Raw genomic sequence first — 144,179 nt, forward strand, 5'->3', positions numbered from 1 at the left:
ACGAACATTGCACAAAAACTCCGGGCACTCCTATAATTAAACATAGCCTATATAATTAAAACCCCTCAATTAATTAATATTACAATGTAAGGGTAAAACTTAATTCCAGTGAGAGTGAAAGTTTGGGATCACCTGACAGTTGTCTTGCAATGGCTATTTTAACAGAGATAAAAACAGTTACATTCAGACGCCAAATTAATTGTTTATTTGTAATAGTTTTGGCCTTAAAAGAAAAATATTTTATGATTAAATCTCCATTAAGTCGATTTCCCCACAGTTTTGCATGCCATGAGATATAACCTTTCGATTTTGAATTTGTTTTTCAGCCCAGATAAGTGTAAGTGACTGTAGATCAATAGCTTTGCTCAAGCAACACACCTGTTAAACATATATTTGTTTCTACTTTCTATAACCTAAAAGCTGTACTCAAACCATTCAAAAATATAGAGTAGTCCACTCAGCCATGACTGTACCAATGAATCTTTTGTGGCAGGTGATTCCAAAATTGATGTCATGAAATATGACATGGTGTATGAGTCCTGTATGATAATGTGATAAAGTAAGAAGATTAGTAGACCAAATTAGTAGACCTTTTAAATCCTTCAAGGCAGTGAAATACTTCTGCCTACTGCCTAATAAAAACTTTGTGGACTTTAGATTGAGACCATTCTGGCCAGATTTTAGGAAAACAGATTAATGCTGAACATATAGGGAATTCTGCAAAACCATTTAAAACAACACTAAACACTAATGTACTTCTTAAAGGTTACCTTGGTGTCCAGTGTGTGTTTGGTTGTCTCTACTAAGTTGAAATATCTAATTAAAATGTAAATAAGTAAACTTAAAGAATCATCTTTGTATTTACACTATACATTTAAACAGACCTTCAGTGCAAATGTCCATTTGTCTCCCTGCAATCACACTGATCAGTTGTCCCTAACAAACCTGGCAGCTGACAGGGTTTGACTCGCCTTATAAGGTCAAACTCCAGCACTCACAACTCCCAAAATACCACCAATAAACAATGAGAGCTTGGGGTTAATTCCTTTTTTTGGGGGGCTTCACATGTTAGCTGCTGGGTAAATGCATAGGCTACTTAGAGATACCACACAACTATAACATCATCCTATTTGAATGGTGAATGGACCAATGATACTCTGATACAAATAATATTACAATTAAAGCTAAATGTGTAATCCTTGAAAAGTAATTCTAACATTTAAATTACTACAGGTCTTCTTCACAACTGAAGAACAGTATTCCTGAGGGACTTTTGATATTACTGGGGGACGTTTTTTGTAAACATTAAAGCACTGATAACTATAAAAATGTTTAAATTGTGTGTAGTCTGGAATGTAAAATATTAATTGATCAGAGCCATCATGAGGCATAAAAAAACACAAGCAGCCATTTATTTAAATAAATACACATTTTCAAAGTTCTTTGATAAAGTGACTGTAATAGTCTGTAACTCTCAAACCTTTTCAGTTACCCTCAAACTTATTTTGCTGTCATTTTCTCACCCAGTCAGTTTCAGCCTATTCATTTGAAAACCACTCTAAGTTTGGTTAAAAATATTTAGAAATGTCTTCTGCTAATGTGTTGCAACCGTATGAAATAGGTTGTTACGTTATATTAGCAGTGGAAACTGATCAGGATGTCTATGTGGTGACCAAATGCTTTTCCTGTGTATGATAAAGAAAGGTTGATAACATCGGCTCTACTAAAAGACAGTACAGAGCACAATCCTCCTCCACCATCCAACATACTAAATGCAAATGCAATGCTGTTTCAGAACGGTAGCTGACTAAAACAGTCCCAAGTGCTGAACTTTCCCACTAGCACCTGAGTGCAAGATAATGTTTACATATTCATTTGTTGTGTACATCCCACATTCAGACCACCCCCAAAATACACCCCACTGTGTCTACTGTCACAGACAACTTCATTAGAATTTTTTCTCTGGCAAATTTTGCCTTCGTTGTTAACTCTTCTTCCTCTGGAGAATTACTGTGGCGGAGAAATTAGAGAGATGTCCTCTAACCAAACTATTGCTTTCTAAAGTCACCATGTTTCATTGAACCCTAGGAGTGGTGCTAAATATCTGTAAAAGTGTGAAATTTTGTTTACACTAGCAGTAGGCTACATGCAGGGTTTAAAGTGGGCCCTGGGCTCATGGTGTGAATACTTGCGTGAGCCAGATTTAAATGACAGGACAGCCAGTCAGTGTAGAGTTTGTCACTCTTTGATGAGCTTTACTGAATATTTTGTAAGTAGAACTAAATCATATGTTGACCTTTCCTCACAACACATCTTCCAATTTAACTGAAACATAGGCTACTAGCTACAAACAGATGCACCTGCTGTCTCCCTAGAGTTTTGTAAAGGTATTTATGTGCGTATACAACAGGCCTGATGGAGCAGTGGAGCCCTCTCTAGTTTAAAACTGAGGCCTGAGGAGTTTTTTTTCCTGAGGAATCAAAACAAGAGTGTGTGTGAGGGCACCCATGCTTGTCTTTACAGAGGCAAGCAACACTAGAGAGACTGGCATTGTGGGTAGTGTAGTTCCTCATTGGTGTATTCCGTAACTAAATCGATTGCATCTAATTTCTCAAAAAACTACACGCCCCATCCGCGCCAACCTCGAGGTCCCGGATGTCTATCGCACCGGAAGAGAAGAACGTCCTTTTCCCAGCCATCTTGTGGCTTCATCTAGCGAAGTGTTCGCACCAAGCCTCGTAGAATCGGAGGAAATCCTGCTGAAGGGGCGCCATCATGCCCGGACAAATGCAAGAAGGTTTTGGCTGTGCCATAACCAATCGGTTCGACCAGTTATTTGACGATGAGTCGGATCCATTTGAGCTGCTTAAGCAAGCTGAAGTAAAGAAGAAGGAGGCTCCTGTTCCTGGTGCCGCCAAGACTGCAGCTCAGGCTGCCAAGCAGCCGAAAAAGGAGTCCCAAAAAGACAGAAAGGTCCCACTTACTGATAAGAAGGAGGAGACCCAGGCCCCCGTCTCACTTAAGAAAGATGGTAAGATTTATTTCTGTGTTTTGTCATCCTTAGCCAAGCTGCAAGTAAAAGATTTTAGGCTAACAGGCTAAGTTGCTTGCTTACTAGCTAGCAGTGGTTCCCAAGCCCCCGTGACATGAGGTCCGCATGGCTGCTTTTGTGCCCGTGTTGGCTGTCAGTTGCTGGAACGGTAGCATTTATAAAAACGTGTAAAGCAACGGAATGTGTGGGGCTTTACCGATTCGGTGATAAACGGTTTGCAGGCCAACTTGTTTTGGCTTGTCCCCCACCCCCATCGGCCTTGTTGAACAGCCAGAACCCGAAAGCCTGGCTAACTAGAGAAAGTGGCCTTGAGGTGTTTAAATGTTACTCCTGTAAAGTCGTGACCTTCAGTAATCACATTTATCGCTAATTTTACCCTGAATTGGTCGAAGTAGATATTTTCTACTGGCTTTTCAAAATGTGTTTAAATAGACCCCGAGTGGTTAAGAACTATTTTCCACATTGAAATACAACTTGTCAAAGTGAAGTAAATGCATCAACTTTCTCGCGGTGGATTTGCAGGTGGATTTTTCAGACATTAGGAGCAGCACTGCTATCATGGTGATGAACCTCGTGGTTGTAGTGTGGGGCTGTTAAAGCATAGCCTCCAAACTGCCACTTCCCATTGGCGCACATACATGCTCGTTGCATGTGATCGACCTACCTCTAATAATTTAATTTACTATTTCTGCTATGCCAGATAGTATGATCTATATGTAGATTGTCATAATTTTGAATTTAACGTGTAGCCTGTAAACATTTGTTCAAAGTGTACATTTTGGTGCTGGAACGTGTTCATACTAATTTTATTAAGTTAGAAGCATCCAGTCACCTACGCACAGGCAGTTAGTTGGCCATTATTATCATGTAAGTCTGCCAAGCGGGCTGAAATCCGTTTGCTTGAGAGAAGATGAGACAGGTGCGCCAACGATGATGCACCCAGCTGCTGCTGTGTAGTGGAGGGTGTCTATTTTGGTAGCTGGTGATTTAGGCAATGGGTGGGACTTATTGTGTCACACTGGGCCAGCAACAGTCAACCACGTGCTATGGGGGCCTAAATACTATGTAGGTGGTAATTCCAACTACAGTAACCGAATGATTTAACTGATAAGCACACTTTTCAATCAGACTAGTAAATAATAGGGGATTATTCTCTTGATCCTTTTTATAATCTAAGATTACTCACCTTTTGTGGGTTCTGTTTTTTTGTGTACTCTATAGTTTGAACTGTTACCCTTTTAATAATTGGATTACATTGCAGATAAAAGGATGTTGCACAGTAATTAATAAATGGAACCTACTAGCTGCTGCTTTTATTCTGCACATTAATTGCGATTATTTGCTCCATTTAAACAGAACAATCACTTCCTCTTCTTTCTTTTGTCTGGGGCTCCGCAGTCGGTCCTGATCTATGGTCCTCTAATCCTCCTGTTGTGGTCAATCCTAGGTGCCGGCATGAGGAGAATGGGCCGCAAGCCCGAGGGCGAAGGCTTCAGACCCCAGGCCGGCCAGGGAGAAGGGCGCCCCACCACAGACAGGCGGCCTGTGGACAGGCGGCCCCCACGCCGCTTCGACAGGCCTGCTGGTGATGCTGGCGAGAAGCCCGAGGGAGGTGAATTCTCAGTTGAGAAGTGAGTTCATATTCTAATCAGCAGACATTTTAATTGAACAGCAACCATTTTTAAAGAGTGAATCCACTACTATTGTACCTTTTTGTTTTCTAGCTCCACATGAGGCAAAAGCAACATTCACTAGGGGGTGGGGTAGGGTCAGCAACTGTTAAAGGCGTTGCTTACAGTGATAAGGCTTAGTATGTTGGTTTTGCTCAAATTGCTATAGGCGCATGTGGCTCCTTATCAGTTTACTTGTGTAAAATTGATAAAAACAAAAAAAACTTAAGTAAAATGTCAATGTAGATCAGTCCATCAAGGCCATAAGTTGAAAGCCATAATATTTTTTTCTGTAGACTCATCTTAACTATCTGTTGAATTCACAAATGTACTGATTTCCTGTTAACTACTGTCAATTTCTTTGATAATCTTGCTGTCCACTTTGTTACTATAAGAGAGAATAGCCTGTAGATAACCTGCTTTAGATCTAAGCTTCTGATGGGGAGAGACACCGTGCTTTAATGGGGATTTGACCATGTTGTCTGTCCCTTTTCATTAGATCCATTGGTGATAGGCCGATGAGAGGACGTGGTGGTGCCAGAGGCGGCCGCGGCGGTGGCAGAGGCCGTGGTGTTGGTCGCAACGATGGCTTCGACTCCAGAGGAAAGCGTGAATTTGATAGACACAGTGGCAGTGACCGATCGTAAGTACTTTTTAGTTCTTATAAAGCCCTTAAAGGTGCCCTGCCACACATAACCGTTTTTACTTGTATTTTTTGAAATATGTTAGGTCCATATGTTTGTGTTATGTTGTGAAAATGAACTGCCACCTCCTGTCAGCTCTATCCACTGAAAAAGAAAAAACTGGAGAAATCAGGCCAATTAGAAAAGCTGGTCGATCTGACGTGGTGTTGCCTGAACTCATTACTATTCATGAGCTCGCCCAGTTACGCTGGGTAAAGGATGCTGATAGCCAGGCTCTCATTGGCTAGCTGTTAGCCAATCAAAGTTATGCAGCTTAGTTTGTTGAATATTAACTGGCACAAATCGAGACTTCCTGCACGCTTTCTATACCACGCTAGAATGGCTTCAAACAAGGTAACAAGACCACAAAAAAAAAAGTTGGGGTCTATGGTAGAACTTTAGACATTACCACAAAGTAATGAAATACGTGTGGCAGGGCACCTTTTTAAATAAATAAAATATTCTTTATTTACACCAGGTCTGTTAAAGATGTGGTGTGTTTTGATGCAGTGCATGTGTCATGATCCTGGCTAAAGCTAATGTTCTTTCAGTAGTATGAAGGGTGAGGAGAAGCGTGGTGGAAGTGGATCTCACAACTGGGGCACTGTTAAGGATGACATAATTTATTTTATTTATCATTGTATCCTGGTTCAGAATTGTGTCAAATTATGAAGTTTGTTAGTTACCTTTTGCCAAAATTAAGAATGACTGACTGACTGACTGACTGGTAACACTTTACTTGAAGGTATCTGCATAAGAGTGACCTGACACATCATGAACTCTAACCCTAACATGTCATGACAAAAACTGAATGACACTTAATGACAGAAGCGTTATGTCATAAACATTTGACTTGTTTATGTTTGACACGTTCATGACAGTGTCATGTCACTCTTATGTAGATACCTTCAAGTAAAGTGTAACCGAATGACTTAACTCTGTATATCCTGAGTATAAATTAAAAGACGGGTAACATTTTGTCCACTGGCAACTTAAGTAAATTATTTTCATTAGAAAAATAAGGAGTATTTCAAACATTTCTGTATGACACTGTACAAACACTGAACAAACTCTTTCCCAAAAGGCAACAGGTCACAGTAGGCTATCAAATTTGAAAAGCATCTCTCATGCCATGAAATAAAAAATAAAGACAATAATAAAGAACATTTGTGGATTAGGAGGAATGTTTGATTTAGTTCCACCGTGGCTATATGCCAATGTGAATGTCAATTTCTTCAGTTATTGTATTATCTCGTTCTGCATTTGCGCCTAAAGCCTGCTTGACAGCAGCGCAGATAACGTGACCTCCGGTTTATTTTTTTTCTCGTCCAGGTGGTGTTTCCATTCACATACCCTACAACGGTGGAGCAATGTTGACACTTCTTATACACAACTCTCTCTCTGTTGCTGTTGTAACTGACCAGGAACCCGCAAGCGGGTCTTCCAGCTCTGTTTCATTTGCGCTCGCCATAGTGTGATGCACTTGCACGCCAATTAGCTTGTGCTAACTTCAGCACATGTTGCTAACCGTTTCCGGGTGGAAACCTTGTGAGCTTTGTTTGTCATGTTATGATATAATGCGAAGTTGGTAGGGGTGGGCATCTCTCCCTTTTTATACAACGATCTGATACTTGTATGGATACATGGGCTACCATACGGTTCAGGGACGATACAGTTTATTATGGAACAATTAAGTGCGACTCGATGAAATATTCAATCTGATATACAGTTGATATGCTTTGAATGTTATCTCAAGTTCTATAAAATAAGCAATGCCTACTTTAAAATATATATTTTGTAGAAGGGACCAGGTAATAAAGCTAGGACATGATAATAGTAGAACTTCAACTTAATAAGCTAGCCACTTATAACCAAATGACAAACACATCAGCTCTATATTAAATGAAACGGCCTCGTTGCTGCTGTAATCTCCGAGACAGTAACCTAAACATTGGTCCACGTTACAGTTAAGTACGTTTCTGAGCACAATTTAATACTGGTGCGAGCGTTTGCATGTAGCTAATGGACTTTTTATATATATATATATATATATATATATATATAACATACATACATACATACACACACACACACACACACACACACACACGTTAATAAACACGCATGGATGGATGACTCACAGACCGTAGCTAGTACAATTTTCAATATCTACGATGTATTCCGTTTACTCAAAAAAAACACACAACCTACAGTCAGCACGTTTTTTCTGCAAACCCAAACAAAGGCACTGATTGGCTGATCCCTGCCACCCCGAACACGAATGACCAAGTCCGTAATTGCACAAATGGTGAGGCTTTTGTCTCCCTTGCACACACAGCGAGCAGCTTTGTTGAATTGACAGCAAAGTTTCAGTCAACTAACTTTAGAATCGGGCCATCGGCCGAACCTGGGTCCGTTTAGACCGATCCAGGGGTCCGTGTATCGATGTAGTCATATCTGTGATAATACCACTGTATACCAATTTGTATCATTGAATCTTTACACCCCTAGAGGTTGGATAAGCACAATGGACGAGTATTTCTCAATTCCCTGGTTCTCAATACCAAGTCTTTATGAGATTTTTTTCTTTTTATAGCGAGCTTGACCAATCGAACGTCACTGAAGAGAACCCTGAAGGAGAGGAGCATCCACCTGCTGACTCTGAGAACAAGTAAGTTTTTGTGCTAATATGTCCTAACTAATATGAATACAGTGTGAAGAAATGTTGGTTTTGCAGTAATTAATAAATCATTCCAAACTTATTAGTTTGGACTGCATAGTCGCTGCTGTTCAAAGCAAGAACACCAGCCACCAGCCCCAAATGTATTTTAAACATTAACGCTGTGACACTGTGGGTCTGTGTGTGTGTTGAAGGGAGAATGAGGTTGAAGAAGTAAAGGAAGAAGGTCCCAAGGAGATGACTCTGGATGAATGGAAGGCCATGCAGGACAAGGAGCGGGCCAAGGTGGAGTTCAACATCCGTAAGGCCAATGAGGGAGCTGATTGGAACAAAGGATTTGTGCTGCACAAGTCCAAGGCAGAAGTGAGTCAAAACCATAGCTCTGCTCATTCTGAATACATCCATACTTCACATTCATTTTTGGTGATGAGTTTGCTAGACTATGATTGACTTGACTTTGTAGACCTTATTAATATTTTGCAAGTTGTTGGGGTCATCCCAAAAAGATTTTCTTTCTTCAAAGCAATGTAATAAGATTAATGCACAAATACTACACCCTGCCACTATTAAGCAAAACTCGTCACTGTTAAGTTGTCAGTGAGTAAATTGCAAGGCTGTCTGTCTACGCAGATCAGGCAAACAAGTGTTGCATCAGTTTCCTGTGAATGACTGCGGGGTGGTCAGGCTCAACTCAAACATCACTGAAATTAGCTGCTAAATAAAAGCGCAAAAGACCCTTAATGGCTGCATGTCACATGCTCCTCTCCAACCACAGGACTAGGTGGACATTGGAGCTGCCAGACGTCAGTGGAAATTCAGTTGACTTTTGTTTGTTACAGTATACTTAAGAGAGATGCCATGCAGAAAATGTATTAAGCATTAAACCAAAAATGCAATGTAAAGTGAAAGTAACATTAGTAGTCACTGACTCACATAGTTTAGCTTGTATCGTTGTGTGCGGTAAACACTTTCTTTCAATTCATTTGTAGAACAGTTCAGATTGAAACTATAAAATGGGCAAATGCTTACTGCTCTTACTCAGGCCACGCACAAACCAATGGCATTTACATATCCAGAATGCACATGGAGTCAGTATGGTTAGAAGATGGAGATTTTTGCTGGCAGGAAATGTAGGTCTTAATAGGACATTGTTTTGTTTTTTTTGTAACCATGTGTCTCTGTACAAACATGATTTTGCTCATTATGTTGTGTTAATGTTTGTCTTGCATTTCTCCAACTCAGGATAAGAAAGAGGAGTTGATTGATCCTGAGATTGAGGAGTCAAAGGTAAAAGCTTTGTTGTTGCACAATGTGCTCAAAATAAACCAAACTTCAAAAATCATACTTGGTTTTTTACTCTTTTTTTTTTTTTTTTCTAATTCAGATCGAGGATGAGCATCACTTCCGGAAGCCAGCCAATGACATTACGTCCCAACTGGAGATCAATTTCGGAGACCTGGGCCGTCCAGGTCGTGGACGCGGGGGACCACGTGGTGGCCGGGGCGGTCGTGGCCGCGGCAGCGGCAGCGCACCCAGCGCTGTCCCTGGCGAAGTCACTAGGCCAGTCCGCGGAGGAAGGACTGACAAGGTAGATAATCTTATGGTGTCATGTCATTAGCACATCTGCGCTTTATCTGCATTGCTTTTTGTCTGTGAAATACTGTATCGCACTCTTAAGGGGTAAAGTGTACCTGTAAGAACGACTTGCCAATGGAATTTGATTTCTTGAGTTTTATTTTTTTTAAAGCCAAAGGCACATCTCAAATGTTGAATTCTCTAACTCTTACTCAATGTTGACTTTTCCTCAGTCATCTGCGTCTGTGCCCAACGTGGATGACCCAGAGGCCTTCCCAGCCCTGGCTTAAGCCCAGGCTGCTGTCTCTCAGGCCTACAGGAGCCCCCTGAGCACCTCCACTACGAGGCTTGCATGTTCCTGGATCCTTCAGCAAAGTCAAATGATGGAGAAGACTGTCATTAACTATGACACTCAAAGTGAGGACTGAGTTTTACCCAATAAAAACAAAACGAAGATGGAAAAAAACAGAAATTAACAAAAAAAGAAAAGAAAAAAAAAAAGAAAAGGACTTCTTGCTACTCTGGAGCAACTTATTGGTAGAGGTTTTGTACTTGGAAACAAAGTAGCAGGGATGTTTTCATACAGTATTTTTTTCAGAGGTTATGCATTGTCCATTGATACATTTTTGTAATTGCTGCTTGGAAATATGCATTTCAAAATGTAAGCATAAGAAGGGTGTCTTTAGCTTGGTGTGAGCCATTGCTTGCTCACTTTAAGATAGCCACTGTTGAGCTCCAACCCAGGCTCATAAGCTCTGCCGCATCAGGTATTTCTGATGAGGTTACAGCATTGCTCATTAAGATTTATGGATTATTATTTTCTTTAGCACTGGTATATTGTTTTATATTTTATACAGGAGGTCTATTCTTCTATGATCTTTGGCCTGTAAATCTTAACTATTTTCATAAATTCTTTCAGAGACTATTTCACATGGTGCAAATAGGACATGCTTTGACCTTGGCTCAAGCGTTTCCTACATTTGAATACATTGATGGAACGGCGCCTAAATCTGTATTAAGGTTGTTTTTTTACTAAAATGTTCTTCTGAAGAAAGAACATTGGTGATTACTCTCCTAAATTTTCATTTATCCTGAGATTTGTCAAGTGGATTAATTTAAAGCAGAAAGTTATTCCATTTGTTCTGTATTTGGGGTGCTATTCACAGTCTAATATCTCGTCCACGCTGCCCATTTCATCTTTGATTACCAGCCATGTGCAAGTCAATTAATGCCTTTGTTTTTACTTTCAAGAGTGATACAGAGAGGAAGTGTCTTTACACAGCTGAGATATGGCTGTAGTCTTCTGGAAGCCCTCAGACCGTCTCCCGACTGTTTACACACTCCACTCGAGCATCCTTCCAAGATGTAAACTCAGCCCAGCTTCAGTTTGTTTTTGCAGTCTGTTCTGTGCTGATATTTTCCTCCCACTGTTGACTTGCGCTGTAGCTTCCACAGTGGTACCACTGCATAATTGCTCTGAAAGAAATACAGTCGTTCATTGTGTGGATCAACCAAAGTGCTCTACAAATGTGTGAATTCTAGCCCTGCTATTAGAGACCTCTGTCGGTAAATAAAGATGGTCGATAAATCTTTTGCATTGTCACTTTTTTATTGTGCCTCCACACAGGTGAAATGAATTTACAAGTGTACAGTTTCTGCTTTATTTGCTTCTACTTAGAACCACCTTTTTATATACATACATAATCCCTGGTACAAGTTACTGTTGTGCAGTTTAAGGTAAGCGTCCACACCAAAGCCTTTCCTGGGAAAACTTGCATGAAAACTTGTGTCTAATGGTCGCCTCCCACCGTAGGGTTTTGATGAACTTTGCAGAAATGCGTGAAAGCTCAACACTAAGTTCTGGTATCCAGAGCCTTGTGTGCTGCCAAGGCCAACACTGATAAATAGTGATACATCACCCTATCAATATACCCTGATTCAGACCAGTGCGCCATACAAGGGGAATAACGACATTAAATAAATAAATTAAAAAAAACCATGAACTGCATGCATACGCTTAACTGGGTACACCTGGCGTTGGACCCCCTTTTGCCTTCAGAAATGCCTTAATTCTATGTGGCATAGATTTAGCATGGTGCTGGAAACATTTCTCATTTTTTTTTTATGGTCCGCATAGATGGGATTGCATCACACAGTTGTTACAGATGTGGCGGCTGCACATCCATGATGCCAATCTCCCGTCGTCCGCATGCCAAAGGTGCTCTATTGGATTGAGATCTGGTTGAGACTGTGGAGGCCATTTAAATACGGTGAACTCAGGTGTTCGAGAAACCAGTTTGAGATGATTGGGCTTGGTGACATGGTGTGTTATCCTGCTGGAAGCGGAGATGGGCAGTATTTTAATTAAATGTATTTAAAATACGTATTTAATTACTTTTGAGTAATTGGTGTATTGCTGGACAGAAAAAATAAGATGGTTTAAACTGTAGAATGAAGTGGATCCTGTGGCATGTCCTGTCAGGTTCAGCAACACGCTCCTTGTGAGCTAACCCTTGACTGCAGTGATGGTGAGGGTTGGGGCTATTTTGTGCTGTATTATACTCTGCTCTAATGATACTGTTTTGTGTCTTTTGCACTCATTCAATTGGTTGCTTGTCAACGTGGGGATCTTAGAAATGTATTTACTGCACTACTTACTGCATATTTAGGTAACACTTTATAATAACCACCATAGATGGTAAATTGATAGTTAAGTAATCTTTAGTTAATTGTCATTGAACTGTTAGCAAACCATCATTTTACTGTTAACAATCAATGAAATTATAATACTGTTTACTAATTATTAGTGCTGTAAATTAACAGTTTATTGTTACACACATATCCCTCATATACTATATTAGGTATCGGGTAATGATAATTTTATTTTATTTTTTTTAAATAGAATTTAATGAAGGGCAAAAAATGTATCACTGCTTTACCAAGCACTTACTAACCAGTAACTAACTATAAAAAAACATCAGTCGCAACTTTACAAAAGCCATTCAGATAGTGTTTATAGATGGTTTACAAAGTATTTATTAATCCAAATGGCTTTAAATATCTTGGGATTCATATGACGCGCTCCTTTTCTTCTTTGTTTGAAGCCAATTATAAAGCTCAGTTCAAAGAAACAAAGGTTGAGTTAGACAGGTGGCGTAGTTTTCCCCTTACTTTAGCTGGAAGAATAAATTCAGTGAAAATGACAATCCTTCCCAGGTTTCTTTATTTGTTTCAGTCCCTACCGGTTTTCTTGCCCAAATCCTTTTTCTGTTCAATTAAACAAACTATATCCTCTTTCATTTGGGAAAATAAGACCCCCAGAGTTAACAAACATATTCTTCAGAGGTCCCGTGATGTAGGTGGTTTAGGCCTCCCAAGTTTCACCCATTACTACTGGGCGTCAAATATACAGAAAATATTATTTTGGCTTCATTGCCCAGAAACAAATTGGTGTTTAATTGAAGCACAAACATGTCACTCCTCCTCTCTCCCTGCTTTAGTGTATTCTTCCCTACCTTTGAAAGCTTCTCGATTCACATCTAACCCTGTAGTACTTTCTACTCTTAAGATCTTTAACCAATTTTGCTGTCACTATAAATTTACATCAGCATCAGTTTTGGGTCCTATTTACAAAAATCATTTATTCCCTCCTACTACAACAGACCCATCATTTAGACAATGGGTAACTTCCGGGTTATTATGCATCAAAGATTTATATACTGAAGGTATATTTAACAGTTTCGAGAACCTCTGCAGACCTCCCACAAAGCCATTTTTTTAGATACTTTCAGATTCGTAATTTTGTTAAGAACAAGTTTCCACCCTTCCCTGATTTTCCCCCTACCTCGCCCTTAGACAGTCTTACTCTCAACTTTAATAATAAGGGATTGATTTCCAGATTGTATTCCCAGCTCGTGTCTTTGAAAGGGTATGATCTGGATAAAATTAAATCCAAATGGGAAGATGAACTGGGCATAAAGTTGTCTGAGGCTTTCTGGAGGGAGGCGCTCAAAAGAGTCCACTCATCGTCATCCTCTGTTAGGTTAGGGCTCATACAATTTAAAGTGCTTCACAGGGTTCACTTGAACAAGGAATGGTTAGCGAGAATATATCCCGGGTTAGACGCAACCTGTGATAGGTGCTCTTTCTCCCAGCCAGTCTAACACACACATTTTGGTCTTGCTCCTCTCTAAATAATTTCTGGGAATTGATTTTTAAAACTATTAGTGAGGCCCTTGGGGTGGCACTGCGGCCTTGTTCTTCAGTAGCTATTTTTGGATCTCCCAGTGACTCTATAACAATTACCTTAACTGCAACCCAGAGGGACATCTTTGCTTATACCTCCTTATTGGCCCGCAGAAGAATTTTGTTAAGTTGGAAATCCCCTACCCCACCATCTGCAACAGTTTGGTTAGAGGATGTGATGTTCTTTTTAAAATTAGAAAAGATAAAATTTTCACTTAAGGGATCTGTGGACAGATTTTATTTGAAACGGGAACCTATTTTGTCATATTTTAAAAATTTGAAAGAATTACCCAGCTAACCTATTTTTCATGCATCTCTTTCTTTATAGCTTTCTGTAACACTGTATTTTGTTGTTTTGACCCTTGTGTATTTTGTCTCATAGAATGGAAAAATTATTACTATTTTTAACAATGATACTTTTGTCACCAGTACTTTTGTTTTGATTAGTATACATGGGTACATGCCTTGAAATGGTATAGTGACATAATGGTTATATTCTGTCTTTGTAACCAGATGCATTGTTATTCTGTTGTATTTAAGCTGCCCAGGGAAAAGATGTTTTGGGGGTGAGGGGGGGTCATTATAGTTAAAAACACAAAAAATAAAAAAAGTAACTTTCATGGTTTCAATGTATAATGCTTTACTCCTCAATAAAAAAAAGAAGTATTTATTAATTACTTAAAGTATAATAGTCATCTGTTGAAACTTTATAATAACCATCCAGACGCTGTTTATAGACGGTTTACAAACCATCTAGTAACACTTAACTGTTAGGAATATCTGCTCCATCTATCTATGTAATGTTTATAGATGGTTTAAAAATGGTTTCTTAAAGGTTTACAAACAATTTTTAATCATTACCCGATACCTAATATAGTATTTGAGGGATATAATGTGTGTAACAATAAACTGTTAATTTACAGCACTACTAATTAGTAAACATTAATTATAATTTCATTGTTTGTTAACAGTAAAATGACTGTTTGCTAACAGTTCAATGACAATTAACGAAAGATTACTTAACTATCAATTTACCATCTATTAATGATGGTTATTATAAAGTGTTACCCCCTCAGTTGCATTTCAATTGGATGTACACACAGTCCGTCAGTGGTGTCGCTTTGACCGACGGAAACCACCCAGCATGCACCTCTGAATTTGCAGCCTGTGGTCATAAAAGGATGGACACAGTCAGCAACAATACTCTGGCGTTTAAACAATGCTCAATTGGTACTAAGGGGCCCAAAGTGTGCCAAGAAAATATCCCCCACGCCATTACACCACCACCAGCCTTATCCCATTAAACAAGTCAAGATGGATCCATGCTTTCATGTCGTTTATGCCAAATTCTGACATTACCATCTGAATGGTGCAGCAGAAATCATAAGACTCATAAGACCAGGCAACATTTTTCCTATCTCCTATTGTCCAATTTTGGAGAGCTGTGGTCACTGTCACCCCACTTTCCTGTTCTCAGCTGACCGGAGTGACACCCTGTGTGGTCTTCTGTGTGTGTGTGTGTGGGGGAGGGGGGGGGGTTGTACCTAATAAAGTGGCCAGTGAGTGCAGAGGAGGAAATCACTTGTTTATTTGCATTGACATTAAAATTACAAAATCAGACTCCCATCAAGGGAGTGCAAGTAAATGATTCAAAAGTTTCAAGTTAAACTGATAGAATAACAGAGAAAGAGATGAAACAGTCTGTTGATGAAACTGTAAACACTATACATACAAACAAATTCTGAAACATCAGCTTTTCACCATGCTAGCAGCCTGGCTCTAGGGATGGCCACCTTTTTTTTTTTACAGTCTATTATGGCGACGTCGGTCGGGTTCACTGCATTGAACAAACTGAACTATCGCAACTACAACAACTATAACAACAACAACTGTCACTAACTGCCATGACATTTTTACAGACATTCATGGTCCCAAGTGGAGGCATCTCACTTTGGCGATTCCCTGATTTTTCCCTTCTTGCACCACCCAGCAGGTTATTATTTTTGGCTTTTAGTGAAATGTCTTGTAAACTATTGGATTAATTACCATGAAATTTGGTGCACACATTCAAGTTCACGAGTAGGATGACTCGTAATAACTTTGGTGATCATCTAGAGACACCATCAGGTCCAATTTTAAATTTGTCCAATACTTTGCTTTTATGACCAAATAGCTACAAAACTAATGACATTCAGCCTCACTGTACTTTGTGTTGAGAGCTAATTAGCAACATGCTAAACCAAGATGATAAGCCTAACATCAAACCTGCTAAACATCAGCATGTTAGCATTGTGAGCATGTAAGCATGCTGACGTTAGCATTTAGCTCAAATCAGTTTGTGCCCTTACAGCCTCACAGAGCTGCTAGCATGGCTGTAAAGTCTTCATTTCCAAATATTACAAAATGTAGATGCAGTTTTACAATTGATTGATCATGATTCAATCAATCTTCAGAAAAATAATAAGGAATCATCTGTCATCATGCAGCAATATTACCTGCCCGCGCCACCAACAAATGTGAGAGACAATTTTCTTTACAATATTACTATCTCTGTTTTAGATGAGCTAAGATTGAGGTAGGGTAGATGTATTTAAACTGTGATAGAGTATGTATTTGTCCTTTTACATGCAGGACAGGAGACATTTGGACATGTCACACTAGGAAAAGTACAGGTGCAACTAAAATAAATTATGGCTAAATCTGTTTAGCTGCTTCAAAACAAAAAGATTTCTCATGGGGGGGCAACAGGAACTACGCACTTTAGCTTTAATGTTATTAGTAACACCTGCGCTTTTCCTACTATGACAAGTCAAAATGTCTTCTGTGAAAAAAGGGCCTTATCAGTGCTGTCAGTGTATGGATGTCTTATTTAAATACTTTAAAGGTCCCATAGCATGAACATTTTTTTTTTCAAGAGGGTTTTTTAACATTAATATGCATTCCCCCAGTCTGCCTATAGTCCCCCAGTGGCTAAAAATGGCGATAGGTATAAACCGCTCTGCCTTTGAGAAAATGAAAGCTCAGATGGGCTGATCTGGAATCTTGCTCCTTATGAGGTCATAAGGGGAAAGGTTACCTCCCCTTTCTCTGCTTTGCCCGTCCAGAGAATTTGGCCCACCCATGAGAGGGAGACATCATGGCTTTCAAACGAGCAAAGTGGCAGTTGGTCATGGCCACACCCCCACCCTCCACCTTGCCCCCCCCCCCTCCTCCTCAATAGCATTTAATACTACAGACACAGAAATGGCACATACTAAGGAAAGCTCATTGTGCGACTGGCTCTAGTGGCTGTAATTCTGCACCAAGGCTGAATTTCGGGAAAGAGACTTCAGATACAGTATTAGGGGACCACTAAGGTCTATATAAAAGAGTCTTCAGATACAGTTTCAGGGGACCACTAAGGTCTATATGAAAGCATCCAAAGAGCACCATGTCATGGGACCTTTAAGTCAGGCAGGGAGAAATTACAATATTTGAAGGACATAGGCCATGGTGTTAGTGTGCCCAATGCTGCTCTGAAGAGAAAACAATGGTAATGCATTAATTGAAAACAGAAGTACTTTTTCAGTCAAACATTATTCCTGCACAACAGCTCTGGAAGACTTCAGCAAGAGACTTTTTTGTTACAGTTCAGATTTCAATGAGCAAGGAGGTAGTTCATGCAGAAAGGTGCGTGATGCAAAAAGAAAACAAAAGAGGAATCCAGTCACCACGTCCAGTCATTGTGTTTGTGTCTTTCGTTTAGGTGGTGAAACCCCACCTAGCCGTCCTCTTCCTCAAAAAATCGTTTTCACTCAGACCTCACCTCACCAGAGTTCTGGTTTCAGGTTAACACTAACTGTTCTGAAAGATGTCACTGCAGTCAATTTTGACCGCATTCAGAGTCAACTTCCCTCCGAACTCCAGTGGCTCTATGAAGACGTTGTGACTGGGGAAGAAATCCAGCATTTCTACAAACTCTTCCTCCTCCTCTTCCTCCTCCTCCTGGTATTCCTCGTCCATATTTTCCGGCCCGTGTGACGAGATGTAGCCGAAAGTTGTGTTGGTGTCCAGAGATGTCTGCGTGTGATCGGAGCTTTCTGAGTCGTGGGAGAAGCTCTTGATGTAGGTGGTCAGAGGGTAGGCCAGTGTGGCCGGCTCCAACTCGGGGCTGCGACTGGTTTGAGGAGAGAGTGTAAGTGTGATGGTGTCACTGCTCTGCTTGGGCAGCTCCTCCACATCCACCAGGATGGGCTCTTCTTCCTCCTCGGTTACACTGGAGTTACTCTGCGGCAGCTGGAGGTTCATCTTGCCCTGTTTTGAAGGGACATACAGGCTTAAACTATGAACAGTGAGTTGCAATTTACAACAGTTTGTATTTTATCCACTTTTACATGATTACCTTCTCCTGGGTACACTGTTGTGCCCACTTGCTGTTTGCAGGATCTGGCACATCATCGAGCATGACGCACTGGAAATACACCCATAGCCTGAGGGGGAATGTGAAAAAACAATACGGCATGGAAAGTTTAATGGCCCTATAATATATTTTTATTGCTGCACCATTTCTTTGGCAACAATTGTGTGGTTTCTGCAGAACTGTAGATTAACAAAAAAAGAAAGGCGTGAGCTTGTTAGTTGCTTTCACGTATACATCCATATAGAGCTGCTGTTGCTCACATACCTCTGCTTTAATGCTGAACTCTGGGACACACACACCAGAAACAACACGATGGGGGCGGCGACTGCACACACTAGTAGGGGGGATAGTTGGGTCTCTGCAACAGTGACAGTGAAACAGGAAGATGTAAGACTGCAGCATATATATTTAGCTAGGTAGTAAAAAGGAAAAAAAACGTAGGCGATTGTCTATCGAAAGACATTTTTTTAAGTTGTTTGACAAAAAGTCCATTTGCTTAGAAAAAACAATTACCGGTAGATGTGATCGAAAGGTGCTGAAAAAGGTAGTAAGGGGACCATGAGTTGTCAAATCATATTTCTGGCCGAGAAAAACTTTGACTCCTTTGAAGAAAAGAAAAGTCTTTTCTGTTAAATTTTACTATTTTATTGAAAATCACTTGACAGGTTGTTTGATTCACTCCACATCAAAACTATCAGTGTATAACATTCTTTAAAGGATGGATTCAAACCAAAGTAAGGTCCCTAAAAGATCACTTCTTAATGTGTTTTCAGTGTGAGTGATGGGGAACAAAACACCCAGTCCTCGTTTTGTGCATCAAAAAATGCATCAAAAGTTGAGTTAATATAAGGTTTCAGCAGTCTGAGTTAGCCTCTTGATAAGGCTTCCAAATCTTCCAAAGTTTGTTTCTTTCTTATGAAATGTGTGTATCTGTCCCTTCCTTGCAGCTCAGCAAGGAAACAATGAGATCATTTGTACTAAAAAGATAGTAACTTTGGAGGACATCTACTTGATTTGATTAATACAGACTGGTGGAGCCTCATTTTAACTTAATATAAACTGAATTGAATACAATTTCACACAGACTGAGTATTTAGTTTTAAGACAGACTTGGAAAAAATGTGAACCTACCTATCCATTAAGCTACAGTATGTCTTTGGACAAGGCTGGTCTTTATATCATTAAATACAGTTACTCATTTTTATTGTAAGAAATTCTGCGTTTTTCTGAGTCTTAAATGGAAAAAAAGATTTCAGTGCCAATCGCTGGTCTGAAACACATGTAATCAGCAGAACTAGTTTCATCCAATGTTAAATAAAAAGTTTGACGTTTTGGGAAATACACTTATTTGTTATTGAAAGTTATATAAAAAAGAAAGAATACATTTTGGCAACAGCCAGCAGCCAGTTAGCTTAGCTTTGCATCAAGACTGGAAACGGGGAATCCGCTAGCCTGGTTCTGGCCAACACAATCTTCCTACTACCAAATCTATAGCTCACGTACTAACACTTTATATGTTGTTTGTTTAATCTTTAGAAAACCACAGTTTAAAAGCCACAACTTTACAACTTATGGCTTTATGTGCATATTTCTTGGCCAGGAGCAGACGAGGCAACCAGCGGAGACTCCAGGTCATTTCATATTTGCTGTTCAGACATAAGAGTGGTATTGATCTTCTCGTGTAACTCTTGGGAAGAAAGCAAATGAACCAAAATGTCAAACTATGGCTTTAAAGAAACTTGGAAAGCTGCTTACGCTGGATGAAGACCTTGACCTTTTGACATGCTGGGCCTTCTCCTTTAGCCGTTGAAGCAGTCATCCACAGGCTGTAGGAAGCTGGAGACAGGTCTTTGATGGTGTGCATTCTCTCTGATGCTGGTATAGGGTCTGCAATACAAATTCATATACATACAGCAGAGGAAAGTTACTCATGTGACTGTCTGCATCCAAAGAGTACATGTTGTATGAGACGAATCAGTAAAGATAAATGCTTCTTACGAGCCTTCTGCTGTCCGCTTTCGTTCTCTAAATAGATGGTGTACTTGGTTACACAACCCCCACGCTGACCCCTGGGAATCTCTGTCCAGGTCACTTGTACTTTGTTTCCCTCAACAACCGGCTCTTGGACTGACGGACCGTCTTCTGGGGCTGCAGGCAACAAGCAGAGCCCAAAAATATTACTCAACAGGAGGGATGATAAAGGAATATTTGAAACACTTTAATACTCCTGCTACTAACCGAATATTCTGCCAGTTATGTTTGAGTTTAATAAACTACTATAAATTAACATTATCGAATTAACTGATCTTACCTGATTCCAAAGTGGAGACACCTGTAAATCTGGTCCTACTCACTGAGCTCTCATTGTTTAAAACATATACTGCTCCCTCGTAGCACTCAAATGGCTTAATATCTGCATAAAGAAAGATAGCGGTATAGTAATATTAAAGAAACTAGAAGGAAAAAAAAACAGTACGAAAGACGAAAAGGCGAATATTTACTGTAACTCTACATGTCCCACCTGTAACAACAGCATGGTTGTTTTTCCGGCCCAGTCTGACCCATCTGAGCTCCTCCAACTTATGGCCCTCTGGGTACCACTCCAGCACATATGCTGAATGTAGCGGTGCAGTGTCATGCTTTCTCCAGGAGATGGTGACACTGTGGTTGTCTGCAGTTACTTGCATGTCCTGAGGGGGCTCGAACTGCATGCTCTTCGCTGCAAGAGATCATTATATAGACACCAATTTCACCCTTAGTATTACAAATGTGTCTGAGATTCTCCTGTAACCTCTTAACATGACTGCTCACCCACAAAAAGAGGCACATTCTGCCTTTACGAAGCTGCAGACCTAATTAGACAAGCATTCACTCACACAAAGTTGACTTATTTTTTACCTTTTGTGTGATGGGTTTTAATTCTGGCAGGAGGGGACAGCCCTTTGGAGTTGCGAGCCCACACTGTGACTTCACAGTCGGTACAGAACGGGACTGGATAATCCCTGGCATCGGCACTAATTGGCTCTGGGTTGACGAAGACCAAGCCAGAGTTTTGGCTGTAAACGCTGACATTATACTCTATGATTTTCCCTCTAGCGGTGGCATTGTTCAGCTCCTGCAGTCAGAGAAATGTTTGAAAAGTGAATTATTGAGTTTGTCACCACATATTTGCTTTGGTTCAATAAAAAGAAACATCGTGAGCATTTACATGAGCCTTGGATTTGGCCGTCTTTACAGGATGCTCACAATCAACACACTGAGACAGCATGTAAGACACATCATTTCTGCTCAGCTCCCCTTTTCTTGTAAACTGAAACTTTGGTGTCTGGCATCAAGTTTCACTTATCTCTCACGTCTTTATGTGGCATTAAATGAGTGTGTGTGTGTGTGTGTGTGTGTGTGTGTGTGTGTGTGTGTGTGTGTGTGTGTGTGTGTGTATGTGTGTGTGGTAGATGGTGGGGATGTGCAAGTGTGTGAGGGTGTCACAGCTCAGAAGTGGTCAAGGGTTGACCTTTAGTTTGTGCAGAAAGTAATAGTGAAGCAGGAAGATCACAAAGTGTTACTATGGCGACAACACCACACAGACACAGAGTGAGAGAGGGGAGAGGGAACACATGAAACTGTACAGCAGAGCAGCGTTTTGTGTAATTGTCCTTCACAATAATTCAGAATAAACAATTGAAAAGCTTTTAAAAAAAAACGTACCTTCCAGTAAACTCTCTGTGATTTAGAGTCAGAGGCGAGCTCGGCGTACCACACATCCAACTCTTTGGCAGGCGCTGAAACAATAACACAATCTGTCACTGGACAATAATACTGAGATATTAAGAAGGTTGATATTTGACTTTAGAGACTAGAATTTAATTTTTGTGAAAGTGAAAGACATGTTTATAGAATTGACATTTCTTAAAAGTTATTCCTAATTGACAGACTTTGAAATCCTTTGAAAAACATCCATGACATTGAAAATGTCAATGTCTTTGTTGTCAAAGTTACTTTTAAGTCACTTGGTTCAAACACTTGCGTGTGAAGAACACTTCACCTGTTGGTGAGTTCAGGGGCTGTTGGAAAAGTGAGACTTTAGTGTTAGCTACCCAGCTGCAATGCAAGAAACTACAAATGTGCCCATGTATAATTATTTTTTGTCTTTTGGATGTGACCCAGAAATACCGGATATTAATGTTTTTTTTAATGTCATGTTCTGTTTGTGCAGTCAGAGAGCCCAACTGTAAATCCTGCTTAGATGTAATGGATGTTCATATGCTCTATATCTGTGATTGGTGTTGACTGTGCATTTTACTCAGCACTATCCCTCAAATTAATCAGTATTAGTTTGTTATTATTGGGTTTTATAACATGTTTTTTAAAGAGACGTGTTTAACGGGAGCCGAAAGGTAGTTTTCCCGTTTTCAATAACTTTTTGTTTCCGAAATTTGTGTTTAATAAGGATTTCAATTAAAAAAAAAATATCAAGTAAACAATTAATGGATTTTGCAATGCTAACCTTTTTACACATCAAATCTGTGGGACCCTAAACAATGAGAAGGTAAATCCAATTTCAACAAAAGACAATGGTTAATATTTCAAATCAGCACCTTCTCACAATTGCTCTTCTTTTAATGAGAGATTTCCATGTCCTTTTTTTTATTACAATAGTGCCTTTAAACAAGCCGTCAGGACTTCTATATGGTTGTGATCAACTATACTATATATATATATATATATAAAAGTAAAGTAAAAAGTGCTGCTTCTGTGCCGTTTCAGTCATTCCCCGGCTACGATATATAAGTATATATCTGGATGAGAAAAATAAAGTGTTTCTTGAGCATTAAAGTATGTAAACATGTTCTAGTAGAAACCCAAAATACAAGTATGAACCTGAAAATGAGCATGATAGTTCTCCTTTAAAGGATAGTATTACCTTCACAACAAAACTAATTGTTTCTTGTGGTAGATTAGCTTCCTCAATTATGTTTCAAATTTCGGTAAGGTGATTTTCAAACTGTCCTGGGTGAAACCAGCGGCTGCCTGGAAGATCAGGAATCACATGTGTGGCTTAGACACTATGTGCTTATCCAGGAAAATAAGGAAGATAGATACACGCTTGTAACGAATGTGTTCAATTCATGCTTAAAAAAAGAAAATGTAAATACCCTATACCAAAAATGTCTCTTCTGTTATTTCTACTTTGACCTCTGCTGCTGCTGACTGTTCATGAAAAACTCATGATCTTTCACTGCTGCACATTCATAGCTCATATCTCTGAAATGAAGAGGCCTTCATATCTTCACACCATCAGTGTTACAAATATGCAGCGATCTTTCCCATGATGAAGCATTACTGTCTTGTGTACCACTTAGCTTTTCTTCGCTGTTTTTCGCTGTTATTCTCTGTTTACACTTTATATTTCAGAAGTAGTAGTTTAGTATATTCATATTTGTATTGTAGTCCATTCTTACTGTATATTGTATATTCTATAGCTGCTGCTGCTGAAACAAGAATTTCCCAATTACTATCTATCTATCTATCTATCTATCTATCTATCTATCTATCTATCTATCTATCTATCTATCTATCTATCTAATCTCAGTGTAAGCCAAATGGTTTTGGCCTTAAAGACCTCATATTATGCTCATTTTCATGTTCATAATTGTATTTTGAGGTTGTACCAGAATAGGTTTACATGGTTTAATTTTCAAAAAACACCAAATTTTTGTCGTGCTGCACATTGCTGCAGCTCCTCTTTTCACCCTGTGTGTTGAGCTCTCTGTTTTAGCTACAGAGTGAGGCATCACACTTCTATTCCAAATTTATTGTGAGTTGTACATGTGCAGTACCTAGGTAAGGACTACTAGCCAGTCCGAAGCAGAGTAGGGCGGGCCCTGACAAGCATGCTAGTGTGATCCAAAAACTATCCCAGAACAACCCGACAAGCTTCGCAACCTAGACTGGAGCAAGACGTTTCAGAGTGGTAAGTTATTTCAAGTGTGTGTGTGTGTGTATGTATGTGTGTGTGTGGTAGAGGGTGGGGATGTAAAAGTGTGGGCGTGAAATTAGTCTTTCATATGTAACGTTTTATTTCTGCACTGTCTCCTGGACATGGCGATACAACTATCCGAACTCTTCGGGTCTCCGCTCTAACCAGCTTGATTTGAGGGCGTGCCACACTAGCAGCTAGGCGAGCTTTATAACATGTTACAAGGTGATGCAAAATGACGCGCGTTTGTCACATAAGTAAAGGCTGGACTACAATAGAGCTGTTTCGAGCAATTGGCGAGCAGTGTTTTCTGTTGGAGATGGTAAAGTGCCTTTGGGGTGGACTTTGGGCTTTTTTACTTTGTAAACCTATGACATGCACAAAAAAGATATATAACACAATAAAGTAAAATAAAAAAAAGCATAATATGAGCACTTTAACACACAACCAAATAAGGACTGTTTCAGTGGCTTACAGGTATTCTGCATACAGTCAGTGAGCTGATAACTGCCTCAAAAAAAACCAAAAGAAAGGAAACAGTACTGCATTATCTGATAGATTTCATAGATAAAGTGCCACAGAGATATTGTAAATCCATTCAGACCAAAACTGTTTGCCTGTAGATAGAGTCAGTGTAGTGCTTTCACTCAGGAAGTGCAAAAATAGTCTTCAGGAGGTGCAGGTAACTGTAATACAGACGGTTTGCTTACCTTCCTCTTGAGTCCAGCTTAATATGTTTGCGCTCCACTGACTCCACAGGCCGCTGCTGAATTTGCATCTGGCTCTGAAATGGTACAACATGTAGGGCTCCAGAGAGGAGATGAACCGAACCTGTACCGAACTCATCTGCACACCCTGTAAGTTGAAATAAGTGTTTTTTTCATCTTATTTTAATTAATTAAAACTCAATCATCCACACTCCAACAAAGAGCCATTCATAATCACATTGCATACCATTGATGGTCCAATTTCAGCTTGTTTTTGAGACTTGTGCAACATTGTGAGTTTACCTTTGCGCACATCAACCTGACACTCATATCTGCCTTTGGCTTTGAATCAGCAGAAGACCTATGAGGTCTGTTCACGCCATGACTGTTTTCAAAGGGCTAAAGTAACCTTCAGCAGCATCTCTTGCAACAACTCATTGAAAGTCCCTAAATGTTCAAAATCTGCACTAATCTGAGGCATTAAGACTTCTTACTGAGTCAGGAGAAGATGTCCATGTCTGTGCATCTGTTCTGTATTGGATCTCTAGGTGTTGAGCCTTCACAGGCAGCTCCACTTTGACAATGCACTCTCGGGAAGAGCACTCGGGTTGGCCAAGAGCAGGAGTCGAGGGCATCGCTGCTCAGATCAACACAGAGTGGTCGGATACATTAAAAACAAATCAGGCACAAAGGGCACACAAGATGACATTTTGATGTTTTCTTTGCTATAAAATCAGCAATTGAAAAGATAGGATTCCACTGCATCATTACTAGCCATCGGAGGTAGTCATCGCATTGTGGAAAGGAGGGCGGAGGGAGATTATCTATGAAGGTAAATATGGTGCAAAACGTGAGAGCTTGTAGAATACAATGTGAGAACTTGCAGAACAAAAAAATTGAACTTGTATGTTAAAATTTGCACTTGTAAAATAAAAATTTGCACTTGTGAAATAAAAATGTGCACTTGTAAAATAAAAATTTGCACTTGTAAAATAAAAATTTGCATTGTAATTGAATTATTCACATTTGAAGTCACAAAAGAAAAAACATGAGAGCTTGTAAATGAAATCTGTGTAAATTGAAATTTGCACTTGAGAAAAAATATTCACAAATGTGTAGATTGATATTTGCATGAACACAATGACAGCTGCAAACTTGTAATGCAACATTTACTCATGTACTTTTTTTTTACTCGTGTGATTTTCCATCACAACCACAAATCAGTGATTACAACCTCTCGAATCTGTCACTGTATGCGCTCTCGCATCACAAAGAGGCGAATTCGCGCCGACTTTTGGCAACACTTGTTGCGATACATTTGGTGCAAAACTAATTTGTACCTGTGGACTTAGGCTGTGGAGCTCTGATCCAACAGAACGGGGAAAGCAGGGTTTCTATCGCCAGATGAGGGACAACTCTGTCCGGCTTATTTAGCTATGTCGCATGGAAGCCTGGTTGAATAGCAAGCTAGCGTTAGCTAACTAACCAACCAGCCTGATTCTAAATAAATACCTTTTAATTATCTTAACACTTTTTAACAGTCAAACTGAAACACTGGCGGTGAGCTCCAGGTCCTGCAGACGGACCGTCACCAGCGGGTATCGGCCAGCGGAGCAACATCGCTATTATTGCCAGAAAGCTTCGGCGCACCTCGACCTGCAGTCGGAGCTCCAGCGGGACACGGAGAGCCCCGCACCCGTAGCATCGGCACATCCCCGGCCATGACCACAGCTTGCTTTGCTGATGTTGTGCCTCACTGCCAATCAGCACCCGCCGGGCAGCAACAATAGCTTCTGCAGAATTACATCCACCTCGCGGGCAGCAGCAATCATTTTTGCCGAATAATGCGTCATCTCTTAACCCTCGTTGCTGCCGAGATTTGCACCCAGGTAGCAAGGAAATGATATTCTGATAAAACATTGATGTCTCTAAACGTTATAAAATTATAATCATCATTGATGAACATGACAAAGGAATGTATATAGCCTACATTTTAATTAAACAGTAGCTACTTTGCCTTATAAAATCATTAGCCTATTTCCCCTTATGGATGGAAGTCTTGGCAGGGATGCAGAACTTGGCACGTGTTACCCGCTGATGACGGTCCGTCTGCGGCTGCAGGACCTGGAGCTCACCGCCAGTGTTTCAGTTTGACTGTTAAAGTGTTTAGATAACTAAAAGGTATTTATTTAGAAGCTGGTTAGTTAGCTAATGCTAGCTTGCTATTCCACCAACACTAGCGGTGAGCTGCTACCGTCGCGGGGCTCTCCGTGTCCGCTGGAGCCCCGACTGCAGGTCGAGGTCGGCAGCGAAGCTTTCTGGCAATAATAGCGATGTTGCGCTGGCCGATAACGGCTGGTGACGGTCCGTCCTGCAGGACCTGGAGCTCACCGCCAGTGTTTCAGTTTGACTGTTAAAAAGTGTTAAGATAATTAAAAGGTATTTATTTAGAATCAGGCTGGTTGGTTAGTTAGCTAACGCGTCTGCTATTCAACCAGGCTTCCATGCGACATAGCTAAATAAGCCGGACAGAGTTGTCCCTCATCTGGCGATAGAAACCCTGCTTTCCCCGTTCTGTTGGATCAGAGCTCCACAGCCTAAGTCCACAGGTACAAATTAGTTTTGCACCAAATGTATCGCAACAAGTGTTGCAAAAGTCGAGGCGCAGATTCGCCTCTTTGTGATGCGAGAGAGCGCACACAGTGACAGATTCGAGAGGTTGTAATCACTGAGTTGTGGTTGTGATGGAAAATCAACCTGAGTAAAAAAAAAAGTACATGAGTAAATGTTGCATTACAAGTTTGCAGCTGTCATTGTGTTCATGCAAATATCAATCTACACATTTGTGAATATTTTTTCTACAAGTGCAAATTTCAATTTACAAGTTCAGATTTTTTTTACAAGCTCTCATGTTTTTTTTCTTTTTGTGACTTCAAATGTGAATAATTTTTACAAGTGCAAATTTTTATTTTACAAGTGCAAATTTTTATTTTACAAGTGCACATTTTTATTTTACAAGTGCAAATTTTTATTTTACAAGTGCAAATTTTAACATACAAGTTCAATTTTTTTGTTCTGCAAGTTCTCACATTGTATTCTACAAGCTCTCACGTTTTGCACCATATTTACCTTCATAATTATCAACCATCAATGAACATCAGGATTAGAGCATAAAAGGACAGATTTTCCTTGCAAAGCTGATTTCAAGCCACAACATCATTGTATCGATTTCAATACTTTTTAGGCACCGACCGAATTGCCTTCTTAGTATCGAGTATTGAACAATGCCTTGTCATTCAATACCAAATTTCAATCCCTAAGGAGTAAATCTCATCAGTGTTACATGCTGCTGTCTTACCAATGTCACTGAGCGTGTAGTTGATGGGGATGGACACTTGAGAGCCCAGTGGATTTTGGGCTAGGACCCACACAGAGATCAGCTGGACAGAGCTGGTCACAGTGAAACTAGCCGATGGAAAATCAGTTCCTCTACTGGAGACATTGCACTCTTTACGTTCGTGGCTTTTAGATACAGTTCTCACACTGAAACACACAAAGCCACGTTTCATTTGACAGTAGGTATAAGCAATGTGATATTGTTTTGATGACTTCTCGATCCAATTTTGGTTTTTAAACTTACCACAGCTTTGTACTGTCCGTAAGAAAAGTATCTCGTCCTCTGTTCCAAGTGCAGGACAAAACTCCGCTTTCATTATCTTTGACTTTGTAGATGCATGAAATATTCGTAGGCCTCTCTGGTAGATCTAAAGGACAAAGAAAATGCATAATTGAATAAAAATATAACATAAACCTAACAATCAGCCTAAACAAGGCTTTACATTTTTTTCAAACTGCATTTATATATTTCTGGCACTTGAGTTGTCATTCCAACACAGGAATATCAAATTAGGAAGTAATATTATCATTGAAAACTTAGATGGTTGTATCCTCAAAAAACACAAATGTGGGTAATCCATTTAGTTTATTCAGATTAAATAATTTTTAGTATTGGATGTGTCATTTCAGAACAACTCTGTGTTGACAATATTGTGTGCACTTTTCATGTTAGGGAAATGGCATGTTGCATGTGTCAAAAAACAAGTTAACTCAATTAGCAACAGCTCTGTGGTCAGAACTGATCACATTGTGTTAGCTTTGACACAGCTGCACCCAGCCCGCGACATGCAAACAGTGTGTACTCTAAGTATAAAGAGAAAGCAGAACCAGCTGTGCCTTTTTTTAATCATTTCTTGTATCTTGAAAAGTTATAGTCATGCCTTAAGATGTCTCATCTTGAAATACCACGTGACATGCACTGTAAAACATCCTGCGGACAAATAGCCTGAAATTCACTAAATGTGTGCATAAGGAAACTTTTCAGTAATAAATATTTCAGAGATTACTGCTTTTCCTGCTCCTTGGTTTCATACTCACATCCAGCCGAGATGTCCAGTCCACAGGGGTCCAGAGCAGAAGGACACTTACACCGACAGCTGTATGTTCTGTTTTTGGTTATGTTTGCTACATTTAAATATATAGTTGTAGAATTAAATATGTTGTGGCTCTGTAGTGTTGGCGGATGGTCACTGTACATGGATCCCTTGCACTTGCAGTTAAAGGTGCAGTACACCGTAAAGCTGGTGCCTCGCTGCACCACAGGTCCACGGCTGGACCAGATGGCACAGGATTTCTCAGGATATTTCTCACCTATAAGCAGAAATGAGGATTTATATGTTCCTATCATTTAGTTATGTGAATGTGAGAAAGCTACTGATCATGGATTTGTTGAACAAAACACTTCATCCTTATGCAGATGCACAATTTCACACATCACTGACAGATTTGACATGATAACTACAACTGTCACACTAAAGACACACACACACTGTCAAAATAACTTTTTCCTAGAAAGGCTTTTCATGTAGCCTACATCCACACTAACCTTTATCTCCAAATAACATGATGACAAAAATATTAAAATATACCTCTTAAATATTAGAAATGTGTCCACACGGTAGTCTGAGCTTACCTATGCACAGCTGCACAGCCAGCCCAGTAACAACAGTGAAGATGGTCCATGTTTGGGACATTGTCGCCATGAGTCATCAGTAACTGCCTCCTGATATGTCTCTTACATTGCCAGAGGAACTGCTAGCTTACCTTAAAACAAGTAAAAGTGCACAAATGCATGAGGTCAACGTTTTTTGGATAGCCTACATCTTTTTTTAAAAAGTATCTTAATGTTCAAAAGTTTTTATCTGGGAAACCAGTCGGCGCTTTATGATCTTTCCTTTCTGGTAGCTGGCGATAATGTTGTCCCATGCATATCATATTGATATTAAATCATGTATACTACTTTTTAAGCACAGCCGGCTGTCAATCACGGATGTATTAATAGCCAATATGTCAATAGCTACGCATAGAGCAGCTGCGCACAGTCAATAATGACGGTAATAAAAACACGGATAACAAAGTCATACTCACCAAGACATGACATCCCGGCATCATATTAATCCTTAAGCCTTCTGAAGACTTTTGATCCGTCATCATTAAGTCCTTCCTAACATCGTTAGTTAGAGCAGAGGATCCTGACTGCGGCAGGCTGACGGCGGAGACTCCGTGCTGGCTGACTGCTGCCGCCTCTGTCTGCAGTGTGTGAAGTGACACACCTCAGTTCATTTGTGAAGCCATAGGTGAAACACAAACACACACACACACACACACACACACACACACACACACACACACACACACACACACACACACACACACACACACACACACACACACACGCGCTCACACAGAGTCAGACACTGTGCACTACCAAGCTACTGATGATTATAGCAGTGGTGGAATGTAACTCAGTAGTTTTACTCGAGTAGGCTACATTTAATGCAACTTATACTTCTGCTCAACTGCATGTCAGAGGCAAATATTGTACTTTTTACTCCACTACATTTCTCTGACAGCTTTGGTTTCTGGAAAAAAAAAGCAACAACTGGAGGATGGTGTTTGTTTCTGAGCAGTAGTAGTTAGTGTTGCTTGGGAAAAGGAAAGTTTGGGGTCCCCGGCTGGAGCTGCTGCCCTTGCGACTCGACCCCGGATAAGCGGATGACAACAGATGGATGGTAGTTAAAATTAGCACAAACTTAAACATCTACAGCAGTAAAATGCAACATATACAATAATGCAGCAGTACATGGATCCAAAAACATCATATCCTATTATACAATAGTAAAACACTGTCTGGAAGATTTTTTTTCTTCTGCAGAATGTACTTTTACTTACTTCATACAAGGTTTAAATACAGATCGTAGTGCTTGTAGTGCAGTATTTCCACAGTGTGTTATTAGTACTTTTACTTAAGTGAAGGATCTGAATACTTCCTCTGCCACTGGGTATTAGCCTTTACAGCTAATGTGATGCATACAATTACAAGTCCCTGTAATATTTTCTGTCTGGAAAAAATAAAAGCCTACAAATTTCCTCCAATACTGAGGGTGCAAAATTTACTTTTTTGTCCATCGGCCAAATGGCTAGTGAGTGTTCAAATTGTACCACCCACTCAGTAGATTTTTTGGGCTGGTGGGTGAGGCAAATCTAGCAGCCACTTGCATATTTTACCAGTATTTGGTTGGTGGATGATGCTAATTTTGGACCCTATCATAGGTATTTCACTCTTTGACAATAAATGTTCATAGCTTCCTTATACAATATCCTGCTGTGTTTGTTTGTTCGACTGTTAAGCATCATATCCAGGATGAGCCCCCAAATTGTTATAAACCTGGCTTTAGGCCATGACAAAAAGTGGGAAGACACACAGAAATGCCAATGTATTATTTATTACCAAAAAAAGAATAAACGTTTAAACTAAATACAGGTATGAGGTGTGAAAATCATTAACACTAGTGTTTGTGTGGATGTGTGTGTAATGTGTAATCAAAAATGTGTAACAAAACAAAGAACAGCAACAATGCTTCTGGTGTGGGGAGGGAGCAGTGAGCAGAGAGCAGAGAGCAGTGAGTAGAGAGTAGAGAGCAGAGAGCAGGTAGCAGTGAGCAGAGAGCAGTGAGTAGAGATCAGTGAGTAGAGAGTAGAGAGCAGAGAGCAGGTAGCAGTGAGCAGAGAGCAGTGAGTAGAGATCAGTGAGTAGAGAGTAGAGAGCAGAGAGCAGGTAGCAGTGAGCAGAGAGCAGTGAGTAGAGATCAGTGAGTAGAGAGTAGAGAGCAGAGAGCAGGTAGCAGTGAGCAGAGAGCAGTGAGTAGAGATCAGTGAGTAGAGAGTAGAGAGCAGAGAGCAGGTAGCAGTGAGCAGGTAGCAGTGAGCAGAGAGCAGTGAGTAGAGAGCAGTGAGCAGAGAGCAGTGAGTAGAGAGTAGAGAGCAGAGAGCAGGTAGCAGTGAGCAGGTAGCAGTGAGCAGAGAGCAGTGAGTAGAGAGTAGAGAGCAGAGGTGTATAGTCCAGGTGCCAAAAAGTAAAAATCCTGCCATGTTTTTGGATCTGCCTCTACATCTAGAACAGGTGTTTTCGCTAACGAGCTCATCTACCTGGTAGAGGAGCTGGTTTAGTGATGGTTGGGACAGCTGCTGGACAGGATTTCTACTTTCTGGCACCTGGACTATACACCTCTGGTAGAGAGCAGTGAGCAGAGAGCAGTGAGTAGAGAGCAGAGAGCAGAGAGCAATGAGTTGAGAGCAGAGAGCAGCAGTGAGTAGAGAGCAGAGAGCAGAGAACAGTGAGTAGAGAGCAGAGAACAGTGAGTAGAGAGCAGAGAGCAGTTAGTAGAGAGCAGAGAGCAGTGAGTAGAGAGCAGAGAGCAGTGAGTAGAGAGCAGAGAGCAGGTAGCAGTGAGCAGAGACCAGAGAGCAGAGAACAGTGAGTAGAGAGCAGAGAGTAGAGAGCAGAGAGCAGTGAGTAGAGAGCAGAGAGCAGAGAGCAGAGAGCAGTGAGTAGAGAGCAGAGAGCAGTGAGTAGAGAGCAGAGAGCAGTGAGTAGAGAGCAGAGAGCAGAGTACAGTGAGTAGAGAGCAGAGAGCAGAGAACAGTGAGTAGAGAGCAGTAAGCAAGAAGTCCAGGAGGCTGGGGCTTTTATATCCTGTGAAGCCCAGTTGCTCCAAATCAGGCTGCATCAGCTGGCACCTTGAAAACAGTTATGCATAGAATGAGAGCAAGCAGGCACAAATCTAAGAGGGGCTGTCACTAGATAAAGTGGAGCTTGTTTAAATATGTGCCTGCTACCAAAATGAAGAAAATAGATGGAGGTTTGATCCAATATAATCCTGAATCCCACATGGAAGATGAGAGGACTGATTTGTTACTCTGACACGATGGGGAAATTCTGCAGGCTGATGTTTAGGCTGAATCCGAATCCTCCCCTTATCCCTAACCCTTTGTCTTATCCCTTGTTGTGCGCGTTCACGTGAGAGCTAGTGCTGTCCGAATCCTCGTCTTGATCGAGTGTTAGGGCTTAGGGGGAGGGTCAGATGTCCCTTCCGACCAAGTAAGAACGCGAGCTTACTTCGCCACATTGCACAACAAGGAACATGGCTGCCAGGTCGACCAGAGAGACCCATAAATGTAAGTATTCTCGGCTTAAAGAATAGTTTTAAAAATTACGACGGTGTTGTTTTGTGCTCTACACAGTCCTGTACATATATAGTTGCAACCATGTTCTTATTGAAACGTTTTTAAAAATCGCTAGTTTGCTAACGTTACATTGCTGATTTCAGTCCCACATTTCATTTGAATGGACTCCATGCATGTTTCCAGTCCAGTTAGCTATGTGCTTTGTTCTGGGGCCGTGGGAGAGGCAACTCTAGCCACGATTACATTACTTATTAGATTACAGTACGTCTTTGAGTGTATGACACTCAACAGACAACCCACCAAATGCATCTTCATAATCACATTTTCCACACAGCACAAAGTCTCTCACTCCCTCAATCATATCCCCATGCGATGCAGTGGGGGACTTTCCCCTCTAGCTGCACCATATTTCACCTTTAGATGAACACGCACAATACCATGCTCAAGATTTATAACATAACGGCAGCGGTACACAAAAACATCAGCCAGAGGGATGATAGATGTTTTTTTTAAAAGACAACGAGGCCCCTGAAGATTTATTAAAACTTCAAACTTCTTTCAGTGGAGGAGATACCCTTCTAACATTTTGAATGAGGAAGTGAGACAACTCTCAGGAAGTCTTAACAAACTGGTGTTGTGTGTTTAACTGCAGGTGGTGAATATGTGAGTAAAACTTTAGGTTCAGGAGCAGATTACAATTCCACACACTGAGCCATTAACTGTAACAGGGAAACCCCCAACTGACTTTTGTCTGTGTGTTTTGGAGAATGTCACACTCAGCTGCACTTCAGCAGCTCACAAAATATGATGGCTAACATTATAAACATACAGAGAACATCCCCTTATATTAAAATAACTGAAACACGTTCAGCAGTTTATACAGAACAGCTATTTTGACTTGATACTGACATGTGCAGGATGAGGTCTCTTAACTCCAAGTTAGGTATTTACATTAGGTGGTTCAAGAAGTTGTAATTAAGGTTTTATCAATGGCTAATAACTAAATTATAAATTATAAATCAGTAATAATCCAACTGAAAGAAGTGCATTTTGGTTGCCATGTTGTGAAAAGTCCACTTAACTGGTGTATATCCTCCTCCAGCATACCAGCTTAGTCTCTATTTTTAATTGAATTAACCAGGACGATCACTTACCATCTGAAAAAGATTGAAGGACATTAAATTAAATTAAATTAAATTAGCATTGATAGCTGCATTAATTCTTTAGCAATGACTAACTAATATTTACATTGAGGTTAATGGAGCAATCTTCAAATCCTCTTCAGGCTTCTTCCTCTTTGAAATGCTACTCATTCCACATACTTTCACCAACAGATGTCATTCTAACTTGAAACTATTCACAATACCTTCAGCTATTAGAAAATGAATTAGCATTTTGATATCTTTTACAGTTTTTGTGTTATTACTGTTTAAGTTTAGTGTTTTATTCAGGCCTTTTCTGTGCTTCTAATGGAGTGTGTATCGCGTGACTTAAGACTTTTTGTGTGGAGTTTGGATGTTCTTCCAGACTTTCTTTGACATTCTATACTATGACTTGCTCATCACTTTTTTGACATACTATTCTATGATTATTTTTGACTTACTATACTATAACTTTTTTTAATCACTTTTTCGAGATACTATACTATGAATTTTTATCACTTTTTTCAAAATACTATAAAATATGACTTTTTATCACTTTTTTATGGAAATTTTCGACATGCTATACTATGTCTGTATCACATTTTTCGACAAACTATACTATGACATTATTTGACATACTATACTATGAATCTTTTATCACTTTTTTAACATACTATATACTATGACTTTTTATGATTTTTTTTTAGAAATACTATACTTTGACTTTTTTCGACATACTATACAATGACTTTTTTCAACTAACTTCTAACTTCATGGCACAGAGGCTTAATGGTTAGCACTCGATCCCCAGGTTGGGCTGGACCTTTTTGTTTGGAGTTTGCATGTTCTTCCAGACTTTCTTTGAGATGACTGATTTATGACTTTTTTCAACATACTTTACTATGACTTTTTTAATCACTTTTTTCGACATACTCAACATGCTCTCACTCCCATTGCGACGTTTGGTGAGGTGCCTTTGGCATTGTTATTGACGGTAAAAGTCTCCTTTTAGTCGGGACTATTCGCATCACTTTTGACGCAGTTAGGTAAAGGAAAAGGTCGTGGGTGGGCTTATGTTTACATGACATGCGGGACAAGAACGGGACGATTGGGTCTAGGAAAACGACAACGTGACGGTTGGGTTTAGGAAAACAACGTGACGGTTGGGTTTAGGAAAGAAGAACGTGACAGTTGGGTTTAGGAAAAGAAGAACGTAACGGTTGGGTTTAGGAAAAGAACAATGGGACGGATGGGTTCAGGAAAAGAAGAACGGGACGGTTTAGTAAAAGAAGAAAGCGACGGTTGGGTTTAGGAAATGTGACACGCAGGCCACGATCCCCGATTTCCTGGGTGAAAGTCCTGTGTTGTTTGACCAATCCGGGAAAACACGACCGCCATGCATTGTGATATACGGGAGTAGGGTACATCGTATGACTTTTTTCGACATATTATACAATGACTCCAACATCTGATTTGATCCCCAGTCCAAGCTGGGTCTTTTTGTGTGGAGTTGGCATGTTCTTCCAGACTTTCTTTGACGTACTATACTATGATTTTCATCATGACTTTTTTAGACATACTATACAATGACTTTTTTCAACATGCATTACTTTGACTTTTTAATGGCTTTTTCGACATACTATACCGTTTTCAACATACTTATTTTGTGGAACAGTGGCTTAGTGGTCAGCCTAGCTCCAACCAGAACCAGCAAGTAGGCAGTGCAGACTAAAGCTTAGATCGGGCCCAAAAATCAAGCCCGACCCTACCCGAGCCCGTGCACGTTGTATCCGAGCCCGGCCCGAGCCCGATTTAAACCCGACAATCTTTTAATACGTGGGCCGTTATAACTGACATTCTCAACTACAATTCAGAGTTGTTTGAACTGCAGAAATCTGTTTAGAATTATCTTAATGAATAATGCAACAAAGACTAAGGATGTAAACTGCGTTGTTTGTTTATTCAGAATGGAATGGATCGCAAATGGATCCAAATGAAGAAAGGTAAAAAAAAACTAGACCCTAGCTCCCTCAGCCGAATAATGTAGGTAACAGATCAAGGCAGCAACATAATCAAAGAGAGACCGTATCTGCTGCTAGAGGACGCGTAAGATATCTGAAACAATCTAGCCTGGTTGCGCAATTATCGAAGACAGTGCTAGAGATGGGGAGACACGATTTAGCACAGTTTACCTCACACTCAAGTCAGTGCAGGACATATACCCAGAGCTACAGGAGAAGCTGGAGAGGCATAGCTTTCTCCCCACAAAAAACACTAATGCTTTATCAAGGGCCCGGTACGGTCCGAGGATAGCGGCGGAAAATATCAGCCCGACCCGTTCAAGTTCGGGCTCGGGCAGAGAATCTAAACTCTAGTGCAGACTCTGACCCCTAGTTCTTTCCCCAGTCCAAGCTGGTTCTTTTTGTGTGGAGTTTGCATGTTCGTCCAGACTTTCTTTGACGTCATATACTATGACATTTTTCATGACTTTTTTAGACATACTATACAATGACTTTCTTCGACATGGATTACTATGACTTTTTTAATGTTTTTTTTCCACATACTATGCTATTACCGTTTCAACTAACCTATTTTGTGGAATGGTGGCTTAGTGGTATTTTGACATACTATACTATGACTTTTTAATCACTTTTTTCAACATACTATACTATGATTTTTTTCTCACTTTTGTCGACATACTATACTATGACTATTTTGACATACTATGACTTTTTATCACTTTTTTCAACATACTATACTATGACTTTTTTCTCACCTATCAATTATTATTACATATTTTCATGGTGTTATTCAACTGTTCAATGAAATTCATACTAATTAATTTCCCACTTTCCAAATATTCTCACTACTTCACCTTCTACTTATGCAGTTAAGCTAGCAATCCAGTTTAGCTTTATCAATATAGTTTTTTTTTAGCATTCACAAGCATTTTCTGCAGGAATTGCATTTTCTAGTTACAACTGCAGACTTGGTGGCTTATTATAAAGTCTTTATTAACAAATTAACTTGATGACGGTGCTAGATGAAAAGATTTCCAAAGTTATTACAGTTAATCCTGAGGAAAACATGAATGTGTGAGCCAAATTCCATGGCATTCATCCAATAGTTGTTGAGATATTTAATTTAAAACCACAAATGTTACCCTTATGGTGATGCTACAGAAAATGTCAGGGCATCACAAGTCATTAGGATTCATCCTCTGGTCACCGTTAATGTCCGTACAAAGCTTCATGGCAATCCATTCAACAGTTGTTGAGATATTTCAGTCTACACCATTATACTGTAGTGGATCGATTGACAGAGGCAGTTTTGCTGCAGGTGGATATGATATATACGCTTGCAAAAGGAATTTTTTTTCACAATCTGACAACTCACAGAATTTGTTTTTACATTAACAAAACCATTAGTTACTTTATAAAGTATGTATATATAGAACGAGGTGCCAACATAACTATAGTGACTATTAAACACTTCAGTCAAATTCAACATAAACATTTCTTATACATTTCTTAACTTAGTTTTGAACAGAGCTGTTCATAATCACAGATCATCTGAAGCATGATTTTCACTGATTACACATATTCACTGAGGTCAGTAAAGTGGTGGATGGATATAATGCTTTCTTAAAAATCTGTCCTGTTTGTGCCATTCCCATCGTCCCTGCTACCTCTGTGCATCACAGAGTGCAGTGCTTCTCACAGCAGCTGCTTGGGGGAAATAACCACTTTTCAGTGTTGTCTGAACTGTATACTGAGATGAACAAGTGTCGGCTGTGTCAGGAGTCATTATTTCACCCTGCTGTAAATCCAGAGAGAGTGAGTCTGCTTCTACATCGTTCTCAGTTGCCCTCCTCTCCAGAGAGAAGCCTCCATTCAAGGCAGTTGTTGTTTTGGGAGTTTTAGGCCACAAAAGACTGCTATCAGAGCTCAGAGTCAGCCCCAGAGGTGGATCAGTAAAACCTACCTCCACACTGGACAGAAAGTCTCCCAGTAATACTCCAAATCTCACACATCTGTCCTCCTCCCAGAATGATGGTACGTCTCTTTGCTCTTCTTCTGTCTCCTTCACCTCTTCTCCCTGTGGAGCCAATGTAGCAATCTGGGGTTTGTAGCTGACATGTTCTGGCTGGCTGACATCAAGCTTTGTTCCGGGATCTGACATTAGCAAAGGTGTCTCTGCTGTTGGTTCTGTGGGTCGTGATCCAACCTGGAATATTTCCACGTGGATGTTGGGGTACACGTCGTCTCTCTCCTCCTGAGAGATCAAACTGATGGGCGACAGCGGAGGGTCGCTGTAGGTGGACGAGAAGGACGGTTCGCTTTCGTAAAGCTGCTGACCGAAAAAACAAACAAAAGAAAGCCATAAGTGATGAATGTATTGCAAGTATGTTTTTATCAAATTTCTGGTGTTCACTTGCAGAAGCTCACAAAGTTGCACGTTGCCAGAGTGAAAGCAGAAAGTGACAGCTGACATTACTTCCTTGACTGGTGAACCTCTAGAACTTTTTTAGCATGTTTAGAAATTGTATTACAATGGTAATGATTGATTGATTGATTTCTGTCTTTTAGGAAATATTTTTGATAGCATATAACTATGCTTGTCTTGTAGGTGTTAGTGCAGTTGCTAGCTGTTGCTGTTTTTCACATTTCCCATTAAAAAAGGGAAGCATGAATCTCAACACATCAGCTCAAATTGATTACCTCCAGTAGTCTGATGGCATTACTGTTTCCTGGTTTTGGTAAGGTTTCATTAAGCCAGGCAGGTCTCCATGATATACATTTCTGTTTTATCCTGAGAAAGCAAGACAATTAGGTTTTAAAAGGCAGAGCAGTTTTTTCCATTATTGATAATTATTGTTTATCATCTGATGCAGTAATGATGCAAAATGTACAGAATTTAGAAAACACTTTTATTCCACTACTGTTTATTACTAATAATGGCAATTCCATATTTCAGGGTTCTTCAATGTTTTTCAGGCCAAGGACCCCTAAGCTAAAAGAGAGACAGAGTAGGGACCCCCTACTACATATACTGTACAACATTAAGTTGTATTAAACTGGGCTGCATGGATGAAAATGAATGGCAGTGGATCCTTAAGCTTAACTGTGTGGCTACCACATTAGGCATAGTAAGCTTATCTTCAATGTGTCAGTTAAATTTTTTTTCTCACAAATAGGCCAATTTGTTAAAATTCGTTAAAATGTTAGATTGTTTTTAATGTGTATTTCAGACATATATTGATTTTTTCAAGAAGAAAGTTTTGAAAAATTATTTTGTAAACAAATTATATAGTAAACAAATAATTTGGCGGCCCCCCTGCACTAACTCTGAGGACCCCCTATCAGTCACAGATCCCCTGTTGAATATCTCTGTCATATTTCATAAAGCACACACTCAGTATCTCCACATCTTAAACCACCATCAGATTGGTGTGCTTTGACCACATACGCGGAGTATAATCTTCTCAACAGGGTTTCTGTTCATGTTAATTGTGTGGCTTCTTATTCATGTGGCATTTCATGCAATTAGCCACAATTGCATCCATCCTGGTTACTAGTAAAACAAAACCTATGCACATTCAAAATCAGTTGCAGGAGATTGAGAAAAAAAGTGATGTTTATCCTCAGAATACTTTCACGATTATTAGATGATGTCTGTCTAACTGTTGTTTTCCATCAAACAATGTTATAAAGGCATAAATAATGCTTAAAAATACCTTTCCCTCACACAACTCCAGCACATCAGGTTGGCTATGATCGCTATAAAGAGGGTAAGGATGAAAACAGTCCAAATCACCAGGCCTACTACAGGATACAAGAAGAGAAAGACACAACAGTTTAGTAGAGTAGCTATCAAAAGGTTTGTTTCTTTAATCTTTCCACCTAATGTTTTTTTGCCTGACATAAAGTGGAGGGGAATTAAAGTTACAGGCAAGTGCTTTCACAGAGCAGGCTTCATAGGTTGATGTTTGGGGACATGGGATGGCAGCAGGAGACTGACCTGCAGGGGTTTCGGGCTGAGAGCAGATCCGGTTTCCTCGCTGCCCTTCTCCTGCTGAGGTGGATGCAGTCAGCTGCAGAGCCAGAGCTCCTTCAGGACAGTCCAGCCACATCTGTCTGGGGCCGGAGACAGACACCGTCTCTGGAAAAGGAATGGTAAATGGACTGCATTTATGGTATATATAGCGCTTTTCTCATACATTACAGGCAACATTCATCCACTTCACACACACACACACACACACACACACACACACACACACACACACACACACACACACACACACACACACACATTCATACAGTGGTGGCCGAGGCTGCCATACAAAGTGCCACCTGCTCATCAGATTAACATTCACGCACAATCACACACTGATGGCACAGCATCAGGACACATAGACATGTAGAGAGGGGCCAGGGATCGAGCAACCTCCTTATTTAATACACGACTTCTTTTTTTTTTTCTCTCACCGCCCGGAACAGAATCAGAAACTTGTGCATGCACACTTTGACTCTTGAAAACACACGCAATAAAATCTATTATAAGCAAATTTTAGCACTGGTACAGTGGATGTAATGTCAAAAACATTCCCCAGTCTCTATGTCATTTTATTTTTAATATGTTATATGACTTTTTTCACCACAACTGTCTGACGACCCATGGAAATGATCTCATCGTGACCCCCTTGGCCATCGGGACCCCCAGGTTAGGAACCACAAAAAAATGCAGTTAGGCAAGATCAACTGCCTTAATTCAATAGCTACATTCAGCTCATGCTAAGGTCTCACTCTCGACCTGAGTTTAACTTTTTAAAGAACTTCAATTTAAACCCAAGAACGCAAGAGTATGTAGATAAAGGCTAAAATCAGTTTTTATCAGTGTGGTGCAGCAATACCTACTATCTCCAGACTAACATCCGATTTGGGTAATTCATTATTATGTGACAATTTATGTTTTGAGATATAAGTAACTGCACAAAATGATAGGAATAAGATCATATTTCAGTAATTTTGAGTAAAACTTTAGATGAAATGACTGAACGAAAGAGCGATTGTATCCAGTAGACACACAACATGTCACATAAGAAAGAGAAAAAAAGAAGCTCTCAGGTGTTTTTACACTGAAGTTCCAGAAATAGTTTATGAAGCAGGATGGTTAGTAACAGCTAAACGGTTGCATGTGTGCATGTAGCCACATGGCTTCCTGTTCGTGGTCAAAGCCAGTTCTAGAAAACTCTATGATTCACTGAAAGGTACTGAGAAAATGATGACAACCAGTGTTTGAAACATCAATTTGCTCACTAGTGAACATCTGCATTCCTCAGTTATATGTCGAGCCAAAATACATATTCAAACTTACAATTAGTTTATAACAACAAGAGGTTTATAGGATATAACTAAAAGCCGGGCTTTCTGAGATAAAACTGTCAATGTATGGCGATTTATTGTCTTAATCAATGTTTTAACATTTATTATGCTCTATTGGCTCTATTTCTTATGTGGATATTGGCTGTAAATAACAAACAAATAACAAATGCATAAAACAAGCAAGCATGAGGTTGCTGTTCCACTTTCACCACATTACTGGAAGTGAGAGGTGAAATACCCTGCTGATGCACTGAAGCTTTGTGGGAGGAGAGTATCAATGGAATGCTGGCTGCACACTTTCCTTTATGTAACAGTGGCTTGTGAAACACAATATATGCGTACTACTGCATATGTAATTTCCCCACACGTGTGCATACACATAGGCATGCTAGGTAAAGCGCACACACCCACACACCCAAACACACACACACACACCCACAGACACACCCACAGACACACACACACACACACACACACACACACACACACACACACACACACACACACACACACACACACACACGGTATGGAGGTGAATGGACTATTGTTTGTGGTGCTCACAGCATTGAAAAAGTAGATGAAAATGCAGAACATCTTTTGTATTATGGACTGGCTAGAACAGCCTACATATGTTCATATGTTCACAGGGAGGGCTGCAACTAACAATTACTTTCATTGCCGAATTCTTTCTAGATTAGTTATTTAAAATGTTTTTCACAATGTCCCAAATACCAAGGGGAAGGCTTAAATTCACTTGCTTTGTCAAACTTACTATTTAGAACTAAAATATTCCGTTTTCAATCACATAAAACAAAGAAAAGCGAAGATTTTGAACCACTAATTGTAAGAAAAACATTTCTTAAGCAATTTATCGGTTTTAATGAATCAGTCCGTTCAGCTATATTCAGTGGTGTAGACTATGTGATATGCCAGTATACGCAGTATACCCACTAAGAAAGCTCCGGGATTTCCATATACCTACTTGAAAATGCCCAATGACACGCATACAACATACTTTCCATTATATTTTTGATATATTTTGAATTGTCATCTGTGTTTTCCTTCGCAAAGGCTAAATAAAAGGTATTTTCACCATAAAGTGGTGCAAAAACATCTATCAGAATGCAGGAAATGAAGTCTGTGATGCTCAAAATTTCCTTGGGGTAGGACACCCAGACCCCCCACTTTGATATATCCATTCTGGTCCATATATTTATATAGTGTAGTATACCCGCTAAAATACATTAGACTACACCACTGGCTATGTTCACTTAAAGAAGACAATCCCACACAAAGGGACACTGTGCAACTGCTCACTGCTGAGTTGTGTGTTGCTGAAGTCCAGCATCTGGAGATAGATTGTGTAGTTTGTGATGAAGCCTTTCTGCTTGTCTATAGGCAGCTCGTCCCACTGGATCCGGATCCGTCTGGCCTCATGGACCAGTACTGACACATTTGGACCACACACTGGCTCTAAAACATGTACAAATGAGACATAGACCGGATAATGAGTGTAGATTGAGTATATAAAGGCTATGTAACATGTGATTTCTGAATCCCTCATGATCCTATCATATAGGAATAAACTGTTTTTGGGACATGTGGCATCTATGAATCTTACTCTGTTCTTTGGAGTAGACCAGACGGGATGATGGAGCACTGACACCTCTAGTGGTCACAGCATACAGAGAGACATTGTACCTCACACCTGCAGTCAGGCCTGAAACAATACTATCACTATAAGCTCTACTAGGTTTCACAAAACTTTCAACTTTGCTTATGAATGTTGGCTGCAGCTGTAGTAAGATTATTCATTTTAAATTCTCAACAGTTACAGTATACAGTAAATTTCATACAGCAGAATTAGAAAAGCACACAGTAGTGTAATTCACCAACTGCCCACAAGAGGCCACTGCTTTATCTCATTTGAATCGCTTTCTAAGTGTACGTCTTGTGCCATGTTATGGATAGAAACTTTTTTTTATGTGATGTAATTGTTTTGTGTTATTTCATATATTTTCTGTGTGTTGTGTACCTGTGATTAAAGTCTTGTTTTGATCTTTAGCCACTTTTTGCCACTGCAGCTCTGCCGCAGGTACACTTGTCCATTCTAACACATAGTGCATTGGTTCTCCTCCAGATGTTGAGCGCTGTTTTTCCCCGGCCATGACCAGGAGACAAACAGAGAACTGCCATTTGCTGCAGGGGCCAACAGTCTCAAAACAGGTCTGACATCACCTAAACAGTTAGGATACCAAGAAATGATTACACTTTACTGGTCTTTTTTCTTGACAACTTAAACATGTTTTGCTCGGTTTTATCTTCTGTGTCTTATATTTGTGTACCTGAGGGTCTGAGTGGCACATTAGTCGGTGGAGACATTCCATACAAGGTGACAGCACTGATGCTTAATGCCTGGACTTCTGCTGGTACATCAACTGAACATGGGCTCAAAGCTGCACAACCGGTCACTTCCTGTTTCTGGTCATTACCCAGAAAGATCTTGTACTGTTGCACCGCACCAGTGTAATCATCTGGTGATGGAGGCTGGGGTAGAAGACCATCAATCATCATCTTTTCGACATCATCCAGTAAGTACGTTTTTAAGGAATACATTGACAGTTTGGGAAATATGGTTATTCTTTGCCCGGAGTTAGATGAGAAGATTGATATGCACTGTCATATCTGCCAATTAAATACGAACCCACAGCTAACCGATGGGCAGCTTAGCTCTCCATAAAGACTGGGAACATGGCAAAACAGATAGCTTGGCTCAGTCCAATGGTAACAAAATCCACCTAGCAGCACATTTAATGCTCACTAATTAACACATAACTCCTATGTTTAATTCGTACAAAAGCCAAAGTGTAAAAACAACAACTTGTGGTTTCGTGAGGTGGTTACTATTTCTTGGCTAGGCACAGTTCAGGTTAGTGCCAAGAGAAAGTTATTTTCACCATACAGATATTTAAGTGGTGGCAATCTTTTCATTCAGTAACCCTGTAAGAAGGCAAATTAGCGTGTTTCCCAAAACAGCATTTAAAGGTCCCATATTGTAAAAAGTGAGATTTACAAGTCCTTTGATTATAAAGCAGGTCGAGGTGCTATATAAATACTGTGAAAGTATCAAAACGCTCAATTCACAGAGAAATGCACACAGCGCATATTCAGAAACTGTGCCTTTAAACGAGCCATTTGTACTTCCGTAAGGTTGTGATGTCAAAACTATAATAAATATAGGTAGAAAGTGTCGTTACAGTTATTCCTTGGCTAAAATAACGATGCAGAGACGCCGAAAGTGCAGATGCAAAAGACCCGAGAATGCTGACCAATCAGAGCAGACTGGGCTTTTTGGGAAGGGGGCTTAAAGAGACAGGTGCTAAAGCGAAGTGTTTAAGACAAAAGGTGAATATAGGTATATTCAGGCTGACAGTATGGAAAAAAAATAAAGTGTTTTTTGAACATTAAAGCATGGAAACATGTTCTAGTAGAAACCCAAAATATAAGTATGAAACCTAAAAATGAGCATGATGTAGGACCTTTAATCAATAAGTAGTGTACGTGTTTCTCGATGAATGTATCACATTTCTGGTATTTGGTATAACTTTGTATTACAAAATGGGCAATATCAATTTTTAAAAGCCAGAGATAATGAGTAGCTATGACACATTACCTGCCACAAAACAGTCACCATCCGCAGCCCATTGGTACCCAGGCTGCCTAACATCCTCCACACACGCAACTGCTGAGATGGACCTAAAGATACGTTTAACCACAAGATGTGGGTTTTGTATGAGTGACGACAAACTATCACAATATCACATTCAGATTGCCTCTGTTACATCATAAGTAAAAACTGTGAGCTTGCCTTTCCCAGGACTTCTCCCCACCACAGATGGGCTCCATTTGCTGCAGAAGGACCTTTTGCTGGAGTTTGACCTGGACGTGTCACACGTTCTCATCTGGAACTCATATTCAGTCAGAGGCCTCAGTCCGTCCACTTGTATCCGACCCTCACTGAGTTCTGTTTCCTCTCCCACTTCCTAGAAGACATCGAGACATTGCGTCACCCGCACATTGCCCAATTCTGCAAATAACCACAAAGCTATCATGGGTGTCATAAAATCAATTTACCCAAGCGGCATTATCTGTGCGGAGCCTGACATCGGATCTGAGATGCTCTAAGGATTCAGAGGTTTTCCATTGCAATATGGCCGCCATGGAGTTATTCCCAAACTCTATCTGCATGATACATGGCGTCTCTGGTATCACTGCAATACAAAAGAACATTAAAAAGCATGCACACAAAGGGCAGTGATTATCCAGCATGATGAGCTCCCCCAGCACGCCCAAATAACTCCAAAACAAAAAATACGGTTCACAGCCGAGGAGACCGACGTTTGCTACTGATTTTTCTTTTGACAAAATGTAAATAAAGAAATGTCACAAAAACATACTTTCCGATGTTTTGGACGCACTCTCACTGAATCACGAGGTTATGAATGCATGGTGATATTTTTGCAATGTAGTCTAACATTAGACCGGGATTACCTCAGTATAAAACCGGGATTGCCTTCTCTCTCTCTCTCTCTCTCTCTCTCTCTCTCTCTCTCTCTCTCTCTCTCTTTTAAAGAGCATTTGGGTTAAGTGGCAATGGCACATGCAGTTCAACATCACATCTCCTTAAGTCCTCTAATATTTCCTCATTTATGTCATCAACACATCCATGATTCATGGAAATGTGTAAAACAAGGTCATATTGTTCCTTGTATTTATGTGTGGTTTACAAAAATGGGAACTGCTGGGTCCGTGAGATGAGAGAAGCAAAGTGTATGCGCGGTGTGCACACTCTACATTACGGCCAAGAATGCGCCCTTAAAATAGCTTCTGAATAACCGCTTGCTGAACCGCCCCCAGGAGCGCAAGTTCATTCCCTAATTTACCGAGGTGAGTCTGTCGAGGGAAAAGTCCGCCGTGCGTCGGGTGCAAAATAGGAATGATACATGCGTCGGTGTACAAAGTCAATTGCGCTGAGTGCAAGATAAAGTTAACTGAAAAAGCAACAAAGGTGGGCCGAGGCAGCGGGCCAAGTGTTCCCTTCAAAGACATAATACAAAGACAGAGAAACAGTAGCCAAGTCAAATTAGTCAAACTTTGACGATAGAACAAAACGACAGTTCACAGGTTGACTCATTTCTCCAGAAAATACTTCTACTGCATAGATGCACTCGCCTTCATAAAGATAAGTGTATTCAAGTGAAATGAATGAGTTTATTCAACAGAAATGGCAGCTTACCTATATCCTTTACACAGAAGGTGAATGGATCAGATTGAGATTCTCCAAAGTGGTTGTGAGCAGTGATAATCAACTGGTATTTAGTGTTTTCATCAATCATTGCTCGGGGTATGGCGATTTCTTCAGCATTCTGGATCTGATCTAAAAGTATCTGGGTCCCATTTTCTCTGATAATAAAATGTGTTAAAAAATAAGGTTTGCTCTTGTCAAAAGCATATACTGACCTGCAAGAAAACAATAATAATAGCTTAATTTGACCTAAATATAACACCATACCTGTTGACTGAAATGTTGTAGGTAGTAAGGATGTGTGTTTCCTGTCCTCTCTTCCATGTGCAGTCTATGAAATTGGAACTCCTTGACATTTCACACATAATATGTTCAGGTTTATCTGGAGGGACTGGAAACAAAAGAGACAAACAATGAAGCAAATCACCTTAATTTTAGTATTCCCACTGAGAAAGGCAAACACTATGTCTACAATACTGCTCATTGACAAAAAATGTAATATTACTTTTCCCACAGAGAATAATGGGAGCTAGTCTGCAAAAGATTCTAACCAAATCATTTCAATGTGTCTATAGCTTCCTCAAAATATAAAACAGAAAGGTAATTTAAACTTAACATTTTGAGAAACAAAATGAAGAAGAAGTGAAGTAAACCGTGGCCTCCATGCAGAATCACGATAGTATCCACCTGAAACACTAACAACTACCTGGCAATATACATAGTTTTCAGATTTATTCTCTTCAGATAATATTGCCCTTTCTTTAAAAAAATTTAATTTTCAATTTCAATTCACAAGCCTACTATGACACATAAGAACCAACTGTACATACGCCCGCCATGTAGGTCCAGTCCATTAACAATTTGAGACTTCTGATCCTTCAGCTTCACGCAGATCAGTTTAGATTGTGGCATCCGGACATTGAACAGTCTGAACATCATCGTGGTGCAATTTACTTTCTTCAAAGAATTCACAGTCTCACCATTCAGCTCCAGGGATATTGTGAAACTGGAATACAGTAACATAACTGCATCTGAACATGTGGGCTATTACATATCTGAATTAATTGTATACATAAATGTAGGTACTATATATATTTTTTATCATATTTCAACCATTCTTACCCCCGTTTACATTCTTTGGTGCGGCAGTACACAGTCAGATTTGAGCCAATGAGGAAGGGTGGAGCTGGTTCTACTGTCAGGTTGCCCTCGGGAATGAAGCGCTGGCAGCCAGCAGGGAGCAGAGGGAAATCTGTCCGGAAAACAAAACAGACCCACAGGTTTACATAGCAGTGCTATCCAAAGTGACGAATTATGTTTGGTTTTATAAGGCTTCAAATTAGATGGTACATTTGAATACCTGCCTTACGGTAAACGTGTTTAAATCCCAAGATGCAGGGATGTGATTCTGTGATGCAAAATATCCCCTCTCTTCCCATTTTATTGTCAATCCCCAATGCTTTCTTTGCAATAACACATGCCAAGATAAGTTTGATAGAAAAAATGTGTCTTTCCATGATCAATTAACCTCTATACAAAAAAAATCGAAACACTTGATCAGGGCTGCAAAGGTAAAATCCTGTTTTGAATCAGGAACAAGCTAGTAGTAATAATGTGGATAGATGGATGAATGGATATATAGGTACCGTTATACTCACGCTTGATGGAAAAACTGAGAAGTATAATAATGAATCTCCAAAGGGTTGGGGAGATTCATTTCAGCTCATTTTTCTTAAACTCTTAGAACCCACTCAGCATTACTCAGAAGCTGCAACAGAACGTTTTTTTTTTAATCATTAATCACCAAATTCATCACCAATTTCTTTCTAAAGAATAACTTCATGGGAATTTCCGCATATGAAGTGCTTTAAAACTTACCTCAGCAATCTGTGTACAGGAGATGTTCTGGCAATAGGAAGAGACACAATGTTTTGTGGAACTTCAGCTCTGCAACACATGCACCATAGCAGATCAGATAAGAGAAAAGACATTTGTGACACTGCGTTATCCTGCTGATGTAATTTTAGAAGAAATCTCGAAAGTACATAATGTTCAATCCAGTAATTATTACACGTTTTCAACATGACCCCCGCAAACCATCAAGTTACGTAAGTAGATGTGTTCAGATAAAGCTCACCAGAATTCATGCCGTCTCCGTGCCTTTGTAATGCCTTTAAGGTTTTCTTATCAAGAGACAATCCAACAAGTTTTTAGCCACTGCTACATCTCCCTCAGATGACTTGTTGGTGAGATGCATCTGACTTAAGTAATTTCTGTTGCATGAATTAAACATCTTAAAGAGGCCAGTGACCTAGTTTGGTGGTAACACAGAAACTTTTAACATTGGCTTCAGTACTTTGGTGCCCTACTTCATCACCACAATGGTTCAGTTGACTATAAATGTCAGTTTGCTGAGAACCTGCTCTCATTAAACATGCTGCTGTCAGCACCAACATGTAACATTCTGAGTGACACCAATGTTTTACTTTGAAAAAGATGCTGAACGTAGCTTTACAGCAACCTCATTATTATTTTTGTTTCCATTAGTCCTGGGACTTCTACGTTTTTTTTTTTTTTGCAACAATAACTTAATGTGAATACGTCACACCGGTTTTAAAATCCCTTCATTGGCTACCAGTCCGTCTTAGAATGGATTTTTAAAATTGTAATGATCACTTTAATGACTTGTATGGGGTTAGCTCCAAGATACAGTTGTGTTCAAAATAATAGCAGTGTGATTTAAAAAAGTTAATAATGCTCAAAATCCTTTGAATAGCTTAAAAGTCCATAATATCAATGCATTGGGAACACTGCACATTCAATTCTAAATCAAAACATGACCAAAATTGATCAAGTTTGTGTTATACCTTTACAGAAAGTGAAGAAAAAGGAATATTAGGCTGTTCAAAAAAATAGCAGTATTTGCATTTTTCTTTACAAAATCAAATATTTACTGTATAAACTGAAAAATGTCTCAAGGGGTTGCTTTAATTTGAATCACTGCACTAATATTTAGTTGCATAACCATTATTTATGAGAACTGCTTCACATCTGTGTTGCATGGAGTCGACCAACTTCTGGCACCTGTGAACAGGGATTCCAGCCCAGGACGATTGCACTGGAATGTCCACAATTCCTCTGCATTACTGAACAGAAAAAGCATTTTTGATGTCACCTATGGGATTGAGGTCTGGGGATTGGGCTGGCCACTCCATAACATCAATCTTGTTCATCTGGAACCAAGACTTTGCTCGCTTACTGGTGTGTTTGGGGTCAATGTCTTGTTGAAAGACCCATTTCGAAGGCATTTCCTCTTCAGCATAAGGCAACATGACCTCTTCAAGTATTTTGATGTATTGAAACTGATCCATGATCCCTGGTATGCGATAAATAAGCCAAACACCACAGTATGAGAAACATCCCCATAACATGATTTTTGCACCACCATGCTTTATTGTCTTCACAGTACTGTGGCTTGAATTCAGTGCATGGGGGTCGTCGGACAAACTGTCTGCGGCCCCAAGACCCAAAAAGAACAATTTTGCTCTCATCAGTCCACAGAATTCTCCTTTGGCCAGTCAATGTGTCCTTAAGTTTGGCAAATTTTCAGCAATGGGACTTTGCGGGGGCCTCTAGCTGATAGCTTTGCTTCACATAGCCTTCTTCTGATCGTAACAGTACTCACAGATAACTTTAAGTCTTCTTTGATTTTCCTGGAGCTGATCATTGGTTGAGCCTTTGCCATTTTGGCTATTCTTCGATCCATTCGAATGGTAGTTGACCGTTATTTCCGACGTCGTTCAGGCTTTGGATGCCATTTCAAGGCATTTGAAATCATTTTGGCTGAGCAGCCTATAGTTTTTTGCACTTCTTTATATGTTTTCCCCTCTTCAATCAACTTTTTTAATCAAAGTCCGCTGTTCCTCAGAGCTATGACTGAAACGACCCATTTTGCTGAGTATTTCAGTGTGAAATGCACATAACCAGCATGCACAACATTTGCTTCCTTCCTTCCATAATTGATGCCTGTGTCTTCACAGAATCAATCACCTCACTAAGTGAACACAACACTGCTATTATTTTGAACATGCCCCTTTCAATTACAGATTAAATTACACAGAATGAGCAGCATGCATGTCATGACTGTTGGGTCTGTTGGTTTTCTATGACTCTACAACACTTACTAGTAAATTATTTGCCATGTAGAAATATCACTTCTACCAAAACATTTGAGCACCTGCTTATTAAATAGGTCTAGGTATTAGTTTAGGTAGAAGTCTAGGTTTAGGGATTTTAAATGCTGAACTGTACCCCCACCATCTTGCGTGCCTCTTTAACAATTTTAGCAAGGGAGTTTTTATCTTTTATACCAGGTTACCATGCCAGCAGATGATTGAAAATGAGATGACAGACTCTATAAAAGCTCCGTAGAACAATGTCATCATGGTCTTGTCAATTTGGAATTTGACAAGCTTTTCTAAGCAAAATAGGTGCTGCTGGTCTTTTTTGTGTGTGTAGAATATCAGTATTTGAATCGAATTTCAGACGGTTGTCAATGGTAGTGCCCAAATATTTGTAAGTCGTAACCATTTCTACTGTCTGACCCTGGAAATCAGTGCTTTGAAGAGCTGTGGGGGTTCACCTAAAATCTACACAAATCTTTTGTTTTAGAAACGTTAAGTTGTAAGTAAGCATTTTCGCACCAGGAAACAACAAACTCATTGACATCTGGGCCATGACCATAGACTGTTAATATTAATGGACAAAGCATCCGGTTTGGCGAAGTGCTGCAAAGGCGGAAGTGCCTTAAACCTGCATTCTATCTGAACTCCAGCAGGGGGAGACACGTGCGGTTGCAAAAGGAGGTTGGTTTCTGTAGAAGTCTATGAGAAAGTGACCCACTTCTCACTTGATTTATTACCTCGGTAAACATTTTCATAATGAGTTTATGGTCTTCTGCAACACAGAATGATGTTCATTTTTTTAATTGTGGTCTTGTTTATTTTAAAATCAGCGATAAAGCAGGGAGTGTTTTAGGGTGTGGCTATGATGTGATTGCCAGTGAAAGTGTGTAATGTAACGTGGCTCCTCCCTCACTCCTCCCTCTCGTCTTAAATCGTCACATCCGCAACCGGGATGGCTGCGCACGTAACGGCAAACTCGACGACTCATAGCAGATCTCCACAAACCAATGGGTGACGTCACACATACGCTGTCCATTAATATAAAGTCTATGGCCATGACCAATTTCATTATCACTAAGAAGGCTGACTATTGCAAAGTCATCAGCATACTTAGCAATAAACTCATTATCACAATGGCTGCAACAGTCATTTATGTAAAATACATACACGAGAGGGGAAAGAACACAACAATGAGGCGTACCATTGGAAGATAAGCTCATTAGACAATTTCCCATTTATCCGTACTCTCTGAGTTCTCTTAGTAAGAAAATCCAGAACCCAGTCAACAATACTTCAGTCTAAGTGAAAATCAGTTTCTCAACTAGCATTTGTGGTCGTATAGTGTTGAAAGCAGATGAAAAGTTAACAAAAAGCAGCCTGGTTCCCACAAACCTACGTGTTTATCTAGAAGGTGAATTAAGGTCATTGGCGCCGCCTGCACACCACTCTTAGCCGCAAATTGAAAAGGGTCTAGGAGACACTATTTGCTAAGAGTTCTTTTTTGATTAACTTTTCAAATGACTTCATGACCAAGGATGTTAAAGCAACTTGCCTGATGTCTTTGCGGTGCAACAGGAACCAAGATAGACTGTCTGAACTGACAATACATCTGCCTTTTAAGTAGTTAGGTTGGTAAAACAAACTTACTCTTTTAGTCTGAAAAAGGTCCCTTCACAATAAAAAATAAATAAATCAACCCCGATCTTTCTCATTTAGCTGGTTGCTCATGTTCATAGTCCCTCAGTGTGTCGACTGTGTGAAAAATAAGCAGAGACTGAGACTTTCTCAACCTATCGTAGCTTTTGTGTTTTCCTTTTGCACTTTATTTTCCGTCTCTAACTTCAAAAGCTTCACAGGGAAAACCCAGAATGTGAGATGAGGTGCATGTTGATGTAAAGATAAAAGAGACCTCAAGCTTCAGGTTTGCTTGTTTTCAGAATATACATATAAAAGGTTGAAATTTTCAATTTAAGACATTTTCTGTCACACAAACGTTATACACCAGAGCCAGACTGAAACATTCAGTATACAGCAGACTATATTTCTGATATCAGCAGGTATCACACTGACTGCATGGTATTCTCTAATATGAGTGTTTTTCTCACCTGCCAAACCTCAGACTGTAACCACAGTAAGAACATAAACACACAGTGGTCTGAATTAAGATAACAGTGATTTTTTAAACTGGAAAAGATTTAATTGCATATGAGTAGATTGCATCAATAAAAGTTTAACAAAGAAGCGTATTTCTCGAATTGAATAAAGGGAAAACCCCCAAAAAATTATCTTAAAAAAAAATTAAGATTATTTTTTGGGGATTTTCCCTTTATTCGATAGTGACAGTGGATAGACAGGAAAGGGGGATAGAAAGAGAGGGGATGACAAGCAGCAAAGGGCCGTAGGTCAGATTTGAACCTAGGCCGCTGCCAAGGTTAGTTCTTACTGGGTGAACTAGAGGCTAGTCCCAACAAAGAAGCTTATTGATTGAGGAAAAGAAAACTACATCAAAATTATGTAAAATAACAAAGATAAATAGTATTGTTTAGAGTTTTTGATGTGTTGAAATATTTACTGTATATTGAAACACATTGATTCATTGTGTTTGTGATGGTACAGTTTGGGACAGTTGGTGGTTTATTGTGGTACAGCACAGAGGCGGTAAGGTTTGGGACAGAGAGTGCTTCCTAACTTAAACTCCAGAGTGGGCGGCTCTCCAGCGGGTGCAGAGAAAGAAAACCTCTGAAGGAGGGAGGTAAAAAAGAGGAATAACTCCATCGTAGCCAGCTGTTCCCCAAGACACACACGCTTACCTGAGAATACACAATACAGCAGATGGGTTGTATTTACGCACTTTTTATTTACTATGAATGTATAATATTTCTGCAGCTCTGAATCTTACAACAACCAAAAAACACAAAAACATCCTCCTATCTTTGGTAAACAGGCAAATGATTGCTGGCAAAAATGCTATGTATCTATTTTCTTTTAAGATTATTTGTTGGGCTTTTCCGCCTTTAATTGATAGGACAGCTAGGTGAGAAAAGGGAGAGAGAGGGGGAAGACATGCAGGAAATCGTCACAGGTCAGACTCGAACCCTGGAACTCTGTGTCGAGGCATAAGCCTCTCAGTATATGTGCGTCTGCTCTAACCACTGACCCAACCCGGCCACCTATGTATCTATTTCCATTCTCTTCAGTGGAGCCCTTTAAGGTTCAAACAACATATAACTGAGCTTTAGAGCGTCCTAACTACTGGCTGCTCTCTTTCTAAATTCGCCGTCCTGGTCCAGAAAATGTTGAGGGTTGAATGAGTGTTCCCGTGATGAGTTTCCCACATCAACTCATCACGTAGAACAGAGATCAGTGTGGGTAAAACAAGGGTGCTCTGAGAAAATGCCAATAATGAAAACGGTTAATCAAACCGATATCTCTTCGGATTTTGGTATTTGTTCTTCTTCTTGTTTTAATCCTCAGCATTGGAAAAAAAAAAGCAGTTGATCATAATATTTGGAAAAACATAAATCAATCACAATTGGATGGACTTTTTTTCTCAATTGTTGTTTTCAATGTCAGGAATGAACTTTTAATCTCATCAATAAAGCCAACATAGACCAGGAGCATTTCTTGAAGTGCTCCAATGCTAATGGGAATTAAGTCATCTACAATTGTGTGCCAACTGGCCGATTAAGAACAAATGCTCCCAGAGGAGGCACTAAATGGACTTTGTAGTAAGTCAAATTAAATAATTAAGTGGAAAATGCCTGGTATTTTGTAACCATCAGCGCCAAAGTGCAACAGGGGCTTTGCACATATTTTCTACATAAATTCTGATTATTCAGCATTAACATGAATATTAACAAATGTTTTGGTAACTAAGTTATTGGTTATTGATTCCCAGTTCATCAATACATTTTAAAAATCAACTTGTAGATCTACTTTTTATTAAAGTTATCTTTACATAGTTGAAAGGGAATGGTTTGAGTGTTTGGGGGAAACGGATGTGTTTTGATTAGGTTACTGAGGAGCACCACATTCAAGTTATGCTACAAGAAAATCCATCTTAGAAAATGAACAATAGGTAAAATGCTCACATAAAACAATTATTTATAATTTGTACCTTTGGGAGTTTGTAGTTGTCGAGCACAGTGTCTTTGCTTGTCATGCGGGCTACATTTAGGGGAATGATGATGGCCATTCTCTGGATATCATGGATGACTGCATCAATACAGGGCATCTTTTCTTTGTCCGTCAGAGAGGGCTGTCTTTGATAGATACTGTTGTCAACAACAGTATCTATCTCAGCCTGGACTCTCACTGCACACAGTGAAAACAGGAAACCATGTGAGTCTGTGCACCACATAGACGACTGAGGGGAAAATGATGTGCAGCACATCCCCCACACTTACTCTCCCAATGCAGGTCTGACCTGTAAAAGCCCTTTGACAGAAGTCGAGGCAAGCCACGTACAAACCACGCAGGAATGGAGTGGGACAGACATTACTCATACACACCTTGTATGTGAGGGTAGTAGATCATGTATAGCAGTCCCCAGTGTAAAGTAGTGGCAGTGGTTTCAGTTCCAGCACCAAACAGGTCCAGTGTTCAGATCCTCAAATTATTTAAGTCAAAACCAGAATCTTCATCCTTTATCTATCAATAACCCAAGAGACAATTTCTAATATCAGTTGACATAGATCATAAGAAACTGCAGAGAACAAACACAATACAGATGCATAAAAACAATCACCTCTCCCATCTCTGTGAGGAAGCAGTCGATATAGTCTCTTTGGGATGAGGGGTCAAAGCTTTCTCTGTGTTCTTGGATCTTGATTTTGTATGAAGTCAATTATATTTTGTGTCAGTATGAATATCTTCTGGTGAGGTTCAGGCAGCCACTTCATCAGCCAGGGTAACATGTTATGAACCTAGGGCATGAAGACAGGTTCCACATAATCTGTGAATCAGGCAATAGACACAGGTGGAGGCTGTGGCAAATTAGTTTTTACTGGCATTTCAAAACACAGACACCCCCCATAAATCACAATAAATCAATAATGCAATTTAAAATGACATAAAGTGTAACGCGAGGGGGCGGACCCGATGCTTCGAGGTGGTCACTGAAGCAGCAGCCATCTTCAGACGCGAAACCGTGCAGTATTTCAATGAGTCAGTAAAGCATTAGCACAACACATACCCCTCTAAAAGTAATTAAAGGGAAACTTCACCGATTAGCATTAAGCTTTGTATCAGTAGAAACCTGTTAATATTTTTGAATGACAGTGCTTCCCTCCCTCATGTCCCCCTGAGAGGGGAGAGCTCTGTGTTGTGGGTCTGGAAAAAAGCCTCAGATGACGCAAAATGACGATTTTTTGCGTCATCTGACACTTTTTTGCCCAGAGGCAAAAGACTACAGCCTGTATTAGGAGCCACTTCCGCATAGCCCAAAGGGGGTAATATATATGTCAATGGTTGGACCGGACTGACGGCTTTTTCCGGAGATTGCCGAGGAAAAAACGAGTGTCAGCCATCTTGAATCCTCGCTTAGCTTCTCAGCAGGAGCAGAAACTGTTCATCCCTACGGAAATTTTAGAACAACAATTATGTGCATTCAAACTACCACACACGTGTACCACCGGGATACATTGGTACACATCGGAGAATATGCAGACCACTTTATTACAGACGCAATACTCGACACACTACGCAAGCTTTGCCTGCACGGAGACCAGCGGTGGTCTCGATGCCTCTGGCCGGTAAACGGACCTCATCAGCTGGGAGCGTTGAACGAGTGTGCCGGTGGAAAGCTAACGCTAGCCAGCCATCTGTTCACCAATCCTGCTTGCAAGTGTCCGCTCATTAAACAAACTGGACTACATCCATTTTCAACGAAACTCCCCAACGTGAGTTCAGAGACTGCTGTGTTTTTGTTGTTGTGGAAATATTGCTGTGGACTATATATCTATGGCTGTGGACAATCCAGCCTGCTGTCAACAGGTAAGACTAGCTAGTGGAGGTGGGCTGTGTTACCCCGGACTGCCTGATGCAGAAATGGGGTGATTTGTATCCAACTAACTGCTAACTGCTGGTGGAGTTTGTGAGTGTAAAATGCCGACAATTCTAGCTACATCCCACGCAAATGTACGACTGTGTTTATACTTGATGTGTATACCACAGCCCACCAAGAGCTAATGCTAGTAGCTATGTGTTAGCCTTCTTTTATGGCTTGGTTGAATTCTAATGTAGAATGCGGTCTGTTATTTCTTGATAACAGACCGCTGCTAAGGATAACACACCGTTGCCATGCAAAAGCAGAGCGTTGCCATGGACGCAGTTTTGTTCACTCTGGAGGACAGCTATCAATCAATCCGCTGAAAGAAGTCTGGATAATGTATTATATCAGCTGTGGCCAAAAAAAAGCATGTTTTAAATGTGTAACACCACTTGAGTCACGGTGAAACGTTTTTTCGTGTATATTGTTGAAATGACAATAAAACACACTTGTTGAGTTGATCGTCTCACTGTCTGTCTGTAAAGGGTAGGCGTGGCTTGGGAGTGGCCTCATACAGCAGCAAAGCAAGTGCATTCTGGGATTTGGTGTCTTTCATCCATATGAGCCAAAAACACATTTTCTGGCTTATCTCGGCCTAGAAGGCCCCAATTTCAATTTTCTTTTCACATTTCTACTACATTAGTGACCCAATTTAAAGATAAATTCAGCTTTCCAGCTGAATTCACTCATTCACTCATCCAAGCATTCCCACATTATATTCAACATGCAGGAGGAGACAATACCAATAATGTTACCGGCTAGGTTAACCTTAACCCTCATGCCCTCTTCGGTCATTTTTGTACATTTTTCTCAAGTTTTTTTTTTCATTTCGTGATCATTTTTGCTGTGTTACTTCTTATGGCATGAAATTTTGTAGGAATCCTTCTTTTCAGTCAAATTTTTTAAATCCAGTGTTTTTTACTCTTACATGTCTTTTATACTTAAATGATTCATTTTGTACCCTCTGGACACCTTCGAAAGGTGAAAAATGTCCACGCCACAAAAACTGTTATTAAATCATCATATATCAATATTTTTTTCTGCTTTTTTTTCATGAATCACTTAAACAACTTCTTACCTAATCAAATCCACCAAACATTCAATCATTTTCAGGATTTTAACCCTTTAAATGCCAGTTTATGTATTTGAAGTATGTCATTTTTTATAAAAAAAACCACAAAAAATGATTTTTTTCCCATATAATGAATAATATGTAGATGGGGCTTTGGTGGTGATTAGAGGCTTGGATATGTCAAAGATAAGCAACAAAACTGATTTGATTGCATTAGTATTTTTTATGTAATTCCAGATACTCCCTCTGGACACCTTCGAGGCAAAAAGGGCCCCATTGACTTCCATTATAACCACATGTTTTGATCTCACTGCCTTTACAGTATAAAACCATGCATTCTGTAATGTCAGCATTTCATTTGGAAGAAAACTAGTCATATTTGACATTTTTACAGTATTTCACCAGATTCAACCATTTTGCCCTTGTAGGCCGATGCATGAAATTATAGTTATATTATGGAGCTGTGTGTGTGTGTGTGTGTGTATGTGTGTTTGTGTGTATGTGTGTGTGACCACCCAAGAGGCCACCCGTGTTACATAACATTTCCTTATTGGGGCCTTTGCCCCCAGCCTCCTCCACTCCTCACTCAGATAACATGAGAAAACACCATCTTCCTGTTTGCAGGAGCACATTGATTTTACAGAGGTCCTTTTGAAATATACTACTTATGATGATTCTTCTCTTTGAACATAAGGACTTTGAGCTTGTTGAGCTTTGTAGTGTTACTCCTGACAGATGTGGTTTCCACCTGGACCCTGGGCTGTGCCTTTTCTTGGAAATGTCTTCACAGGAGTTGATTTAACAAAAATTGAGAATGGGAGGTGACCTGTAATACAGCTTTATTTTCCAAGAGTAGAGAAGAGTCGATCTTTAATATCCAATGGGCAGGGTGCAAAATTATCTTTTTTGTCCACCAGCCAAATGGCTGCTGAATGAAATTGTAACAGCTACTTAATAGATAACCATTGTTTTTTGGCTGGTAAGTGTGGTAAATCTACCAGCCACTTGCATTTTCTACCAGCATTTGGCTGGTGTATGGCAAATTGGTTTACAAAAAGTAGCCTTGTCAACATGATTCAATTCAATTTTATTTATTGTATCAAGTCATAACAACAGTTATCTTAAGACACTTTACAGATAGAGTAGGTCTAGACCACACTCTATAATTTACAAAGACCCAACAATTCCAATAATGATGAGCACAATTAATAACAAAATATATAAATAAGAATACCATATTAATGCTCAAGTTGATAAACCGCAATTGCTGCATGGTATTCTCTAATAATATGAGTGTTTCTCAACTGCCAAATCTCAGACTGTAATCACAGTGTCAACATGAACACACAGCTGTCTGAATGAGAAACTAAACATCAGTATCATTTAATTAAACACACGTCACGTTTAAGCTAATGTGACAAATCCAATATGCAGTGGTAAGCACCATAGGAATTAACATCACAGTGATTTTCTTTTAAACTTAAAAAAAGCCTAAAGGGCCTATTGATTGAGAAAAAGAAAACTAAGTCTAAATTATATAAAATAACAGTAGATAGTTAAAATCATAGTGAAAACAGTGATTAATTGTGTTTCTGATGGTACAGTTTGGGACAGTTGGTGGTTTATCGTGGTACAGCACAGAGGCGGTAAGGTTTGGGACAGAGAGTGCCTCCTAACTTAAACTCCAGAGTGGGCGGCTCTCCAGCGGGTGCCGAGAAAGAAAACCTCTGAAGGAGGGAGGTAAAAAAGAGGAATAACTCCATCCTAGCCAGCTGCTCCCCAAGACACACACGCTTACCTGAGAATACACAATACAGCAGATGGGTAGTATTCCCACAATTTTTATTCACTTTGACCATATACTATTTCTGCAGCCCTGAAACAACCAAAGAACACAAAAACCTGATCCCCTCCTATCCCTCTAACTTTAGAGGGTCGTAACTACTGACTTACCTGCTGAAAAAGGAAGGAAGGCTTCGCTCTTTCTAAATTTGCCGTCCTGGTCCAGAAAATGTTGAGGGTTGAACGAGTGTGGAGTTTCCCACATTGACTCATCACGTAGAACAGAGATCAGTGTGGGTAAGACAAGGGTGCCCTGAGGAAATGCCATCAATGAAAACGGTTAATCAAACCGATATCTCTTCGGTTTTTGGTATTTCTTCTTCTTCTTTTAATCCTCAACATTGGAAAAAAAAAGCAGTTGATCATAATATTTAGAAAAACATAAATCAATCAAAATTGGATGGACTTTTTTTCTCAATTGTCTTCAATGTGAGGTGCATTTAATACTAATCAATCTCAAAGCCAAGTGTCATGCACCAGGAGCATTTCTTAAAGTGTCTCTCTATGTACTATGCAATTTATAATGTATATATACGTATGTCCATGTGCGTGTTAATGAAGACAAATGCTCCCAGAGGAGGTACTAAATGGACTTGTAGTAACCATACCTGCAAACTCAGAAGGGCTGAAAAGGTGACACACTTCCCTTCCCCCCCCAGAAGAAAAATAAAGGGATACACAACATTTCTCCCTGTAAGCAAACGATACTTAAAACTATATATACATATATATATATACACACATACACATATATATACATATATATATATATACACACATACATATACATATATATATACACATACACATAACACATATATATATATATATATATATATATATATATATATATATACATATACATATATAACATACATACATATACATATATATACATACATATATATACATACATACATATATATACACACATACATACACACATATACACATACACACACACATAGACATACATATACATACATATACATACAGGGGGGGGGGGGGGGGGGGGGGGAGAGACACACACAGGGCAGACACAAACAGGACAGACAGGAGCAAGAGACAGACAGAGACAGAGAGAGAGACAATAGAGACAAGAGAGAGAGACAGAGAGAGAGAGAGACGCACAGACAAGAGACAGACAGACAGACAGGCAGAGAGAGAGAGACAAGAGAGCAGAAGAGAGAGAGAGAAGACAGAGAGAGACACAGAGGAAAGAGAAGAGAGAGAGAGAGAGAGAAGAGAGAGAGGCAGAGAGGACAAGGAGAGAGAGAGAAAGAGAGAGAGAGAGAGAGAGACAGGAAAGAGAGAGAGAGAGAGAAGAGAGGAGAAGAAAGAGAGAGAGGAGAGAAAGAGGAAGAGAGAGAGAGGAGAGATAGAGAGAGAGGAAAGAGGAGAGAGGAGAGAGAGAGAGAGAGAGGAAAGAGGAGAGAGAGAGAGAGAAGAGAGAGGAGAGAGAGAGAGAGGAAGAGAGAGGAAAGAGAGAGAGAGAGGAGGAGAGAGAGGAAGGAGAGAGAGAGAGAGAGAGGAGAGGGAGAGGAAAGAGAGAGAGAGAGAAAGAGGAGAGAGAGAGAAAGAGAGAAAGAGAGAGAGGAGAGAGAGAGAGGAGAGAGAGAGAGAAAGGGGAGAGAGAGAGAGAGAGAGGAGAAAGAGAGAGAGAGAGAGAGAGAGAGAGAGAGAGAGAGAGAGAAAGAGAGAGAGAAGAGATAGAGAGAAAGAGAAGAGAGAGGGGAGGAGAGAGAGAGAGAGAGAGAGAGAGAGAGAGAGAGAGAGAGGCAGAGAGAGAGAGAGAGAGGAGATAGAGAGAGAGAGAGAGAGAGAGGAGACAGAGAGAGAGGAGGAAAGAGACAGAAGCAGGCCACACACACACACCACACACACACACACACACACAACACACACAAGAGAGCAAGAAAGCGAGAGAGAGAGAGAGAGACAGAGAGACAAGAGAGACAGAGACAGAGGCAAGACAAGAGAGAAAGAAAGACAGCAAGACAAGAGGCAGAGACACACACACACAGCAGAGACAGGCACAGAAACACAGAGACACACACACACAGCAAGAGGAAAAGAGAGAGAACACACACACGGCACACAGGCACACAGGCACACGCACACACACGCACACACACCACACACACACACACACACACACACCACACACACACACAAAGAGAGAGGACACACACACAGGACACACACACACAGGCAAAGCACAGAGACACACACACAGGAGACACAGGAGGAAAGAGGAGAGAGAAAGAGGAGGAGAGAGAAGAAAGAGAGAGGAGAGGAGAGAGGAGGGGGAGAGAGGAGAGGAGAGAGGAGAGGAGGAGGAAAGAGGAAAGGAAAGAGAGGAGGAGAGAGGGAGGAGAGAAAGAGAGAGAGAGGAGAGAGAGAGGAAAGAGAGAGAGAGAGAGAGAGGAGAGAGAGAGAGAGAGAGAGAGAGAGAGAGAGAGAGAGAGAGAAGAGAGAGAGAGAAAGAGAGAGAAGAGAGAGAAAGAGAGAGAGAGAGAGAGGAAGAGAGAGAGAGGAAAGAGAGAGAGAGAGAGGAGGAGAGAGGAGAGAGAGAGAGAGAGGAAAGAAAGAGAGAGAGAGAGAGAGGAGTGGAGGAGGAGGAAGGAAGAAGAATGGAGTGGAGAGGAAGGATGGAGAGGGGAGTGAGTGGAGGAGAAGAGTGGAGGAAAGGAAGAAGGGAGAATGGAGGAGTGGAGGCGTGAAAGGAAGGAGAGGAAAGAGGACAGTGACTGGACAGGAGGAGGAGGTGGATGGATGGAAAGGGAAAGGAAGTGAGTGAAAGGAAGGAATGGATAAGGAATGGATGGATGGATGGTGGAGTGGATGGACACAGTGGTGGAGGTGGTGAATGGTGGAATAGGCAGGAGAGAAGAAGGATGGAGGAAGGTGGAGTGCCCACTGTATGGACACTGCGCAGGCGCGGTTCTTTTGCGCGGCGCTGCCGTACACCACGGCGACAGTGCTGCGTGGGTGTTTTCGCAGCGGAAAAAGAAAACTTCTTCATGGGAGTTATGTTGTTTAGTTTTTTTTTTTTTTTTTTTTTACAGTAAATAAATAATAAACTAATACAAATGTTAAAGTAAAGTTTCTTTGCATTAATTTGATTCCCAATCAAGATTTCTATTATCAACAATTAATTCAACATTAATCAGGAGCATTTCTCGATTTTTCAGTTCATATCAATACATTTAAAAAATCTACTTGCAGATTTACTTTTTTATTAAAGTTATCTTTACATAGTTGAAACGGAATGGTTTGAGTGTTTGGGGGAAATGTGTTTTGAGTTGATTGCCAAAAAACAACACATTCAAAAGTTATGCTGCCAGAAAATCCAACAATATGAGAAAATGAGCAATAGGTGAAATGCTCACATAAAAATATTATTTATCATTTGTACCTTTGGGATTGTGTACTTGTCGAGCACAGTGTCTTTGCTTGTCATGCGGGCCACATTTAGGGGAACGATGTTGGCCATTCTCTGGATTTCATGGATGACTGCATCAGTATATGGCATCTTTTCTTTGTCCGTCATAGAGGGCTGTCTGGATGAGCCAACAACAGTATCTATCTCAGCCTGGACTCTCTCTGCACACAGAGAAAACAGGAAACCATGTGAGTCTGTGCACCACATAGACGACTGAGGGGAAAAGGATGTGCAGCACATCCCCCACACTTACTCTCCCAATGCAGGTCTGACCTGTGAAAGACCTTTGACAGAAGTCGAGGCAAGCCACGTACAAACCATGCAGGAATGGAGTGGGACAAATATTACGCATACACACCTTGTATGTGAGGGTAGTAGATCATGTACAGCAGTCCCCAGTGTAAAGTAGTGGCAGTGGTTTCAGTTCCAGCACCAAATAGGTCCAGAGTGCAGATCCTCAAATTATTTAAGTCAAAACCAGAATCTTCGTCCTTCATCTATCAATAACCCAAGAGACATTTTCTAGTATCAGTTGACATATTTCATTAAATACAGAGAACAAACACAATACAGACGCATAAAAACAATCACCTCTCCAATCTCTGTGAGGAAGCAGTCGATGTAGTCTCTTTGGGATGAAGGGTCAAAGCTTTCTCTGTGTTCTTGGATCTTGATTTGTATGAAGTCAATTATATTTTGTGTCAGTATGAATATCTTCTGGTGAGGTCCAGGCAGCCACTTCATCAGCCAAGGTAACATGTTATAAACCTAGAGCATGAAGACAGATACCAGATCATTTATGAATTAAACAATTTTGTTTCACATAGATATATGCAGATGTGTATAATATACATTTTTATTTTTATGCAAATTGCTGCTAAGGAGGGCTGAGTTGTTGGATATACTGTGAAGGGGATGAACAATGCTGCCAAGGCCAACAAGGTAATTTCATACCTACAGGAATTTAAAGGAGAAATTAGTTTTTTACAAGAAACATGTACCTCGGACATCTCTCGCATTAATGGTGTAGACACATATAGCCGACGGGCGACCGTTGACAGAAAACCCCGTTGATATGATCAGTCGCGTCCCCGAGGTCCAAAAAACTGCCACAGAACAGACCAAAAAGACGAGAGGAGACGAGACGTAATACATCTCTATAACAGCAGGCGGCGCTAATCTGTAATGTTGCCCAATAAATGAAAACCGGCAGCCGATTGGACGAACGCGTCACATGGGTTCGTTTTCTCCGGAAATTCAGAGCCAGACTGTCATGGCGGCCGTTCAGAATACGATCTCATATTGTACTAAAATAGTTCACTGAAACGTGTTTCTGAAAACATTTTAAGCGAGAAATTTTGAGAGACTGTAGTCGCCTCATTCCGCTAGTCATTTCCGGGTGAGTCCCGACTTCCCTGCCGCCGACCGAACATGTCAGGTCGGCCAAAATGAATTCCCAAATTGTACATCGCACATTCAAAAAAACATTCATCAATGCACTCCTTGAATTCAGCTGAATCTCCTGATATAGGCCATGCCCATTTCCCCTAAATCGATTTTCCGCAATATCACACAATTTGCAAAACCAACTTTTTGAACTCCTTCTAACATCCAAGCATCTGATCTGCATGAAACTTCGCACATAGCATCTCCAGATGGAATTGACCAAAAGTTATCAAAAGAATTTTGCTGGGTTAAACTATGCACAATTTACGAGCTAACACAATTTTGTAGCTAGCTACAAAACACGAACTTTAGCATATCTCGGCCAAATGAAAGGCTATCAGTGCAAAACTTTAGATGGTTGCTTGTCATCCCACTCTGAGCATTTGCACCAAATGTGACCAAAAACAGCCATTAGGGGGCACTATAATCAACGTAGAAATGTGTTGCCAATAACTCAATGCATGTGAATGGGGAAGACTTGCAATTGCAATTTATCAGCCACGGTAAATGCTATCAAGGCAAAACTTGTTCCAAAGAATTTCTAATTAGGAAGAAGTTCCACTCTCTCGATACTTCCGGCTTCTGAACTGGTTGCAGTTCCACTCTGGTTCCACTATAGGGTTCTCACGGGCGAGTGCAGAATGAATGGGACTCTATATCCCTCAAAATTTTCTCAGGATATAATTTTTTGTCTAGTAATTAGAATGTTGCATTCGAAAGGGGAGGCAAAGAAAATACACACTGCTGGGTGTTAAATTTTAAAGTCACTTTTTTGTTCTAAAAAGCCTTTTAAAATGTGAATGACGTCATACACATCGTACGGCCAGAGATACTGCTTTACGGCAAGCTCTGAGTCACTTCCTTTGTTCTCTCGAGGCATCGACAACACTGACAGGTAAGGCTCTCCCTGTCAATACACGTGCTAGTATGAGGTTTGCTAATGTTTTAAAGACCACGCCGAAATATTCACTCTGACATTCTGGTTCCGCTTCGGATGACGTCAAGCGGGATCTCTGGTCGTAATCAGTCCTTCACTGACCAATCAGCATTCATTAGCAGAATGCTAACGTGTTATGGGCAACAACGACTCAACCTGTAAGAAATCGAAAGGACATAAGGACTCGTTCATTCAACTTTCGACCTATAATCCATGTTGAACTTGCAAAAACTACAATCAAATCTGAGATTTGTCAATGGCAATCAGGCGAAAGACACAAATTTAGCCGTCTAGCTCAGTAGAGTCCCATTCATTTTGCACTCGCCTGCGATCACCCCCCAGTGGAACTTTGGTGGACCTGCAACCAAATTCGGTACAATGGAGCTAAATAGGGAGTGGAAAGGCTTTCTGTAGACAGGCTTTGCTTGTACCAAATAATGTGAAGATTGGCCATTGGGGGGCGCTATAATCAATGTAGATACGTTTTGGCCTTTAACTCAATGAATGTAAATGTAAATTTGCAATTGCGATTTACTACAGACCTTGCAGCTCCAACATTGCGATATTCCCTGACGTTTGCCATGCCGCTGTAGCTCTTTGGGTTCTGATTCCGCGAGCTCCGCGGGTCGTCATGGCCGACTCGCTCCAGGGCCAATTTGCACCGGGGAGGCTTGGACCCAGTCATAACTGCTTGCAGTTCTAGTTTTTAGTTTTTTATCATTACTATTTTATTTATTTATTTATCTATGTCTTGTCAAAGCTCTTTTCTCAACATTAGGCACTCAAAGATAGGTTTATATGACTGTTAGCAGTAAAACAAAATAGCATATAGGCCAATGTTCTGTAGATCATTGTACTGACTGGTAAGCAGTGGTGGAAGTACTTGGATCTTTTACTTAAAAGGGGTAACCTCGTTTTTTTCAACCTGGACCCTATTGTCATGCTTTTGTGTGTAAGTGACTAATGGGAAAAACAATCTTTGAAATTGGTCCAGTATTTAGTGAGAGGGCTGCAATGTAATCCTATTGGGCTAATGTGCATTGTCAATTTTGCTGTTTTTGCCACCGAGAGGGTCAGATTGTTTCAGATTCTAAGTGTCTGACAACATTATGGGAAAGAGCTAGAAGTTGAACATGCCTTTGACCCATGGATGTATTAAGAGAATTGGATACAGCATTCAGCGCGAAGCCCCGTTCATTCCAATGAGAGTTGCTCAAAAGCGCATAAAGCAGTCATGGAGCTCGATCTTCCCATGGATGTAACTTTGACCCATTGGATGTATTAAGAGAAGATCCGAGTTCCTAGTACAAATGGAACGCACTATGATACCGTGAGAAACTTTTAACCTCGACAAGAAATCTTGTCACATTTAATCTCGAGATATCTCATCACACCCCTAATAATTTTACTTTAGAAAAGGATCGGAGTACTACTTCCACTAATGCTCATACATTTGTGTCAGTTTCTCATATAGTGGCTTTTTAGGTTTCTTTTATTTAATGCCATAAACTTTTGACTTATGGGGTCTGGGTGGATAAATTCTGATTTAAAATAAGAAAAGATTACCGCGTGCTGCATCTTATTTACAAAGGAGGCTCACCTGTGCCCATAAACCTCCCTCCAAGTACAGTAACTCATTGAAGTTCTGAAGAATCATGTGGTGCTGCTTGTCAGTGTACTCAAAGCGATCCCCAAACACCAGGCAGCAGATGATGTTGGACACAGCACTGTTTATCAGTGACTGGGCATTAAAAGGCTTGCCTGTTAAATAAAGAGGAAATGTAGATGAGAAACACAGAACAGAAAAGGACAAAGTCCTTTCGATAATAAAGCAGGGAAATAAAGAGTCACATGCCCATGATCTATAGGCCCTTACACACCAGGATGTTTTTTGTGCGATTCAATTGCACATCAATATATTTTCCTTTTTATTATATTATTATAATTATTTCGCATTATCGCATTGCTTATTTGTCACGCCCCCGGTGTGTAATGGCCTTAAGGTGCATGGTCCAATGCTCTGGGCTGGGGGTGCATGGTTCTGTGTTGCAAGGCTAAAGAGAAATCACATGTTCATAGAATAAACAAGAATACAATTATTTCTACAGGTCTGAAACCATGCCATTCTGCATAATGAGCACTTTTCTCTTACTTGAAGTACTTAAAGTAGTAATATACCAATATTTTAAATTTTACTTCAATAAACTGAGGACTTTCTTGTATGTCATAGTACTAGGCTACTTCTACTTTTAGTTATTGTAGTAAGCTTTAATATCTTCTTATCATTTTTACTACTTTTATCTCTCTGCCTTTTTATTGGATGTTTTATTATGTTTTTATACCCTTATTTATTATTTTTCTGTATTTTCAATGCCATACTGTAAAGCACTTTGAGTTGCATTTTATTCAAGAATACAAAAAAATGTGTCCACAGTGCTGCGGAGGAGGGTCTGGCTAGTCCACACAGCATTCCGGGATGGGAGAAAAACGTGCTCTGGTTTATTGGCATTTCTTTAAACTAATCACAATCGTCTTGGGCGGTGCTAAGCACCGGACGAAGCAAACATGCCGCTGCATAATAGCCTCGGGAAGGAACTTGTTTTGGTGGAACATGTGAACGTTCAAAAGTTGTTTTAGTTGTGCAACAGAAAACTCAGATTGGATAGTTAGATAGATCTGAGGAGCAGTTAATCATAGTCCTCATGAATTGACTGGAGTTTAGAAGGCCAACACAAAGAAAGTGGAAGGTGATGGACATCCGGTGGAATTTCCAGCAGCACCTGAACAATCCCAGAAATGAAACGTTGTCGATATACGTAGATAAAGTAAGGGTTAATGCAAGAAGAGGTGTCTATTATTATGAATTAATGAACGTGGAGGCCATTAATCACCTGATAATGGACACCTTGAAGGGCATTACATGCTTATACCATGGTCACTTGTCATATCAAGACATATCAGTGTAAAACAATTATTCTATTCAATTTAGCGCATTTATGTCAATTTAAAGTGAACTTCTTAGTACTGTGTCTTATATCATTTTTTATGGACACCTTGCAGCCAATCAGAATTGAGTATTCACCCAGACCATGGTATAAGAAGCGTTAGCTGATTAGTAGCTAGTAGTAGTTTGATGAAAAGTAAAATGTATTCAATGCCTTGCTGAAGGGCATATGCCTCAGTGAGAAAATGGCACTCCTGCTGGATGGACGGCTCCAGCGACTTCTTGCCCACACCAAAATTTCTGAGTGTACGAAGAGCAAATCTCCTCTGCTCCTTCCATGGATATCCATTTGATATCACCAGACCTATTGGAAACACAAAACAGCATTGGACTGAAAGTAATTGGAAATAGGTTTAACTAACAACTAGCTAAATGCTAATATGCCTGAAATGGTGTCGGTCTGAAGCCAAAAAAACTTTTTGAACAAAATGCAATACACATTACCTTTATTTCCAACTAATGCGTGAAACAATGGTATGGCAGGGCGATCCATGTAGTCCTCTCCTCTTTGGACCAGGGCCTCTCTCACAAGCTTGTAGCCATTGATGACCACAATCCTTCCACCAAAGAGTCGAAGGCTAAAAACGTTTCCATATTTCTCTGCAAACTAAATACAGAAAGCAGACTGGTGTTTTGGTTCAACACTGAGTTGACATACATTCTGAGGATGTCAACAACAAATAAATCAGTCTTGCTTTAGAGGGCTACTGCAGAAACATGCACCTGGCTGATGTGGCTCTGTTAGGGCTGCATGTTATCGGAATAAAACGGACTTTGCAATATTCTTTACCCCTGCTTTATTGGGATATGAAACCTATTAGAATTTTAACCAGATGATTTGAAAAGCTTTATTTGGAAATACAAAATTGGAACCATAATCACTATGTTTTATTGTGCTTTTATTGAGTCAGTCCTGTTCCTTGGTGTTTTAGTCATGCATCCTTAAAGGAGAGAAATTCCTTAAACTAAAAATAGTTAAACCGTCCAGTCGGCTGATTGGGGAGTAGGGGTGGGCGACAAAAAATAATAGATATTTTTTCAGATTTTGACGATAACAATAATTAGATGATATCCTTTAAAAATGTGTTTTTAAAAGTCTGAGTTACTTAATCACTGATGATAATAATGGGCACAATGTTGAATGAAAACAGTTCGTATTTATTTTCTTTAAAATGTAAGTATTCAAGTAAAAACAATTCAAAGACAAAATACTAATACTATACGAATACTAATTGAACTAGTGTAGTAACATTGAACTCTGAGTACACATTCAGTTACATCTCCGCTGTAATGTAAATTGCAGCATACAAGCAAGATGAAATCATAACAATAAAAGTGTTTGGTTCTGTAACATATTGCACACAACCATGTCCTTATTGGAAGCAGTCCTGGAGCTGGGATAGGGCAGGGTCAGGCCAGGTTCTGATAGTCCTTCTGACCGGGACTTATGCTGGGATCAGGAGTAGTTGGATGTGATCTGACTGGCCCAGATGAGGGAGAGGAGCAGTTCTGTGTGCTTTCTTGATGTTAGAGTATACATGGTCTTGTGTGTTCCTCCCTCTAGTAACACAATCTACAAAAGCTGGGAAGTACAGACTTTAAGGACGCCTTGTAAAAGTCCCCTGCTGTGTATCCCCTCCAGGTGATCGCGCTGCAGTTTGTTCACTATGGTTAGCAGTGAGCCAAACTTGTGCTAACGTTAGCATCAGTAGCTATGTAGACGGCAGTGTCCGTTTTCGTAGTAAATAAAATGGCCTGTATATTACTGACAGGGCTCCAGGTCAGGTGAGCCGTGCTGGGCAACGATCCTGCGGTCGGTACTCCATATCATTGTGCACAAAAATGCAGTCCTCCGCTCCGCCTCTGTTATTTTCTCATCCTGCCGGTAGCTAGCTCAGCGTGCTAGCGCCGACAACAACCTGGAGTAACCGGTCTGGCTATGTCCTCCGGGATGTTATGAGCCGCCTGGAAGACTCTCGTAACAGCTGTGTTGTATCGTGGTCCTGTATTGATTAGTTCAGTGTGGCTGTACTTGTATAAATATACACCGACAGGAGAACTAGTAGCCGCTGCACAATCGCGTGCCGCCATCTTTGTTGACACGAGTGAATGTGTAGCATTCCAATGCGTGTTTTGAAGTGTTTTTTTCTAAGTAATTTAAATACTCGATAATGTCCATTTGTACATCGTTAACACAACAATGACGATATTATCGTAAACGATATATATCGCCCACCCCTATTGGGGAGACACAACTTTATCCAGCGTTCCTGTATACCATACCATATAGACAGTTACAGAGGATAGCTACCTCTATTTTAAATGACGACCTGATGTATGGCGACAAGCACTCTTGCATCGCAGCAGGAGCAACAAGTCTGTCACACGTTGCAAACAGGGTGCAAAATTAACTTTTTTGTCCACCAGCCAAATGGCCAGTGAATGTTCACATTTTACTAGCCTCTCTATAGAACAGGGGTGAAGTTAGTTTAATGTTTGACATTCGTCGATTTTCATGGATGTTACCTTCAATAGCTCCGTGTCAAAGCCTAGATTTCACTCAGTTTCAGGGTATGTTGGAGAGCTAATTTAGACAGACTTATCACAGTTATTTTTAACTCAAAATCACCAAAAATGACAACGCACTTAAGAGTGCAAAGAACTGAATTTCTGTCCAACACGCCCGTCACTATAGAGGTAGTTGGGGACCGTCGTAAAATTGCAACTCCACTCATTTTAACTTTTTAAAAACTTTTTTGTTTTACAACATAGAAATCTCAAACCACTTCCATTATAGAGAGGGAGAGCCATTAAACATTTCACACTTGTGAATTAGTAAAAATAAATAAAGATGTAGGCTATAGTTACCAATAACAATAGTAGTTTCAACCATTTTCTGATTAATGAATATATTGGCATCAAACCACCTGTAATATGTCTCAGACATCCCCTCACAAATTTCACAGCTGTTAGTTTGTGAAAAAAATCCTTTGAAAATACCTTATCAATATCAGTGATCTGTTGGCTATTTAATGCACATTTAAAGATTATTATTTCAACACGTTTCTCATTAATGAATATATTGACATCTAACCACCTGTAATATTTTCCAAACATTGTCTCAAAACTTTCACAGCTTTTAGTTTGTGTTTAAGTCTTTAACAAATCCCTTAGCATCCGCATAACTAGGGTTGGGCATCGTTTGGATATTAACGATTCTGATTCCAATTCCAATTCAGATTTTTCCTTTCGATTCCGGTTCTTATCGATTCTCGATTCCAATTCTTTGAGGCGTGGAGTTGAAATGGGTCACATGCTTATTTCACAAATAAGAGGAAAGTTTTATTTTGATTCAAAAGGTGGGTTGCAGTTTGATGGGGCTTTTTCAATGTAAAATAAAGCCACACTAGAGCACCGCTTACTGTGCTCCAAGGTTGCAACACAACAAATGCCTGGACGCTACGGAAACCAAAACTTGCGCATGTTAAATTTGGAACCCATGATCAGATTTGAAACCAAATCCTCCAAACGATTCCAAAAGATACCAATAAAGAAACGATTCCGATGGAATCGTAACTTTTTAAACGATTCCAAGTAGGAATCGGTTCTCGATGCACATTCCTACGCATAACTGACCTATTGTATATACAATGCATATATAAAGGTTATCAATTTAATAGGTTTCTCATATCCACCTTTTACCCATGATTCCTAGTGTGTTTGAACCGGAAGTCAGTTGTCCTTTTCCAGTTCGAAGCTTGTGTACGTTTGATAGCTTGTAGCTTGATAGCTTGTTCGCTGTAAAAGCCGGTGTTTCTCCATGGATGAAGCACAAATGGACAAAAAACGGAGGTGGATACACACCATGGATGTTTTAACAAGTCATGACGACAAGACCGTAACAGTCCCTCATGCATCCCTTCTGACGGAGTGGCTAGATGACATGAAGCAATGGCCCAATGTTAGCTACATCGACGTCGTTAATTACCTTTTATTTTCCGAAGGTGTTGATGGCGAAGAATTGCGTAATTACAAAAGCACAGAAGCATATACTTACTTGAATAGTAACAAAATAGGTACAGTATTGTTGAAGAAACACAGCGGCTTTATCTTTTTTAAGGCAGCAGTAGAGCCTAGTCAGAGTGTCAATGAAGCTAAACATAGAGCATGGGTAATGCTGAGGGAAAGTGGAGTAATTGAGACGGGTCGGCGGCTCTTGCATTGCCGGGTTAGGGAAGTCATGTAGCCATGCAGCAGCTATTCTATGGAAGGTAAAAATAAAAAAGTACATAAACACAGTACTTGACTAAATGTACTTTTACACTTGTAATTTGATATACTTATGTTCATGCTTAATAGTAATGTTAATAGTAAGTGGATAAATAACAAAGACAGTATTGATGCCATTATAGCGTGCAAAATACAGTGATTGATGGAAAGACAGGGCTTGCATGTACAGATGAGCAGCGCAGGTGGAATGCAGGGACATCAAAGAACCTTGAGCCTAAACGTCTGAGTCAGATTAACTTCAGGCACCACAAGGCAGAACAGCAATACAGTGTTAACTGTAGGGCTGTAGCCAGTCAACCACTCCCAAATACACCACATCATGTGTCACACAAAGACTTCAGAGACAGTGTGGACAAAGCCCCCATCCAACCACTTTTTGTCCTGAAGAACACTTTACTTGGGAAGTGTTATAATGCCTCACCATCAGCAGAACAACCTAGAACTAGTTACAGTGCAGTTGATGACAAGATTCTTCAGCCACATCAGACACACAATTATGAGCTTAGCTGTAACTCATGCTCAGTGCAGTATGATGAGGCATTTGTTAGGGAGCAAGTCAAGTGATTGAGAGGTTTTTATTTCTCACGTATGCTACCTCGGCTTGTAGATGAATATGCTGCAGGAGGGGTTAAGCTAAATAAAAGATACATTGAGGTAATGGACAAGGTTCAGTGAACATCTACACATGTGGAATGACCATAAATGTGTGCCATACATTAAGAGAATCTGAGTGAAAATTGGGATACCTTTAGACAGTGTTAAGCAAAAACATGCTGCCAGTCTTTATTGTTTGTATGTAAAGATATGCAATGTGATTCCAACCATATATTTTCCTATAAAAAGAAAAGCATTCATGTCATATTTGAAAAGTTGATAACATGAAATGTAAGTAGTTCAGTTTGTATCATGTAGAAAAAATGCATACAAATTCACATTCTGTTCAACACAACAAATGTTCAAATACACTCGTTTTGTAGACATAAGTGTTTTAGCCATTATGGCACCATTTCATTTGATGTTCCTGTAAATATGGTATATACATGGATCACATATTAAATTATTAAGCTTCGTTAGGCCTGTATACAGATCAGTCTCAGGTTGACACTTTTAGTTCTGAAAGTTAAGTTGCACAACTTAAGGTAATGTTTATGTAGGTTTAATGTATGCCTTAGTTTGAGATTGTTATTGCATTTCAGAAAATGTTTTCTTTAAAAACAATGTAATATGGCACTTAAATGCACTTAATATGTTTAGTTTGTGAGCGATATTGTAATGTAGGCAATAAAAATGTTTCTATTTCCGAAAATTAAACCAAACTAGCTCTTCAATAAAACAAAAGTATTTCTTATCAGATTACTCGATTAATCAATGGAATAATCGGTGGAATCAATTACTAAAATAATCGATAGCTGCAGCCCTAATCTTGAATAAGATCCTCCCTCAGATTAACAAGAGCAGCACACACTCTTAGAGTCTTGTCAATTATAGGAGCTAGTGATCGGAACAACCTGGGACAGTATTTTGTAAACTTTCAAATGTCGAATTGCTCTTTCAACATGAATTCTCACATGTGCAATTCGTCTAGTACTCGTCACCTGTTCCTCAGTTAGCTGTCCACGCTTTTTTGTGAAAGAAGGCTTTACCAACTTCACTTTTCTCTCAAACATTTGGTAAAGCCTCTATCTGCCATTACCTCATCTCCAGGCATTAACTAGTCCAATATGCCTGAGTCCACAGTTATAAATTTGTCACTGCATCGCCCTCCATATGCTGCAGAAATGAACATAATTAGTCCACATGGGGCAACAGCTACCAGGTATTTCACAGTGTTATGTGAATAATAATGACTGTATGTTTCTCCTCTGGAAACAATGTTTTGGGGTTTCTGTAAAAGGCTCTCACTGCAGTCTATAATACATGTTGTACTGGGGAAATTCTTCTTGAAGGCTGCAGGCATGGTTGCCCGAATAGTTTCTCTTGGAAGCCATGGAATTAGAGGTCGCAAAACTTCCTCCAGTTTGTCGATCCAATATGACATTGTCACGGGGCGGAAGTTGATTTTATGTAAGCATGCTTTTACTTGGATTTGCTGTGTTTTTACTATTTGCTGTGCAAGTAGGCTATATTTTGCCTTTTGAAATGTAGTAGAGTAGAAGAAAGTATGGGGATGAGTCGGTATGAATGAAACACGGGACGAATGAAACAGCAATTTTCTCTGAGCTCATTGCTACAACACTGATATGCCAAACTAACGTTACATCAGCTTGTACAGTTTGAAGTACTTAAAGGGGTGACAGAATGATTATATAGGGTATTTTACACTGTTCCTTAAGACCTAATAGGGTATGTATTGGTTGGGCTGAAAATTGCCCGAATGCTATTTTATTGGGCCCTTAACTACCCTGTGAATATGGCTCTATTTGGAACAAGAGCTTTTCTTCCAAATATGGTATGCTCATGAATATTCAGAATGAGCTGCGTGCTGACTGGTTTGAGCAAACTACATAGAAACACATGGGAGACTCGACAGCAGGTCTCATATTTCAGACACTGCAAAGTTATACATTGTTTGTCGGGCTATTTCGTTATTAAATTCACTTCTGAGACTTTTTTAAGCGAGAAATCAACTATATAAAGCTCAAATATGGGCCTTTTTACGAAAATTGATGGCCAATTGCAAATTTGGTAAGACCGGATTTCAGCACCGGTGCTGCCTGTGTTGCTGCCTCGCCGCCCGGCCTGCCTTCCTTCACAGACCCCGGCCTGCTATGAGGTACTTGGAGCTCCGTCACGACTGGCAGCCCACAGCACTCCATACCCGCGCAAAGTCACCGTCTTTTGGGCTAATGGACAACCAAATGCCGCTGCCCTGACAGAGCTCCAGGGCCTGCAACTCCCCTCTTACTGCTAGCTAAATGGCCCGTGTGTGAGAGCGCGGTCAGCGAGCTTCAGAAGTGAATTTTGTAATGGAATAGCAGAGATTCAGAAGACTACCTAATCTCAGGTCAGTTGTGTAGCCTATGTAAATGTTGGGGCGTGACTGTTCTCTTAATACACCCATGGGCGTGACAAAGTTACAGGTCTTGGGATGCTGACGTCAACTTCCAGCTTTTTTGAGATTCGCCCGTTTTCAGCGGCAGTTTCAAAATATGAGATTTTCATAGTAAATGGGTGTCAATGGGATTTTGAGCTTCTATGTATATCCTATTTACCCACCGAACTGTCGTTATTCAACTATGACAGAGTAAAATCGGTTTTGCATTCTATCACCCCTTTAAGCAAAACCCTAACGTCTGTAACGTTTTCTTTTTAAAATGGCGTTAATCTGAAAAGTGTTTCAGCCGTCCCGGTTCTCCCATATCACGACATAACCAGTATTTATATCTATCTTGCTGCATAAAACATGGAATAACTGTAATGTTACAGTTTAACTTACAAGGTCTGCCTTCGATGTCTTCATTGCTGCTGCTAGCCGTTTCCGACACAGTTAGCCGGACTAGCTTTCTCCTCGTCTTCGGAGGTGGTTGGTCGTAGCCCAGATAAAGCTCCGGATCAGGGTGCAGTTCTGTTGGCAAACATACACTCTCTTTGGAGGGTGTTTTATTTTCAAAGCTGCAAGCCACACTGTTTTGCATTCCTCATTCCTTGGCATGGAGTGCAAAGCATAGGGCGCTGGACAAGGACAATTTCTTTGAAGTTGCTGATGTTCGAGGCAAGACGTTTCCGACAAAATCTTCAATTTTATTGAATTGTTATGGCAACCAACAACGGCACAAGTTGAACCTGAGCTCATGTTAACAACACTTAAACACAACTAATTCTAATCAATATAATGTTGCCTTCTCTGTCGATATCATGGTACGCTAGCAACTTAGCGAGTAGAGGTTAGCCGCTGAACCGGAAACACAATACCGGAATGCGGAAGTAGGTCAGCACCCATTGGTTGCTGGAGAAACAAGTGGATATGACTATATTTATCAAACTACCTGTAAGAGGTCTCAGACATCCGCTTACAAATTTCACAGCTGTTATTTCGTGAAAGTCTTAAAGGGGTGATAGAATGCAAAACCGATTTTACCCTGTCATAGTTGAATAACGACAGTTCGGTGGGTAAATAGGACATACATAGAAGCTCAAAATCCCATTGACACCCTTTTACTATGAAAATTTCATATTTTGAAACTGCCGCTGAAAATGGGCGAATCCCAACAAAGCTGGAAGTTGACGTCAACCTCCCAAAAACCGGAACCTTTGTCAGCCCATGGGTGTATTAAGAGAACGGTCACGCTCAACATTTACATAGGCTACACAACTGACCTGAGATCAGTTAGTCTTCTGAATCTAGGTCGCGCAGATCTCAGAAAAATGTATACATTGTTCATATGCTATTTTACCATTAAATTCACTTCTGAGAATTTTTTGCGAGAAATCAACTACTTAGAGGTCAAATATGGGCCGTTTTACGAAAATTGATGTCTAATTGCAAATTTTGTCCGACTGTGTCGGACTTCAGAGGCTGGTGCGCCTGTGTTGCTGCCTCGCCCCTGGCCTGCCTTCCTCCACAGACCCCGGTGTAACACCGTGCTTGTTGCGCGCCCGATTGAGCTCGGCCGCCGCGCCGCCGAAGCCCATAGCACCGCTACAAGCAAAGTCACCGTTTGGGCGCTGGTGGACTACTACCAAACGCCGCTGCTCTGACAGAGCTCCAGGGCCTGCAACTCCCCTCTTCCTGCTAGCTAGCTAAATGCCCGGTGTATGTGGAGTGAAAGCGCGGTCAGCGAGCTTGTTACGCCAGCATTCTCTTACCACAGATTCTAGTTAATCTTATAATGTGTGTAATTATAATGTGTTGAGTTATTTAAACAAACGATTGGGAAAATAAACACCGCTTGTCCATGAGTCTCATTGATAGAGCTCGCGGCTGGATGGAGCTCTATCAATGAGAGCTAGCTAGCTCCCTCTTAGAATTCCTCTGGAATTCACAAATATTCATTAACTTGAAATCGGACACCGTTGTTAGCTTTATAAAAAATATAGTTATATGTTGTATAAGTGGCGTGACGAAATTCAAACTGTAAATATACTCGAATTACGACCAAAAATGAAGCTAACTAGCCGCAATCTGTACACATAGGATTGAAGGGACAGTCGCAGCTAACGAAACCCTTACAGCTCACAAATATTCATTAACTTGAAATCGGACACAGTCGTTAGCTTTATAAAACATATAGTTAGATGTTGTATAAGTGGCGTGACGAAATTCAAACTGTAAATATACTCAAATTACGACCAAAAATGAAGCTAACTAGCCGCAATCTGTACACATAGGATTGCAGGGACAGTCGCAGCTAACGAAACCCTTACAGCTCACAAATATTCATTAACTTGAAATCGGACACAGTTGTTAGCTTTATAAAACATATAGTTAGATGTTGTATAAGTGGCGTGACGAAATTCAAACTGTAAATATACTCAAATTACGACCAAAAATTAAGCTAACTAGCCGCAAATCTGTACACATAGGATTGCAGGGACAGTCGCAGCTAACGAAACCCGTATAGCCTGCACAAATATTCATTAACTTGAAATCGGACACCGTTGTTAGCTTTATAAAACATATAGTTATATGTTGTATAGCTAAGTGGCGTGACATGTGTGTAACATTTGGTAAGAGATTGCTGGTGTAACAAGCTCGCTGACCGCGCTCTCACACACGGGCCATTTAGCTAGCAGGAAGAGAGGAGATGCAGGCCCTGGAGCTTTGTCAGGGCAGCGGCGTTTGGTAGTAGTCCACCAGCCCAAACGGTGACTTTGCGCGGGTATGAGGTGCTGTGGGCTGCAGCAGCCGTTCCGGAGCTCAATCGAGCTCACAGCAAGCCGGGGTCTGTGGAGGAAGGCAGGCCAGGCGGCGAGCCCTAACACAGGCAGCTGAACTCCGACACAGTTTTACCAAATTTGCAATTAGCCATCCATTTTCGTAAAACGGCCCATATTTGAGCTTTATATCGTTGATTTCTCGCATAAAAAAGTCTCAGAAGTGAATTTGGTAAGGAAACATTGCAGTGTCTGGAATATGAGATTCTGTCGCGTTTCTAATGTATGTGTATTGGAGATTCGTTCAACCAATCAGCACACGACCTCTAATGCGTGTGTATGGCGAGGTCGCTCAACCAATCAGCGTTCGTCTCTATGTGTGTTAATGCGGGGGCTAAGGCTCAACCAAGCAGCGCGCAGCTCATCTAAATATTCATGACCATACCATATTTGGAAGAAAAGCTCTTGTTACAAATAGGGCCAAAACACAGGGATGCATAAGGGCCAATAAAATATCAACCAGGCCATTTTCAGCCCAACTAATGTTACATACCCCATTAGGAGACCATAAGGAACAGTGTGAAATACCCTATATAATCATTCTATCACCCCTTTAAGCAAATCCCTTAGCATCCTCATCAGTGACCTATTGTATAAAATGCATATTTAAAAGGTTATCAATTCAATAGGTTTCTCATTTATGAATATAATCACATCAAACCACGTCTACACGTCTTACAAATTTCACAGCTGTTATTTTGTGAAAAGATGTCTGAGAAATATTACATGTGGTTTGATGGCAATATATTCAGAAATGAGAAACCTATTAAATTGGTAACCTTTATACAGTGCCTTGCGAAAGTATTCGGCCCCCTTGAACTTTTCGACCTTTTGCCACATTTCAGGCTTCAAACATAAAGATATAAAACTGTAATTTTTTGTGAAGAATCAACAAAAAGTGGGACACAATCATGAAGTGGAACGAAATTTATTGGATATTTCAAACTTTTTTAACAAATAAAACACTGAAAAATTGCGTGCAAAATTATTCAGCCCCTTTACTTTCAGTGCAGCAAACTCTCTCCAGAAGTTCAGTGAGGATCTCTGAATGATCCAATGTTGACCTAAATGACTAATGATGATAAATAGAATCCAGCTGTGTGTAATCAAGTCTCCGTATAAATGCACCTGCTCTGTGATAGTCTCAGAGGTCCGTTTAAAGCGCAGAAAGCATCATGAAGAACAAGGAACACACCAGGCAGGTCCGAGATACTGTTGTGGAGAAGTTTAAAGCCGGATTTGGATACAAAAAGATTTCCCAAGCTTTAAACATCACAAGGAGCACTGTGCAAGCGATAATATTGAAATGGAAGGAGTATCAGACCACTACAAATCTACGAAGACCCGGCCGTCCCTCTAAACTTTCAGCTCATACAAGGAGAAGACTGATCAGAGATGCAGCCAAGAGGCCCATGATCACTCTGGATGAACTGCGGAGATCTACAGCTGAGGCGGGAGACTCTGTCCATAGGACAACAATCAGTCGTATACTGCACAAATCTGGCCTTTATGGAAGAGTGGCAAGAAGAAAGCCATTTCTTAAAGATATGCATAAAAAGTGTCGTTGAAAGTTTGCCACAAGCCACCTGGGAGACACACCAAACATGTGGAAGAAGGTGCTGTGGTCAGATGAAACCAAAATCGAACTTTTTGGCAACAATGCAAAACGTTATGTTTGGCGTAAAAGCAACACAGCTCATCACCCTGAACACACCATCCCCACTGTCAAACATGGTGGTGGCAGCATCATGGTTTGGGCCTGCTTTTCTTCAGCAGGGACAGGGAAGATGGTTAAAATTGATGGGAAGATGGATGAAGCCAAATACAGGACCATTCTGGAAGAAAACCTGATGGAGTCTGCAAAAGACTGGGACGGAGATTTGTCTTCCAACAAGACAATGATCCAAAACATAAAGCAAAATCTACAATGGAATGGTTCACAAATAAACATATCCAGGTGTTAGAATGGCCAAGTCAAAGTCCAGACCTGAATCCAATCGAGAATCTGTGGAAAGAACTGAAAACTGCTGTTCACAAACGCTCTCCATCCAACCTCACTGAGCTCGAGCTGTTTTGCAAGGAGGAATGGGCAAAAATGTTCGTCTCTCGATGTGCAAAACTGATAGAGACATACCCCAAGCGACTTACAGCTGTAATCGCAGCAAAAGGTGGCGCTACAAAGTATTAACTTAAGGGGGCTGAATAATTTTGCACGCCCAATATTTCAGTTTTTTATTTGTTTAAAAGGTTTGAAATATCCAATAAATTTCGTTCCACTTCATGATTGTGTCCCACCTGTTGTTGATTCTTCACAAAAAATTACAGTTTTATATCTTTATGTTTGAGGCCTGAAATGTGGCAAAAGGTCAAAAAGTTCAAGGGGGCCGAATACTTTCGCAAGGCACTGTATATGCATTTTATAGTCAATATGTCAGATATGCGGATGCTAAGGCATTTGCTAAAGACTTTTTCACAAAATAACAGCTGTGAAATTTGTAAGAGGATGTCTGAGACCTATTAGACATGGTTTGATGTGATTATATTCATAAATGAGAAACCTATTGAATTGATAACCTTTAAATATGCATTTTATATACAATAGGTCACTGATGAGGATGCTAAGTGATTTGCTAAAGACTTTGTTTACAAACAGCTGTGAAAGTTGTGCGAAGATGTCTGAGAAATATTATACGTAGGTGGTTTGATGTAGGACTGGGCAATAAAACGATAACGATATGTCTCGCGATAGACACGTAATCACTATCAATAGAAAATGTGTTCGATAAAACGTTCGATAACTTGTTTTTCTTTCATCGAAAGAAACCAGAGGTTGCGAATCAAGTTTGGTTGCATGAAGAAAGGCACTCACTCTCTGGTAACCTAGCAACGTAGGGAGTCACACTCTAACAGCCAATCATGTAGCTAACAGTATCAAGTTTGGTTGTGCCATATCGCTGACTTGTGTTGGATTCTTCAATAAGAGAACCGGCGGCGTGGAGCGATAAGTGGAAAGTGAGTGCCGCAGTGTGCGAGGAAATTGTTGATAAAACAGGAAAAGTCAGTATGGCAGTTTTGGGGATTTTATAAGTCTGACCGTAGTCAGACCAATGTCTTCTGCAAATTATGCAAGACCATCATCCCAACCAACACTGGTAATACCACAAACTTGTTTTTACCACTGCGCTCACACTTTGGAGCACAGCCGTATTCGCCAGCAATGTCCAATAACATCTGCAGCTGCAACACCGTACAAGCAGCAGACCATGGAGAGGTACTCTGCATCAGTGCCTTACTAAACGGTACAAAGAAATAACGGAGGCAGACATGCTGAGCACTGTCGAGAAGCCAGGTTACCATATTTGAGTGTTTTCCATGGTTGTGTTGACAATTCTGATTTTATAACTGAGGGGATTATAATCAGGAGGAAGGTTAAGTTTAAAATAAAAATGTTTAAATTTCATATAATTTTCTCCTGGTCCTTATTTTAAATAGGTCATAAAAAAATATAAATAATTATCAATACCGATATGAAACACTTATATCGTGATACAGTTTTCAGCCTTATCGCCCAGCCCTAGTTTGATGTCAACATATACAAAAATGAGAAACCTATTAAATAAATAACCTTTAAATATGCATTTTATAGACAATTAGTCACTGATGAGTATGCTATGGGATTTTCTGAAGACTTAAAAGGAATATTTCACCGCTGGAAAGCTGAATATATCTTTAAATTGGGTCACTTATGTAGTAGAAATGTGAAAAAAAAAAAATTGAAATTGGTGCCTTCTAGGCCGAGAAGAGCCAGAAAATGTGTTTTGGTCTTATATGGATGAAAAACACCAAATCCCAGAATGCACCTGCTTCGTTGCTTTGAGTCCACTCCCAAGCCACGCCTACTGCTTGACAGACAGACAGAGGCATTCAACTCAACTCAAGCGTGTTTTATTGTCATTTCAACCATATACACGAAACAAGGTTTCATCGTGACTCAAGTGGTGTTACACATTTAAAATATATAAAAACAACATTATATAAAAACGACATACGAAACAGGCTACATTTAGTACACACACTTTATAGGCTCCGTAAAGTTCAGCTAACACTTACTAGCATTAGCGCTTGGTGGGCTGTAAACACAGAGCATAAACACAGCCGTGAATTAGCGTGCAATGTAGAATGGTCGGCATTTAACAGTCACAAACTCCACCAGCAGTTAGCAGTTAAATGGATACAAATCACCACATTTCTGCACCACTCCGTGTTAACACAGCCCACCTCTTTTACCCGGCGACAGAGCATCTGTAGCTCGGAGGGCTAGCAGGCCTGGTAGCTCGACAGTCCGGTACACTATTCAGGCATGTTTCCACAACAAAAACACAGCAGTCTCTGAACTCACGTTGGGGGTTTCGTTGAAGTTGGATGTAGTCCAGTTTGTGGTCTAAATGAGCGGACACTTGCAAGCAGGATCTGTAAAGTTCAGCTAACGCATACTAGCATTGGTGTAGCTAAACACCGAGTATAAACACAGCCGTGAATTAGCGTGGAATGTCGAATGGTCGGCATTTAACAGTCACAAGCTTCACCAGCAGTTAGCAGTAGCTAGTTGGATTTTATTTCTACACCAGTCCGTTTAACACAGCCCACCTCCACGGGCCGGCGAGAGCAGCCTGGTAGCTGGATAGTCCCGGTGCCGGTACACTGTTGTTCAGGCTTGTTTCCACAAAAACACAGCAGTCTCTGAACTCACGTTGGGAGTTTCGTTGAAGGAGGATGTAGTCCAGCTTGTTGTTTAATGAGCAGACACTTGCAAGCAGGATGGATGGGACAGGTGGACAGCTAGCGTTAGCTTTCCACCTAGCCGATGAGGATGTCCCCTAGCCGGCTAGCGGCATTGAGCGACACCGGCTGGTCTCCGTGCGAAGCTCACGTAGTGTGCCGAGTATTCCGCCTGTAATAACGTTTCCTTCATATTCTCCGATCTGTACCGATGTATCCCGGTGGTACACACGTCCGGTAGTTTGAATGCAGATAATTGTTGTAAATGTTTTCTGCTGAAAACCGAGAGCCTGTTTAGCGAAGCTTCAAGATGGCTGACAGTCGTTTTCATTTGGAATACCTCGGCCAGAGTCGGCCGTCCAACCCCTTGTGGGCGTGTTGAGTTGTAGATCTTACTACTGGCTTTAGTCCTTGCCTCTGGCCCAAAAATCTTCCGATGACGCAAAAATCGTCATTTTACGTCATCGGAAGATTTTTTCCCAGGCCCCAAATGCAGAGATCTCTCATCTCAGGGGGACATGAGGGAGGGAAGCACGGTCATTCAGAAATACTATCGGGTTTCTACTGATACAAAGCTGAATGCTAAATCGGTGAAGTATCCCTTTAAACACAAACTAAAAGCTGTGAAAATTTTTAGACGATGTTTGGAAAATATTACAGGTAGTTGATTGTCAATATATTCATTAATGAGAAACGTGTTGAAATAATAATCTTTAAATTTGCATTAGCCAACAAAATATCACTGATATTGATAAAGTATTTAAGGATTTTTTTTCACAAACTAACAGCTGTGAAATTTGTGAGGGGATGCCTGAGACATATTACAGGTGGTTTGATGCCAATATATTCATTAATCAGAAAATGGTTGAAACGTTATCATCGTTATTGGTAACTATAGCCTACATCCTTATTTATCTTTATTTATTTTTATTAATTCACAAGTGTGAAATGTTTAATGGCTCTCCCTCTCTATAATGAAAGTAGTTTGAGATTTATATGTTATAAAACAAAAAAGTTAATAAAGATTAAAATGAGTGGAGTAGCAATTTTAAGACGGTCCCTTATTACCTCTATAGTGACGGGCGCATTGGACAGACATTCAGTTCTTTGCTTTCTAAACTGTGTCGTCATTTTTGGTGAGTTTGAGTTAACTAAAACTGCGAAAACATCTGTCTATATATAAGCTCTCCAAGTTGGAGACTCCAACATACCCTGAAACTGGAGGAAAGTATTGACACGGAGCTATTGAAGGTAACATCTACGAAAAACTAACTTCACCCTCATTTCAAACAAATTGGTGAATGAAGCAAATTTACCAGCCACTTACTTATTTTACTGCTAATTATGAACCCGGTTTGCATGTCACCCTGCGCGCAGTGATGATGTGCAGCAGTTTTATTTAATAAAGGTTGAATAAAGTTAATGTTAGGGATGGCTGAAGTGAAACTGATGTTCCGAAGCTTTGCCGAGATCCCGAAGCGCAGATGTTTCGAAACACTGATCCGAAGCGTGATTCAAAACACTGATGTCACGTGACTACGGCTAAATGAAACACCGGAGTGTTTCACTAGTGTTTCAACAGGTGGCATGGTCCGCCAAATCAGCGTTTGATTGACAGGGTCGGGAACACACATCGCACATCAGTATAAAAGTGAAGTCAACGCACCTTGACCTCGTGGGTTTTTGTGAGATGAGTTTGATTTTGAGATAGCGGATATTTGGTGATATAGTGACATTCATAGTGCGAGTTGTTTAGTTATATTTAGGCTTACATTTAAATTTACACATTGACTGATAGACTGAGACAGACAGAGTATAGACCTACATACAGTGACACATTAATAGATAGATAGATAGATAGATAGATAGATAGATAGATAGATAGATAGATAGAACAGGACAGTTTATGGGAACGTTTTAATGATCGTATCTGTAAAACCCAGATTATACATAATGCTACAGCTGAAGCCACAGTGGAAGTGAAAAAATACCTCAACTATGCGTTTTTGCCCAGAACTCCTGATCCCCTAACTTACTGGAAAGAGAGAGCAGTAATCTTTCCTCATTTGTATGTCCTTGCTAAAAAATATCTTTGCATGCCAGCAACAAGTGTCCCTTGTGAGAGGATCTTTTCAAAGGCTGGAGAAATTATCTGTAAAACACGAAGTAGGCTAAGTCCTTCCACAGCAGAGAAATAAATATTTTTGAATGAAAATCTATAAAAAAGTGAGACATTGTGGCTTGATTTCTTTTATTAATATTCATTTTTTATGACCAAAATAGCATTATGCACAGTGAGGAGTCTACAAGCCTTACAAGCTTCACATATTAGAAAAATAATACAATACAATAATACATTTTTTATTTTTTTAATGGCTCGTTATCAAGGTTGTTTCAGATCAACACCTGCCAGTGACCACTAGGTGTCATCGTTGACAGGTGTCAGATTGTTTCGAAGCCTCGACACAATATGACACATTTGCTTCAACTGTTTCATTGTTTCACGAAGCCTCGATCTGCCCACCACTAGTTAATGTTAATTACATCAGTTGAATATTTTGACATTTTTACTTTTTATTCTTTAAAAGATGAAACTATTTGCATCGTTTATACGCTCTGTACGGAACAAACACTGTTGTGCATTTCCGCGTCAAAGGCGAAGGCGTTACTTTTCCCTACTTTTCTCAAAAACTATTGGTCCAAAAGACATCATTTAAAGTGTAGACCAATCAATGGATAATGCCCTGGAGAAGGAGCACATAAACTGGCTTTATTGGCAGAGGAGTGCTGAAGTGTGATAAGTGTACGTTATACATACTGATACACATACCTCTCTGATCTGCAGGTGGAATCGTGTGGAATCGATATGATGAAGGTCACCAATAAAAGGAAGAGACCACGGTCCTGGTGGAAAGTTTGGCGGCACCCTGTTCTTCAAAACATCAGTCAACAACAGAAAAACAAACAAAAATATCAAAATACTCCTGCCGCCCATCCATTCCAAGTCAAGTACACTGTATATTGTCTCCATTTGTTAGCTTATTTAGGCTAGTTTCTTTGTTCTACGTCGTTAATTTAACTATCGCGGCTGAAATGTTTTTTTTTAACGGAAGACAGGATAAGACTTCCTGTTTGCGTGCCTGTGACCTACAAAATAAAAGCACGTCCTGCATCAGATATTCAACGTACTCATACAGATTGGCCAATTTCAGGATTGAAATAATTGGATTTTAACTATAGATGCATTCATTTGTACATATTATTTTAATGTTGGAGGCGGAGCAAGTAAAGGTGAGGCTAGTGTAACTGCTTTATATACCACTGGGTACTGTATATACTACTGGGTAGCTTCATATTAAATAGGTATAGTTAATTACTTCATTAAATTTTGATAGTTACAGTAAGGTGAGGGTTAGGGGCTAGGAAAAGCATTGTCGGTCAGGGTCCTTACAAGTATAGAAGTAAAATCATAAGGTGGAGGTGAAATGCCACTTATATCTTTATTACTGATTAAAAAAAACTGAATTATTTTACTGCTGCACCCTTTGATACTGAGTCAAATGTAACTTGTATTTTGAGATCATGAACCAGCTATCTACTCAACATGTTACATACACCTGCAAAAGAAATCCTAGTTAAAAGTTAAAAATGTATTATTATGTATTTGAATATAACTTTACTTTTTTGTGTAGGCTACCTCTGATTCACTGAGTGATTACTGACAAATTATTTTTATTAAAATGATTAGGAATACCTCTTGTTTTCATAGTACACAGTGCACATGCGTACAGACTGGAAGTGTTCAAGCTCCAGCCTTGTTTTTCAGTTCAGTGTTCAGTGTTACATAACATTTCCTTATAGAGCATTTCCCCCCAGCCTCCTCCACTCCTCACTCAGATAACATGAGAAAACACCATCATCCTGTTTGCAAGAGCACATTGATTTTACAGAGGGCCTTTTGAAATATACTAATCATGATTTTTCATGCACTTTTGGAATATATGGACTTTACTGGTTGGCTGTTGTTGAGCTTTGTAGTGTTACTCCTGACAGATGTGGTCAGAAACTGGAGGCCACACAGCTTTCCACCTGGACCCTGGGCTGTGCCTTTTCTTGGAAATGTCTTCACAGGAGTGGATTTCAAAACAATGGAAAAGGTGAGGTGACCGGTACCGCTTTATTTTAGATTACTTTGATTTAAGTAGGGTAGAGAAGAATTGATCTTTAATATCCTATAGGCAATTTTAATTATATAAAGTAACCTTGTCAACATGATAGTTACAATGAATAATAAGAACACCATAAGATTGCAACTCTTAAGTGTTTTCCCATCTACTGCCATATTGATATTAGTGCATATTCATTAATTTTACCCAAAACAATGTTTTTTTTTTCTCTACTTATAGGCTAGAGGGTAAACAAAATAATGCACCATGGAAAATGACTTTAAATCTCAAATAACAGTGACAATTACAAACACCACTACAACAGGGCTATAAAGGTTTTTGACAAACAGAACGAGTATATGACTTTTCAAAGCACATTAGCAACATAAAATAATTTAAATGTTAAAATATTAGAATCAAAGGGTTTTACAGAGGGGATTTTGGATATCTCCTGAACATATCTGAACAATCCGCTCTGTGAAAACCTTCAGAATATAATAATAACTGATACGTTGTCACCCCAATCCTTAAAAAACCTTGTCTGGATCCCTCCTCCCTCAACAACAACCGCCCAATATCCAACCTCCCCTTTCTGTCTAAAACCCTGGAACGTATAGTCGCCGCACAACTACAAACCCATCTTCATGCCAATAACCAATTTGAACCCCTCCAATCTGGTTTTCGCTCCCTCCACAGCACAGAAACCGCTCTCCTCAAAGTCCCCCACGACATCCTCACCTCTACTGACACCGGTTCCCTCAACATCCTCATCCTCCTCGACCTGAGTGCAGCCTTCGATACCGTGAGCCATAACATCCTGCTCACCAGACTCAAAGACCTCGGTATTGAAGGTACTGCACTCAGCTGGCTCCACTCCTACCTATCCAACAGATCCCACTTCATCTCTCTCCATAACCACACCTCTGCCACAGCCACAGCCACAGTCACTCAAGGCGTTCCCCAAGGCTCCGTACTCTACCCCCTCCTCTTCTTCATCTACATCCTCCCTCTTGGTCAGATACTCTGCCACTTCAACCTGGACTTCCACTGCTATGCTGATGACACCCAGATCTACCTCAGCACCAAATCCCCCCATAATCCTCCCCTCTCCCACATCAACTCCTGTTTGTCAGCCATTAAAACCTGGATGCATCTTCCTCAAACGGGTTAGGGGTCAGCGACAAAACAGAATTCCTGCTCAAGGGCTCAAAATCAACACTCAGTAAAACCAATAACCCCACTCTCACCATCGACGGCACCATTGTCTCCCCATCTCCCCAGGCTCGCAACCTCTGAGTTATTTTTGATTCCACCCTCTCCCTTGAGCCCCACATCCGTCATGTCATTAAAACCTCCTCCTTTTCACCTCCGCAACATCGCCAAAATCAGACCCTCTCTCACCCCCCCCTGCTGTTGAAAGACTCATTCACGCCTTCATCTCCTCCCGACTGGACTACTGCAACTCACTTCTTCTCGGCATTAGCTCTACCAACATCAACCAACTCCAACTGATCCAGAACTCCGCCGCCCGATTCATCACCCGCACCAAATCCTGGCACCACATCACTCCAGTCCTAAAACAACTCCACTGGCTTCCTATCTCCCACCGGATCACCTACAAAATCCTGGTCCTCACCTACAAAGCCCTCCACCATCTGGCCCCCCCATACCTCACTGACCTCCTCTCCCCGTACCAACCCTCACGGTCCCTCAGATCCACCTCAGCTGGTCTCCTCTTCATTCAAAAGTCCAACCTCTGCAGTTTTGGGGAAAGAGCATTCTCCAGGGCAGCTCCCAGGCTCTGGAACTCCCTCCCCAAGAAATCCGCACCTCTGAGTCCCTCACCATCTTCCAGTCCCGTCTCAAGACCCATCTCTTCACCTCTGCCTATCCCTAGCCCCACGCCCCGTCCCCTTTTCATCTGTGCCTTGTTTTGTTCTGTTTTTGTAATCTACCTCCCCTGTAAAGTGACTTTGAGTCTTTGAAAAGTGCTATATGAATTAAATTTATTATTATTATTATTATTAGAATATAGATAGGAGTGAAACTGGAAAGTTTTGTGTATGTAAGTGCTACTGAAGTGGACATTTTTGGCTCAGAGTCTGAGAAAAACCCATTTTCAGAAAATGGCCTTTGAAAATATGAATTATAAAATATCAGACATTTTTCAAGACTGTTATGTCTTGCAAAATTAATAGGGCTGTCTACAGAGACTGCGTTTTTTTTACAGTGTGTTCAGGGGACAGGCAGCTTGCGGATAGTGAGATGTTTGCTGTATGTGACAAAAAAAAGTTGTAGCCTAAAATATGTGTGCCATCGCTTAGAGCACCTTTAAGACATATATTTTTGTATTACAAGTTTTCTGAAATGTGTTTAAATATGCAAATGAGGCATTATGTAATGCTAACTTTTGGCGAATTTAGGAAAAAAAGGTGCAAATAGACAAAATGTAGTAAAATAAAGACCTAAATGTGTATTTTGGATGTTTCTTTTTTTTGTCTAAGAGAAGACATGCTCCAGAAGCTAAATAGCCCAAAAACTAAAAATTGAAAAATTATGGTTTTGCCTGGGGTGTCTCCCCTTAACACAGACAAACTGCATCAACACAGGAACAGTGGGCACAAGGTGAAACTAACCGTATTATATAAGTATGCAAGGCCACCCTTTTGCAGTGGTTGCAGGGGGCTGTTAAACTTTAACTTTACAGTAGTTATTTTCCATGAAGTGTTGAAATTGTTTACTCTTTTTAAGCATTTCACCTGAAAAAAACCATCTTCATTTCAATTCAATATAGTTCATATATAGAAGAAAAACAAGTCTTTGTGAAACATTCCCTCTTATTTGTTTTGAAATGCAGCTTTCTCAGGAGTACGGTCCAGTGTTCAGCCTGAGGAGAGGCAGTGAAAGGATGGTGTTTGTTTCAGGATACAAGATGGTCAAAGAGGCTCTTGTTAACCAGCTAGACAGCTTTACTGATCGACCTATTGTCCCTCTCTTCCATGTTATCTTCAAGGGGCTTGGTGAGTATACGTGAACAACTGAGTGAGAAATAGAACCATAGAAATAGAAAGAGAGTAGAACGGACATTCCCGTTCAAATCATGATAGCTGGAGGGTCAGAGCAGCAGCCATTTTTACATGTTACATTGCAAAAAAGCTGTGACCGTTATAGCGGGTTAACTTCCGTAGTAACGGACTTGACGAAAATTGTGGACTCACTGAGGATGGGGTTTTGCAGACAGCCAAAACAAGCAGTGGAGTAGTACGAAGCATGGAGAGCCAGAGTAAATTACTTTAACTAGCGTATTTTTAAAGCATGGCTAAAGCATGGATAGCCAGCTGCTAAACAGCTTTTTCTATGTTGAGAGTATGGTACAGAAAATGTCTTTTGCTTTATCAAGCTCTGTCCAAAAAACTAAATATATTTATACTGTGGATGATTTAACCAAAAAACAAAGCTTAGTCAGCCAACTCACATGGGACAAAGTATATTCAGTCAATGCAGAATAGTGTTGATAGTTCCATGTCTACTTGGACCTTGTCCCTCCCTGCAAGGATGCACTAAATGCAGAACACTACCAAATTAGAAGTGACAATAACTCCTTATTTTCAATGTACTGTATGTGTTCAGAAATGATGAACTTTTAACACTGCGTGTTTACTTTGTTAAAATTCCCGCAGGCATAGCTTTGAGCAATGGTTACCTGTGGAAGAATCAGAGGAAGTTTGCCAACACTCACCTGCGTTACTTTGGAGAGGGCCAGAGGTCACTGGAAAAATACATTCAAGAGGAAAACAACTTCCTCTGTGAAGCCTTTAAAGAGGAACAAGGCAAGTAGAAATTCATCTGTTATTTCACTTGACTGATTTTACATCCTAATGTGATATCATTACTTGAATTGAATTTAACTTACGGTATTCCCAGGAAGACCATTCAACCCCCACTACATTATAACAAATGGAGTGGGTAACATCATCTCGTCTGTGCTCTTCGGACATCGCTTTGAATACAGTGATCAAAGCTTTCGGAAGTTTCTGGAGTTGGACAATGAGGCTATTGTGCTCTCTGGCTCTGCTCAGACTCAGGTAATTCCTGATCTTACTCAATTACCATGTTGTGATCATACAACAAACTGTGCTGTTGGTCTATAGCTGATCTGAGTTTGTCATAATGACAGCTGTATGATGCCTTCCCGGGCTTGCTGAAGTACCTGCCTGGACCTCACCAGACTGTACATGCCAACTATAAGGAGATGATGATTTTCCTGAAAAAGGAAGTAGAGAAGCACCAGGAGGAGTGGAACCCTGATGACCCTCGTGATTATATTGATGCATACCTGTCAGAAATGAAGAAGGTAAGATATTTATAAATTTTTAGTAAAACTCAATGGAATCCTGGCAAAGGATAGCTTTACAATTGTTCACGTTTTTCACGGAACAGTCGGCAGGTTCCCATATGAACACGTTTTTGGCATTGACTGCATAAAATATGGACGCAGTATTCTCCGTGACATCACCCGGCTGAATGAAGCCTACAGTCTACACTCGCCTCCTGTTACGGCAGCTAACCTGTCACTCAAAGTAGAATACCCTTTATTATGCAGAACTTTAAGCCTGAATATATATTAAATGGTTAAAATAAATTCCCCCCGTACAGTAAAAATAGTAAAAAAAAAACAAAAAAAACTTGGTTTTTGCTTGCTGTAATCATTCCTGCTGTTTATACAAGCCATGGACAGATCTTTTTCTAATGCTATTCCAATGTAAGTGATGGAGGACGAAATCCACAATCCACAGCACAATGTATGATGTCATTGATAGAAAAAAGAGGATCCCCATGCTGGCTTCAACATTGAAACCCTGCTGATATGCATCCTCGACCTGCTGGAGGCTGGTACAGAAACTTCATCCACCACTTTACGCTGGGCCCTTGTATACATGATGCACTACCCAGAAATACAGGGTTAGTAATTTATTAATCAAAATGGGCACATTAATATTCTCATGAAGATTATAGATGGTTTTGTGCTATTTCAAGTGTATAATGTCCAATGAATCTGCTTCCTAACTCAGAAAAAGTCCAGGCAGAGATAGACCGAGTAATCGGACAGTCTCGTCAGCCCACCATGGCCGACAGACCCAACATGCCTTACACTGACGCTGTCATCCATGAGATTCAAAGGATGGGAAATATTGTTCCCCTGGGGTTCCCCAAAATGGCCAGTAAAGATGCTACACTTGGAGGATACTTAATACCCAAAGTAAGGACTATTTACCAGACTCACCCAGACAAGCTGTAATTTGTAAATGATTTATACACAGCTGATATCAACCCCTTATGCCTATTTTTCCAGGGCACAGCTATAAGTACAATCCTTGCATCTGCGCTGTTTGATAAGAATGAGTGGGCGACCCCAGATATCTTCAATCCGGAGCATTTCTTGGATTCAGAGGACCAGTTCCGCAGAAGAGATGCATTCTTACCGTTTTCAGCAGGTTTGCTCGATACTCCTCCTCTTTCAGTGATACAATTTAGCTGACAGGAATTGCTGCCGCCAACATACAGTAGTTAATGAGAGTATAGATGTAGACTGGTAAACTAAAGCTGCTGTCAACCGTTTCCCCACAGGTAAACGTGTGTGTTTAGGGGAGCACCTGGCCAGAATGGAGCTGTTTCTTTTCTTTACATCTCTCTTCCAACGCTTCACCATCTCTCCTGTTCCTGGAGAAATGCCCAGCTTGGAAGGTGTAATGGGCTTCACCCATTCTCCTGAGAAGTTCAGGGTGCTAGCTATGCCTCGCTGATTTGCTCCCACATTTTTTCATCATTGCATTACAGTAGCACAAAGCATAAAATACCTCTTAGACAACAATATCCAAGATTACATATCTGACTCGCAACTGAAAAGTATTTTGCATAAAATATAAACCCACCAAAAAAAATTATATAAAAAATAAAGAAGAGATTCACAGTCATCCAGGTCAGAGGTTAAACAAACCAAAAGACATATACTGTTCTACAATATACGTGTACTGATACAATATTGATCTATCACTGGCCTGACAGCTTTTATCTACTGGATCTCAGATAACTTCATGACATGGTCATTAAATCCTCCAAACACCCACACAGGTGATTCCATTTATTCTGGCTGATTAGACCTCTGCTCAGTTTGAAGGTGGGCTGGAGCATTGATAAGAATGAATTAGGTCATTAGGAATGATAAGGCTGTCATTTGCCCTTTCCTAACAGGTGCAACAAAACTAACAGGACTAACAGGAGGCTCAGGAAGATGTCAATCAATCAGTCTATACACACCCACACAGTCCTGGGAATCAGCCAAACTGAAAACACCTTTAATAACATTCATAAACTGTTGATACATTAAGTGTTGCATAACATTTTTCTAAGTACATCATTTAACAGTATATATACTCATATATCCATTAGAACATGATGTAATGTAATAGCTCCACATTAATTAATCATGTTTTTCATGTTAGCCTCTTTGATTTTGTTACTAGTAAATCAAAAATGTATTCTGTTGCATATATATTACATAACCATGTAACTTCATCTAAAGGCATGCCTTGGTCATTTTTGTAGATTTTTAACAAAATAAAAAGCAAAAGTTAAGTAATTTTAAAATCAGTATTAACCTTCAGGCTGATTCAAGACTCCTCAGCTTTGTGTCGGTGTCCTGCATGACCCTGGGGTTCTAAAGGGATAATGTAGAGCGAGCACATTTTGCGAGATTTGCTAAAATAGCAGACCGTAGAATGTAGTGATTGACCAATCGGTCACGTATTCAATCAAGCTGTGCAATGAGAATGTTTTATTCTGTTCTTAATTCAATAAATGGTTTTGGTTGTGTTACAGAGTTGTCCATTCACATAGATATTCAGGGTTTCGTTTGAAAGGCAAACAGATTAAAGGTAATGACAGTGAACTTTAAAAATCTAAAATAATTAAGCAGTTTGCATATGGAACATTTTGTAGTATTTCTTAATATTTCTTATTTTTGGGAATTTTTTGTACTAGGGGCACTACTATGATAGCATCAAAATCGCTATTTTTAAAACACTAAGAAGGCTCGACACAACATGAAACTTTGCTCGAAGTATCACCAGGGGCTCTACACATGAACTCGAGAATTGAGAACATCGTTTGTGTACACAGAGTTTACTAAAAAGAACGACTTACTTTAGCAGTTGTTTCCGGTCGCTACCATCTCGCCAGTCAAAAAGTGTTGATCTCCGAATGCAACGTAACAGGGAGGAGAGTAAAGATGGAAAGTTCCTAAAGCTTAGTTCCATATAAATGCATGGATAATTCGTTGTTTTGTCGTTAGTGAAAAATAATATTGACCTCATATAAGAATAACATTCACTCCTGTTGAGTCCGTTCATTCGCATTCGGAGACACTTTTTGACTGGTTAGATGGCAGCGACTGGAAACAACAACTGCTAAAGTAAGTTGTTCAAAACCTTTCTTTTTAGTCAACTCTGTGTGTTAGAGCCCCTGGTGATACTTCGAGCAAAGTTTCATGTTGTGTCGAGCCTTCTTAGTGTTTGAAAAATAGTGATTTTGATGCTATTATAGTATTGCCCCTCCTACTCCCATTCAAATGGCCATTTGACCGAAAAACAAAAATACGGTAAATCTTAAAAGTGGCGCTTCCGTCCTAATTATGCTTTAAACGAAAGTTTGACTCAGGTACATTCACAAAAACACCCTAGGCTGCATTTTGGCGGGAGTTACGCTTTAAACTTAACAGTTAAACGGCCCAGTCGGCTGATTGGGGAGCCAGAATTTTACCCAGCGTTCCTGTATACCAGACAGTTACAGAGGACAGCTACCTCTATTTTAAATGACGACTCCTTTGAATTTAAGCTTCTTCCTTCCAGACAGAGGTTTTTAGTTCCAAGGTGCTGAAAACAAATAGCTTTGTTCCTGCTGTTATCACTGAGCTCATTTGAACAATTATGACAGGAGCATTGTTTGGGTTTAAACCTGCTTTTATCTTAATTTGAGAGAACATTTATTTGATGATTTTATTTCACCAGTTATAGCCTATGTATCTCTCTGTCTGATGTCCTGATTGGTGGAGCCTTGAAAATTTGCATCAGGTTTTATGTACTTTTATCAGTTTTAAGCATGGTTTTTAGTATGTTTTTTTACAGTTGTGTGTCATAACGGATGCCACGTTCTTGCTGCAGAACAAATCTACCTAAAGGTACCATGTAATAACGTAACCTGAATCTGATGTATGGTGACGAGTGCTTGTCGCCACTCTCACACTGCAGCAGGAGCAGCAAGTCTGTCAGACGTTTGCACGCAGGGTGCAAAATTAACTTTTTTGTCCACCAGCCTCTCAATAGATGAATGAAGCAAATCTACCAGCCACTTACTTATTTTACTGCTAATTATGAACACTGTTTGCATGTCACCCTGCGCGCAGTGATGATGTTGCAGCGGTTTTATTTAATAAAGGTTGAATAAAGTTAATGTTAATTATATCAGTTGAATAGTTTGACATTTTGACTTTTTATTCTTTAAAAGATGAAACTATTTGCATTGATGATACGCTCTGGTACGGAACAAACACTGTTGTGCATTTCCGCGTCAAAGGCGAAGGCGTTACTTTTCCCCACTTTTCTCAAAAACTATTGGTCCAAAAGACATCATTTAAAGTGTAGACCAATCAATGGATAATGCCCTGGAGAAGGAGCACACAAACTGGCTTTATTGGCAAAGGAGTGCTGAAGTGTGATAAGTACGTTATACCTCTCTGATCTGCAGGTGGAATTGTGTGGAATCAATATGATGAAGGTCACCAATAAAAGGAAGAGACCACGGTCCTGGTGGAAAGTTTGGCGGCACCCTGTTCTTCAAAACATCAGTCAACAACAGAAAAACAAACAGAAATATCAAAATCTTCCTGCCGCCCATCCACTCCAAGCAGAGTACACTGTATATTGTTTCCATTTGTTGACATGTTTTTTAACCAAAGATAGGATAATACTTCCTGTTTGCATGCCGGTGACCAGAGAATGTCTGTGACCTACAAAATAAATGCACGTCCTGCATCAGATACTCAACGTACTCATGCAGATTGGCCAATTTCAGGACTATAGATGCTACTACTATAGATGCATTCATTTGTACATATTATTTTAATGTTGGAGCAAGTAAAGGTGAGGCTAATTCAACTTTTTGTAACTACTTTATACTACTTGTAGCTTCATATAGGTATAGTTATAGTTGATTATTTTGGTAGTTACAGTAAGGTGAGGGCAGGGCCGTACTGGGACTGAAATTCAGCCCGGGACTTTAAGATGGAGAGGCCTTTTACGCGAGTGCCCTTGGTGCACGAGCAGAAGGATTTTTTGCAGTTATTTTAATTCTATTAGTGTTTTTATGGTATAAAGAGAATCAGATTACGCTGAAGACCTTCAAGAAACTTTAGGTTGACACCTGCCTCCTCAGGTTGTATAAGCAAGTCACCACTGCACTGAACACAACCAGGTCAGCAAAACCTAATCTCGAACACATAAGTCACAGTATACTGCTAACTACCAGCATGTCATGTGCACAGTCTGTTGGAGTGATCAAATAGTTACAAATACTCACACTCATATACTCAAAAACTACAATGCAGTCCCATAAAATAGAGATGTGTGTGTGTGTGTGTGTTTGTCCTTACTTTCTTAGCTTGGCTCCCTGGCTCAGCTTCCCCTGTGATGGACCCTGCCTCTGCTTACTGATTGTGCAGCTACATATGCATGAGAAGAACATCAGTTATAAATATGACTAAGAATAAAACATTTTCTAGTTCAATCTGTGCTTCAGTCAAGTTATTATCTAGTATGTGGAACTATTGGCATTTTATCCTATATGTAAATATCTGATTGATTGATATGCCTAATATGATTGCCTACCCAGCCCTGCACACTGCCCCTCTACCTGTCTGTTTCCTGCTCTTCCTCTCTCCTGCTGCTCCTCCTCCTCCTTCCTCCTCCTTTCTCCTCCTGCTCCTCCTCCTCCTCTCTCCTGCTACCTACCTCACATCACCAAATCCAAACCTGACTGAAAGTAAACTCTTTTTTCGGCGCCTTAAGTTTGAGCCAATCGGATGTCAGGAAAAACGAGGATCAGTCCAAGTTAGGAGGGGCCGCTCGTATCCCCCTCAAGACTGAAAGTATTGGTTTGGCCCGGTCTGAAACAAGGCTCGTTCAAGATGAGCCAGATCTGCGCAGATCTGCGCAGAATCGATCACCGGCGATCGCCGCCCGTTGCATGCCGGTTAGATTTGTGTCCGACTTGATCCCGACTTGCTCTGACGTCATGCACACGTGGGCAACGATAATCTCACGAGACCAAGGCGGCCGCAGTTCTGAGACGCAGGTAGCGCAGTTGCTTTTCACCAACTGCAAGAGCCAGGCGGACGCAGGCGGACCCAGGGCATGCTGGGAAACGCAGGTCTCTCAGCTGATCGAACAGCTGATTGGTTCAGAATCGACTCAACATGACGACGTTTTATATAAACTTTTCATTGATTTTGAATCGGAGGGATTTTAACTGCTATTTGTCTGATTTAAAGGCTTATTCTGTACAGAACACATGTTGTGAGGCTGATAGTTACGTTTAGAAGTCAGAGAGACTAAATCTGTTCAGGTTACGGATCATCTACAGTCTGTTGTTAATTAAAATCAGCAACAGATCGCATGTAGAGCATTCTGACAGCTACTCTGTCATAATAAAATCAACTGGAGACTGTGTAGGAGCTGATATATGGGTCTGATAACATTTTATTAAATCGGAATTCGGACCACAGTGTTTGTGTCACTTCCTGTTGAGCCTGAAGGCTGCTGTCAGCTGCTGGAATCAGCTGGAAAACTGTCCGATTTGAGAGCGGACTTTTGTCACCGCCCCCTGCTGCTGCCGCCTGCTCTCGTCTACTTTACAGGCGAGGCGCAGTTCATCTCGAACGAGCCTACAGACACAACGCTCCGCTGCAGCTGAACGGCCGGCCAGGCCGGTCGCGTATGACAGAAAAAAAAACAAAAAAAACGTATTGACCACGGGCCGGTTCGGCCTGAAATGGACCGGCCGTTCGGGATTGTTCCCGGTTTTCCCGATGGCCAATCCGCCCCTGGGTGAGGGTTAGGGGCTAGGAAAAGTATTATGTCGGTCAGGGTCCATACAAGTATAGAAGTAAAATCAAAAGCTGGAGGTGAAATGCCACTTATATCTGTATTACTGAACTGAGTTAAAAGTTAAAAACGTATAATGTATTTGAATATACAAAAGTTTGGACACACCTTCTCACTCAATGCGTTTTTTTATTTATTTTCATGACTATTTACATCGTAGATTCTCACTGAAGGCATCAAAACTATGAATGAACACATATGGAATTATGTACTTAACAAAAAAGTGTGAAATAACTGAAAACATGTCTTATATTTTAGATTCTTCAAAGTAGCCACCCTTTGCTTTTTTTATTAATAAGGGAAATTCCACTAATTAACCCTGACAAAGCACACCTGTGATGTGAAAACCATTTCAGGTGACTGCCTCATGAAGCTCATTGAGAGAACACCAAGGGTTTGCAGAGTTATCAAAAAAGCAAAGGGTGGCTACTTTGAGGAATCTAAAATATAAGACATGTTTTCAGTTATTTCACACTTTTTTGTTAAGTACATAATTCCATATGTGTTCATTCATAGTTTTGATGCCTTCAGTGAGAATCTACAATGTAAATAGTCATGAAAATAAAGGAAATGCATTGAATGAGAAGGTGTGTCCAAGCTTTTGGCCTGTACTGTAACTTTACTTTTTTTGTTTACCTCTGATTCACTGACTGATTACTGACGAATTATTTTATTAAAATGATTAAGAATACTTCTTGTTTCCATAGCACACAGTGCACATACGTACAGACAACAACCAACTGGAAGAGTTCAAGCTCCAGCCTTGTTTTTCAGTTCAGAGGCCCACCCAAGAGGCCACCCGTGTTACATAACATTTCCTGGTTGGGGCCTTTTTCCCCAGCCTCCTCCACTCTTCCACTCCTCCACTCCTCACTCAGATAACATGAGAAAACACCATCATCCTGTTTGTAGGAGCACATTGATTTTACAGAGGGCCTTTTGAAATATACTAATCATGATTTTTCATGCACTTTTTGAATATATGGACTTTACTGGTTGTTGAGCTTTGTAGTGTTAGTCCTGACAGATGTGGTCAGAAACTGGAGGCCACACAGCTTTCCACCTGGACCCTGGGCTGTGCCTTTTCTTGGAAATGTCTGTGGAGTTGAAACGGGTCACATGCCTATTTTCACAAATAAGAGGAAAGTTTTATTTTGATTCAATGGTGGTTTGCAGTTGTACAGCTTTTTCGACGTAAATTAAAACCACACTAGAGCGCCGCTTACTGTGCTCCATGGCTGCAACACAACAAGCACCTGGCCGCTACGGATACCAAAACTTGCACATGTTAAATTGGGAAGTGATGATCGGATTTGAAACCAAATCCTCCAAACGATTCCGATGGAATCATAATTTTTGAAACGATTCCAATTAGGAATCGGTTCTCTATGCCCAACCCTACAGATTAACATTGGTTTTTTTTACAGCAATGCCATACGTGACTAAACCTCTGCTTTTTCATATGATGCATTACACTCCTCTGTTATGGTGTGGTGGCCATTTCAGTAGATTTACTCACTAACGTTGTTGTGAAAACACAATAAGCATGGAAACTAAATGCACACTTCCTGCATTACTGCATTACTTCAAATACTAAGTTACTCCTCTAGTAAACTAGTATTCACATGAAATAAAAAAATAAAACATTGAGACCATTCAGCAAAGCACTCTGGGTAACATTCAACACAAACTGGTTGCCATGGACTCGTCACTAGGCTTCCTCCACTTCGCCGTTTAAACAAAGTGGAAAGTATGTCAAAATCTACACAAAACCCGCAATCAATTAGTAAGTTGACATCAAATTTATATACATGGCATTTAGGAAACCTTTATTGCAACTTTGGCATGGTAAGCAACATTCATTTTCGTTTTTTGTGTCCTGCTGCTCCCATTGTCAGCCAGGAAATATTTTTTTTACTAAAGCAGTATATGAAATCAGATGTATTACCTACCACCATTTAGTTGTTTTGTGTTATTTAAGATATTTGTAAAATATCTGGTCATGCCAGACATAATTATTCCACTCATTTTTTAAACAATGCAATTACCCGTTTCAGCCACCAGGGGGACAGTGCTCCCCGTGCCCCACAGCCAAACTCATGGGTTAGACCCATCTGGTAGCGAAGCAGGGCCGAGACTAAGGGCTACATGGAAAAATAGGCACCAAAAAAGCCACTTTGAAATTTTGCTGTTTCTATGCATACAAAAGTTGGGTGACCCCCCCCCTCCCCCTCTGGACTGGATGACCCTCCCCTCAACAAAGAATAAAAAGACATGACCCTCCCATATTTTCCTCCGGTGGTCCATTCCATAAATACTGAATGGTCCCTTAATATCCAATTTTACTTATATAAAGTAACCATGTCAACATAGTTACAATGAATAATAAGAATTAGCCTGGGTAAAACCTGACGAACTGCCGTCAAATTTGAGATTTGCTCTGCAAGTCAGTCTGGCGAAGAGCCCATTCAAACCCATTTCCAAAGTCCCCAAAATCGAGGCACCAATCACAACCGTTGAGGGGGGCTTTACGCGACGACGATAGCGCAGATTTTTGTTTACATTCAACATGACGGCTACCGAAACCGTGCTTCGCGTGCTTGGCCATGACCGGCGACCGGCAGGTCAGTCTGACATATGCCGATTTCATGCCGGTCAATGCTACAATTAACTGACAACATAAGTTATGCGAGTTAAAGTTCTCACGGACGCACGCACACATGGACGCGACAGCACAGTCTCTTTTTCCTTTCTCTCAACTTTTCCGCCGTAGTAAAACCGCGTAGTGCAGCTTATTCCGCTTACATGTAGGGAACCTCGTGAATTAACCTGCAACATGTCAGCTGTTTGGAAATTCTTCAGCGTGTGTGCAGAAGATAACACGTTTGCAATATGCAACACCTGCAAGGAAAAAGTAGGGCATGGATTTTTTAGTTGGATATTGGATGTGAAAAGCGTCACCCGGATCATTGGTCTGATTGGTTGAAGGACTATCCAATGCGTCCAGAGGCATTTGAGCGGCGTCCGTTGGTGATGCCCCTTTGGAAATGAGCTGTCAATGAACCTTTCCCAGATCCACTCTCAGTTACAACCATTGACATATATAAAATGGACCAACAGAGCCCGTTGCTCTGGACGGAGACCAGTGAAGGATATTAGAAGCACTTTTCCAGTGAGCGCTAGCGTTACTGCGCAGCCTGCAACTGAGAGAGACAGAGTAAATCTGACGTGAGCAACCTGTCCGAAAGTTGTAAGTCTTTTGGTAGCTGTGTCAAGAGAAATCTCAATCATTCCGAATCTTGCAGAGACGGAGAGTGTAGGTATATGTAAGGAGATAACATAGGCACAGGCCAGTTATTGCTAACTAAAATGCTAGTTAACATCAGTAATTAAACCTAAACAGCTAACGTAAGTCGAAACTGCCTGTGAGCTTCTCCTGTACTATACGGTAATTCCTCTACTATGCAACAGTAAGTCGCTTGGTTATGACACAATCGTTAGCCTGTTTTATAAAAATGTCTGCTACGGAGCCATAACGTGAGGTACAAGGTAATGGAGCCTTTTATACATTGTCGTGTTTCTTTAAAAATAAACAATGGACAAATAGAGTCTTTAAACGCTTCAGAAAAAAGTAAAGTTATTCGCTGTCAAAGTGACGTCAAAATGAATGGCAGTCAATGGAATGCTAACGGGAGGTGATCGCTTTGCAGCATCAAAATGGCGCCATAGGAGGTTTGAGTTCTGAAGCGAAGCTTACCCCCTTGGTTACAACTGAGAAGGGTCTGGTGTCAACCAGGCTAAATAAGAACACCATAAGATTGCAACTCTTAAGTGTTTTCTCATCTACTGCCATATTGAAATAAGTGCATATTCATTCATTTTACCCAAAACAACGTTTTTTTCTCTTTACCTGTTTTTTCAGCTTTAGGCTAGAGGGTAAACAAAATAATGCACCATGGAAAATGACTTTAAATCTCAAATAACAGTGACAATTACAAACACCACTACAACAGTTATAGCCATAAAAGGCTATAAAGGTTTTTGACTAACAGAACTTAAATAGAGTATGTGAGTTTTCAAAGCACATTAGCAACATCAAATAATTTACAAAGCTCAGAACATGGCATCTAATCAGTGACACACTGCAGGGCAATACATGGAAAAAAAGTTCTAATTGATTTAGTTTGTCAGAAATCTATTTAAGGTGGGATAACCCTTGTGAATAGGATAAATTAATTAACTAATAAATATCACCATGAAACTTCGACAGCTGATTACTTACATTAAGGCAACTATCCTTTGTATAACAAGTTTTCTGAAATGTTATGTTAAATATGGAAATAATACATTATCTTGTTAAATATGCGGTTATTTGCATACATTTCCAGAGGAGAAATCTGAACATTGTAAAAAGTCAGGTTCAAAATTCTTCTTTTATTTTGTTGACATATTAGAATCAAAGGGTTTTACAGAAAAGATTTTGGATATCTACTTCTATCGCTGCATACATCAGAATATGGTGTCAACAGCCATAAAAATATCCTTTTTCGCCACGTTTTTAGATATAAAATATTACATAAATCAGGCTATCAATAATATCTGAACAAACCCCTCTGTAAAAACCTTCAGAATATAGATAGGAGTGAAACTGGAAAGTTTGGTGTATGTAAGTGCTACTGAAGTGGAGATTTCTGGCTCTGAGTCTGAGAAAAACCAATTTTGAGAAAACAGCCTTTGAAGATATGGATTATAAAATATCAGACATTTTGCAAGACATTACAGGTGAATAGGGTAAAAAAAACTGATATCAACATGAAACTTCCCCAGTTAATTACTTACATTTACTTACATTAAGACATACTGTATATTTTTGTAGTTTTCTGAAATTATGTTTAAATATGCAAATGAGTCACTATATAATGCTAACTTTTGGTGAAATTAGGAAAAAAGTGCAAAAAAGGGTGCAACTAGACAAAGTGTAGTAAAATATACACCTAAAGTGTATTTTGGATGCTTTTTTTAGTCTAAGAGAAGACATGCTCCAGAAGCTAAATACTTCGCTTCTCTTACAGTTGCTAAAACGCTGTTAGCTACTTTTGCTTAGCCATTAGCAATGGCTAATTCCTCTCCCTCTCCTGCTCTCTCTTGCTCTGTGTCAAATGTTTAGCTATTCCTCTGCCTCCTTTAGTGATAACGATACATGTAATAAATGTAGTATATTCGCTGTTCTGGAGGCAAGGCTTAGTGAGTTTGAGGCACCGCTCCGCACCATGGAATCAAAATCATATGCTTCCTTAGCTAGCCAGCGCCATGTAGCTCATGTGGGCTAACATACTGTAGCTTCTGTAGCTTCTGCTAGCTGTCCTCCGGCAGACTCCGAACAGCCGGGCGAGTGGGTGACTGTCCGAGGAAGGCGTAGTGGAGGGAAGCGTAGCGTTAGATCTAAACCAGGGAGTGCACATGATGACGGTTGCTCTAAACCGGAGCATCTTCGCCTCTGTAACAGTTTCTCCCTACTCAGTGATACATCCGCTGATAAGCCAATTCTGGTTATTGGGAGCTCTATACTGCGATATGTGAAGCCAGTGGCCCCAGCAGCTACAGCACCTACGGTCATATGTGTCCCCGGGGCTAGAGCGGGCAATATAAAATCCCATCTAAAGCTGCTGGCTAAAAAGAACCGTAAATACAGTAAGATCATACTTTACCTTCAACAATTAATGTTAAAGGTCTCTTAGACCCTATCCCAACGAGGCTACTCAAAGAAGCGTTACCCGTGGTTAACACTTCATTACTAGATATGATCAATATGTCCTTATAACAGGTTATGTACCGCAGTCATTTAAAGTAGCAGTGATAAAACCTCTTCTGAAAAAACCCACCCTCGATCCTGAGGTCTTAGCGAACTATAGACTTATATCTAACCTTCCCTTTTTATCCAAGATCCTTGAGAAGGTAGTTGCTAATCAGTTATGTGATTTTCTACATAGCAATAGTTTATTTGATGACTTTCAATCAGGATTTAGAAAGCATCATAGCACTGAGACGGCACTGGTGAAAATTACTAACGACCTTCTAACTGCTGCAGACAAAGGACTTGTCTCCATTCTTGTTTTACTAGATCTTAGTGCTGCGCATTTGACACATGACCATACCATCCTGTTACAGAGACTGGAACACTTAGTTGGCATTAAAGGAATCGCACTAAGCTGGTTTAAGTCCTATTTCTCTGAGCGATCCCAATTTGTTAACATTAATGATAAACCCTCCAAGCACGCTAAAGTTAGCCATGGCGTTCCTCAAGGCTCAGTGCTTGGACCAATTCTATTTTCCTTATATATGCTTCCTCTAGGTAATATTATTAGGAAACACTCAATTAACTTTCACTGTTACGCAGACGACACCCAATTAAATCTGTCAATTAAGCCAGACGAAAGTGGTCAGTTAGCTAAACTTCAAGCGTGTATTAAAGATATAAAATCCTGGATGACCCATAATTTCCTGATGTTAAACTCAAACAAAACTGAAGTTATTGTGATGGGACCAACGCACCTCCGAACTTCATTATCTAAAGATATAGCTATTCTGGTTGGTATTGCCCTGGCCTTCAGCACTACTGTCAGAAATTTAGGAGTTATTTTCGATCAGGACATATGAAGGATATGTCCTGATCGAAACGCCCACTTAAAACAAACCTCAAGAACAGCCTTTTTTCATCTTCGTAACATTGCCAAAATTGGGAATATCATGTCTCAAAACGATGCTGAAAAACTAGTCCATGCATTCGTTTCTTCCAGGCTGGACAATTGTAATTCCCTACTGTCAGGTTGCTCAAATAAGTCCCTTAAGACTCTCCAGCTGATCCAGAATGCTGCAGCACGTGTTCTAACAAGAACTAAGAAAAGAGATCATATTTCTCCTGTATTAGCTACTCTGCATGGGCTTCCTGTAAAGTCCAGGTCAAGCACCATCATATCTAGAAGAGCTCCTAATACCTTATTGTCCCACTAGAGCACTGCGCTCCCAGAATGCAGAGTTACTTGTGGTACCTAGAGTCTCTAAAAGTAGAATGGGAGCCAGAGCCTTCCGTTATCAGGCTCCTCGCCTATGGAACCAGCTCCCAATCTGGTTTCGGGGGGGTAGAAACTGTCACCGCATTTTAGAATGAACTTAAAACTCTCCTATTTGATAAAGCTAATAGTTAGGGAGTGAGGAGTTGCAGCGTCCGCCTAACCAGGCCCACATGCTTCTCTTCATAGTCGTTAGATTACTAATATAACAAAAGTAGAGGGAGGCAGGCCAGCACAGCCCGATCCGGCAGGGGAGAGTTTCAAGCCCGAACAGGCAACCTCTTCTTTTGACCTGTCTCTCTTAGTTACGCTGTTATAGTTCTAGACTGCCGGGGGACTTCCTTCCTTTGACACACTGAGCTGCTCTCTCCTCTCCCTTTCTATTACCATTTGTGTGCATCCCGTCCCAGAAATGCTTGTTACTAATCCTAGCTTCTGGGAAGTTTACTGGAGCCTGGGTCTGTCCGAGATTTCTTCCCAAGAGGGAGCTTTTCCTCGCCAATGTCACACTGCTTGCTCTTGAGGGAATTACTGTAATTGTTGGGGCTTTGTAAATTATAGAGTGTGGTCTAGACCTACTCTATCTGTAAAGTGTCTCGAGATAACTCGTGTTATGATTTGATACTATAAATAAAATTGAATTGAATTGAAATTGAATTGAATAATGTTCAGCTATGGCAGCTTTACCTATATGCTAAAATATACAATGACTGAGGAAGCCTAGTGACGAGTCCATAGAAACCAGTGTGCTTTGTTGAATGGTCTCAATGTTTTATTGTTTTATTTCATGTAAATACTAGTTTACTAGATGAGTAACTTAGTATTTGAAGTAATGCAGTAATGCAGGAAGTGTGCATTTAGTTTCCATGCTTATTGTGTTTCCACAACAATGTTAGTGAGTAAATTTACTGAAATGGCCACCATAACAGAGGAGTGTGATGCGTAAGATGAGAATGCAGATGTTTAGTCACATATGTCATGGCTGTAAAACAATATGAGCATCTGTACATCTTTGCCACGAGCAAACCAGTAAAGAAGGCATCAATAAAATGTTGGGGAGGGTCATCCCTTTTTTTACATATTATTTTGGAGGGTTGTCCAAAATGTATTGCTGGTCAGGTCTATTTTGACTAAAGATCCCAAAATAGCCTACAAATAGCCTATATGGAATTCCCTCTGCTGAAAATCTATATCTTTCATAAAAATACCCATCAGGGAATGTTAATGGGGTTGTCTCTAAATATTTTAACTTTTATGAACGCACTTCTCTCTCTCTCCGCGTACCGAGCTCCACCGGATCTTCTAAGAACAGTGACGCTGTTATCAATCAAGTATTGATTGGTCAGTAGGCGGTGCTTTTAAACTGGTTGATCTCTAATCTCCAACATAACCTGCTCCCAAGTGATCCCAGTCGTGATACACAAAACCCTGGGTTGAACCTGAAGTTACCTTGTTAACGACAAATCTTGCTTCGTAGTACAGGGCAGGCCTCTGTGTTGTCTGGATCTGTTCACCTAGAAAATTTTAATTACATTGTTTACACTCTTCAGGAAATGTGCCTTTGTTTTTAAATTACACATTTTTATATAAACTCATGGCAGATACTGATATATGGTGATTAAATTGTAAATATAAATGTAAATTCTGATTTTGGTATACATGGTAGCCCATTTGTTCCATTGCACATTGGTAGATTTTATTTTTGAACAATTACAAAATGTACATGATGCAGACAGTGGTGTGACCGGTAGCATGCTCCTTTTCCTTCTCCTGGTTATCCTTTGAATGACACAATCCACTTGCCATACTCCAGCACGTTATTTTGTTGCCTAAGGCGTGGGCTACAACAATCGGTTCTGCGAGCTAATGATTTAGTTTGAAGTTCCTGTGATGTGATGTTTACAGTCTATGGTTCAGACTCAAACACACGAAGCTCTGAAGCAGACCTGTACGTCGCTTAGTGTCCACTCTCTCTGTAAAAAAAAAGATGAGCAGCGCGCCTTCCATGGTCTGTGCAGCTTCAGGTTTATAATGGACGCGCTCTGCTGGTGAGATGCTGCGGCAGATGTGTCACATTTGAGCTCTGTTTATTTCTGCCGTAGTTTCGGTTTTCCAGAGACCAGAGACCCAAACGGGGCTCTGAGTCTGTCAGAAGGTCTGATCTACCATATCAGCAGAGCAATCGCGTAATGCACAGCAGACTATGGTGCAGATTATTTTCTGAATTATATTGACTTTATTCTTGTAATAGCCTATTATAACTTTATTTTTCTCAAAATATCACGACGCCTCAAAATCTCAGATAACACTGATATATTTTGAATGTGCACAAAGTTTTGAACATGAGCAGAAATCTTGCTCAAACACATATTACAGTGCAGGGGTTTATTAATTCATTAAAATGAATTCATGTATCATTGAGGTGAATAACCTCATGTCATATGCACAGTGAGGGAGGTTACTTCCTCAAAGCAATACAGAATGTCTGACAGCCTTACTGCAATATATTCCATTATGTTTTTATATTTGGATTGTAATCTATGTTTCCCTTTACATAAAAATATTTCCAACATAAATTGATTCAGAAAAAGTTATACATACACTACTGGTCAAAAGTTTTAGAACACCCCTAATTTCTAGTTTTTTATTGACATTTTATCAGTTCAAGTCCAATGAATAGCTTGAAATGGTACAAAGGTATGTCTATGTGGTGAACTGCCTGAGGTTAAAAAAAAAAAAGTAAGGTTACCCAAAACTGACAAATAATGTACATTTCAGTATTTTACAAAAAGGCCTTTTTCAGGGAACAAGAAACGGGTTAACAACGTAAAGCTGTTCTGAACCAATGAAGGTTGATCAAGTTTTGAAAGTTGGTGCTACCAATTCCCACATGTGTTCCAACTTGTCTGGATTACTTACAACCCCCTCTGTTTGTATAAAAGTATTGTTGGAACTCACTGTGGTACCATACCCTCGTGAGCATTATTTGAACAGTATTGTACTGCAGAAAGTAGTGTGTTGCCTTAAAAATGGCGGGAAAAAGGCAATTAACAATGGAAGAGAGACAGACCATCATAACACTTAAGAATGTTGGTCTTTCTACAGAGAAATTGCGAAGAAAGTCAAGGTGTCAGTGAGTACAATATTCTTCACCATCAAAAGGCACTTAGAAACTGGGGGAAACTGACAGGAAGATGTCTGGCAGACCCAAAGCCACAACAGAATCAGGAGACAAGTTTCTGAGAGTCAACAGCTTGCGTGATAGGCGGCTCACAGGACAACAGCTTCAAGCACAGCTTAATAGTGGTCGTAATAAGCAAGTCTCAGTTTTTTCTCAGAGAAGACTTCGAGCTGCAGGTTTGATAGGTCGAGTTGCAGCAAGAAAGCCATTGCTAAGACGTCAAAGTAAGAAAAAGAGGCTTGCCTGGGCCAAGAAACATTGTCAATGGACTACTGAAGACTGGAAGAAGGTGCTATGGACTGATGATCAAAATTTGAAATCTTCGGTTCATCACGCAGGATTTTTGTACACCGTCGAGTAGGCGAAAGGATGGTTCCTCAGTTTGTGACATCAACTGTCAAACATGGAGGAGGAAGCGTGATGGTCTGGGGCTGTTTTGCTGGATCCAGGGTCGGTGATTTGTACAGAGTGAAAGGCACCCTGAACCAAAACGGCTACCACAGCATTTTGCAGCGCCATGCAGTACCCTCTGGTATGCGCCTAGTTGGTCAGGGGTTCATCCTACAGCAAGATAATGACCCAAAACATAAGTCCAAGCTATGCCAGAAATACCTTAGCAAAAAAGAACAAGATGGTAAGTTTAAAAACATGGAGTGGCCAGCACAGTCACCAGACTTAAACCCCATTGAGCTGGTTTGTGAAGAACTGGACAGAAAAGTGAAAGCAAAGCAACCTACAACTGCCACACATTTATGGGAACTTCTGCAACAGAGTTGGGAAGAACTTTCTGAAGAATATTTGATTTCCATTGTAGAAAGAATGCCACGAGTGTATTCAGCTGTTATATCTGCCAAAGGGGGCTACTTTGATGAGTCAAAAATGTTGAATACATTTTGGTTTATAAATTGATTCCATGCTTTCTTTTTTAACTTCAATTATTTATTTGTTCTATTCTTTCATTTCAGAGTACAATAAGACATTGAACTGCATGAATTTCAATAAAAACCTGGAAAAATTGGGGTGTTCTAAAACTTTTTGACCAGTAGTGCAGGTGCATACAAATTCACCGGAATGCAGGAAATGAAGTGTGTAATGTTGCAGCAGGGTCAGTCCTCGCAAATATGGCATTACTTGAAGCAGTTAAAGCTTTAGTGCGTAACTTTTTGATATTAATGATTGTCCGTTACGTTCAAGCCATAGCAAAATGAGTTGCTACAAAGATAATTAAGACTATCAGCTCCACACAACTCTCCCTGTATTTCTCACTATGACTAAAACATGTGACAGAAACTACGCACTATGGGCTAGATTTACTAACACTAGCACAGTTTGCGCTGCGTCCGTTTATGCGAGTTCGGTAATAGCGCACGCTATGCTTCCACATTTTGCGTAGTATTTATCAACCCTGACACCCATCAGGCAATCAGCGTCTTTCTCCGCCCACTAGACCGTAAATTGCGCTGTAGCAAAGCGGTACATGTGCTATGATACGGCTGAGTGCAGACTGCGATATTCCCACTGCTGATGCTATGACTGTTTGAAATGATCCTGATGCCAATATTTGTAATGTAGCGAGGAGTTTAACAACTGCTGGAATGGGATGTGAACGCTGAGTGGGGGATTCAATTTCATCTTTGATTTCTTCCAGTAACTCTAATATTGCATGGCTGCTTGATCTGTAACGCTAAATGATGTTGTGTTCACTGACAAAGTGTGATTCTTGTGTTAAAAATATTTTCAGCCTCGCCTATGTCTTCGTCTTGCTCAAATTACTGTTGCCATTTCACCAGCGGCACAAAGGTCTACGAGGAAACTCGATTGCGGCTGGTTTAAAGAGGCAGAGAATTTGTAAATACCACGGAATATATAATTAGGTGCACTTTGCGCTTATCCTCCCACCTTTTTGGGTGGAACTCCCACTTTCCCCACGACCCTCCCACGAACGCATATTGAAAGCGCAACTTGTCTCTTCTCGCTCATGTGGCAGAAAATCTGCGATTTTACCCAAGTGCGCCCTGTTTGTAAATAGCCCGCATCGGTTACGTCCGTCTTTGCAACCAATTAGTGCCTGGAAACAGGCGCAAACGGCTTGATAAATCTAGCCCTATAGCTTTAAGTTGTCCATTATTCATCTCTTTTTTAAATATGTATGACTTGACAAAGTAACTATTTAAAAGTCAGTTTCTGAGCTTTAGTTACAGCTGTGACTGCATACTCTCAGTGCGTGCTCCCGGTTTTGGGCATTTCCTTCCTGTAATGGTTGAGCCGACATTGTAATAGCCAATAACTATGAATCCTTTCTTAGAGAGAAGGCATTCCCGATAACGTTCAAAGAATACAGCTCAATTTTCAAATCTATACCCAATGGCAGAATTAATGAAAAGTTATTAAAAGTAAATGAGGTTTACGCTTACTCTTTATATGAAGGGTATTGATGTTATGAGCAGCAAATGTACCGATAAGCATTTAAAGACATTTTTCTGGAATTGTCATTTTACTGATATTAAATGGCATAGGGCCTGGCTTGTTCCTTGTATATATTGTATTACAAACAAAATTAGCGAATTACACTTGAAAATATTGCATAATATATACCCTACAAACCTGTTGATCTCAAAATGTATATGATTGTAGCTTTTGTAAGACAGAACAAGGATCTTTAACCCATCTTTTATGGTTGTTCATTCTGTATTAGATTCTGGAAAGACTTTGAAAATGATATAGTATCTAAAACAACACATACATTCACACTTAAGGGAAAAATGTTATCATCTACTTTGAATGTAAAGATAGCAACATGTGTAATATTGTAAATATTTTTATCTTATTAGGTAAGTTCCATATTCACAAAGCAACATTTTCCAAATCAACCCCATGTTTAAATCTATTCCAAATTGAAATTGATATGTACTTTGAGTTTTTTTAAATTGGTAACAAATAAGAAAGGTATGTTAATAACTAATATCTACTCTAATATCTTCTTTATTTATGAATTATATTTATTTTTGTTTAAATACATACTTACTTTTTACATTATGTCACGTGTATTTATTTATGTACATTTTATGTTTACGAACTGAGATGATTGACTGTTTGTAAACTGAATTCTAAAAATAAATAGATTAATGAATAATTGAAAGCCATTACAATTATTTTTCTTAACCAACTTCAAAAATGTAAGTTTAAATTGTTCACACACTTTATGAAATGTGAAACAACTGGCAGATACTGATATCTGGTGGTGAAATTGTAAATATAAATGGAAATTCTGACCTTTAAGCACACTTGGCACTAGTGTTAATTTTGTCACCTATATTCACATATCTTTTTTTGTTAGTCAAGTTTTAGTCAACAAAAAGTCTCGTCATTTTAGTCTACTTTTAGTCAAAAGAGAACTCAAGGTATCTTAGTCAAGTTTTAGTCAACCAAAAGTCTCGTCATTTTAGTGTAGTTTGACGTGGTATCCTGGATAACAGACTACCTGACGGAGAGACCACAGTTAGGCTGAAGGACTGCGATCTGCAGCACCGGAGCACCTCAGGGACTGTGCTTTCACTGTTCCTGTTCACCCTGTACACTTCTGACTTCAGCTACAACTCTGAGTCATGCCACATGCAGAAGTTTTCGGATGACACTGCAATTGTGGGGTGTATCAGGGATGGACAGGAGGACGAGTACAGGAACCTGGTGGATGACTTTGTGCAATGGTGCAGGCTAAACCATCTGCAGCTGAACGCAAGGAGTTGGTGGTGAATTTCAGGAGATCTAAGCCACATATGCCACCAGTCTCCATTGAAGGGGTCAATGTGGAGGTGGTCAGCACATATAAGTACCTGGGGGTACACATGGACAACAAACTGGACTGGTCAGCCAACAGGGATGCGCTGTATCGGAAAGGGCAGAGTAGGCTTTACTTCCTGAGGAGGCTGAGGTCATTCAATGTCTGCAGTAAGCTTTTAGTTTTACCAGTCAGTCATTGCCAGTGTCCTGTTTTATGCTGTGGTGTGCTGGGGAGGCAGAATTAAGAAGAGAGACGCTGGGCAACTAAACAACTGTAGAGAAACGGACCATGAGTAGGATGCTAGCGATCATGGATAATGAGCATGAGCCTGTCTTTCTCAGCCCCTACCACCATTATATCTCTGTCTGCTGTACACCTGACTGTCTTATAGGCTATATTAGCCCTCCTACACAATCTGGATGCTGGTCATAACATCTACATCTTATAACTTATTCCCTGTTATATCGTTCTTAACGTATATTATTTATTTTCTGTCAAGCAATTCTAATTCTATTAGGTTTACATCCTTGTCTTTTCATAGCCATAGTTAAAATTTAATAATAAGCTATTGCACTGATCAATCCCTACACTGTTCTCTTTTGCACTACCACCATTGCACACAGTCTACCTTAGCATTTTTAACTCTTTACATTTCTGTGAGTGATTTTTATAACTCTTTATTTTCTGTGAGTGATTTTTATGTATGTGAGATATATGTGTATATATGTTTGTTGTGTTATGGTTGTCTAAGCTACTGGATGCCTAAAATCTCCCTCGGGATGAATAACATATCTATCCATCTATCTATCTAGAAAATCCAACATTTCCACTGTGCCAGACAAAAGGATCCCTGCAACATACCTTAAGCTGTTGCATAAAGGCACCCCTGCTGGGGTCTCTCAATGGCTTCTTTAGCAACTCCAAATGTTTTGAGGCATCTATCAGGGCAGAGATAGAGGGGCCATGTTGGCTTCTGAACCTTGAGATTTCATAGACACCTTCCTGATAGAGAATAAAAGAATGGTGTTTACAATGTAGACTAAGCCAATCAATATGTATGAGAAGTAAAAACTAACTTGGCGTATGCTTGGCTGCTTAGCCTGACAGCACAACACTACTAGTGAACTATGACAATCTGGTTCTATGTTGTCTAGATTCGTCCTGGCTGGTAGGGTGACTTTATTGCATGCCACTGCACAATAGATCTGTTAGTTGCCTTCATTCCTACAGCACTTTGTTGGCTTGACTCTCTTGAGATGATCAATTTCCAAAGTCCAAGGTTACTGAAAGACAGGTTTTGCACTTTGTGTGTGTTATCATATTACTAAACTGAGATTATTGTTGCTTAATCATAAGTACACAGATGTTGTTCGCCAAGGTAAAGATAGGCGTGTCTTTATCTGGTTATGTAAGTAATGTCGCAACCAATGTTGTGCAGAATCCTTTGTTTTTAAGTCGTCTGTAATGTTAGTAGTGTGTAGTGCAGTGTAAGGTCTTGAAAAGATCAGACCTTACTCTTTCTGCAGATTTAACTCCCTTTAACAATGTGGCTTTATAATTTTTTGCTGGGGTTTGACCTGAAAGGGCTTTTCCTGTTTATTTGTATTTCTATCCTAATAGCAGACTTCCTAAAATTCAGGAATCCTCCAAATTATCCTCCAGGACCTCTGCCCCTTCCCCTTGTGGGAAATGTCTTCAGTGTAGACAGGAAACATCCACAAATTTATTTTACTAAGGTAAGGTATAATAAAATCATATTTTGTGTGATTTAGTTTTGACACATTCTAATACATTCAATCTATTATGTGTATTATGTAAATGTTAAATCATTTAATATATCAATAACAATACTTTGCCAATGTACTAAAAAAAGTTTAAGCCATTTCAATTATTTTTAATAGTTCACATAGTAAATGTACTTTACATTGTTTACACTCTTCAGGAAATGTGCAGTTGTGTTTAAACTACTTATTGTTATATAGAAATATGGTTGCCCATTCGTTCCTCATTGCACATTTGTAGATTTTGTTTTTGAACAATTAAAAAATGTACATGATGCAGACACTGGTGTGTTGTGATTCATTAGTGTTTGTTTCCAAATGTGTTATTCACAGCTGGCTGACATCTATGGGAATGTGTTCAGTGTCCGCCTTGGTGGTGAGAAGATGGTGTTTGTGTCTGGGTACAAGATGGTGAAGGAAGCCATAGTGACACAAGCTGAGAATTTTGTGGATCGACCATACAGTGCAATAGCTGACAGGTTATACTCAGGAGACTCAGGTGTACAAATCTCTCCCTTTCTCTTGTCTCATGCTATGCAGGAATTAGTTCCCATGAGTCCTGAACTCTATTTCTTCTGCATGCTTGCGTCTAGGTGGTCTGTTCTCAAGCAGTGGTGAAACATGGAAGAGACAGCGACGCTTTGCCTTGTCTACCTTACGTAGCTTTGGCCTGGGCAAAGTTACCATGGAGCAGAGTATCTGTGAGGAAATACGACATCTGCAGGAGGAGATAGAGAAGGACAAAGGTTTGCAAAATAAGCTCATAATGAGCATCTCTTCAGCAGTAAAGCATTGTCTAAACAGTGGCGTCCTCTCCTCCAGGTGAACCTTTCAATCCAGCAGGCTTCTTCAACAATGCTGTGTCCAACATCATTTGCCAGCTGGTGTTCGGGAAACGGTTTGACTACAACGACCACAACTTCCAGACCATGCTGAAGTATATGTCTGAAGCTGTTAGGCTGGAGGGCTCTGTATGGGGTACGGTAAGTCATTAATATCCATTTAGTTCAATCATGTTCAGAGGCACAGCATTCTGGTGGGATTGTTGGTGAGGCCCATGTCTGTGTTCAAAGGGTGATGAAATGTGACATACTGTTTTCTTCTGAGCAGCTGTATGAGTCATTCCCTGGAGTGATGAAGCACTTACCAGGTCCTCACAACAAAATATTCAGCTACAACTACGCCATTCTAGATTGGATCAGTCAGGAGATAAAAAGTCATAAGAAGGACCTGGACCACAGCGATCCCAGAGACTACATTGATGCTTTCATCATTGAAATGGAGAATGTACGTTAACAGTTGCACTGCACAACACTGTGTAGCCCTTCCTCTCAATCTACCAGACACTCAATACTGTATTTTCTCTGCATTTCTGAATAGCACAAAGAGACTGATCTGGGCTTCACTGAGACCAATCTGGCCATGTGCACTCTGGATCTATTCGTGGCGGGATCAGAGACAACGTTCACTACTTTGCTGTGGGCTTTGGTTTTCCTCATCAAAAACCCTGATATTCAGAGTAGGTGACATGTTTGGCCATAGAGACAGAGCGCATTTTAAGTCCCGCCCTCACTAGAGGGGAAAACAACTCTTTGCTCTCTAATGACTTTGTATCGCGTGAAGGTTCAGCAAGCAAACAACAGAAAAAAGCTAAAAGCTTAAAAGCTGTGTGTGGTGGGATGCACTACTAACATGGTAAAGACCCCATAACTAGGTTCTTGGACCGGAAAAACTTTGAAAACAAGAGTGGATGCAGACATGAGGAATCAGCGGAAATGGGAAGAATATGGAATCCTGACAATAAGCTAATGTTATGCGTTACGTGTGTAACACGCATTTCGTTACCAAGTCAAATATCCAAATGTCAGTTTAAGACTAACTATATTTCTGTTATTTAGGCCAAAGCATTTGGACAGTATCCAACTTGTGTTATAGTGGAATGTGGATCAGTTCTAATGCTATGCAGTATTATGTTTCCACGTGTTTTAACTTGCTAATTTAGCACCTCTAACTGGAATTAGAATGATAGCTATATATCTATTACCTAGGCTCTGAGCAGTAATTGACAAGACTCACAAGGAGACTTTACTTTTTTTTAAACAGAACAGCTGGCAGCTTTATTACACAATCACAGTGTACCAAACTATTCACAGAATTATTTTACCTTACATTAGAAAATACCCCAAAATAAAATAGAGCTCTTTCATTTAGTAAAAATGAGGAAAGCTAAATAAATTGTCCTTGGAAAAATAGAAAATCACTCTACCCGGGTAGTAAACCAAAAACACATTCAAGTTTCCTTATCTGGAATCCAATATCCGAGATCTGGATAAGAATCAGTTCAGTCACACCGCAGAAGAGAATCCGACACAGCTGGCCACACTGCGTCCAAACGTTCCTTCTGTGGAATATCACTCACTGGGACAGGCTCGCTATCGAAGTCGGTATGGTTTGGAACCAAACTAAATCCAGGATAAAAAAACAATCTGTACGTAGCAGTACAGAATAGATAAAAACCGTTATAATTCTTTCTATGTCTTTTTCCATTATAGTACCTTATTTACTTTTATTTTCTCAATAAACCAGTTACACATTTAAACCTATTAGCTATGGTTATAAGAGAACTGTTCAAATCACACTATGACTATGTTCCATATAAGTCTGTTTGACTAGAGACCATACTTTGCCAATGGCAAAGTCAAAACATGGTACAAAATTAAACAATAGCATTTCTTTTCCTAAATAAATGATGTTCCTTACAGGATTAATGCATTTTTAAATCATAACATATAATGAACTGTATGCTATTAAACTATTAAACAACATGAAATAAATTGTATTATTATTATATTATTATACATTATTTCCCCATTAGTCATTTTACCTCAGTTAAACACATTTAGAACACAGTACTTAGCTGAATAAAAAATTCACACATTATGACCTAAGTGCAATATAAACATCTTACAATACTCTCATGTCACTCTGATTTTTTTTTTTTTTTCATAATAGCCTGAGATCTTAAAACCTAATAGTGTTTACTGATAACATCACCTCATGTTAGCTAGCAATATGGTAAGCTAATGAGCACGTTGAGACAACAGAAACTCAACGGAGGTTTTGGCAGGAAAAAACGGTGAAGAACAACAGAAAAGTGTCTCCCACAATGCAGTCCTCGGGTTACTAGTACAAAATTAAAACTCCTGATTAGAATTGACTAGATATCTTACTGTTTTCTCTCTCTACTGTTTTCTCCCTCTACTGGCATCATGTAATTTGACACTCGACTAGTTAAACCTTTAGTGACAGCATATTCTATATGGGTTACACTAACACACAAATAACAGGTTTATATTAGTATGCTAATGCCCACAATGCCAACATGCTCATCATCATCTTAGTTTAGCATGTAAGCATTTTGCACTCAATTATATGAAGGAACAGACGTGTACAAGGACAGCTGTGGGAACCACGGACGTGTAGTAGCTCTGTTTATACTATGCGCTTGGAGGATGTGTTCCACACATGGGCAGTACATCGCTGCACTACCATTTGTAGCAGAGAGGCTGCGCCAATGTGTCTGGCCACTTTATTTCCATCAAGTTCAACTTCAGCAGAATTTAACACGCCAATGAACACGCCAGTGAACACAAACTATAATTTTGGCTTAAGATGTCATTCACATGAATTTTTTTCTCAGCCTGTTGCTACAAGCTTTATTCCTTTAAATTTCTTGTCTTTCTAGACAAAGTCCAGGCAGAGATAGACAGAGTGATCGGACAGACCCGACTGCCCAGTATGGCAGACAGATCTAACCTGCCCTACACTGACGCTGTCATCCACGAGATCCAGAGAATGGGAAACATTGTTCCTCTCAATGGACTTAGAATGGCTGCCAAGGACACAACACTGGGTGGTTACATCATACCCAAGGTGCATTTATTACACAGTCATTTTCAGTCTTAAGAGGATTGTCTCTGTAATATGAGTTATGAATTAATTGGTGTTAATCTATGGATCTTTTTGTTTTTTTAGGGTACGTCCTTGTTGCCCAACTTGACCTCTGTGCTGTTTGACAAGACTGAATGGGAGACACCAGACACCTTCAACCCTGGACACTTCCTAGATGCTGAGGGAAAGTTTGTGAAAAGAGATGCTTTCCTGCCTTTCTCTGCAGGTAAACAACATTCACCTGAATTTTACGCATAATCTGAACCAGAATATATGTTCTACTCTCAGCTGTTACACCAAATGTGTGTTTGTGGACTCTTTAGGGAAACGTGTGTGTCTCGGAGAAGGCCTCGCCAAAATGGAGCTGTTCCTGTTTTTGGTCGGTTTACTACAGAAGTTCTCTTTCTCTGTTCCTGATGGAGTAGAGTTAAGTACAGAAGGAGTTACTGGAGTTACACGTGTACCGCACCCCTTCAAAGTTTACGCCAAGGCTCGCTGAATTATACCATATCTCACTGAATCATTTTTCATCTACACAACGTGTAACAAACTGTAGAATGTAAAAATAATGGATGGAGCTTCCAAGTCTGAAAAATGAAGCTAATGCAGAATTGCCTTAAACCTTCATTCTATTTAAGTTCCAGCGGGGGGGAGGAGGGGCAGCACTGGTTGCAAAAAGAAGCCGGCTTGTATAGAGAAGTCTTTTTCAATAAAGCATGATGTTAATTTAGTAAATTATTGTCCCATTTATTTTTAAGAAAAGACGATAAAGAAGGTCATGTGTAGGGTGGCTAAACGCCACCTGTCAATCATAATAGAGGCTTTTTGTACATTAAAAAAGCCAAACTTGTGTTTTTACTTCTTGGAACATTTTGGTCGCCTAAAAATGTCTTGTTCAGTGTTCGGTAGCACCTTGCCAACTGAGCCTAACTAGCTAGCGCTAGCATTAGCTTCTAACTTAAGGGAACGTTTGCCATGTTTTTGTTAAACTAGCTATACATGCAGATGAACGGCGCCAGTACCTGGAGGTCAATTTTCCCTCTTTAATGTTTAGCTTATTGCAGCAACATTGCAACCATAGGCGACACCGTCTTATAGTGCGTTCCATGTGTACTCGGAACTCAGATTTTCAGAGGTCAAAGTTGGAGACACGCCCACTGACCTCTGATTTCCGAGCTTGGAACTCGGACAACAGAGATGGGAAGTAACGAAGTACAAATACTTCGTTACTGTACTTAAGTAGATTTTTCGGATATTTCTACTTTACTTTACTATTTTTTTTTGTGGCGACTTTTTACTTTTACTCCTTACATTTTAACACGAATATCGGTACTTTCTACTCCTTACATTTTAAAAATTGGCTCGTTACTTTAGTTTTGTACAAGAGGTCGTAATGTCGGAGAATAGCGCGGACACGCGCCTCACACCGCGAGCGGGAGCGTGCACCACACAGAAAAAAGTGAGAAAAAAGAAAGAAAGACTGCTGTCCGGAGGATAATCAGTTGAGATGGTGTGTGTGCGTCCTTGAGAACTGTAAGTCGTATAACTTATGTTGTCAGTTCATGTAAGCCTGTTGTTGTATTGGTCTATAGTTCCTGCACAGTTAAAGTAGGTTAGCTAGTGATTTAGTTGTTTGTGTTCTTCACCTGTTAGCTAGGTTTCACGTTGCTTGTAAAGCATCAAAAGAGAGAAGTTGTCTCTGTCCGTGTTTTACAGACACACCTGGGGGGGGGGCGAAGTTTGAAACTTAAATACGGTCCTAATCTAGTCCTCACTAACAAGTTTCAAATAATTTCGCTGGAGTTACCGTTATTATTTTTCACGTGATCAATACCGAATTCAATCTAATTGGATGGGAATATAGTGTAGGCTACGTTGCATGTAACGCACCACTACAAGACAACTCGACAGATTCGGTCGCATTCATTTGCGGCAAATAATTGCAGCTTGATGGTGGTAACGTTAGCACTAGTAGTATGGACGGCGACATGATTGAAAATGAAGAAAACAGAGATCCCAGAGATTAGGCAGACAAGCAGCAAGACATTCCCAATCATCCCTGGCCTTATCTGAGAGAGATGTTTGAGATAGGCTAGGAGGCATCAAGTATGACTCCTGGCCAATGTGCTGTGTAACTCTAAAAGTATGGGGAACTTCTTAATTAATCTATGTTTAGTAATTCATATTGTATCCTTTATTTTCTTTCTATATTTGAGCACACACACATACATGTAGATTCCTTTAAATGTTAAGGGGACGATTAAAAAAGAGAAACTGAATCACAATTGAATTCATATCTTGCTACTCAGTCAGAATCTTATTAAGCTGGAGTCCCAGTCTCTGTCACAATAATCATATATGTGATGTTTGGCAGACATCCATTTAAAATGTAGACAATGGAATATAAAGAGCCTGGTTTTTATGTCCACTGAAGTTTCTCATCTTGCACTCTAGTAACGTGTGTGGTCCAGGTAGCTTTGCATAAAAAGTGGTTGTCATTCGCAAGGCTACTTTTACTTTTATACTTTAAGTACATTTCAAAGCCTGTACTTTGTTACTTTTACTTAAGTAAAGAAGTTAAATCAGTACTTCTACTTTTACCAGAGTATTTTTTAACACAAGTATCTGTACTTCTACTTAAGTACGGGAAGTGAGTACTTTTGCCATCTCTGTCGGACAACCTCTCAGTAGCCCGAGTTCAAAATCCAACATGGCTGCCCCCTGTATTAAATCTACATTGTGTAAGCAGAGCTGCCAACTCTCACGCATTGGCCGTGAGACACACGCATTTGATTAGTTTCACACGCTCACACCCCCGATTTCTCACGCTGAAGTGTCAACCTGGTCGCAAAATTACGAATCCCACCATGGCCACGCCAAGACCCGCCCTACAAAGCAGCTTAATTGGTTGGGGTTAGGGATTTCACCTCGAGTGGTTAAGGTTAGGGTTATGGGATTGGTCAGGGGATAGGTCCTGTACATGTAAGCATGGACGCCTAGCCAATAGTAGTGTGTGAAGGCTATTGAAGGGCGGGTCTTGGCATGGCCATAATGGGAAAAAATATTGCAACCCGGTCGATCAAATGCCTGAAAGATGAGTTTATCTATAGATCTACCTGTCGAGCCGGTCGTGATTGACAAGTTATGCTTTCAGAGACAGTGAGGGGGTTCAAGAGCGCTCCCTTGCTGTGGAATTTTTGAACATTTCTTCACGAGCCATCCCAGGCGCGTTTCCCTGGCTTCAGGTATGCTTTGAGTATTACAGACCCGTCCGTTGCTTTGTGTCCACTCTCTCTGTAAAAATAGAGGTGAGCAGCGCGGCTGGTAAGTGTAGCAACTTAAGTAAATTTTAGTGGACTCGCTCTGCTGTGGGCAGTGACACGTTGCATCCGTGCTCTACCTCCGATGAAGAGCAGCGTAGGCTACAGCCACGTCTAAACTTTGTCAGAGACCAGAGACCCAAATGGTCCTCTGTGTCTGTCAGACAGAATACTACCATATCAGCAGAGCAATAATATGCACAGCAGACTATATTACAACTCTTCAAATTTCGGAGAACACAGATGGGAGGAGTTATATTTTCAATTTGCACAAAGTTGTAAACATGAGCAGAAATCTGATGCAACACATCTGAGCTATTGAAGTCCAGGGGTTTATAATGAATAAGATAACATGAATAAGGATTAGAATAGGATTTATAGGATTATAAATAGGATTAGAATGTATGTAAATCAGTTGTTCTCCTTCTTTAGAATTTCAGTGGTCCTAGTAGATCCCTTTGGTAGACCAATGTTATTGTGTGTGTGTGTGTGTGAGTGTGTGTGTGTTGTAGTAGTAGTAAAGAGACAGAATGGGAGAAGAAGTTTGTGTGAGGTGGACCTGGTCACCATAGACCCAAATCTTCTCAGCTGTTGCTACTGTTATATGCTGCACCGTCTCTTCATGTGGCACATTATGTTTGGCACATTGTATGGGCCACTTCTTATATCATAACAAGGTAATACAATAGGGGGGGGGGGGGCATACCCCTGGACCCCCCTAGGGAGAACCCCCCTCCACATAACAAATCACAATTTAAACCCTGACAGTAATGATGCTGAATGAGCCAAAGAAATTTGCTTTGTACGCAGTAAAATTTGGGTTCGCCCCATCAAATCTCACTCAAAGGTTTTGAGAAAAGTTGGCAGCTCTGTGTAAGAATATCTCCCATCTAGCGTTGAAATCATATATCGCAATCTTAGACAGTATATAATGGACCAACAGACCTCGTTGCTCTGGATGGAGACCAGTGAAGGATATTAGAAGAACTTTTCCGGTGATCTCTTGCTTTACTGCGCAGCCTCCAACTGAGAGAGACAACGTAAATGTGACGTGAGCAACGTGTCTGAAAGTTGTAAGTGTTCTGGTAGCTGTGCCAAGAGAAATCTCAATCATTCCCAATCTTACAGAGACGGAGAGCGTAGGTATATGTAAGGAGATAACATAGGCAGAGGCTAATTATTGCTAACTAAAATGCTAGTTAACATTAGTAATTAAACCTAAACAGCTCATGTAAGTCGAAACTGCTTGCGAGCTTCTCCTGTACTATACGGTAATTCCTCTACTATATGACACAATCGTTTTTACAAAAACATTTGCTACGGAGCCGTAACGTGAGGTACAAGGTAATGGAGCCTTTTATACATTGTCGTGTTTCTTTAGAACTAAACAATGGACAAATAGAGTCTTTAAACGCTTCAGATGTAAAGTTATTTGCTGTCAAGTGACGTCAAAATGAATGCTAGTCAGTGGAATGCTAATGGGAGGTGATACCTTTGTAGCATCAAAATGGCGCCATAGGAGGTTCGAGTTCTGAAGCGAAGCTTACCCCCTTGATCGCAATCAACTCTCTCTCACCACGCAGTATTGCAGCTACGGTAGCCTTCCCGCTTCAAAAAGCGAAGGTGTACAAAACGGCGTCTATCTGTTGCAGAGTGGCACGGACGCGCGTTCACACCACAAGCGGGCACGTGCGCCACCCGACGGAAAGGAGAGAGACAGAAAAGGAGACTGCAGTGGTCCGGAGGATAATTATCGAGTTGGGATATGGTGTGTGCGTCCAAAGCAGCTCCAATGTTCACTCTTTTTTCTCTTGCTCTTTTCAATATCCCTTTTCTTTTTCTGGGTGAATAAGAAGACTCCTGTTACTGAAATTTGGATTTTGAATACGTGTGGTCCTCCATGTTTCCTTCTTCAAACTTGCTGGGGCTGGGAAGCGACGATACCCATTAGCAGCAGCTGTGAGTTGAAAACGAGAAAGGCGGAGCAGTATAGCCTGTATGTCCCTTAACGGCTAACGTATTTCAAGATGGCGCATGGATATGGAGCGTCTACCCCAGTTCATGCAAGAGCAAATGTAAAATTCCAAGCCAATAGGAATACTTGGAGTGGTCAATATTCATAAAAAAGGACAAGTTTTTGAAGGGCAATACAGATTTTGATAATGAACTACAAACGTTACACACTGGGGCTTTAACAGTTGTGAAAGCTGTAGTAACAAATAATTATAAGCACTTCTGTCTTATTTGTGTCTCACTAACAGTTGTTCACACAGGCATGTTTAACTTCTATCTGTGGACATGTTATGCTGTTTGTATGCACAAAAAAATGGCGTAATGTGTTGTTATCAACTAGTATTGCTAACAATGGCTAACCGGGCTAGAGTGAATGAAAACAATGAAAATCTGACTCGTAAATGGAACGCATTCAACTCGGGTGTGACGTCATTCCGGCTCCAGCTTCTGAGTCCCGAGGTAAATGGAATGCACTATTAGCCGTGTCATCCTTAAAAGCTCCACCATCTTATCCAACAATTGTCACGTCCGGTTTCAAAAAGACAAGATGGCTACAGCCAAATTGCCAAACGTCACTGCTGCTACATCCATTATTTTTTACAGTCTATTGTAACAGAACGATTTAGGAGAGAAAGCTGTAATTCTTTTTCATTGACCTTTCACTGTTGTTTGATTGTCTCATGTAGGCCTACTGTTTATTCTCTCTGCCAGTAGTATAATTTTGTGTAATAAAAGTTGTTTTTATATTTAAAAAAAATCTTGTAATAATGACACTGTTTGTAAGACATTTCCTTTTGTCCTTGATTTCGTGAACAACCTTTCTTTAAAATTACAATCAAGCTGTGTTTGTTAAGAGTCCTTTATACCGTAATCATGATCAGTTGTAACGTATAAGACATTAGTTAATTGTGGTGTGATCTATAATATTGTTACACTGCATGGGCACCAGGGGGCAGTAGAGGGGAATCACAAGGGTTGTAGGGGATAGTTCGGGGAAGTGAATAAAGTTAAACCATGTGAATGTACCCTGGTGCGTCTTTATTTGATCTTTGATCTATCTATCTTAAGAACCCAACATGACATGGTGTCAGAAGTGGTGCTACAGTAAGTGAAAGGATAGCGAACGTTTTATGAGAAGAGGGAGGAAGAAAAAACTGAAGGGAAAAGTGGATAAGACGGTTCGAGCGCTTCAGAGTGGCTAGCGACCTAGATAAGTCATTAGATGCTAACCAGGGGCCTCATTTATAAAACTGTGCATAGATTCTATTCTGAAAGATTTAATGCGCAAAAAAAAGTCAGAATTTTCGTGCGTTCAGGCCCGTATTAAGACAATGTGGTGCCCCTGGGCACTATACCTCAAAGCCCCCCCGCTATCCACTACCCCCTTTACTCGTGCTGTCCTCCTGGCAAAAATATCAGACATAATCAAGGGGATTTCTCAAATGTAATTTACCAATTTGTCCAACTAAATACATGTAGGCATATGCAGTGAGCACTATATTCAAATGTCTCAATTCAAAATGTCGAATTCAAAAAGCACAGCACTCAATTCAAAATGTCAAAAAACATTTTCATTATGCAAAGAGAAACCAAAACTTGCTTTACCCCTGCCAAAAATATCAGACATAATCAAGGTGATTTCTCAAATGTAATTTACTAACTTATCCAGATACATACATGTAGGCATATGAGCAGTGAGCACTATATTAAAATGTCTCAATTCAAAATGTCTATCAATTCAAAAAGCCAAAATCAATTCTATATATTGCAGCATTGTGGGTCGGTCAAATAGCCTATGTATTTTTAATAAGATATGGAAAAAAGACTATCAATATTAGATCGAAGAATATGGATTCATTGAACAAAGTACTCTGAAAGAAATACAAGTTCTAGGAAAAGAAGCGCAGACCGTGGACCGGTCTTTTACACTTCTCTGCCATCTGAATAAACTCACGAAGTGCACCGGCAGTGCTGGCTGTGCTATGTGCTTGAAAAACACGTTGAAGGGTTGGGCGCAACCAAGTCTCACCCAGAGGTGGGGGGGGGTTTGTGTGAAAAAAAAATTTCTTTGCTTGCCAATTACATTGAATCAAGAAAGCCAACCACTTATCTTTTTTTTTATAACAGTTAATACTTTACATTCATCATTATGATAAAATTTTTTGGGGGGTTAAACTGGCCACTTTTGACTATTGTTAAACCGCCACCCCCCATCCCCCAAATTATAAGTTTGCACGTACCTGTGGACCAACTAAACTTTGACAGATTGGGGAGGGGGAGTGATAGTGGTCATGTAATAGTGATTTATTTATAATTTATTATTATTATTATTATTATGATTATTATTATTATTGTGAAATATGGGTATATGGTCTTTCAACAATATCAAGTGAATAATATAACAATTTACGGAAAATATTGTTAAAGCTTGTGTCATGTGGTGCCCCCCCCACTGGTTGTGAATGGTTGGTGCCCCTGGGCACTGGCCCAAGTGCCCTTATGGATAATCTGGGCCTGCGTGCGTTACCTTATGTGGTCCTGCACGAGCCTCACGCTCCTCCCAAGGTTGTCCCATATTTGTCCTAATAAGGTCCATGTTAATCAGTCAATGAATATTCCAGCCTTGAAAGGAGCTCTTGATCACCAATCACGAAACGGAAAAATGGGGAAAAAACACGATTCAGTGATTGTGAGATCGATGTGCTCTTAACAGAGGTAGAACATCTGTTTGGAAGCCTTAACCCTTGTGTAGTGTTCATATTTTTGTTACACAAACTTAATAATGTAATGTAACAGATTTAGCTCAATTACCAATGATACATCATTTATGGTTCATATTTGCCATTTACCCCTGTGAGATCACATTTATGATCATATGATCATTTTCGTTTTTTGTGAGAAAGGAAATTCAATTATTAAAAAGGTAAAAAATAGAAACAAGATTTTGGATCATTATTGGTGCAAAACAGGTGAAAGTGCTTGAAATGTAACAATTTGGTAACTTTGTGTGGGAATAGCAGGTGCAGAAAGACAACATTACCACACACAGACACCTACAATCAGACACGACCACATAAAGACGCACAGACACATAGACACACACACACACACACACACACAAAAAAAAAAAAAAAAAAAAAAAAAAAAACACACAAGAGATACACATCAAACAAACAACGCATTTCACGGGGAGAGGCAGGGGAGAGCAGCGGAGGAAAAGCGCATTTCCTCCGCTGCACGGTGTGGGAGGATCCCCTGCCTCTCCCCATTGTTGGCAGCCCCTCGCCGGGTGCCACGACTGGCTCTGGGTCGGTTTAGCAAGAACGGGATTGTTGGGTTCAGGAAAACAAAAACTGGGTTAGGTTCGGAAAACGGGCATACCATCGGAGTTCACTAAAGCGCAGTCTACAAATCTTTGGGAGCATTACGCACGATCACACGTGTGGTCAAAAGGTTGTGGAAAACTGGGAAAAGTTTTACGCATGGAAATTCTTTATAAATCCCGACTATTGCGAGGAACGTTGCGACGACAAATTTCACCCTGCTTCACGCAACTTTTTCTTGTGTAACATGATGTCAGACTGACCAGCTTTTGTAATTGGCCTGATTTCTCTGCTTATTTCTTTTCAGTGGCTAGAGCTGACAGAGGAGGTAGCAGTTCATTTTCACATTCACGACATAACACAAACACATATGGACCTAACATATTTGAAAAAATGCAAGTAAAAACGTTTTTCTGTGGCAGGGCACCTTTAAGCAACTGTAAGAAGGCATTCGGAAATGTCAATAGATGGCCGCATCAGCGCACACGGGGCAACAAGCACACGTTAACAGAGGCGCGCACAAGAAGCCCAATCATATAGCCAATTGAAATTAAATTAACATAGGCCTACCAAAAATGGCCCAAGCTAACAGAACAACATCCCAAAAATTCACACAAGAGGTTATGTGGACATAGGTCTCTTAAAGTGCCTATATTATGAAAACAAAATCACTTTTTCTGGGATTTGGGGTGTTATTTCGTGTCTCTGGTGCTTCCACACGTGTACAAACTTTGAAAAAAATCCATCCATGCTGTTTTGAGTGAGATACGATTTCTGAATGTGTCCTGCCTTCAGGCTCCTGGTGAGCTGGTAAAAATATGCATGGCTTGTGACGTCACAAGCCGAAACGAGCTGGCTAACCACAACTGTTAGCATGCTAGTGGCTAACGCTCGTTTTCAATAGCAAAGCACTGCTACAACACACACAAGTTCACCATAATCTACAAAAGAACTACTTACATGTGCGCCCTCGTTTAGAAGTCTCCCAGCTAATCCTGCCTTGTAACTGACCCGAAGTTGGAGAAACAACCTTTCTTTTACTGTCTATGGAGCTAGCTAGCTGACACGATCTACATCTGAGGTACTGCGCATGTGCGAGTGCAATCAAAGATAGTACAGAAGAAGAAGAAGAAGAAAAGAGGTCTCACTCTGTACCTAAAACAGAGACCAGGTGAAAAGAGGATCTGCAGCAGTGAGAGAGAGCTGTTCAGTACAACAAAAATATGGTGTTTTTTGAAAATTAAACCATGTAAACATATTCTGGTACAACCTTAAAATACAATTATGAATCTGAAAATGAGCATATTATGGGCGCTTTAATGAAATTCAAATCAACATTGAGTGTCCCCAGCAAAGTAAAAATTAACGTTAACACAAAAGCAGCTTATTGAAATGAAAATCACTATTAACATTTTCCTTGAAAACTGTATAGGCTACTAAACTACATGTAGCTACTGCAACATGGGATCTATTTACATAATCCATCCATCAAAGTTTAGGCTAATCCATATTCTTATGCAGAAAAAGGATTTAATCAATGGTGGATGGCTTCAAGGCTGTCCTCCTCTGCTCGATGGTCCTGCCAGCAGCGCTGAAGTTGTGCTCACTGCCTCTGCTGCTGGCTGGAATGGCAAGAATGCCGCGGGCAAGGACACTAAGCTTCGGGTAGTTGAGTTGCTGATCCCTCCACCAGCCCAAAACATCTCTGTCGCCCTGCATTGCATGATTTTGAGTCGAGTACATCTTGACTTTGTCCGTGGCATCTGCCACAGGTACATTTTCCCACTCCTCAAAGTCAACTGCAGCTTTCTTGGGCACAGGTCCTTCAGTGGCGGCCTCCTCGGTGCGGAGGTCACTGAGCTGTCTCTGAACCTCCAGGTGAAGATTGTCTCTCTCTGAAGAGGACAACATTCAGAGCTGGCTATATTTAGGCCAAAGGAAAGTTGCAATTTGTTGGAGTTCTTGGATCTACACTTTACGCAAAATCCAACTGAGATGCCGCTCACGGATGATGGCTTGATAGGGGCTGTTAGTCGTCTTTCTGTTGCAGTGACGCTTCAGTCGCTCAAACCACAGAAACACCAGATTTATGGTTGGGTACTGGTCCCCTTCAAGTTCACGCTAGACATCATAAAATGGTTGCAGGAACTCGACAAGACAGTCAAGGAAATCTGGAGATATGGCATCGATCCGCCAGCCAGTTTTTCGCGTAGTTCTTGATAAATCGAGCGGACAGAATTTAAGTCTTTTTGACATATTTGACCAGTGCCTTGGTAGCTTGCAGAGTCTCGGCAACAGTCGGAGCCCACCGCCCACCGGGCTGATGCGTGTCGCATCACCGTATTATAAAGGTGATCTTGGCAGTCAAGTCTTCGATATGGTCTGAGGGGAATGATGATGTTTGAGCCTTGGTCTGTCACCCACACCACTTTATTCAGCAGATTCATATCCAGAAGTTATCAGTTAGAAGTCTGATGATTTATCTCCTAATATTCTTCCCTGTCTTAGCCTCTTCCAGTGGGAATTTGACTGTTGTCAATACGGTGCTTATCATTTTAAATGTTCGTGTCACGAAATGGCAAGTGATGGTCATATAGCTTAATTTGTGGTAGTCCTCCGTCCAGATATCCGTTGTTGTATCCCGATTGAATTCACCTCAATCAGAATGTCATTTAGCTGCTCAACCAGCTTTGTGCGTTTCTCTGTTGCCAGCTCACGGCACCGTTTTGACACAGTGGTGGGGTCAGGCAGTACATCCTGCGCTGCCACTGAACCATATGTAGCACCGACGTTAATAAGCTGCTGGGCCAACTCAATGAAACCCCCTCCTTCAATGGAACGAAATGGCCTTAAGTCTTTACATCAGTACTCAACGCATTTTTCAGTCAGTTTTTGTTTGGCCTGCTGAGGGATTTTTCTTGAGGTACTAGCAAAGGCAGTGATGCTCGGCTACAGTAGCCCAGGTGACTGACAAACTCTATCCACATGACACTGCAGGGCGTAATTCCCGGTCCTCTTGCTGTCATATTTCTTGAGAACTCCGCAACCCCTACATTGAACATAAGCAACAGGTTCATCACTATCGGCCTTGACAACTATGTAGAAATACTTCCACACAGTAGACTTTCCTTCATTTTTGGTGGTTTTAAAATCTCCTGAGGCCAACTTATTTTTTATGTCTTCCATCGTAGCGCTGCCACATGTAGCCTAATATGCATGTGTTTTGTTGTCATAGCTACATAAACAAATTTCCGCACACAGGAAGACGGATGTTAATATTTTAATAATAATATTTTTAATTTATTTTAATAACAAAAACTAACCTTTGCATCAAGTGAAACAGGCCCTAAACGTTCAATGAACGCGTTCAGGCACAACACTGATCCTCCCGTCTGTGGACCAGACCCTAGGCTATGCTGTCTGGTGCAAAGATATTCACAAAACTGGATGCCAACATGGGGTTTTGGCAGATCTCATTGTCAAAAGACTGTGCCCATTACACCACTTTTATCACCCCATTTGGGCGCTACTTCTTCAACCGCTTACCATTTGGTATTGCCTCAGCTCCAGAACATTTTCAAAATTCATCAAGGGCACCAGGGAATAGTGAAATGCTGTGAACGAGCCAAGCAATCCATGTGGTGGCCTGGGCTAAATAGCCAGATAGGAGAGCTGGTGTTGAAATGCACGGAGAAGAACGTGCCAATGTAACTGAGCCTCTTATGCCTTCCAAACTACCCGATAGGCCATGGCAGAAGCTGGAGGCCTACCCGATGCTAGGGCAGTAAAGAAGGTCAGACAACAGTAATCAAGCACGTATCTCCTTTGCTGTTTGTTTGAGAAGCCGAAAAAAAGTCCACAGTATGCACTTGGGTATTATTTTACTATTTATACATATGACTGTATAATAGAATATGTGGAGTATAGTTATATCATTTAAAAAGCATTTGTTCTTGTTGACTGAGCTTAAGTAGCTTGTCTACTGTTGCTCTAACATTCCTGAGGGTGGCAGCAGAGGAAAATATATAAATGATTCCCTCTAATAAACTATGGTCATGTAAAGCATGGGATTATGTGATTTTTTTCTATTCTTTTTTTTTTATTTTTTATTTTTTTATTGATGTTACAAGACATGAATACACATTTGGTCATATAATACATATTTTTTATCTTGTCCTACAACGTCTTCTTTTTCCCCCAGAACTAAATGAACACCTCCCCCCCACCCCACCCACAATAAGAAAAAAAAAAATAACAAAAGATTAAACTAAAATATACTGGTAGCAAGAACAAAATAGGGGAGTGTCCCGGGTATTCTATTTTACACAAAGTCCGATCTTATTGGCCTAATAAATTCCAAGAATCCATTCCATAACCTCTCAAACCTATCCATTTCAAATCTAAGTCTTCCCAAATAAAATGTGTCAAAATTGAAAGGGAGATTGAAAGGGAGATTAAGGGAGATTAATCCGAAATATCTTGTCCATCCATCCAATATTTCTCCATCGAAGGACAACTCCAGAAAATATGAACATGATTTGCATTCTTTTCCCCACATCCCCGCCAACAGCTTGTATCCCGATATTTTGTCTTAGCTGGAGTTCTAAAATATCTCACTAAGTTTTTCCACCCATGTTCCCTCCAAGTTAAGGATGATGTCACTCTCCATATTTGTTGAGTGAGATCTTCCCATTCTTCATCCATCAATTTTATATTTGCCTCCTTTTCCCATTTTTGTTTTATGTAGTGTGTATCGTCTCCTTTTAAATTTCTATCCCTACATATATCTTTGAAATTAGTTTCCTGTTTAGTTTAGATTGGTATGCAGAAATAAAGAGTTATATAATCTTTAACTCAATGTCAACATTTTCCTTTTTTATATCATGCTCTAAATAATGCCTCACTTGCAAAAATCTATAAAATATCTTGATTTACCAGACCAAACTGTTCTTTGATTTCTTCAAAACTTTTACACTTCTTATTTTCTAATAGTTCCCAAAACATATGAGGGCCTTGTTCCCAATTTTTAAATCTACTATCTCTTCTATTAGGGGAACATTCTGTATCATATCCTATCCACCTTAACAGCTTATTATTGTGTGTCAAGCTATTCTTTGTAACAATTTCAAATCACACTTTAAGTGAAATGTCAATCCAAGGATTGGGTATATTTTCTGATTGGTGCCTGAGTTTATTATCCCCGATAAATGCCTGAATTGGAGCTTCCGTTGACATTTTCAATTCGATTTTTTCTATTCTAAAGAATCCGTTCTAGTTTTTGTTTAAAGTGATGGTTCGGAGTAATTCACCCTAGGGTCCTTTGCACCATGACCTCAAGCCAAACACACCCCAGAAGTTATTTTACCTGGGTTGAACATTGGGAGAGTTAGCGTAGAGTAGCGTTATCAGCTGAATAGCTTAGCGCAGGGGCTAATGGACCCACGTTTGTATCTCGTAAGTTACCCCACTAATAATGCCCGGAATGATACCAAACGTCTACAAGTAGTACAAATAGGTTATGCACTCATAAAACGATGGATTGGAAAGTTTGTAAGTACACCAGAAGTTTATGTAAATAACACTTGCCTGCTGGCTTCTGCTCTCTGCTGTTGTTGTTGCTGCTGTAAGACGAGTGCTTAGGGCCGTCTACAAATTACAACACCGAAAAGAGATGCAACAAAAATATTTTTTAATTTAACTTTTTTTTTAAAGTAAGTGCTGTACTATAACTAGCAGGAGACAAGTAATAATTGAGGTAAGTTTGGAGACATTACCTTATTTAATCATTAAATTAATAAGTATTTTTGTTGCATCTCTTTTCGGTGTAGTAATTTGTAGATGGCCCTAAGCACTCGTCTAACTGCAGGTAGCAGCAGCAGCAGCAGCAGCAGCAACAGAGAGCTGAAGCCAGCAGGCAAGTGTTCATAAACTTCTGGTGTACTTACAAACTTTCCCATCCATCGTTTTATGAGAGCATAACCTATTTGTACTACTTGTAGACGTTTGGTATCCCGAACATAGTATAATTCTTAGTGATACAAACGTGGTCCATTAGCCCTCGCGCGTGCTATTCAGCTGATAACGCTACTCTAGCTAACTCTCCCAATGTTCGACCCAGGTGAAAAAAGCTTCTGGGGGGGTGTTTGGCTCGAGGTCATGGTGTAAAGGACCCTAGGGTGAATTACTCCGAACCATCACTTTAACTGTCAGACATTGTTGTTGTGACATTATTGTAAAAGAACACAGTCATTTTAATCTATTTTATTTCAATTGGAATTTTATTTTATTGTAAGATTACAACATGAGCACAAACTAAAGTCTGCAATTTTAAGTTTTTGAATCCAACAAAGTAACCTACAGCAAAGTATGATTTTCATGATGTGGTGGAGGCAAGCCATCTACTTATCTTCCTGAACTGAATGGTTTTGTCCCATTGCAGGATAAAATACTTACAAATACCCCATCCATCTTGACTCCTGTGTCATATATGAGTCAGTTCAAAGGTTAACAGAGTGGTGAAATTACTAGCACAGGTGTAAATATGTCTGAATAACACACATCTCAATGCTGACTTAATGTGTAGTATTTTGTTTTAGAAATTGAATTTCCTAAGTAGATACTAAAAAGAAATGGAAATAAAATATTACTCAAAATATGAAAATATTTATTCAAAAACATTTAACAAACATTGAAATGTACATTTATAAACATATACAAATTTGTTAGGGTTGCAAATAGATTAGGCAATAAAAAGAGGGCCAAAAATCGCATTGACAAATAAGACACAAAATACACCAAACTAAATTTAAGAAAAAGAAAAAATGAAAATAAATAAATAACAATTTGCTACACTGCAGTCACTTCACTGCCACAAACGGTCAGTTGCAAGCAAAAATTACCCTCAGTGTATGTTTAGGGACTCTAGGTAAGTTATGACATCTCTGAGGATTTCAATCCCGAGGTTCACTCTGCGGCCTCCAAGAGGGTCAAACTGCTCATCAACTTGTTGGGTCATCACAGCGTTCAGGGTAAAGCGTGTCTGAGGCACTTGCTCTCGTTCAGGCCAGTTGATATCAGGGGGCTCTCCTGCAGCAGCCGCGTCCCCAGTCCCTGTAGCTTCAGCCTCTCTTGTTGGAGCAGCATGGCCACCACCCATTGCTCCTGCAGTGCTGTCTGTCTTCTGAGGGCTCAGATGCAAACAGATCCCTGATTGCTGTGGTTGGCTGTCTCTGCTGTGCTAGGCAACCCCTAACAAAGATTTGCAAGGGGGACTAGTGCCTCTCTTTCCTTAGACCATGGTGGTTCCACTGGTTTGTGAAGGCATTCAAGTTATACAAGATGTCGCGCACCTCGGTGCATTGGTGCACATTGTTTTGTTTTGTGTTTTAACTCTGCTTTTTGCGATGGAACCCGGAGCTCTTTCACCAGAGAAGAGTTCCTGAACATCAGAGGAACAACACCAGAGGACTTATTTCCTACTTTTCTTCTCCCTACACTGGAAATTTTGGACATTCTGGTCAAAGGTGTGCTTACCTTTGCTCACGCAGTGAAAAACCGGAGGAGAGGGAAACGGGCCAGTGCGCTTGTGCGTCTTCACCAGCGAGGATTACGCACACCGTTACCGGGAATATTTCTCTCTAATGTGCGTTCACTGCCCAACAAACTGAAGGAATTACAACTGCTGGTGGGGAAAAACATTGACTTTTCTTCATCTACTGTTTTGTGCTTCACTGAGATGTGACTTTGTGGATTAATACTGGACTTTACGCTGCAGCTGGCAGGCTTCCAACTCTACAGAGCAGACAGAGACACAGAAGTCTCCGGCAAAACAAAGGGTGGAGGAATCTGTTTCTACATCAACAGCGGTTGGTGCAACGACATGTCAGTGACCCAGCAGTTCTGTTCTCCTGACCTGGAATCTTTCATCATAAACTGTAAGCCTTTTTATTCACCCCATGAGTTTGCTTCATTCATTCTGGTCTGTGTTTACATCCTGCTGCAGGCCAATGTGCAGGTCGCACAGCGCATGCTCACCAACCAGATACGGTGTGTGGAACGGACTCCCTAGTTATTGTCCTTAGTGACTTTAACAATGGCAACCTCACTCACGAACTCCCTAAATACAGACAGCTTATTAAATTCCTGACCAGAGAGGAGAACATTCTGGTTACACCACAGTCAGGGATGCTTATCACGCCGTGCCCTGTGCTGCACTGAGACACTCTGACCATGTCATGGTCCACCTGATCCCTGCATACAGGCAGAAACTAAAACTCTGCAAACCTGTAGTGAGGACATCAAAGAAGTGGACCAGTGAGGTTGTGGAGGATCTCCAGATGTGTTTGGACTCTACTGACTGGGATGTGTTATGGTCTGCTACCAACAGTCTGGATGAGTACACAGAGTCATACGTCATACATCAGCTTCTGTGAGGACTGCTGTGTTCCATCATGCACCAAGGTGAGTTACAACAATGACAAACCCTGGTTCACAGCCAAACTCAGAAGGTTAAGGTTGGATAAGGAAGAGGCCTTCGGGTGTGAGGACAAAGACAGAATTAAAGAGGCGAAGTACAAGTTTAACAAGGCGGTGAAAGAAGTTAAACGACGGTACTCTGAGAAGCTCCATCACCAGTTCTCAGCCAACATCTCTGCATCTGTCTGGAAAGGGCTCAAGCTAATCACCAATTACAAACCTAAAGCCCCCCACTCCAGGAACGGCCGACGCCTAGCCAAAGACCTCAACAAGTTCTATGGCTGCTTTGAAAGACAAAGGGACAGTCCTGTAATGTTTTATTGTTGCATGTGAAGTGCTGTGCCAGTGTGGTTTTATTTATTAATTGCATGTGTGTTTTAAGGATTTTTAGCGTTTAATCCTGTTTGCTGTGCCCGTGTTTTTATAATCTACTGCATGTGTAACTCTGTTTTATTATGAATGAAATGTTCACCATGGAAAGACCATGCCTCCTCCCTTTGACTTGGCCGCAGTACGGCCTGGACTGATGGGCTGAGTAAAGACAGGTGAAACTAATTAACTGATTGAAGACAGGTGTGGCAGAGAGACCGGGAGCAATGAAAAGGGACAACTGAGAACAGAGAGGAGGAGAAGGAACACAGGAAGCAGTAGAAGAGAGAGGAAGCGGGCAGCAAGGCAGGAGGGGTGAAATGTGGGCCTCAGGTGGCGTGGGACTGGTGGCAGAGAGGACCAAGGACAGGACTGGAGGTGAGGCTGGACGAGAGGACAGTCAAGATCTGCGAGGCCTGTGCTGACGCTCTACGGGCGTGCAGGAGGATGATATGCAGTGAGACGTGTGGTCGACAGCGGAACGGAAACCAGGAAAGGGAAAGACGGTCCGACAGAGAGGGATAGTCCCGCGCCACCCCCACCACGGACCGAGAGGGACCGGAATGGCAGGAAAGTAATTTGGCCACAAGTGGAAGGAACACGGATGAGGAGGCAGTACCACGGAGCAGAAACGGACTGACTGTGAAAGAAGTGCGGCAAACTAGTGGGGGTGCAGATCGGGACACATCGACAGAGGCCGAAGCAGCAGCAGCAGCAGCAGCAGCAGCAGCAGCAGGAGGGATGCAGCCACCTGAATAACCGATTCAACGCCTGTGTACAGATAAGTAAAGGAAAGTCCTCTAGCTACCAACTTTGGGCGTGTGGAGAAGAACTGTCCTTTTTGTTTTTCTGCCTCTTTCTCCTTCATCAAAGTTTTTCATAGGCCAGGTTGTCTGCTCACTGCGACTCCTCAGACAACTTCCTGTGTAGCTCCTGGACCTGACAGACACAGGATGAGAAAACACATACAAACAAATTAAAGATGTTGCAATGAAATAAAATATGTACCCTATGGATTAATAACATATGAACTCCCTTTACTATCCAACCATGCTTTGCATAGAAGGTACCTGTCTCTTGTATGTCTCAAGCTGTGCGCGGGCAGCGTTGGCCTTGCGCAGTTCTTCCTCCAAGCTGACAGTGTTGTGCATGTAAGTCATGATGTTCTCCTCCAGCAGTTTCATTTGCCTCTTCTGAACCACCACCACCCCTCCCCCCCAAACTCCAGTTTACATTTGTATGTATCCACTGAGGCCTTCATCATCGTGTGTGTGTGTGTGTGTGTGTGTGTGTGTGTGTGTGTGTGTGTGTGTGTGTGTGTGTGTGTGTGTGTGTGTGTGTGTGTGTGTGTGTGTGTGTGTGTGTGTGTGTGTGTGTGTGTGTGTGTGTGTGTGTGTGTGTGTGTGTGTGTGTGTGTGTGTGTGTGTGTGTGTGTGTGTGTGTGTGTGTGTGTGTGTGTGTGTGTGTGTGTGTGTGTGTGTGTGTGTGTGTGTGTGTGTGTGTGTGTGTGTGTGTGTGTGTGTGTGTGTGTGTGTGTGTGTGTGTGTGTGTGTGTGTGTGTGTGTGTGTGTGTGTGTGTTGTGTGTGTGTGTGTGTGTGTGTGTGTGTGTGTGTGTGTGTGTGTGTGTGTGTGTGTGTGTGTGTGTGTGTGTGTGTGTGTGTGTGATCATGATCATAAGCTGACCTTTCCTCTCCACTTAAGTGGCTCAGGACTAACTGGTAACAGTTGATTACAGTAAAACTGGTAGCAGTTCATGACATTGTTTAAAGAAAATACTTTGTCAGACCTGATCAACCTGCACTTTCCCACACAAACCTCCAAACGTCCAGTTCATCTTTGAGGGCTCGAGACTCTTCTGCCAGGCTGGTGAGCTCGTCGTTACAGTGCTGAACCTCGATCAGTTGCTTCTCCAACTCTTCAGAGTGGATCCGGTAGTCATCCTTAGCAGCCTCCAGCCTAAAAGATGGAAATGCACACAATCATTCAGACTTTTACAACCATAATGAAGTTGCTGTGGTACATTTAAGCAGAATGTGACACACCGGAAGTTCTCCTCCTGCAGTGCGTCGAACGGTTGCTGCAACTGGCTGTGTTTCATTGTCATGTAATTTTGTATTTAAAGGGAATATTACGGGATATTATATTACAGGGTTAAAGATGCAAAATACACACAAAAGTAATGAGTATGTATGAAGAATAAAAAAATCTCAAATATTTAAAACACCCTCTATAAATATTTCAATAAAAATCTCAAATATTTAAAACACCCTCTATAAATATTTCAATAAAGTGATCATACCCCTTATTTATTTTATTTCTAGCCTTAGACATTTAGACAAGTTTGTAGGTATCCATTTATTAACAAGAAAAGTATTTTTTGTCTGATCACTTTTAGATTGACTTATGTAGATATTTCAGTAAAGGGAGGAGGCTTGAATGCCTAATCTCTTTAAGATTGCAGTGGATGAGTTCAGTACACTTAAGAATATTAATATTCTGAGGCACTGAACTCAAGAAGAAAATAACAAAAACAAATATTTTCAATCACCACTGCAGTTATGACTTTTAGGCCACACAATTGTCTATTGACTTTGATGGACTCCTCCAGAAGATGGATGTTTTATTTCAAACATTTTGATTACATGAACTTGAAATCTGTGCTAAGAAATATAAATTTCCTCTGTTCAGGACACCGTCACCATGGCTGTGGTCAGTGCTCTGCGAGCCACTGACTTTAGAAAGCCGGGCTTTCTGCAGCTCCTGGTTGAGGAGGGAGATGTTTATGAAATTGAGGAGGCCCTGTGGGCTCCCTTTGAAAAAATATTAACAAAGCTGCCCTTCCATTTAAAAATTGTAACTTCAGGAAAAAGAATTGTTGAGGCAAAAGCTTGCGAGAATTTAGTTTGCTAGTTCTGTTTAGTTTAGTTTTTATAGATTTGTTGTTTGTTAATGTTGCTATATTTGTGTGTGTGTGTGTGTGTGTGTGTGTGTGTATATATATATATTCAGTTGAAATGTTTAATTAAATGTTTTGCAATATTGGTTGTTCAGTTAATTATTCATAATTGTTTCTTCAATAAATACTCAAATATTTACACACTTTTGACATTAACATAGTTGCATTTACTGTTGCTTTTCATGAAAAGGAGGGTACATTAGGAAAAGGTGAGCTATTATATCATAGCCACCAGTTCACACACTCAGTAACAAAAAAATAATTTACATAACATATATGGGATTAATTATGTTTTAAAGTTTTGATCATAAGCAGAAAACTTGCAGAAACATTTAGCTATCAATTCATATAAATTATAATTGAGAGGAATGTGCCATATGCATATTTAAAGATGTTACTTCTCCAAAGAAAAGACACAAAGGAGGCTGGAATAGATATCATCATGCAGCCATTAACTCAGCAGGGATAACATTAGGCTAAATGACAAAAGTTTATCTGGAGAATACTTGATAGCAATACAGAATGCCTTAGTTCAAGTACAGTTTCGGAAACACCGACACATGACTATTGTGCTAATGCATTTGTAAAAATAAACTGAGATAGGCTTACTTGACGAGTTGGCTGTTCAACAAGTATCAGTTTAGAGTGTATTAATGTTAGGTCTGGGAAATTTAATCAATAATTTTGGGAGGAGCTGAATGATATATCAAAATGCAACATTTTTGAAACATAGCTTGTGACCCTTTCAGAACGTCCCGTGACCCAAATTTGGGCCCAGACCCAATGGTTGAGAAAGACTGGTCTAAGACACATCAGAACACATCTGTGTTTACACTACAAAACAAATGTGGATAACTGTGTATCAAAGCACCACAGCAGGTGGTTTAGGTGATCAATGCATCTTATTGATTGTTTACACTTGTATTTAAAATGGATCACTTGTGAGTGCTTTGATTGCAGCTCTGTACAGACCTCCAGACTACAGTGGGACATCATTTCTGTCAAACCTGGGAAGCATGTTGGACTCAATGGAGAACATGGATTGTCACCCTATCATTGTCTGCGGGATTTCAATGAGAATCTCTTATCCAACGCAAGTAAGCCAATCCTTGAGTTGTTTCAGTCTCGGGGATATGTACAACTCATCACTTCTGCCACCACAGATAAGAACACACTGCTGGACCTCAATTTCATCTCTAAACCACAGCATTGTGTCCACTCTGGTGTGATGAGAACCTATTACAGTTATCATAATCCTGTATAATGTGTCATGTCCTCTAACAGTCCATAACGATGGTAGCTGAGTTTTACTGATAAATAAAAAGACAAAGAAAAAAAAGGGCTTGTACCTTATACCAAAAGTGAGTAAAACATGTATTATAACAGCTTGATTTAATAGACTAAATTAGTGAAACCTGCAATGATAAAATACATTATGGTCCAATAATAGAATGGCCTCTTTGCTGCTGCTGGACCCAATTTTAATCTCTCCACCACAGTTGGCAGGTAAAACAAAAATCCACTGAGCATCATGTTGTGTTTAAGGTAACCTCATTGTTTAAGGTAACCTCATTGTTGTTGGCCTGTTTCTCTTGCTATGTAGAGGAAACCTAATTTTGCGGTCACCCAACATATTGTTGTACTTAATGTAATAAGCTGAAAGACATTTCGTTTGTCAATCTTAACTTTTGACAGTATTGGATAATGTGCTAGGTCATTATTTTTTCAGGTAACCATATTGTTATGAGATATATTTACAACATACAGTATATACAGTACATCCCAAGTCCAGCCCTAAACATTCAGCAGCTGTGTACAGCATTGTACACAGCTGCTATCATTTACTGTAGCAGAAATACATCAGAATGTGTTCTATATGTAACAAACACTTTCTGGTGTATTGATACCTACCAGCTGAAACCCCACATTTACATACCACCCAACGTGAAATGGTCACGTTATTTAATCTATTGATTCGTGTTCACATGGACGTTTTTGTTGTTTTTTTCGTGGTGGCCAGGACGAAAATGTAAACTAATGTATTTAAATGAGAAGCATATGTTGTGGTCACAGCACGACTACGGTAGCGAGACCCCATTGTAATTGTTGGGGCTTTGTAAATTATAGAGTGTGGTCTAGACCTACTCTATCTGTAAAGTGTCTCGAGATAACCTATGTTATGATTTGATACTATAAATAAAATTGAATTGAATTGAGTAGTATGAAATGCCAAAAATCCGCATAAGGAGGGTGACTGGGGTGGTGGATTGGTCAAACAATTCAGGACTTTCACCCCGGAGGCTGGGGATCGTGTCCCGCGTGTGGCGTTTTGTTTCCCCGTTAAATGTCTCGTTATTGTCGCGCGTTCCCTGCGGCCGTCTCCCGACGCGTGAGGCGTCCTCCCCCGCGGCCGTTTCCCGGCGTGTGAGGCGTCCTCCCCCGGGTGTGACGTTTGCTTTCCCCGTTAATCTCTGTAGACACCATTTTGTGCTGGCCACCACAAAAAAAATTAGAAAAATGTCTCCGTGAATACGAATCAATAGATTAAAACTAACGTGACCATTTGACGAACTGGCTGTTATAGACTAGGTCTAAGTCATATTTGTTTACTTTCCCCTTTTCCTGGAGACAAGCATGACTTTAAAGGCTAAACATGTAAAAGAAAAGAAGAAAGCTAAACCTCATGCAGCCTTCCTAAAACCTTTCTATGTAAAATGGCGCTGGACAGAAATGTTGCGTTGTCCTGCAATAGTGTTCAAGGTGTAGTGCCAGAGCACAGAAAACCTTCAGACTCGACAACACCACCTCCTGTTGTAGAGCAGGAGGAACCCTTTAGATCCTTAATGTTATTTAGTGTGTCGTGTGACCAACTTTGATTTTCCTCGAACAGGAACAATTAACAGGACACATAAATTGTACAAAAATAGGTTTGGTTTTATTACAAAATAGTTTACAAGAATCCCAATAAAAATAGCGGGGATAGATTAATAAAATAATAAATTAGATGGCAGAGACATTTAATCTACTCCTCAAAGTAGGAAGGTCGGGTCAGCGCGCACACCACCCCGGGAGGCGACTGTGGAAGACACAAAGAGAGGACAGAAGGCCCAGCACCGACAAGGACATGCACTACACACGATTCGCTACGGCATATCATGCAAGATTCACTACAAAATACCATGCAAGTCACAACAAAATATACAGTGTCGAGGCTACATGAACATCGCAACAGTGTCACCCGGTGCAGTCTCACCACGAGGAGGAAGGATGAGGAGGAATATTCAAATAATATTTGAATATTTAATGCTCAAATGCAGCATGTTAAATATTTACTACACTACTCTGGCTTATGCATTGACAATGCCACTATAAGCATGTGGTTGTTGTTACACGTTCTGTCCACTAGAGGGACTTCCAACATCAGCCTGGCCTTGAAGGGGATCTACGTCATGGCGCATTGCATTTCTTGCACGCCTCTCTCTGTTTACATTATATTCCACCACGAGCACACAGCGACAAACACAAACAGAGAACTCTGTAATGAAACATTATCTAACAAGTGTAGCTAGTGAAGTGGCTCTGTTGTAAAGGCTAAGGTTGTTCAGTTAGCACAATGATGTTAGAAATGTTAGAAAGCACAGCCCAAATGATTTGTCATAAAGTAAAGAAACAACAGTATGTTGTTTCTTGCAGATTGTCACGTTACTGAGAATACAGCTGTTAGAAGGTAAGCTATGAAGTCAAAGCTAACTGCAGGACAGCTGTAGTGCAGCTAACATTAACTTTAGCTGTCTCCATGAAGCGCCCAGCTAAGCTCCTATAACGACTCAGTTAGGAAACCAGAATGAGCTAACTAATGATAACATAAGCACTTTGATTTTAAAGTCATGTTAAAACTATTTTGCATCCTTCTTCCAATTTTCCAGCCGCAGCCTGTCACTCCCACTTAGCCAACCTATTTATAAAAATAAAATAAAAATCACATTTGAATAGTAATTTCAGCATTCGAATAGTATTGATTTTTTTACTATTCGAATTATATTCAACTTTCGGAATTCGTTCCAATAGCCATAATGGACACTATGACTCTAGGACACCAATTTATTTTAGTACGTTGATAATTGATATATACCTCATATAATTCAAACAGTGTATGCTTATTTTGCATATCATCACAATTGATATCTTTTATTTTATAAATTTGTTTTTCGTGTCATCCTTTCCTATTCATTCTCTATCTGTTTACTT

General features: G+C 40.3%; 6 protein-coding genes and 1 pseudogene across 11 annotated transcripts; 3 read left to right on the top strand and 4 right to left on the bottom strand.

Moving 5' to 3' along the window:
* The first annotated feature begins 2,668 nt into the window (after positions 1-2,668).
* On the top strand, positions 2,669-11,253 carry serbp1a (SERPINE1 mRNA binding protein 1a). Of its 6 annotated transcripts, none has more exons than XM_039811432.1 (9): positions 2,670-3,031; positions 4,500-4,683; positions 5,222-5,365; positions 5,957-6,026; positions 8,000-8,076; positions 8,277-8,448; positions 9,328-9,372; positions 9,470-9,673; positions 9,894-11,253. In XM_039811432.1, exons 1-9 carry the CDS (start codon positions 2,776-2,778, stop codon positions 9,948-9,950), a joined length of 1,209 nt encoding a protein of 402 aa, XP_039667366.1. In that variant the 5' UTR covers positions 2,670-2,775; the 3' UTR covers positions 9,951-11,253. The 6 variants fall into 6 exon arrangements, with proteins under 6 accessions (XP_039667369.1, XP_039667366.1, XP_039667368.1 ...); XM_039811434.1 differs by having other exon boundaries at positions 5,960-6,026; XM_039811433.1 differs by having other exon boundaries at positions 2,672-3,031; positions 8,280-8,448.
* A 6,014-nt stretch (positions 11,254-17,267) lies between these two features.
* Positions 17,268-30,647, bottom strand: il12rb2 (interleukin 12 receptor, beta 2a). The gene is made up of 16 exons (XM_039810179.1): positions 30,473-30,647; positions 30,018-30,148; positions 29,423-29,695; positions 28,629-28,752; positions 28,347-28,531; positions 25,483-25,625; positions 24,992-25,136; positions 22,010-22,083; positions 21,203-21,419; positions 20,826-21,023; positions 20,616-20,717; positions 20,303-20,452; positions 20,060-20,191; positions 18,569-18,662; positions 18,287-18,374; positions 17,268-18,198 (listed from the first exon to the last, which is right to left on the bottom strand). The coding sequence occupies exons 2-16, from the start codon at positions 30,085-30,087 to the stop codon at positions 17,740-17,742; spliced, it is 2,454 nt and encodes an 817-aa protein (XP_039666113.1). The 5' UTR covers positions 30,088-30,148; positions 30,473-30,647; the 3' UTR covers positions 17,268-17,739.
* A 6,833-nt stretch (positions 30,648-37,480) lies between these two features.
* Positions 37,481-48,845, bottom strand: il23r (interleukin 23 receptor). Its single transcript, XM_039810194.1, is given in 17 exon segments — positions 37,481-39,063; positions 39,435-39,525; positions 40,451-40,538; positions 40,735-40,875; positions 43,419-43,574; positions 43,723-43,821; positions 44,137-44,259; positions 44,262-44,339; positions 44,447-44,648; positions 45,775-45,857; positions 45,970-46,144; positions 46,236-46,372; positions 47,398-47,564; positions 47,674-47,797; positions 48,237-48,412; positions 48,529-48,658; positions 48,767-48,845. Coding segments are annotated over 17 exon segments (2,715 nt in total). The 3' UTR covers positions 37,481-38,397.
* Positions 48,549-56,616, bottom strand: LOC120566140 (annotated as a pseudogene).
* Positions 56,617-59,843: 3,227 nt separating this feature from the next.
* LOC120565125 (cytochrome P450 2J6-like) lies at positions 59,844-87,457 on the bottom strand. Its single transcript, XM_039810540.1, has 9 exons — positions 87,159-87,457; positions 69,830-69,992; positions 69,540-69,689; positions 67,982-68,142; positions 64,590-64,766; positions 64,357-64,495; positions 63,972-64,159; positions 60,665-60,806; positions 59,844-60,509 (listed from the first exon to the last, which is right to left on the bottom strand). The coding sequence occupies exons 1-9, from the start codon at positions 87,357-87,359 to the stop codon at positions 60,334-60,336; spliced, it is 1,497 nt and encodes a 498-aa protein (XP_039666474.1). The 5' UTR covers positions 87,360-87,457; the 3' UTR covers positions 59,844-60,333.
* A 571-nt stretch (positions 87,458-88,028) lies between these two features.
* Positions 88,029-95,370, top strand: LOC120565127 (cytochrome P450 2J2-like). Its single transcript, XM_039810542.1, has 9 exons — positions 88,029-88,485; positions 91,352-91,514; positions 92,175-92,324; positions 92,419-92,579; positions 92,672-92,848; positions 93,315-93,456; positions 93,567-93,754; positions 93,848-93,989; positions 94,123-95,370. Exons 1-9 carry the CDS (start codon positions 88,303-88,305, stop codon positions 94,296-94,298), a joined length of 1,482 nt encoding a protein of 493 aa, XP_039666476.1. The 5' UTR covers positions 88,029-88,302; the 3' UTR covers positions 94,299-95,370.
* Positions 95,371-115,196: 19,826 nt separating this feature from the next.
* Positions 115,197-120,645, top strand: LOC120565126 (cytochrome P450 2J6-like). The gene is made up of 9 exons (XM_039810541.1): positions 115,197-115,478; positions 115,857-116,022; positions 116,117-116,269; positions 116,346-116,506; positions 116,634-116,810; positions 116,904-117,042; positions 119,269-119,456; positions 119,559-119,700; positions 119,798-120,645. Exons 1-9 carry the CDS (start codon positions 115,287-115,289, stop codon positions 119,971-119,973), a joined length of 1,494 nt encoding a protein of 497 aa, XP_039666475.1. The 5' UTR covers positions 115,197-115,286; the 3' UTR covers positions 119,974-120,645.
* Positions 120,646-144,179: the final 23,534 nt, after the last annotated feature.

This window comes from Perca fluviatilis, chromosome 9 (genome assembly GCF_010015445.1).
Source record: "Perca fluviatilis chromosome 9, GENO_Pfluv_1.0, whole genome shotgun sequence".
Taxonomy (NCBI): Eukaryota; Metazoa; Chordata; class Actinopteri; order Perciformes; family Percidae; genus Perca; species Perca fluviatilis.

Bases quoted from the DNA above. Each gene is read 5' to 3' on its own strand.
- serbp1a (XM_039811432.1), top strand. From the start codon at position 2,776: ATGCCCGGACAAATGCAAGAAGGTTTTGGCTGTGCCATAACCAATCGG. The intron at 5,366-5,956 runs GTAAGTACTTTT...ATGTTCTTTCAG, and splicing joins CACAGTGGCAGTGACCGATC to TAGTATGAAGGGTGAGGAGA. The intron at 8,449-9,327 runs GTGAGTCAAAAC...TCTCCAACTCAG, and splicing joins TGCACAAGTCCAAGGCAGAA to GATAAGAAAGAGGAGTTGAT.
- il12rb2 (XM_039810179.1), bottom strand. From the start codon at position 30,087: ATGGCGACAATGTCCCAAACATGGACCATCTTCACTGTTGTTACTGGG. The intron at 28,532-28,628 runs GTAAGTTTAAAA...TGTGTGTTTCAG, and splicing joins ACGGACAGTACAAAGCTGTG to TGTGAGAACTGTATCTAAAA. The intron at 18,199-18,286 runs GTAATCATGTAA...CCTTCAAAACAG, and splicing joins AACAGTGTACCCAGGAGAAG to GGCAAGATGAACCTCCAGCT.
- LOC120565125 (XM_039810540.1), bottom strand. From the start codon at position 87,359: ATGGAGACAATATACAGTGTACTTGACTTGGAATGGATGGGCGGCAGG. The intron at 64,160-64,356 runs GTGTGTATGCGT...CTCTGTGTGCAG, and splicing joins CTACTACCCTCACATACAAG to AGAGAGTCCAGGCTGAGATA. The intron at 60,510-60,664 runs GTAAGTCAGTAG...GTGTATTCTCAG, and splicing joins CTTCCTTCCTTTTTCAGCAG to GTAAGCGTGTGTGTCTTGGG.
- LOC120565127 (XM_039810542.1), top strand. From the start codon at position 88,303: ATGATTTTTCATGCACTTTTGGAATATATGGACTTTACTGGTTGGCTG. The intron at 92,325-92,418 runs GCAAGTAGAAAT...CGGTATTCCCAG, and splicing joins AGCCTTTAAAGAGGAACAAG to GAAGACCATTCAACCCCCAC. The intron at 92,849-93,314 runs GTAAGATATTTA...TGTCATTGATAG, and splicing joins ACCTGTCAGAAATGAAGAAG to AAAAAAGAGGATCCCCATGC.
- LOC120565126 (XM_039810541.1), top strand. From the start codon at position 115,287: ATGTGGCTTTATAATTTTTTGCTGGGGTTTGACCTGAAAGGGCTTTTC. The intron at 116,023-116,116 runs GTGTACAAATCT...GCTTGCGTCTAG, and splicing joins GTTATACTCAGGAGACTCAG to GTGGTCTGTTCTCAAGCAGT. The intron at 117,043-119,268 runs GTAGGTGACATG...TTGTCTTTCTAG, and splicing joins CAAAAACCCTGATATTCAGA to ACAAAGTCCAGGCAGAGATA.